General features: G+C 44.2%; 1 protein-coding gene across 1 annotated transcript; it reads right to left on the reverse strand.

Moving 5' to 3' along the window:
- Window positions 1-20,307: 20,307 nt before the first annotated feature.
- On the reverse strand, window positions 20,308-113,080 carry HS3ST2 (heparan sulfate-glucosamine 3-sulfotransferase 2; the record flags this gene model as incomplete). The annotated part of the gene is made up of 2 exons (XM_082858129.1): window positions 20,308-20,929; window positions 112,596-113,080. 2 exons carry the CDS (start codon window positions 113,078-113,080, stop codon window positions 20,311-20,313), a joined length of 1,104 nt encoding a protein of 367 aa, XP_082714255.1. The 3' UTR covers window positions 20,308-20,310.
- Between the last annotated feature and the right edge of the window lie 31,099 nt (window positions 113,081-144,179).

The following is a 144,179-nucleotide window of genomic DNA, read 5'->3' on the forward strand; positions in this document are numbered from 1 at the left end:
CACCTGGGATCTGAGAAGGACAGCAGAGAGTCAGTCCTGCCTCTGTAGGGCAGGTAGGCTCGGGGCAGCCACCAGACAGTGATTTTGACAATCCGCTGCTTAGGTTTTTCTTCCTGTTCTTAGTACCAGGGGGCTAGTCATGTCCCAAAGAGTCAGGGGAATAGACTAAGGGTCAGCGGTTCTCACTATTGATGTTGCTGTATAGATGAGGAAATTGAGGTTCAGAAAGGCTAATACAAGTGGAAGAACCCAAATGTTTCTGACTCTAGTCGAAGCATATCATTCCTTCTAGCCTCTTATCCACCTTCTCAAAAGCAAAGAGACTGAGGAAGGACAAACAAGGTATAGTGGATTCATCACCAAAAATGGTCACAATCCTTCCTTTCTCTGAATCCTTTTCCCTTGCAAGATGACTCTAAAGTTCCTCCTATCAAGAGGCAGAGTTTATGTCCCCACTCTGGAACTGGGCTGGCCTTGTTACTCACTGTAGAAGTGATGGTGTGTCAGGTCTGAGCCCAGGCCTCAGGGGCTCCTGTGGGCTTCCATTCATCGCTTGGAAGCCTCCCATTGCCATGTGAAGTAGCCCAGGCTAGCCTGCTGGAGGATGAGAAGCCCCACGGAGTAGAGTTGAGGACCCCAGCTGACTGCAGACACATCAGATCACACGTGAGATGTTGGCCCAGATCAGCAGAACGGCTCAGCCAACCCAGGGATTCAGGAGCAACAGTAAATGTTTATTGTCGTACACCCCTGAAGTTTTGTGGTTGTTTGTTATGCAGCCCTGTTGTGGCAATAGATGTCTAATACAGGAAGCTACGGAGACTCCACCCTGGAACTACGCACAATAAAAAGCTGGGCAGCAGGATGGCGAAGCAGATTCGGTGGGTCACAAGGACTCTAGGAATCTGAAACCCTCTGAGGATTCTGCACTCAGTGACGGATAGAAAAAAAAAAAAGATATTATCTAACACCACCCTCAGAGCCATTGCCCTTGGAGAAAGAAAAAGGAAACCAACATTCCATGCCAGGTGGTTTAGATGCACTGTTCCATTTCCTCCTCATACCATTTCCCAACAGAGGGAGGGGAAGGGACCTGCTTGCGGTCTCACAGCTAAGAAGTGGCAGAGTAGGGATTCTCATCCAGATCTGATGAACTCAGAGACCACCTTCTTTTTCATTGGCTCCATGTTTTCTATCTAGTCACTGGGTAAGCATTTATTCCGCTGGGCCCTGTGCTAAGCTTGGGATTTCCTAGTCGAATGGTAGACAACCTCTGTCCCCAGAGAATTATGGTGCTTTGGGGGCTATGAGACGAGTCTATTCAGAGGGCAATTCCCTCTCAGTAGAGGATTGCTGGGTCAGAGGGCTCTGAATTCAGGAATGATTCATGGATGGTGGTTTCCAATAATGTGATGTCTTTGACTCCCCACCTTATTCCTCATCCTGACATGGACTTGGGATTTGGGCCCTGGTTATGGATTTTAGGCAGGACTGAATTGGGGGCTACTGCTCCACTGGGTTCTGGTTTGGCCGTGCTCTAAAATGGGTTATGGAGAGGGCTCTAGGGTTAGACTTGGGTTAGACTTTGGCTTGTGTCTGAATTGCCCTGGGAATTGTTGGGTCCTCACCTGGCTTTGATTTGGGCTAGGACTGGGACTAAGTTAGTGCCCCATTAGGCTCTGTACTTGGCTTTAGACACGGGGTTCTTGGCTCAGCTGGGATCTGAAATGGATAAGGCAGGTGGACTCAGGGCCACCGCCAGGTAGTGACACCCTGGCCAGCCCCTCTCTGATTGTTCTTTCTTTCCCTTGCTCAACCATACTTAGAAGAAGGCCATACTTCCTCCTCACCCAGGAGTAGACACATAAAAGCATGCTTTACATGGTTCCTCAATCTATTTGCCACTTCCCCAAACAGCTATACCGCTTCCCTGACACTTGCTATTGGTGAGTCCCGTGTTAATCTGAGTCCTAGAGCCTGTAGCAGGAGAACTCTAAGGACAGATTGTGACTGCAAAGTGCCAAGGCGGTCCGTTCCAAGAGCCTGTGGCCACTGGGTTGAAGGAGCCAGGTACTTCCCATGGTCACCTTCTGAGTGGGCTGGGTCTACCAGGCTGAGTGCTGAGGGGTTCCGTTTGTTCAACGCAAGATGAGCAAACCCGGGGACTTAGGATATTTTCTTGGATGGGTGGGTTTGTTTTGGTGGGTTTCCCAATCAGAAAAGTTGGTAGCTGCCCTATTTCTGCAGGATCCAGGCTTTCTACCCATGCTCAGTAAAAAGTCACAGGTCCAGAAACAGGTTTAACAGAAGGAAGGGTCAAGATTCTGGGCTGGAGAAGACAGCACGGACAAAGATGGGGCCACAGCTGGAAGCCATATTGAGAGAAGATAGAAGAGCAAGGAGATGGGAAATTTTAATAATCCCATTAAAAAATTAAACACCAGGCCCCAGCGGTTGTCGCTTTCCATCCGCTGAGATTCACAACACTTGACATCCAATTATAATTGTGGGTTCCTCTAAAACAGCCCGTTAGCTGCAACTATAAATTATTATTGCTTATGTGGAGTAGGCTGCTGGCTTAGTAGCTGATACTGAGGACTCTGGAAATTATTAACAATCAACAATGTCTCTTGGAGTTCTCTTGCTCTGGGGAAGATGGATGGACCCTGGAGGCATGAAGACAGCTGCCGATTGGAACGACATGTTCTGGCACAAAGTACAGCTGCCTTTGTCTTTGATGGAGGGAGGGCTTTTCTCTCTACTGCCCCTCAAATTTCCATCTGGTCCCCTTCCGTAGAAAGGAGCCTATGTGGCTGCGCCTGCGGACCTGGGATGTACAGGCATGTACACACCTACCCCCCCATCCCCACAGTGCCCCCCCCAATACACAGATACACACATTGTGTAACTCCTGCCAACAGCACCTTCCTCTGATGGAAATACCAACATACACCATGGATCCAAGGAAATACTTAAAAATTCTGAAAGAGCTTATTCCATTCTCTATCAGCCCCTGACTGGGCATCTTCACCCCTCTGCCTCCCTCGCTCTCAGGCAGCACTGCTTCCTGTGAAGGGCAGGCCAGCCACGGAGCCCCGGGGGAGCAGCCTGGCCTTGCCCACAGGGCAGAAGAGGCATGCTCAGCCCTGATGGAGTTTTCTGTCAGTCTGTCTGCATCCATTTCCTATCTTCAAGGGACTCCCTGGAACTTCTTGTCTCTTCTCTCTTTTCCAGGGTTACTACGATTTTTACTTTTTACCACTTCAGTGGTATTTTGGGAGGGAATAGAGAGATAAACATGTAGCTAAATTCACCCTCTGGAAACCAGAAGTTGTCCATTGCATTTTAAACATTTGATGTTTTTTTTTTAAAGCAACAAAAAGAATAAATAATATTAGTGACTGTTTTGCCAGACATTTGACACCTATCATCACATTGATCTTCTCGAGAATTCTATGAGGTGAGGATTACCATTAACAGCCCTTTTTACAGATGAAGAAACTAAGGCACAGAGACGTCGAGCTCACGTAGCTAGTAAACGGAAGAGCCAAATCTGAACCTGGGTCATCTGAATCCAAAGCCTGTCCTTTTAACTTATGCCTTCTTTTGGCTAAAAATAGTATTTCTTAATTACTGTCTTTTTTATAAAATGTAATGCCTTTTAAAATCACAAGAAAATATGAAATAAGAATAATTATAAAAAGCTTTCACTTTTCTTGGCTTGCATCTAAGCATAATCTTTATATAAACCCCTGAATCTTCTCTTAGTTTTTTCTTCTGCCCCCTGTAATTTTCTTCTCCTTGCGCATCTTTATAGAGGGAGATCTTCTTGTCCATTCCTGGCTTTAGAAAAAAATAGGTTCCGTCAGAGAACCCACGGGTCCTTGTTCCATCTATTTGTCTCAGACCAAGGGGAGATTTGGAAGCTTGTGTTTTTGTAGTTTTCTTTTGCTGGATTGCAGTTTCGGTTGCCTGTGATGAGTAGGAAGTGAATTTCCGGGAGAGTCAGCATTGCAGGAGAGAAGTTTCCTGATGGGCAAAGCAGTTTCCTTTCTGAGTTTATTTCCTCAGCAGAAGTTAGCAGGGCACTGCCCTCTCCTCTAAATGCCCTAATGAGGAGCTCACAGCAGAAATGCCTAGAGTGGCTTGGCGTACTGCCGGGGGACTCGCCAGGGCCAACAGCTCCCCAGACCTGTGTCCTGCGCTGTCCCCATTGCTCTGAGCTGGGGTTCTTTGTGGAACTCCCACATTAGGCTTGTTGATTGGCAAGATTCCTGTTTCTCAGGGCTGATCTCCCCCAGCCCACCTGTTTTTACTTATTTGTCTGTGATCATTTCAATTGGGATTTCTGAAGGAGAGGCGTTAAAAGCATGTGCTTAACTAATTATAATAAAAATGCAAATTTTAAATTTCCTTTTGCACATGAAAAGGAACTGAAAGGATAAATACCCAAAGGTATATCTGGGCAGTGGAATTTTGGATGATTTTTATTTTTTTCTTTGCGATTTTTCTGATCTCAATTGGGAATCTATTATTTTTACTTGATTTTTAATCTTTTCATTTCAAAATTCCAAGCATATAAAAAATAACAACAGACATTCTTGCACCCACCATAGAAGTTTAACAAATGTTAACATTTGTCCTACTTGTTGTAGATCTTTTTTTTTTCTTTTTTACATCTATTCCTTTTATAATCAAAGGCTTCGATTTAACAATCAGAGAAAGTTAACTCAGGGACTCTCTAAAGTTTTTCTGGAAATAACTTCTTTCTTGACGTTGGAACAGGCAGCCAGCACTGTCAACGGGAAGCCCAGTACCTGGCTGTCCAGGGACCCAAAGAAGATTCTGGGGCACTGCTGCAATTGCCAGAGCCCCCAGGAGGGCAGTTGGGGGTGCAGACACAGCTTTGATGCCTGGAAGCTTTCTCCAAATTCCAGAGTCTAGTGACATCCATCTCTGCCTTACAAGAGAGCGTGACCGCTCCAGGTGGGGTCTGCAGACTACTATCCCTTGGCAGGTGTCTCTGTGTTTTTATGTTTTGTTTTGGGGAGGAGAAAAAAATCCTTAGTACTCTCTCTCTCTCTCTTTCTTAGCAGTTTTATTGAGATATAATTGTATACCAAAAAACCCTGCACTTGTTTAATTTATATAATTTGATGAGATTGAACATATGCATATATACCCGTGATACCATCTTCACAATCAAGGTAATAAACATATCCATCATCACCTTCAAAAGTTTCCTTGTGTCTCTTTGTGATTTATTATTATATTATTGTGGTATAAACACTTACCATGAGATTTATCCTTTTAACAAAATTTGAAGTGCACAGTACCAGAGTCTTTACTGCATGCACTGTCGTACAGCACATCTCCAGAACTTGTTCATCTTGTGTAACTGAAACTTCATACCTGATGAGCAATAATGCCCTGTTTCTCCCTTCTCCACTGGCAGTTTTTTAGGGATGCAGAAATGCACTGTTCTTCTCACACGTTCAGGTACATAGGAATCACCTGGGGATCATGTTCAATGTGGATTCTGACCCAGCAGGTCTGGAGTGAGGCCTGAGAGGCTGCGTTTCTACGAGCTCACAGGGGATGCTGATGATTCTGGTCTCAGGCTCTGCTGCCAAGAGTGGTCTCACTCTTGGTAGCAGAGCCTCCGAGCACTTGGCGTGGTCCCCAGGCTGAAGGAGGCCACCCTGGTTATACATGGCTGGAATCTGTTCTCGTTGGTCACAGCCAATGTTGTATGGGTTTTTAAATCTTTTGAATATCACCCTGTTCCTGAAGAAAACATTTGACCACAAGAATGCCTTAGATTTTGCTCTCAGTTTTCTGTGCCCCAATTATTACAAATGATTATCATTAACTCTTTGAATAGAATCCATCAAGGTAAATGCAAAGTGTAATCTATTCTAGCTAGAAAACAAAGATAAATTTCTGTGTCTCAGATCACTGTCCGTTTTTAGCATATCCCAAAGTGAGATGAATGCCTCATTGTTGATATGTGAGAGAATTTTACGTATCACATTGATAATTTTTAAAGACTTTAAAAATATTCTTTCCACCTGAATTTTTTTTTTTTTTTTAGTTGAAGTATAGTTGGTTTACAATGTTGTGCTAGTCTCAGGCGTACAGCAAAGTGATTCAGTTTTGTGTATATATATAATATATATATATTATATATATACACACACATATATGTATATATATATAGTCTTTTTCAGATTATTTTCCCTTATAGGTTATTATAAAGTATTGAGTATATTTCCCTGTGCTATACAGTAGATCCTTGTTAGTTATCTATTTTATATATAGTAGTGTGTATATTATCCCTCCCCCCCTTCCCCTTTGGTAAGCATAACTTTGTTTTCTATGTCGGTGGGTCTATTTCTGTTTTGTAAATAAGTTCATTTGTATCATTTTTTTTTTTTAGATTCCACATGTAAGTGATATCATATGATATTTGTCTTTCTCTGTCTGGCTTACTTCACTTAGTATGATCATCTCTAGGTCCATCCATTCACTGAATTCTGAACCAACTGAGAAAAAGGATAAAAGCACAAGGCAGATGGGAGATTACCATGACATTCTTATTATGACAAAGGCAAGGCTGAAACCTGGCTTTATTAGCATCAAGGGACCTTACTAATGCCCTCGCCTCCTTGCTGGCATCCTGGGAATCCCACTTCAGGGAAAGTGAGTTGGAGGAACAGACCCACCTACCCAGATCACTACTTGATGCCAATCTGTGGGGAGAGGGAAGAAGAAAGAGACAAAAACTAGGATTTTGATAAATTAGTTACACCCACCCAATCAAGAAATATGGACCAGTGACTATGCCAAACAACCAGGTAAATTCTCACCCCTCTGGGAAGAGGAGAAAGGATAGACAAGAATCTAAGGGTGTTTTGTGAAAATCCCTTCTCTCTGAAACCAGAGAAATGGGGCGAAAACATCCCCTCATAGCAATAGTTGTGCTTTTGTATTTTAATTAATCAGGGTTAGTGGAGCTGATTCTCCATGTGTGATAGAAACAGAAGCTTTCCTTCTAAAATAAGTTTAAGTGAACAAAAAGGAGATGATTAGAAGAAAAAGGTTAAAGTAATAATAGTACAGATAATATGTGGATATATGAAAAATTGTAAAGATGATGCTCAAATATCTAATGTTTGGGAAACACTGGTCCAATTAATATTCCCTGAAATCTCAATGCAACATTTCATATTCACAGACTGCAGATCAGGGTCGATCTCTCATCCTAATGTTCTCCTAAGGCAGCTTTAGCTCAGTTATTTGACCATTGATCATGGTTTGATTGTTTCATTCAATAGAGAGTGGTTAGAACGAATAAACCAAGACCCTTGATATAGTATCAGCTTTGATTTCATATATATGCATCATTTTTGGGTCAAGTCATACGATCTTAATAGTATTGATCCCAGGCTTTTAATTCCCTCTCCCCTCTCCCTCCCTCTTTCTCTAATTTTTTCTAAATTCACTGTGAGAATAGGAGTAGGTAGAATAGCAAATTCTTTTCCTTTAATGGCATAAAATAAGACTGTGTCCTTCAATAACTTGATGCAGTTTCTAGGTGAACTAGAAGCATGTCCTACTGCCACAGGAAACAAGGAGACCAGTATACTTTTATGCCCTGGATGTCAAGGTTACATTCACTGGTTCCAGGAGACAATAGAAAACAGCCAAACCTGTTGGCTAAATGGTGCCAGGTAGAACGAGCTAAATGTGAATTATGCCAAAAAGAAAACCTGCATTTGGCAAAAAAAATCTTGACATCCAAATGGGAAACATTAAATTATCCTACTCAAAAGGTTAATTCACTTGGTTACCTGGGCACCATTTTGCTGCCAAATTTTCCCAAAAGGTTAATTGCTGTACACTTGTACACTCAAAATTGAAAGCAGTTTCCAAATATGTTTATATGAGGGGTGACAGCTCTCCCCACTAAAAACGTCCCTTAGAGAAAATGGAGTCTTATATCTGAGTCCTTAAGAGGTATCTAATTTAAAGGGCATTCTCTAAATAACTTTATTTTGAACCATGAGGACACCTGAAGTGAGCTGATTCACTTATCCTAAATGCTAACTTAGGATATTCATATAGATCACTGGATGGACTTGGTAACAGAAAAGGCAAAAAAAATTTAACACTAATTCAGTCGTTATTCCTTGAGATGTGAACTCACAGTGCAAGTCTGGACATAAACAAGCCATTGGAAGGTCATCTTAAATGAGATGTTCAGTGATTATGTTGACGGGATCATGACTTCATGTCTGCTGGGAATGGATACATGGAACTGGAAGACTGCCATGGTAGAGAACTGGTAGATTAACTCAGACAAGGTCCTGATGCCAAAGATTAATGAGAAGAATTTAAATAATATCGTTTCATGAAGATGCAAGAAGGGGAACAAAGCAGTATTTCAAAGCCTTATAATTGTCCAGATAATGAGATTTTAAATTCATCTGAGAATCTACAATAAATGAGACACTACAAGTAGATAACTATTCCCTTTAAATTTCTAAAAGTTTATATGAGGTCGGACCATATGAGATTGCGATTTTTTCAGGTTAAAACAGCTGAATGTTGGCAATTTCATATGGTTCAACTTCATAAACTCAAGTTGGCAATACACACAAAAAGATACTATTGGGAAAATGGTGGGTCCCCCTAGCTGTGGGGTCACCTTATATGCAGGTGTGTACACTTCAAGGTGAAAGCGGAACATTGGAATTTTCTAACTGCGGAATCTTCAACGTTAGGGTCACGGTGATATTGAGTAGATAATTGAACTTTTAATTAACGGAGGACCATTTGGGGAGACAGACTGTTGGCTTTGTCAGTACTTACTCCAATAACCCTCCTCTTTTTAGAATAATCAAGATTTTAGTTGTTTTCATTATAAACTATCATTTTTGCTCACTATTTGCCCAATTTCTTTATTAGAAGGTCTACCTTCACATGAAGTCATGGAATACTTATTTCACGTGCTGACTAGTGACATCAGTGGCGAATCATTTGCCTACAACTAATGCCAAAATCAGGTGGCTGATGCTCTAGGAAGGATAAGATCACAATTATTCCTTCTCAGAATTCTCCAGCCTTTATTTATCCCTCTGTCCATTGGGACCAGCCATCATTTGCAATTCTGCACAATATCACCTTGATCTCCCATAGAATCCCCTTAATAGACTCATCATTCTTACTATTTCGTGTTTATCATCACTTTATGTAAGAAAGACAAATATGTGGATATTCCAGGAGCTCCTGTAAAAGGAATTATCAAGGATACATTATGTTGACCTCCAGCTCTCATGTAAAGATCGCCGTCAGGACATTGATTCTTTCTCCTTTGAGCTTACATTAGGTCGTAGGAAGCACATCACCCATCAGTTGTCCTCTTTGCCTTGATTCTTTGGAAGCTCAGAGCCACGCTTGAGTTCATTCAATGTGGAACATTTATCACATATATATTTCTTTTTTTTTAATGAGATAATATGAATATTTATATTGATAAAAGGCATAGTCCACATAAAGTTACAAATATTGTAAATCAAACAACATAGCATTCGAAGTTAAAACTCTTAGATATATAAGAAGATATTATCAAAAATTATTACCACAATGGGGCACATTAATATAGTGCGATGCAAAAATAATAAAGTAATAAACTTCCTGGGGGGAGGGATAAATTAGGAGTTTGGGATTAACATACGCACACTGCTATATATAAAATAGATAACCAGCAAGAATCTACTGTATAGCAAAGGGAACTCTACTCAGTATTCTGTAATAACCTATATGGGAAAAGAATCTGAAAAAGAATGAATATATATCACATACATTTCTTGATCTGATTCTATCTTCCTCTTGATAATTTAACTTTTGATCTGGAATTTTATCTTGATCCCTGCAGCAACTCTTCTCTCCAAAGTTAGTTTAATTTCCAAGGGAAGGCTTGGGTCAAATCCCCACCTGTCTCTGCTTGCCTTTGTTGCCACAGACAAAACACCCAGACTTGTGCCCAATTTCTTATTTTCTTCACTTCTCAAATATTATTTTCCTGCACTTAAAGAATGCTAGCTAAAAGACAACGCATGTCGTTTCTTCATTCCCAGGACTAACAACATTTGTTGATGTCAAGTTCTTCCTAAAAGACAATTTAAATTTTTGTGCTGCAGCCCAAGTCTCTTTCTCATAAAGAAGGAATCTGGAGTGAGAAGTTACAGATTTGAGTCCTGGCTGTGTGACCCTAGACAAGTAGCTTAAAAAAAAAAATCTTTGGGTCTCAGTTTCTTCCCTCTGCAAAGTGGGAATACAGATCTTAGTTATTATAAAGAGAAAATTATGTAAAGTATATGAAAGGACTTTATGCCCTTAAACAAGTTTACGGTCAAGTTAATATTACTCAAAAGCAGGAGAGATTGAAGTCCCGTATAAACATCTTTGTTTCCCTGGATATTAACAAGTTTACGGTCAAGTTAATATTACTCAAAAGCAGGAGAGATTGAAGTCCCGTATAAACATCTTTGTTTCCCTGGATATTTTGCCTCTGCCATTTTATCTTTGTGTCTCCGTATTACCCAGAGTTTCCTGGCTGTACCTCTGCCCAAGGGCTCTGAGTGGCTGCAGCCTCTGGAGAGAGGGTTTAGGACTCTGAAAGTGGCATGAGGTGCCTTGAAGAGCCACTTTGAGGAGCCCAGAACAAACCCCATTAGGACCAGGTTCATCTGGGTAGTGTGAACTGCAGGGCTCATACTGGGCTCTGATAGAGCTAGATGCCCAGCGTGGAAGGACAGCCAGGTCAGGAGCTGAGGAGCTGTGGCAGCCAAGCTACAAATGCATCCTTTGCTCCAGGCTTAGGGGGGCACAGAGCCCCATCCCAGAAGCCTGAGGGCAGGACTGCAGGCAAGATGCCAGCTCTACTGCAGGGCTGAGCATGAGTCAACCTGGTATTCCTCAGACAAGCTCCCGGCTGAGGTGTGCTGGGCAGGCTATGCCCACAAAGCATGTGTCAGCCAGCCGTGATCCAATTAGCCATGTGTCATCAATCATGTTCTGGTTAGACGTGGATCAGCCTGACACGTGTCAGTCACACAGACTCATCTCCAATCCTTCAAGGCGCATGGGAGTAAAATAAACGTCAGTCACACACATGGTCACTGGGTGCATGTCTGCCAAACTCTGAGTGAGGAATGGACACCAACCACGTGGTTCCAGCAGGAGAATGTGGATGTAGAAAACTCTCCCATCCTCCCCTGCTTTTCTCTCGTCCCCTTTCATTCATGGTCTGGTCCCTTCCCCTGCAGACTGTGTGTGTGTTTGTGTGTGTGTGTGTGTGTGTGTGTGTGTGTGTGTGTGTGTGCGCGCGCACAGAGGGGGGATGCCAAGGGGTGGGAGGCAAGCAAAGGGAGTTGCCTCTTACTCAGAGTGGGTTCTAAAGCCAACAGGCCACATGACAGAGACACAGAAGCCAAACCGCCTGGAGAAATTCCCCCAATCTGACACTGCCACTTCCATCTCCCATCACTGCTATGGAGGTGTTTATTTATCCAGTTGGGCATTTGAGAAAGTAACTGGCTTGCATTTAGGGGCTATGGAGGGTGAAGAATAAGTAAAAATCTACATTAACCTCACAATCAGCGAGGCAAAATGCTCACATGGTGATAGGCATGCAAGGATGGAGGGGACAGAAGACCCCAGAGTCTTCTCATGGTCACTGTCATGAAGCAAAATGGCAGATAGAACTGCTCACGCTGCTTGAATCACCTCTCTGACAGAATATAATTGCATTTAGGTGAATTAAATGCTTGTCCGACATGACTCCCTCTCATTATCGGGTGAAATGCAATCTGACTCGTTTAGGCTTGGTTAGGAGGAGTGTCTTTCTGACTTTCTTTTTTTCTTTCTTCTAACTGAAACAGAGATGTGGTGGCCAGAGCACCAGCATCCATCTTGGACCATGAGGATGAAAGCCAATGGACTAAGGATGATGTAGTAGAAAGACAGAAGGTGTCTGAGTCCCTGTTAACATAGTGGAGCTGCTGTACCAGCCCTGGACTGTCCAAGTCCAGACTTCTTTCATTTGAGAGAATAAATTCCTAATTTGTTTAAGCTACTGTTGTCAATAAAAAGCAGTTAGGAATATAGTTCCTAAAAGGCACAGTCATATTTCCATTTCATACTAGAAAAATGGAATAAATTTTGTTCTAAGTTGTTTTGGAGGCTGAGGTATATATGTTTCTTTCTTTCTTCCTCCCTCCTTTCCTCCCTCCCTCCCTCCCTCTTTCTTTCTTTCTTTCCTTCTTTCTTTCTTTCCTTCTTTCTTTCTTTCCTTCTTTCTTTCTTTCCTTCTTTCTTTCTTTCCTTCCTTCTTTCTTCCTTCCTTTCTTTCTTTTTCTTTCTTTCTTCTTCCTTCCTTCCTTCCTTCCTTCCTTCCTTCCTTTCTTTCTTTCTTTCTTTCTTTCTTTCTTTCTTTCTTTCTTTCTTTCTTTCTTTCTTTCTTTCTTTCTTTCTTTCTTTCTTTTTCTTTTCTTTCTTTTTCTCCAAAATGATAAAAGCAACATGTTCTCCTTATTTATTTATCAGGAAGCCAATTTTATCAAGAGCCAAGTTCATTGTTGAAGTGCGAGGGGCCCCTTGGGGCATCTGTTTATCCACCTGAATTCGTTCTTCAGCTCTCCAGTGCTGGGCAATGGGAGGTGGGGGAGATGAAGAGATTACGTATGTCTCCCATAGAAGGCATCCAAGCTGACTAGTGGCCCATCTTATCCTGGAAAAAGAGTGGACATCCATTTCTGCCCTTAGTATTGGGTAGGCAGGTGTGGGGTACACCCTGAATTTGTGGAAAAACTGAGAGTAGCCCTGGAACTGGGATGTGGTGTAGATGGGCCCAGAGTCCAATCCAGTGAACAGAATCTAGCCCAGTGCCCTTAATCCTTGTTCCCAGTTGCCCCAACCTAGAAAAACACACTCCTGGGCATTTTGGGCTGGCATGTAACACTCTTCTCCAAAGGATGAATTCCTCCTCATCCTTTAGGACACGGCCCCACTGTCACTTCTGCCAGGAAAGTTCCCGTTCTCTTCCCTGTAGCCCTCATCACCAAGTTTCAGTTTATTACATTATAGAGTAATTGTTTGTTTATGTGACTCTCATTCTCATTAGTCGGAGAGCTCTGTGAGGGGAACAGGAACAAAGGTTCACACAATTGTGTATCCTCCATGTCCGGTTAGTCAGCCTAAATTGTTCAGGAAATATATGCAGAACGAATGAAATCCCATTGATTCCTATATTTTTTGTATTTCATTTAGTAGTTTCTTCACCAAATTTGAGGACCAGACCTCCTAACTTCCTTCTCATTCCTGGGAGATGTAATGTCACTGCACCTGCAGTGTCTGATAAACAAGCTGAGCTTTATGCAATAGGTGGTGAGATTTGTTATAAGGGGAAAGAGCTCCCCGTCCTTTTTCATGAAGTCCTCACTGACTGTGTTATGTTTCCTCCTTTACACCACCCTCCCCCCTGCATTTGCTCCAATTATCGCCCTGGACTTATTTGCTCACATCTCTCTTGTGTGAGTTACTCCAGGGCAGTGTCCATACTGCAGCAATTAAGGGTGTGGCCTTGACACATATATACAATGGAATATTACTCAGCCAGAAAAAGAAATAAAATTGAGTTATTTGTAGTGAGGTGGATGGACCTAGAGTCTGTCATGCAGAGTGAAGTAAGTTAGAAAGAGAAAAACAAATACTGTATGCTAACACATATACATAGAATCTAAAAAAATGGTACTGATGAACCTAAGGGCAGAGCAGGAATAAAGACGCAGACGTAGAGAATGGACTTGAGGACATAGGGAGGGGGAAGGGAAAGCTGGGACTAATTGAGAGAGTGGCATGGACATATATACACTACCAAAGGTAAATAGGTAGCTAGTGGGAAGCAGCTGCATCGCATGGGGAGATCAACTCGGTGTTTTGTGACCACCTAAAGGGGTGGGATAGGGAGAGTGGGAGGGAGACGCAAGAGAGAGGGGATATGGGGATATATGTATATGTATAGTTGATTCACCTTGTTATACAGCAGAAACTAACACACCATTGTAAAGCAATTATACTCCAATAAAGAGGTTAAAAAAAGGGGGGAGGGGGTGTGACCTTGAGAGGAACGCCTGGTCTGGATCCTGGCTCTACTACTTGTGTGAACTTGATTTCTCCACTTTTTTCAGCCTCCGTTTCTTCACCTCAAAAATAGGGGTAATATCAGTGACCACTTTTGAATGTGATTCTCAACTCTTCACACGGATTAACTTGTCTAATCCTCATAAAGCCACTACGATGTTGGCACTGTTACTAGCACCCCTGTTTTACAGATGAGGAAACTGAGGCCCAGAGAGCATAAAATAACTGGCCCAAGATCCCAGAGTCAGAACTCAGGCAGCCCATGTTTGTAACCACCACACCCATCTGCCCTGTGTTCACTGGACTTTGAAACAGGACTTGCTTTGTAGGGTTGATAAGATATGGAAAGCCCAGCAGCCGACACAGGAAAAGCATTCAACAAAGGTTGTCTGTTGTGACCTCCATACTCTCCTTTTGCAAACACTCAGTAAATGTTGACTAGTTTTGAGTGTTAATAGGTGTGTATGAGGATATAGGAAAGAGACAGACACACACATACGAGAAGACACAAACCCACACGTAAGCATGCATCCTCAGACACGTGTGCACAGACCAGAGGGACTGAATGTGGAGTGTGGGGAGTCACTACGCATCACGACACCAGTAGGGATGGAGGAGCACCTCAAAGACAGGGCAGGAAGCTGGGAGGACAGAAAGCATCCTGGATGTCTCAGTGCTACTTTCAGGTGCGTTCAGGGCCAGGGAATCTCAGTGAATGCGAGGAAGGGCCGTCAGGACTGCCACGCGTGATGGTGCAGTCTGTGCCCTACACAGAGATGTCAGCTGGGAGTGGCAGGGGGCGTGGAGGCTGATGTCCAACCTGCACTCTGTTTGCTATAGTGTGTCCCCCAAAGGCTGTGTGCATACCAAAGGGGCACCCTTTCTGTTTATCCGCCAAGAGGGAGTGCCTTTTCCTAACCCTCACAATGGTGCTGTATAGGCTAATAATGGCAGTAAAGACCCCAAGAGACCTAAGAGATCCCAGGCAGAAGGTAGAGCTATGGACAGCATCCTTTCCTGGGGTTAAGCAGTGGGGTTATGTGTTCAGGGTACAGAGCCCCAGTAGTTCATTCATTTATTCAAATAATAATTAAGTACCTACTGTACCCTGGGCACTGTGCTGAGGAAGATGGACATGGTCTCTTCTTTCCTGGAGCTTACAGACCCAGGGGGGAGAAAGGTATCAACCAGTAAACTCACATATAATGCCAGATAGCAGTAAGTCCATAACGGAAGGAAAACAGAATCACAAGACTGAGAATGACAGGGGGAAGGGAGGACAACTCTAGGTAGATATTTGAGCTGAGAACTGGACGATGAGAAGGAGCCAGCCATGCTATCTCGAGGATCAGCTCTTTAGGAAGAATAAACTGCTTTTGGAGTTCAGGGTAAGATCAGAGTAGTAGGTATGGCAAACGGTCAGAACCAAAGAAAACCTAGAAGAAGACTGGACCCAGGGTCTAGGCCAGCAGGAGCAGAACACTGGGACAATTTTGGCCTGGGGGCAATAAGGACACCAGGGAATTCACCACCCAAACTGGGGCCCTGCTGAGTGTGGAAGGGGCAGTGTCAATAATTTCTCCAGGACATCAGCTATACACTGGATCTGTCCTGAGAAAACCAGGGTGAAGGATCACGCTACCCTGGGCGTAACAGGTATTGAGTTTATTGGGCCGAAGTCTTTGCAGCTCATCAGTTTAGAGTCAGCCACTTGCTCCTGGGTTGTGAGAGTAACTTAATTCCTAGGCACATTGGAAGAGATAGGGTGGAGGAAACTGCTACGAGCTTGGTTCTGTTAGAGCTGCGGTGGATCTAAGCTGACAGGAGTGGTAGATTCCACTGCCAGGAACCAAATAAGTGAAAATAAAGGGAATACAAGTGAGCACCTACTGTGTGTCAGGCACGTACCTTCTCACCTAAGACTCACAACAAACCCATCGTAGGTACAATTTCTGTCCCAGTTTACTAAGGATAAAACTAGCTCTAAGAAGTTGACAGTCTGACCAAGATCATCTAGGTAGGAAAGAGCAGAGGTAGGATTCAAACTCAGACCTACTGGGCTCCCAATGATATATTGTCTTTAGACAGAGGCAGGGAAAGCAAGGCTGACACAGGTGTAGGCGCATTCGGATAGGCTCAGAGAAACACACTTACAGAGCGACACTCAGACGCAAGAGAGCCAGACGCAGCTGGAAGCTTTGATGCGTGGATAGGGTTCTGTGCCCCATACAGCTAGGTGTCCCCCAGTATCTGCTCTCCCCTGCTTCTATAGAAGACCCCAGTTTTAGCCGAGCCCTGTGCCACCAAAATGACAGATTATATTTCCCTACTCCCCTCGCATCTAAGAGTTCTACCCAAGGTGATGAGAGCGAAAATAGTACCACTATCCTCGCACAAGCTTAGGGGGCGCTGTTCACAATACGAGGAATATGTGAGTAAAAAGGATGTTGCAGCCTTGACTGGCAGAGGTTTGTTCTGCCCATTATCCCTTTTGCTCCCAGGAGATTGAATATTTGAAAGGAAAGCGGCCAGACCATATATGACAACAGAGCTCTGACCCATACCCCTGGAGCAACTGGCCTGGAACGGTCAGGACCTGCTCGATGACTGCCAGCTGTCCTACTTTAATGTCCCTGCTTCTAACTGAGGACCCACCAGAGAAAGTCAAGTATGCCCATAAAACAATCACGTAGGATGCCCGCTTCTAGTTAGCCCACCTCCAGCTTCGCGGAGCCAATAACCACCTTCAGGGCACACCTGAAGGGTCAGGAGGCTCTGCGTGTTCTCTTTCGGGCGATCTCCACTGATTTCTACACTCCCTGCTGGTGAGCGTGGAATGAGCCATCGTGAAGTGTGAGCTCCAGGATGGAAGGAACCTGATTCTCCGGTAGTTTGGAATCACCGTGCACCCTGGACTGTGAGTGAGAGAGGAAGACGATTCACACACACACACACACACACACACACACACACACACACACACTCACACGCACACACACTCAGGCCCGGAGGAGGCTTTTTTGTCTCAGATTGAATAGTCAGACCGCATCTATTTAAACCACACTAATTTGGAATTTGTGCAAGTTTGCCCTTGGGCAGCCTGGGAGGAAGGGTACTTTTGCACTGGATTAAAAATCAGAGGTTGCTGAGCAGACTCACGTATACACCTGATTTCACTCGTTTAGGATTTTTAAGGTACTTTAGCGTCTTTCATTTGCATACGATGATTGATATGCTAATTACAATAGACTCTGACCTATTTATTAATACTTGGAGGCTACTTAGTCTGGGAGGTCTGTGAATACTAATAATGGAAAGGAATAAAGCTGCATTTGTGCACACGAAATTCAGAATTTGCATTAATTCTAACCTGCTTCTCCCTCATCAGGATAAACAACCGAATTTCACTGCCTCTTTCTTGGGTTTTTCCTTTGTGTCCCAATGTAATTCTATCACCCTCCGGATACAGCCTTGGCCACCGTGTGGCCCGGGATCACAGGACACCAAATACTTTGGGATGGGGAATTTATAAGGGCAACTCATTAATGTCCACATACAACTCATCCTTCTTCTGATCACCAGAGATTCAGGGCTCAGCTTCTGGGTGGTAGCAGCTCCCATTGGCCTCTGTGTCCCTTCTCCATGCCCATGGGGGATGCACAGAGGGGGCAGGCTCCCAGAACTGGATTCTTGGTACCATGTTCTCAGTCATTGGATCTCCTAAGATGCTTGGGGTGGAAAGATGGGCTAAGACCCAGAGCTAATATCTTATGTTTGTAAGTCTTGTAATTCAGACTCTTATTTTCAGGAAGCTTCCATGATGCCTGACAGAGCAGACAAAGGCAAAGTGGCCCCTGGAGGTTCAGCAATCCTTCCCAGCTACCTGTGTGTCCTGTGGAGCTACCTGGGAAGTGTCCCAGAAGTGCAGTTCCATGGGGCATTCCTGTCCATGCCACCAGACCTCCAACATCCATCCACACACTCACACCTTCATCCATCAAACACTTGCTGTGTGCCTACGACAGGCCAGCAAGATACAATCTTGACTCTTAGGGAGTTCACGGTCTATGGTCACGACAGGCATTTATACAAACGATACTCTAGTGTGATAAAAGCTGGAACTGAGATGCATACAAACTACCAAGTGCAGAAGAGTGAGCGGATAACTCTGCTTGGTTGGGGAAGGTTTCACAAATATCAAACCAGCGACAGCTGAGTGAAGTCTTACAGGAGCAGGGGTTTCCATTAGCTGGAGACACATGGGGGAAAGCATTCCAAGCAAGGCACGGAGACAGAAAAGGATCAAGAAAAGACACGTAGTTCTGTAAGGCTGGGTGAGGGAGGAGAAGTGGATAATCCCCAAACCGACATTGGGGTTGTTTGGGGCACCATGCTGGAGGAGTCGGACTTTATTCTGAGGCCACGGTACACACTCAAAGCAGGGCTGTGAACGCAAATGCCTACAGGGTCAGGTAGATGAGGAGGGGGGCCAGGTGGGAACTGAAAAACCGAGGAGTGCAGGTCCCATCCAAAGGTGACAGCCATTGTCGCCATGCTGGAGCACAGGCTCAGTGTGGCCAAGTCTCTATGTCATACTGACTGAAGTAAGTCAGACAGAGAAAGACAGATATCATATGACATCGCTTATATGTGGAATCTAAAAAACTAGCACAAATGAACGTTTTTACAAAACAGGAATAGAGTCACAGATGTAGAAAACAAACTTATGGTGAGCAGGGGGGAGGGGAGGAGGGATAAATTGGGAGATTGGGATTGACATATACACACTACTATGTATAAAATAAATTAACTAATAAGGACCTACTGTATAGCCCAGGGAACTCTACTCAATACTCTGTACTGACCTATACGGGAAAAGAATGTAGACAGAGTGGCTATATGTATACGTATAACTGATTCACTTTACTGTACAGCAGAAACTCACACAACAATGTAAATCAACTATACTCTAATAAAAATTTAAAAATAGAAGCTGGAAATCCATATTTTTATATGAACACTCCCAAGTTTTAAATGTTGGAAATTATTTCAAAACATCATGCTGGCCAAGCGGAAACATGTCTGATGTCCTATCAGCCTCTGGTTTGGCTTCACTTCAGATGTAAAGCTTCAACAGAGAGCTGACACCGTCAGACTATGTTTCAGAAAGAGGATGTCCCACTGACCTCCCCAGGCTTTGCCAGCAAGAACCTCTTCTTCTCCCTCCTCCACCCCCTTGCTTCTTCCCTCGCTGCCTTCCCAGACCGTCCCCAGCGCAGCCCCATCTTGCTTGGAGGAGCTGGGTGAATGCGCCGTGCTCCAGGCCTGACAGAGAAAGCCCAGCCACGAGGACACGAGAGAGCCGTATTTATTTCACATGGACAAGCGTGGTTCTGTCGCATGCTGAACATGAAAGCTCGCGTGAGGAAAGTACCCGTAACAGCAGAATTATGTGCCTTTGCCCACAGGGAGCAGGGAGAGTCACAGAGCGGTTTTCAAAGACAGTTCAAGCAGAGTTGAGACCACAGGCTTTGAACTCACTGGTTTATTTCATCAGCAAAGGGTCTGTCTCCTAGGAGTGGCCAGGGGGACACTTCCAGCTCTGTAATCTCGCCACGAGCTGCTAAGGTCAGGAGGACGAGGCTGGTCCCCCATCCATCACCCAGGGTGGCTCGGAGACTTAAGCTGAGAGGGGAGGTACATGCCGCTCGAAATAAACAAACCCACTCCGGGGTGGACGGTGACAGGGACAGACTGCTGTGTTCATAGCAACAGACCATCATCCCTTATAATATGTATCATAATTGGAAGACGCACTCCCACTCTTCCTAATCCCAAGGCCTCTTAAGGGCTGGAGGGAAACCATTCAGAATTGACCGGACATGTCAGAAGCAGATCAGCTTTGCATGGACAGACTGGGAGGGCTAGTGTCAGGGACCCCCCTGGTCTCTTGGCCTTAGCTGGGCTCCCGGGCTCCAGGATGATGAAATCCGAGATGGGAACAGGGGTTGGAGCCTGGGTTCCCTGGGGGAAGAGGGTCAAGGGCTCTCAGGGCAAACCTCGCGGAAGAGACAAGTGGAAGAGCCCTGGCATCTCGATGGCTCACTCCCACCTGAAGTCCTGCCCAACAGTTTCATAAAATTTAATATTATAAGGTCTATAAAATTCCCGGAGCTGGTCTATCACTTCCGGATCGATCTGTACATGAGTTCTGCCTTTCGATTTGCCCAGGCATCGAGGCAGGAGGCTCGATTCTGTTTTTTTCAAGCAAGGGAATCCTTTGGTCTTGTTGAAGTAGAAGTGCTTGTCCGTGATGAGCCTCTTAATGCCCAGGAAGTCCTGGACCCGCCCCATCTCGCCGGCTGGGTCAGTGATGAGCCGCTCGCCGCTGACGAAGTGGATCTGGGCCAGCGGGAAGTAGCGCAGCCAGCTCTCCAGGTGCAGCGCGTACATGCCTATGCGGATGGCGTTCCAGGACACATCCACCAGGCCCAGGGTGCGGTTGCGGAAGGAGAGGCCCTCGAAGGTGGGGATGTCCGGCTTCTTGGAGAGCGTCTGCGTGTAATCGGAGATGGCGCGGGTCACGGGGTTCCGCACGACCACTATCAGCTTGGTGTCTCGGGACATGTTGAATATCCGGCGAGGGGCCTCTTGAGTGACGAAGTAGCTGGGGGTCTTCTCCAGCGTGATCTGGCTCTCGAGGGTCCGGGGCATCAGGCTCCTGCGGGGCAGAAACGCACATGATCAGCCGGGGCTCTGTCGGGGGCCTGGAGATCACTTCCTTCCGCCCAGCTCCCTAGTGAAGCACCCGCCCCCTCGCCAACGGGACCTTTGAGGCTCACCTGCTCTCATCTGATGAAGAACCCACTTTAACTCTTGTTGACTTTGTTTTTTAGGTCTTTACCAGTTTGCTTTAAGACAAGAACCAACCTAAATGTCCATCAGTGTGAAATAAATAAATTGATGGAATAACCAATTAATAGAGTTAGGTAGAGCTGCGTGTACTCTTATGGAATGATTTCCAAGATTTAGTGCTTAAATGCAAAAAAGCAAGATACAACTTGTTTATCTCAGGAAAGATACCAAGAAACCAATCAAATAATTGCTTCTGGGGAGGGGACTTGAACGGGAGCAGAGCCAGGAGGTCGGGGATAAATGAGAATTAGTTTTTATTGTGTAATCTTTTACGCTGCTTGACTTTTTTATTGTGTTTATTACATATTAAAAAAATACAAAGGAAGCCACCGAATATTGTTCTGGCAAAAGATACTTCTCTAAATATATTAAGAAAATCTTTTGGGGGGAGGAAAGGCATGCTTTGTAGGAATAACATGTGTTTTAGAAACGAGTTCTGATGTCTTTCCCTCCTTGGTATAAGACGGAAGAAGCACAGAACTGCAGGCTGGTTGGGACCTCAGTCGGAAGCCCTAATGCAACCTCTTGCTCCCTTACTTTTTAATTTCCTGGTTTGCTTAAGGTTTAAGGGAGGATGGTGGGACACGCTGATGTCTCCTTCTCAGGTGTGTCTCTTTCAGGCCCTTGTGAAGGAGAACACCTCTGGCTCCCAGTCGCTACAGTTTTCTTAAATAAAATAAAAATTTTGTGGTTTTTTTGGCTGCGTTGGGTCTTCGTTGCTGGGCGCGGGCTTTGTCTAGTTGCAGTGCGCGGGCTTCTGATTGCGGTGGCTTCTCTTGTTGCAGAGCACGGGCTCTAGGTGCACGGACTTCAGTAGTTGTGGCCCGCAGGCTCTAGAGCACAGGCTTAGAGCACAGGCTCAGTAGCTGTGGTGCGCGGGCTTAGTTGCTCTGCGACATGTGGGATCTTCCCGAACCAGGGATCAAACCCGCGTCCCCTGCATTGGCAGGTGGATTCTTAACCACTGCGCCACCAGGGAAGTCTGCTACTTCTTTCTGAAGGTTGTGTTTTACCCTTAACCAGTTTTTCTTAATCCTGGCTGTTCATTAGATCACCCAAGAAAGTTAAAAAAAAAACCCACAAATGTCTGAGCCCCATCCTAGACCAACTGATTAAAAATATTTGGGGGTGGGTTCCTTTCTGAAGCTCCTCAGATGATTCTAATGTGAAGGTACGGGTGAGGACCACCAACACAGCATCCTTCCCCCACTCTTAACACTACAGCTTCCCAACGCCCACAGAATGCATCTTCACAGTCCTCTGGAATAGAGGCGCCTGGTACCTGGTCTTCTTCATCCCAGCCCCTATCGTCATCTCTCTTCAGTAATCTGGTCTTACAGTTCTTTGACCAAATATCTCCTTTTTCTCTTCCTTTTAGCAACTCTTTCTCATGGCCATACCATAGGTCTTGTCCTCGGAATTGCCCTAATTCTGAAAAGATTCACACTGAAATTCCACTCTAGGACTATGTTGTGGGTTGAATGGTGATTCTCCAAAAGATACCTCCACCCAGAACCTATGAATGTGACCTTATTTGGAAAAAGAGTCTTTGCAGATGGAAGTAAGTTAAGGATCTCAAGATGAGGTCATCCTGGATTAGAGTTCCTTGTAAGGAATATCCTTAGAAAAGAAGAGAAGGAGAGAAGAGATACACAGAGAAGGAGGCAATGTGGTGATGAAGACAGAGGATGTAGTGATATGTCTACAAGCCAAGAAATGACAAGCACAGTTGGCAGCCACCAGAAGCCAGGAGAGGAGCACGGAGCAGATTCTTCCTCAGAGCCTCCAGGAGGAACCAACCCTGCTGACAGTTTGGTTTCAGAATTCTGGCCTCTAAAACTGTGAAAGAATAAATCTCCATTGTTTTAAGACATCCATTTTGTGGTCATTTGTTACGGCGGCCACAGGATACACACACAGACTACAACCTTCTTTCTTTCTACCTTTACCACGGTTTCAGATTCATTGTATTGATACCCGATCTTCAGATTCATCTGTGATATTCTTGATTTCACTTTCTTCTAAACCTTCTCTGGACCCAGTGAACAATCATTTCAACAGCATCATCTTCACATCTAACCCTAACCCTAACCCTAACCACCATCGCCATCATCATCAACATTAATTTCTTTGTAACACTTGCTCTTCCAATCTCTAATAATGCGTCTGGCCAGCTTTTCATCCTTTCTAATTCCGTCTTTGTGTTGTCAAACAGCAGTAGAGAAAATTGCTGATCCTGACAGAGGATTGCTTCTCCTTTATATATTTATTAATTCTAGCTTAAGTTGAGCCCTCAACACTGCTCAATAATCTTTTATGTTTGTCTTTACAGAGCCCCCATCATTCCTCATTGTAAGTGTTCCAAATTCTCACCATAAACTCTCAACCATACTCAACCACCCTAACACACCACTAGTCTCCCACTACTCTAGAAAAGGATAAGCTGCCACCCCTCCACTCCTTCAGTCTTCCTGTCCTTCACCTTGAAAGTGACTATTATCCATCCTGAACCCCTCCCACTAATCTCAGAAGAAAAGGTAGGCAAGGGCTCACCTGCCCACCTGTGCTGTCAGATCCCTTCCCCTACTGCCTTCCCTGCAAATCTACCCATTATCCCCTTGAATCTTCAAATTCTCTTTGCAGCCGATAAGCTGATACGACTGATAATTTGCTTCTAGGCCCAGAGTCTATAATGCACCCTCATGGCTTGAAACTTTGAAAGTATTTATTAATACTGAGAAGGCCATTTTCTAAGTTGGATATCATTCTTGGCAAATAATCACAGGTGTGCTTGAATAGATTTCTTTGGCTGGATTTTCTTAGACATCTGCCTGTAATATTTTACGACCTTGGCATACATTGTAATGAGGTTTTGGCCTTTATGACAAGAGTAGATGAAATTACGTATATGTGCCAGTGCATTTAAACTTAAGGACTTTCCAAACTTCATGGGGGTTATTGATATCAGCACACAAAAAGTTGACCTGATAAGCCATGAAACAGATTTCTTCACAATATCCTTTTTTAAAAAAGAGTTATTTATTATTTAATTATTTATTTTATTTATTTTTGGCCGCGTCAGGTCTTAGTTGCAGCATGCAGGATCTTCACTGAGGCATGCGGGATCTTTTGTTGTGGTGCGCAGGCCTCTCTAGTTGTGGCACGCGGGCTTCTCTCTAGTTGTGGTGCACAGGGCGCATGGGCTCTGTAGTTGTGGCACACAGGCTTAGTTGCCCCATGGCATGTGGGATCTTAGTTCCCTGACCAGGGGTCGAACCCAAGTGCCCTGAATTGTAAGGCAGATGCTTTACCACTGGACCGTTAAGGAAGTCCCTCTTTGCAACATCCTTTAATACACTAAAGAACATCCAAGAGAGGACTTGAAGGTGCAGCATTTCCAAAGCTTATGTGACCAAGGAGCTGTGAACTTTTGCCAGGAGCACCAATTGACACACCTTTTTGTTACCAGTTTGGGAAATTTTGACCAATTCCAGTGATCTTCATTCCCCCAGCTGTGCACTGAAGTGAAGTTCCACCCTTCTAATTCCTAATTGGCATATCAGCTACAAAACCAAATTACAGATACTAAGGAAGATACAAACACCAGACTGTAAACAACATGACACCAAGGTCATCACATCGTGAGTCAAACGTGTACTCCAATCTATCCCACCAAAGGACACCCCTATATATTTATTTCTCATTCGGTCACTGGAATAGAGCACAGGAGGCCTGTGGGATGATAATGTACAAGGAGACCATCTGGACACACACCTCCCTGCTCTGTGGTGGGAAGGGGCCATTAGGCTTTTCCTTAGGCTCATTTTTCCTCCTCATGTCATTGTTCAAATTTTGCTGATTTGTTTCCAGCTGCTAACAAACAGCTGAACTTTTCTCTCACCCTGTAACCCTTTTAAGCTTCGGCGTCCTTTTCTGTGTAGCTCTGCAAAAATTACTGAAAGAATGGTCTAACACTCGTCATTTGGACTTACCTCCCATCTGTTATTTTAACCTGCTAAGCAACAATTTCCACCACATCTGGTAGCAGCTCCCAGATTTTTTTAAGGAACCACCACTCTTGCTTTAGATAAAATCTTAGCAGGCCAAGGGGAGGGTGCAGGACTGAAGTTAGGCTAATTAGTGCCAATTGTGTCATAAAGACAAAAATGTATCATAAAGACTGAAAGTGGACTGAATCTTCCAACCAGACACAGGAGCATGGAAGAGCCTCCCTATCGGTTTCTTTTACCAAATCCCTTCAGCTCTCTGGGTTCTTGCCCTTTCTGAGACCTGCTTTTCCCACTCTCCTCTGTATTCTGTGAGTTACTGCACATCCTTCTCATTTGTTTGTTTGTTTCTGGACTACTTTAAGTTAGAGTCCGTTTCTGTAGTTTGCAACCCAAGAACTCCAACGTGTCATACACAACTTGGCTTCCTCTCTGTGGAAGCTACGCTCACCCCTACTTGATTATAAACTCCATGAGGGAGGGCAGGTGCACCTTATTTGCATCTATATCTGCAAAGTCTACCACAGCCATGGCACAAGTAAAGTCTCCAGCAATATTTCTGAGGTTACACGAAGCCAACAACCTAATCCAGTTATGCAATGAAGCCCTCATCCCTTTTCACATTCTCAACTCTCTCCAAACCACCAGGAACCTTCCCAGGAGTCTATCTCCCACTTCTCTTATTCTACATCATCTTCCTGGATGACCTCATACCTTTCCCAGCCATTAACACTGCCCAGGAGCTGTCGACTCCTCACAAGCCTGTAACTGCAGCTCCCACTTTCCCACACTATGGACTGGAACGTCCAACTGTCTGTGGAGTGGACACCTCATCTCAACAACTGAACTCCCCATTTTCCTTCCAAGCTTACTTCTCCCTTTTGCCTGTTTGTGTAGGTGATATCACTGTGAATCCACTCACAAGGCAGAAAAACGTCAGAGTCATTTTTGACCCCTTCTCACATCTAATGTCTGTCGTTCTTGTAAGTTCTCAAGTTTCCCCCTCCCCCTCCCCCAGCACTCATACACCACAGATTTTTCTCTGACCTCCATGCTTCTACTCTCGTCTCCCTTTCAATTTATTCTGCAGTCTGTGTCCACCAGGGAACTCCTTCTCAAGCAAATCCAATCTTGTCAACCATCAGTTATTCTTTTGAAGAAAGCCCACATTCCTTGACCTGGTACTCAAGGCTGCTGCCTACCTTTCCAGAATTTATCTCTTGCCACCTCCTGGCAATCTGATGCTCATACTATGCTGGACACAAAATCCACTCTCCAAACACATCCTGCTCTTTCATATGTTTTGCACTTGCTGAGTTTTTTTTTTTTTTTAAGACTCTTGATCATCTCTCTTGTCTCTTTCACCCTGGTAAATGTCTACTCATCTTTCCAAGTCCAAAGGAAAGTCATATCCTCTGTGAACCCTTTCTTGTAATTTCTTGGCACTTCCTGCATCCAACTACTAAGACCTCACCCCATTGTGTAGAACGTACTAGGTATCCATCCATTTATTTCCACAGGTCATCAGCATCTTGGGTGTGTTTCTCGTTCGTTTTTGCCTTCCTAGCACAATACCTCGCATGACATAGGTACTTAATAAATTGATCAAAGATCCAGTATCAAAGGTAGGTGCCTATTCAGAGGTTACCTCGAGTCCTCAGAAGTTACCAGTGTTTACCTTATGAAGCTTGGCCTTTTCTTGGCATTCTGGCCTTGGGCAGAGGAAGGTTCCAGCAGATAGTCCTGGGGCGAGGGGATCGCTGTGCCATTTTAAAAACTTCATCATGGCCACATGTGCTCAGGCTCACAGGCTGAGGGGAATCCAAGCTCTGCTTCAATCAAAACCTCCCAATAGGGCTTCCCTGGTGGCGCAGCGGTTGAGAGTCTGCCTGCCGATGCAGGGGACGCGGGTTCGTGCCCCGGTCCGGGAGGATCCCACATGCCGCGGAGCGGCTGGGCCCGTGAGCCGTGGCCGCTGAGCCTGCGCGTCCGGAGCCTGTGCTCCGCAACGGGAGAGGCCACAACAGTGAGAGGCCCGCGTACCGCTAAGAAAAAAAAACAAAAAAAAACCACCTCCCAATATATGAAGGTAAAATGAGATTGAAAGGAACACATCTTGTGCCATTTCTGTTTGGCCATCTGCACTCTGTCCTTTGCCCAAGGCTCCCTCTAATGTTGAAAGAGGACAGGGCTGTGGTCATCTGTAGTGTGGCTGGGAGAGGAGGAGTCGGGGAAGTCAAGCTGGACTCTGGGACCACCTGGAGGGCTTTGGAAATATGTAAATAACCCCACACCAGACTAATTAAATAAGAATCTCTGGGTGGGCACGGAGGCCTTGGTACCTGCAACTTTAAAGCTCCTCAGATGATCCCAGTGGGCCCCCCCAGGGCTAAGAGCCATGGCTGGGGGCTGCATGTTCCTTTAGCCGCATAGCCTTCAATATGGTAGCTCAGGAGTATCCCCTGGGGGTGCGCCTTAAAGAGTCCCAGTACGTTCAGCTTCAGTGGGTTTGGGGTACAGCCCAGGAGCCTACATTTTTAACAAGCCCCCTGCCCCAGGACTCATGATCAGAGCAGCTTGGGAAGCACAGCCTTAACAAAAGGCACCCTCATAAGTAACACGATGGCGCTCATTACTACCTGAGATGTTATATATTTATCTGACGGATGTCTCTGCCCACCCCTGCCCCGAGCCATAGACTGGAAGTTCCAGAAGAAGAGTGTTGGTGAGTGTGTTGCTCATGGCTGTGCTCTCAGCACCTAGGAGATGGCTGGCACTTCTTAGTAGGGGCGCAGTCAATATTTGCTGAAGAGAAAAAATAGAAAGGCAAGGCTTTGGTTCCCAAGTCTGGGAACAACGAGGAAGAAGCATATTTGTGTATGCCGGTGGAGATGTGTGCGCGAAAGTCCGTATTTTGTCCTTCTCCCTAATGGAAAGATCACAGACTTCTGTGGCCCTTACCGAAAAAGACACACACACACACACACACACACACAATCCAAACACTCACTTGTCAGCTTGAGGCTCTCTGGAAATGGCATTTTCTGACCCACCCAGTGGGACAGAGACAGCTTCTGTGGCTCCACTGTCCACAGAGGGACGTGCTGTGCGGGGCCGCTGAGCAGGGCCGGTACACCCCTGATTATCACTGATAGGGTTCTCTGGTAGATTTCATTTCCTGCTCAATCTGTACACCCTGTGTATGTGTTCTGAAAGGCCTGGCTGCCTGGGGGACTTCAGTGATGTATTAGCTCCTAGCTGGGCAAGCAGGCTCCTTGAAAAAAAATAATTGCAGTCTCCAGAGGGATAATTAGGAGGGAAAGAGGAGGGGAAAGGCTTTCTTGCAAGAAACTCGTTCTTAAAACTAAACCTAGAGGGGTGGGATAGGGAGGGTGGGAGGGAGACGCAAGAGGGAGGAGATATGGGGATATACCTATACGTATAGCTGATCCACTTTGTTATACAGCAGAAACTAACACACCATTGTAAAGCAATTACACTCCAATAAAGATGTTAAAACAAAACAAAACTAAACTAAACTAAACCTGCTCACCCGCTACATGCTGGCTGAGCGCAGGCACAGCCTGTGTAGTGTAGCTCACAGCCACTGTGAGCATAGAAATGAGGCCCCTCTAGCATCGTGGCAACTCCTCCTTCCAAGTCCACAGCCCCAAATCCTTACATTGATGTGACACAGGAGGAAACTGCTGAGTCCCAGCCTGAAACCCACCCATAATTCTTCACTGCTCACAGGATAAAGGCTTAAACAGGATTCATGTGGCTCATCTTGATCCGGCCCACAGCCACCCTGGGCTCTGGCCAGACTGGACTATTCAGGGTTCTCCCCCAAAACTGCATTTTTCATGCTAAGGGACCTCTGACATGTTTTGCCCTCTGGGGGAAGGCTCTGTAGCCTATCAGGCAGAATTTCTTCATCTCTCAGCTCTTAGCTCATCATCACCTCCACCAGGGAGCCTTCCCTGATTGTGCCCTTATTATTTCCCCCTTCCCAGGAGTTAGGCAATTTGTTACCCTTGTGATTCCATGGTAGTCACTACAGACACATCCCATTTTTTACACATTATCTGCATCTGTCATCACCCTAGAGTGTTAGGTCACGGAAGGCAGGGACCACCACTGTCACATCTCTATCAACAGGGCCTGTCCTGTGCTTGGTATGCATTCATGTATTCATTGGACAAGGATTTATCGAGCACCTGCTGTATGCCAGGATACAAAGACAGGCATGGTGTAGTCTCTGTCCTCAAGGAGTTAACAGTCTTGTAAATCCCAGGGGTAAGGGGGTTCCCTTTTCTCAGTATAAGGGGCTGCACTGAACTTGGCTTCCCACTAGGGCTGGTGGCTTCCTCCTCTGCCAGGAGGGGCCATGCCCGAACCCAGTCTCTGACAGTCATCAAGGCCCCCAGGGGCAGGAGAGCTGGCTTTCCCAGATAACTTCTGTACACAGCTGGCCCCTCAGCCCAGCCTACCTGGTGTCCTAGTAGTTTGATTGTCCCCCAAGCTGACAAGGCTGTTCTCACCCCTGCCCTATAAGAAGGGAAGTTGATGTAGGTGTCGGGGCAGAGTCCCTTCGCTGGAGCATAAACCCACAGCTGGTCCAGGCTCTGGTATGTCCCTCAGGGTGATGGTGAGAAGACAGAGTAACCCCTTGCCTGCCTCTTCTAGTGCAAGTTTCCCCAGTGACGCTTATTCATTTTTTTTTTTTGAGATTTATTATTTATTTATTTATTTTATTTTTGGCTGTGTCGGGTCTTAGTTGCGGCATGCAGGATCTTTTGTTGTGGCACGCGGGTTCTTCGTTGCATGGCTCGAGTTTCTCTCTAGTTGTGGCATGCAGGCTCTGTAGTTTGTGGCATGCAGTCTCTGTAGTTGAAGGGCGCGAGTTCAGTAGTTGTGGTGCGTGGGCTTAGTTGTCCTACAGCATATGGGATCGTAGTTCCCTGACCAGGGGTCGAACCCACGTCCCCTGTATTGTAAGGTGGATTCTTTATCACTGGACCACCAGGGAAGTCCCCCCAGTGACACCTATTCTTTCACCCATACTTTGTGCATTATAGAATTTGTCTTGAGTCCTGCCATGTGACCTATGGAGACAAGAAAGGGATCCTCCTGGGCTTCCCTGGTGGCGCAGTGGTTGAGAGTCCGCCTGCCGATGCAGGGGACACGGGTTCGTGCCCCGGTCCGGGAGGATCCCACTTGCCGCGGAGCGGTTGGGCCCGTGAGCCATGGCCACTGAGCCTGCGCATCCAGAGCCTGTGCTCCGCAACGGGAGAGGCCACAACAGTGAGAGGCCCACGTACCACCAAAAAAAAGAAAGAAATGGATCCTCCTTGCCTGATATATCCTAGAGATGTTCGGAGGGCAGTGGGCTACTTTAGCAGCTGGTTGTGAGTATAGGATTTGGAATCAAAGAGACCTGAGTTAGAGTTCTGCCACTTGCTAATCAGAAGAAATGGGCACATGGCTTATTTCACTTCGCATAATGTCCTGTGGGTTCATCCACGTTGTCACAAATGGCAGGCGTTCCTTCCTTTTTTATGGCTGAGTGAAATATGCCAAGCACAGAAAGACAGCTATCAATACTACATGATTTCACTTAGAGGTGGAATCTGTATGTCGAACTCATAGAACCAGAGAGTAGAATGGTGGTTGCCAGGGGCTGGGGTGTGGGGTGGGGAAATGGGGAGACGTTAGAAAAAGGGTACAAACGTTCAGTTATAAGATGAATAAGTTCTGGGGATCTAATGCATAGCCTGGTGAATACAGTTAACAATACTGTGTTGTATACTTGAAATCTGTTACAAGGGTGGGTCTAAAGTGTTCTCACCACACACATACAAAAATGGTAACTATGTGAGGTGATAGATACGTTAATTAACCTGACTGTGAACATCATTTCACAATGTAAACGTATATTAAATCATTATGGTGCATACACACAGCATACATCAGCCATCACATAGTCTGCTACAGACTGAATGTTTGTGTTCCCCCCATCCCCAGCTCAAATTCATACGCTGATGCCCTAACTCCCAGTGTGATGGTATTTGGAGGTGGGGCCTGTGGGAGTAATTGGGACCTGAGCGTGGAGGCCTTAGTGCCCTTATAAGAAGAGACATGGGAGAGATGATCTCTCCCTCTCTGCCACGTGAGGACACAGTAAGAAGGCATCCGTCCATAAACCAGGAAGTGAGTCCTCACTGGGAACCAAATCGGCTGGCACCTTGATCTTGGACTTCCAACCTCCAGGCTGTGAGAAATAGCTTTCTGTCATTTAAGCTCCGTGGTCTATGGCGTTTTTGTTATAGCAGCCGGAGCTGATCGAGCCGGGGTCATTGATGCCTTCGATGTGACCGAGGGCCAGATGCGGTTCTCAGCTCTGTGTATGAACCACCGCCCTCAGCCTTCACATTAACTTCCGGCACTCTCACTATTCCTGTTTATGGGCTGAGGAATCTGGGACACAGGGAACTAAAGTCAGTCACCAAAGCGATGCAGCAAGTTGCAAAATCTGGATTCAAGCAAGTGTGACTCTAACACTAGAAGAAAACATGAGAATATAAAATTAATCTTGGCACAAGGACAGCCTTTCTAAGCATGAGACAAAACTCATGGAGGAAAAGACTGAAAAGTTAGATACATAAAAAATGGAAGTCTTTGGGATGGAAAAATACCATAAATAAAATAAAGGGAAAATGACTCACTGGAAAAACATTTGCAGATATAAGATAGGGAAACAAAGGATGATTTCATATATTTTTAATATCTATATACGTGTTTATATGTTTTATATATTTTTTCAAAGTTCTTGCAAATTAATAAGAAAAAGAGCCAGCTGGTAGAATAAAGGAACACAGGCTGTGAAAAGTTAATAGCAAAAGAGCTACCTATGGGAAATAAATACATGAAGAGACACTCCATCTCTCTTAAAATTAAAGAAATGCAAATTAAAACTAAGATGAGATCATATTGTTCACCTATAAGACTGGAAAATATACTTTAAAAAATTATAACCGTTATTGCTGGCAAGAGCGTGTAGCACTAAGTACTTGCCAATATTGGAGGGAGTGTAAATCAATGCATCTCTAGGAGGACAATTAGATATTATCTACCCAAATGCAAAATACACATAACCTTTAACCCAGCAATTCCACTTCTGGAAATTCAGTTGTGCAAGTGTGTAAAGACCTGTGTGCAAGAATGTTTGTTGCAGTATTTGTGGCAGAGATGGGGAGGTATCCACCAAAGATCTCTGCCCCTCACTCCATAGTGTATCTCTGTCTCTAGAGGGCGGTGGCCCAGCCAGGGACTACATTTCCCAGCACCCCCTGCATCCAGGTGGGGCCCTGTGACTGGTTCTGTGTGTTACCTCCAGACCCAGGTGCTTACAAAGTAGGTGTGTCCTTTTCATTTTCTTTCCCATCTACTAGCTAAATGCAGAGAACTCTGAGGCCCTAGAAGGTCCAAAATGTAGAAGGGGCATGAAGACCCCTTATAACTGGGAAAACAACCCCCTTGGACTACCATGAGCAAGACATACACTTTTCTCTTGGCGTTTGTTACAGCAGCTGGCATTGACCTAATGACTGAAACACTGTTTGTAGCGGAAAGAGACCAGAACAACCTACATGTCTATTGGTAAGAAGCTGGTTAAATAAAGACAGACAATAGCTTATTTTGTGGCTGTTAAAAAAATAAGCTGGTTCTATAGATATTGACACAAAAAGGAGTCCAAGATGTATTCTTAAGTGAAAAAAAAAGCAAGATGCAGAACAGCGAGTTCAATATGCACCTATTTACATACAAAATATACGCACAGATGCCAGTAAGGATATGCATATACCATCTCTAGAAAGATACACAGTAAATTGTTAGCAGTGATCACCTTGGGGGACCTGGATGGCCCGTGGTATAGGATGGGCTTTTTTTCCACCTTTATCTTTGTGCACTCATTGGATTTCTTTTCCTTTGCCATGAGCATGCATTGTTTGTAGTTAAAAAAAAAACTAGCTAATAAAAAGCTATGTTAAAAAATCTCCATTGATATTGTTTAGGGAGAAGATAGCCTGCATGGAAACAGTTTTGAGGAGTGAGGGGGAGGAAATGTGTCTGGAGGAGCTGGCGTGTGGGTGAGAAGCAAAGATATGGAAGGCCGGGAATTCACAGCTCTGCTGTCCAGAATCTTGGCTCGGAAAGGAGGAAGGGTGACCGTGGGCGTTGAATGAATGGATTTTGCTGCTGCACGTAGAGTTCTGATAAGTTTCCGGGCAACTGGACCTCAGTTTCTCAGGTGCCATCAGGCTACTGGCCTGACCATGGTCACACTAGCAGGGCACCTTCTGTGGGTAACTCTGGGTCTCTCACCTTCTCTCACTGTCTGGGCTTAGCTCCTTCCCCACACCAAGCCTACCCTCCCTTTTCCCTGGGAGTGGGTCCCTTAAGTCAGCCCTTCTCACACTTGGAGGCACATTTGTGTCACCTGGGGGTCTTGTGGAAAGGCAGATTCTGATTCTATACGTCTAGGGAGGGGGCCGAGATTCTGCATTTCTAACAGGCTCTGCAGTGAGGCTGACAGGCTGGTCCATGGCCCACAGGTTGAGTAGCCAGGTCCTGGCCAGCCTGGCATGAATTGCATAGTCAGTGAATGTTTATGCACTAAATGGAATTGGCTAATGGATATTGGATGACGAACTGCCGATGATGTGAATTCAGAAAACCCAGATTGGAGGCCCAGCTTTTCCATTTCCTGGCCTTGTGACTTTCACAGTAGTTTCCTCAGCGCAACAGGTGGATGATGAGAAGGTGGGCTTCCCCTGGCTGCTGTGAGGTCTAAGCTGTATGAACACATGAGGGACCTATGTAAGCCATAAAGCTCTGTACCCAGCCATGAATGGATTCCTCTTTCTCTACTTAATTTTCCCGCTTTTGTTTAAGTCTTTTCTCTTTTTTTTTTGTTCTTTCATTTATTCAGTTATTTTTAAAAATTGAGATATAAAAGACATATAACATTATATTAGTTTCAGGTGTACAATGTAATGATTCAACATACATATATATTGTGAAATCATCACCATTATAAGTCTAGTGGACCTCCATCACCACACAGACTTACACACAGAGTCACCTTTTTTCCTCGCGATGAGAACGTGTTAGAGCTACTCTCTTAGCAGTTTCCACATATGCTATAGAGTATTATTAACTATAGTTACTGTGCCATAGTGCTTGTCTTTCTCATTTTCAAAAAGCCAATCATCTGTCCCTTCATGCTCTCCTGCTACAGCCCTATCTAAGCTCCATTTCTTCCCAAAGTTCATGAAATAAAGCTCAATGGTTCTGGGCTTCCCTGGTGGCGCAGTGGTTGAGAGTCCGCCTGCCGATGCAGGGGCCACGGGTTTGTGCCCCGGTCCGGGAAGATCCCACGTGCCGCGGAGCGGCTGGGCCCGTGAGCCGTGGCTGCTGAGCCTGCGCGTCCGGAGCCTGTGCTCCGCGGCGGGAGAGGCCACGACAGTGAGAGGCCTGCGTACCGCAAAAAACAAACAAACAAAAAAGCTCAATGGTTCTGCTTTCTCACCTCACATTCATCCTCAGCTTGTCACATCTGCCTCCTTCCTCCTCACCCCCTTAAAGCAGCTCTCTCTGAGCACGTCCATAAATGCCGGTGCCATTCTGTCCTGGCCTTGTTTTAACTTTCTGTGGCATCTGAGGCATCAGCCCACTCCCTGCTTCTAGACGAATATGTTTTTTCTTGGCTTTGAGAACACAAGGTCTTGGTTTCCTTTTTACCCCTCTTACCAGTCCCTCTCCATATGTATTTCAGTTATTTTTCCCGCACTTACCACTTATCTCTTTATGTCTCACTTAATGGCCCCACCATCCACCGGTTGCCCCAGCAACACTCACATCTAATCTATAACCAAATCCAACTGGTAACCTCTCACCCAGTCTCTTCTGACATTGGTCCCTGCCAGCTTAGGACCCATCACAGCATCCTCGTTCATGGTCGGAGCTCAAGGAGCAGCTCAGCATCTTTCTCTAGGTAGACTCTGCTTGCCAGCATCCATTCGGAGCCAGCTGGCTCCACCAAGTGGCCCCAAGGCTACCAGGGGTGGTACCAAGGGGTGGCTTAGGGGACCTTCATCCTCCTTGCAGTCTCCTGAAATCAATCTAAGTGAAAAGAGATGGAGGGGAAGAAGCGCAAGTGCTGCTGGAGAACGTCTGAAACTGGCAGGATGGCTGCATTACAAATACCTTATTCTTGACACAAAGGGGGCCTCAGCACAGCCAGCAAATTCCACCATGTTCCTCTGGCCAACTCACTCTCCCATTCTGCGCAATGACTATCTCAGACCTTTTCCGTTCTCTGCAAATGATCAAAGCCAGCCCTTTTCTGTCCCTCTCAGCAGATGAGCTTGCACCGTGGAGAATAGAGAAACTGTTAGCATGAAACATCTTCATGATCCTGCTGCCAAACACATAATTTTTTCCACAGTGACCAGCCGAGGACGGAGATGGTCAACCCGGTGGCCTTCGGATGCTCGTCCCCCAGGCCTGTGCGTCTCCATCTCCCTTCACCTCCCAGTGTTCCCTGCCTGCAGTGTCCACAGAGGCCCACCTTCCACCTGTGCCTGGTTCCATGCTAAGGACCTGTCAGTCCCCACCAAATCTGAATGCATCCCAGGTATCTGCAAGTACCCCAGCCAAAGACTGGATGAATCAGTGCGTTCATCTTATTTTTTAATACCAAGCTTTACAATGTCACACTCCAGAGTCCCTATGGCTACGAAATTTTGCAGGGTTGAGCTCCACAAGCCTGCCCCCACTTCCTGCAGCATAACAGTGCCCCCTAGTGGGAGGTGATCCAACTGCAGCTGGTGGCGGCAACACCTCCTGCCTGGTCCTCCACAATTCCGTCGCTTCCCTGGGAGACGTTAGCCACCATCAGGAGTTCTTTCCATTTTGTCTCCCGAAGAGGCAGGTGTATCAGAATACACGAAGCCCAGTGGTTGCAAAGGTGAGCAGGGCTTGGCTTTCTGATCATGCAGGGAGTAAGGAGAGCAGTGCTGTTGAGCAAAACACTGGGGAGTCAGCTGCTCAGATATCATCCAGGCCAAAGCTGCATGTATGGTTACTGAGTCAACAGCACTTCTACAGGGTCCAAGTCTCACCCAAACTGTGCAAATCTGGATTCTTGTCCAGGCTGTGGTGTGGAATTGTCCAGCTCTGCATTTCAGTTCTGGAAGGCATTCAGGACACCTTGCAAGATGAGATAGCAGACACTCTCAGATCCTTCAGTCCTACCCTTTCCTGCCTCCAGGGCTTTTCTGCTCTTTCTGCCTAGAACACTCTCCCCTGACTCTTCCATGGCTCAGTCCTTCTCATCCTCAGGTCTCTGTTCAAATGTCACCACTCTCAAATGTCACTCTCTAAACTCCATGGTTTATTTCCCTCCTCGCACTGAGCACAACCTGTAAATCTCTTGCATATCTGTTTGTTTATCTATTGCCTTTCCCCCAGTTCGTCTGCAAACCCCATCAGGAAGGGATGCTGTCTTCCTTGCTGAGTGTGGAGTCTCAGTCCTTGTCACTGGGCCACACCACCACAGGCAGTCAAAAAAGCATATGACTCATGCTGGTCAAATGAATAACAGGGGAAGAATCAAAGCCTAAAGGCAAGAAGACCTGGGCGCCTTGAGAAAATGCAGCAGCCTGAGCTCTTTAGAAAGGGTTTCCCAAAGTGCAGTCACATATAATCTCTGGTGTGCAAGTGATTCATGGATGAAAGTTACATTTTTTTAAAAACAGTTTTGTGTTTACTTTACTGCGTTTTAGAAAATTAGAACTAGAAGATCATCTATATTTAACAGATTTTACTGCTTAGGATGAGGCTTAAATATGCAGTGAGCATAGGAAATGTGACTTGATCTAAAGACAAATACTAAGTAAATAGTACAAATGGTACGTGAATATGGAAAAAAGGTGATCCTTATAACGACTCAAGCTTGGGAACCTCTGGCTCAAAACAATGTTAGTTTGGCCAAAGGAAATCCAAGCCAGAGTAATGTAGACATAGACTCATTCAACAGATAATTATTGAGTACCTACTGTTTACCAGCCATTGCTGGTGCCGAGGCCATGGCTCTAAGTAAAACAGATGCAGCACTTGCCCTCATGGAGCTTCTGGTCTGGTGGAGGACGTAATGAACAAAAAATAAGCAAATATATAATTACAATTTGGGGTGGAAGAAAAGAAGAGCAAATGTAACGAGGGAATTGAGAGGTCGAAGAAACCCCAGAGTGGACATTTGAGCAGAAGTTCAGGAGATGAGTACCGGCTTGGATGAAAAGACCATACGGTGAAATGAGAAAAACAATAGGGTAAGACAAAACAGGTATGGATGAGGTAAGACGGTACTGTAGAGAATCTAAAAATGCACTAGCAAACTACACTGACAGAAATCGAGAGTGGAACTTGCAACGTAGAAAATAAAAATCAGAGCAAACTTGGGCCTGATCTTAGGCTTCTCAAGTAAAGAGCCACAAGATTGAACTGTTGGGAGAAAAGATGACATGGAAGACAGAGTAGTCGTAGGCAACGAATAGTTTGCGATGTTACTGAAGAGGAAACCTGAAACAAATTGGACAGAGCTATTGGCAAAGATTTCATTAAATAGACACTTCCAGAGATAAAAGATGGCAATGTGGGCAGATCAAAAGGCTAGCGTAGTCCAAACAAAATAAAATTTACATCAGTGAACCCATCCATCCATCCATCCATCCATCCATCATCTATCTATACAAACATGCGTCAGGTCAAACATTTAACCTTATACGTAAAATGCAAACATTTTGTAAGTATTATATATACCCAGGATGGATAAAGCAAACAAAACAGTTTTTCTACAAATTCAAGCCAGACAAGGACTTTGTAGCAGCAGTAAATGCTAGAAAACACAAATCATCATTCATAGAGTTTTGCAGAAAAAAGAATTGTTACTTCCAATACTTAGTAGTTAGACAATTTGCCTGTGAAGCCAAAAGAAAAACACTATAAGATAAGCTTGAAAAGCATTCCACCTCATTCTTCAAAAAGTTTTCTGAAGATAAAAGCAGTGACCTGAGTGATGGTGTGAAGGAACTGGGGAAAGGGAAGTTGAATATAAAAAGATAGTGACTGGGATTGAACTCAGCACAGAGTCTAAAGAATTAATACATTTAGCTCTTAATATCAATAGTTTTCTTTAAAAATTAGATGTAAAAAGTAATAATTTATACCCCAATACAGGTGAAAACATTAATAATTTCATCAATCAAATTCAAGATCCCAGGGTAAATTAACACAGACTGAGAAATTGGCAATAGAGGACGAGGGGGAGGGAAGGGGCAGAGGGAAAGCACAGGAGATCCTTTACCAGAAGGTCCCTCCTACTCATTTGCTCTATTAGAGAAAAATACAATGAAGAATTAAAAACAGAACATGCATCCTTCAAAACACTGGAAAATAGAAAAGCAAAGTAAATGCAGCTCCTATAACAAAAGAGACAGGAAAGGAAAGCAAGGAAAAAAGAGCCAAAATTGTAGAGCAAGATGACAGAAGTGCAGAAGTAGGATTGACTGTGTTAATATTCAAAATCGCTGGAAATAGGCTAAACCCCATAATTAAAAAAAATGACAACAATAAAAGTTTCTCATTCTCACATAAAACCTAGTCAGTCATATTTGTGTTCATAAGACCACCCAGAACACAGGGGTGGAAACATTTTATATGAAGATGGAGGGGTTCAGATGCAGCAGGAAAATGCCAGTCTAAAGAAAGCTAGAGTCACGTTCTTAACACCAGAAAAAGTAGAATCCAACGCAAAAGACATTAAATGAGACAAAGGGCATCATTTAATATTGATAAAGGGCCCAATTCATGGTAGTGCGTTCATATAACGTGGGGGAATCACAGTGTTCATCTCTCTTCCTTCTCTGGTCACCACTAAGTTGATAATGAATGGATAAAAGGTATAAAGTCAAAATATCAAGAGAATGGGTAAAGAGTTGGTGGCAGACAAGGAAGAGAGACTTACTTTTGGAAGAAGGGAGGCTGACTTATGAGGGGTATTGGTCTTGGAAAAGAAAGCTGAAACTTAAGTGGCTGCAGAGAGGAGGGGGTGTCACTATTGAGAAGAAAGTGGAATCTTCCAATAGCTCTGGAATCGGAGGCACCAGGGACCCTGGTGGGGTGAGAGGACAGAAGCACAGTCAGTGTTACAGGTCTCTAGCACGAGCAGCTGGACCTACAGAGCTTCCCCCAGCCCTACAGCCGGGCTGGAGCCACTTTTCCTAGTAGGGCAGTGATGGGGAGATTATCTTGTGGCGCTATTAAAACAGGCAGCCCCCAGACACTGGCCAAGGTGAAGAGGGGGGCGAGACACCTGCCAGAATGCTGGCAGGCAGCTTATCTACCTCAAGCTGACAAGTGAAAGATCCCTCTTGAGAGAAACTGACCAGTCAAGATTTCAAGTAATATCTACCAAAGCACAATTTATTAAGAGAAAATCTGCCACATCCCATTGAGATCCATATCATTACATGTAATACAGAATCGTAACTCAGTGCAGAAATAGGTCAAAAGGAAAAATGATCCTCTCAACTGATTCTGAAAAGGCACTTAGTAAATTCAACATCCATCACTAATAAAGAAAAAAATTACCTTAAGACACCAGGAAGGCTGCATCTTTAACATGAAAAAGAATATCCATCTCAAACCCACAGGGACTTGTATATTGAAGGATGAAATAGTGCCAGTAGCTAACTTAAAAAAAAAGTTCTTATTGAAGTATAGTTGATTTACAATGTTGTGTTAATTTCTGCAAAGTGACTCAGTTATACACACATACATATATGTATTCTTTTTCATATTCTTTTCCATTATGGCTTATCACAGGATATTGAATATAGCTCCCTGTGCTATACAATAGGACCTTGCTGCTTATGCATCCTATATATAATAGTTTGCATCTGCTAATCCCAAACTCCCAATCCTTCCCTCCCCCATCCTCTTCCCCCTTGGCAACCACAAGTCTGTTCTCTTCAATAGCTTACTTTTATTGAGAGCCGCGTGGCAGGCATGGTTCTAAGTATTTTCATATCTATTATCTCATTTAAATCTCACCACAATATCACTAGGTAGGTATTTGTATTCACATAAGGAAATTTGGTGCAGAGGAATAATCTGCCAAAGACCCAATGTACTAATTGGTGAAGCCAGGATGTAAACCCAAGGGTTTTGATTCTAGTTGTATGTGCTGTAACCTCCAGGCTATGAGTCTCGTTAAAGTCAGGCAAGACAAAGATGCCTGCTAACACAATTGATATTTAAGATTGTTCCATATTGTATAGACAGTTCAATTAAAACTTTAATAAATGGAGAGATGGGAAATCATAATATTAGAAAGACATCCATACTTCTCAAATTAATCTATAAATCAAATGTAATACCAATCCAAATCCCAAGAGGATTTTAAAAATTGAATTTGACATTACAATTATAAAGTTTCTTTTGGATGAATAAATTAAAAATAAGAGCCAATGCATTGTGTTAGAAGGAAGAATCATGGGAAGGAAGCTACAGTGTCACACAATATTTATTATAAAGCTGTAGTAATTAAAACAGTGTGGTTCTGGCTCAGAAACAGGCAAATGGATTTATAGAACAGAACACAAAATCAGAAATAAGCACAGCTACCTAAAAAACACATGATAAAGGTAGTATTTCAAGTCAGTTGGGAAATTACACATTATTGGGACTTTGTTGGGACAATTAGGTGATTAAGCTGGGAAAAATGTAGTCAGATTTCCTCATTTACATCTATACCAATATTAATTCAAATTGAATGAAACATTTCAATGTTAAAAAGAAAACAATGGGGTAAGAGATTAAAATATCAGTAAATATGTATATATTCTTGAGAATTGGGAAGGCTTTATAACCATGATATCAAAGAAGAAAGAAAGAAAGAAGTTAAAAGCTAAAGTTTTGGGGAATTCCCTGGTGGTCCAGTGGTTAGGACTCAGGGATCTCACTTCTGGGACCCCGGGTTCGATCCCTGGTTGGAGAACTAATATCCCACAAGCTGCGAGGTGAGGCCAAAAAAAAAAGTTAAAGTTTTGGAAGACAAAAAAAGTAACCATAAGGGAAAATAAAATGCAAAAAAGTAAATGGTGTTCCAGATATGATAGACAAATATTTAGTATCTTTACTAGAGTTTTTATAAATCAATAAGAAAAACACCCCAACAGAAAACTGAGGAAAAGACATAAACGATTCCTGAAAGAAGATATAAAACTGGCAAAATATTAAAATTCATTAGATATCAAAGAAATACAAATTCAATCCAAATAAGATAGCATTTTGACCTATCACAAAGTTATTATTTAGTGTTATCCATGGTGCATAGAAATATGCACTCTCATACAATGCTAGGTTTGCAAATAAGTTGAAAGTAGTAGATGCAAACTATTACACATAGAATGGATAACCAACAAGGTCCTACTGTATAGCACAGGGAGCTGTATTCAATATCCTGGGATAAACCATAATGGAAAAGAATATAAAAAAGAATGTATATATGTGTATAACTGAGTCACTTTGCTGTACAGCAGAAATTAACACAACATTGTAAATAAACTACACTTCAAAAAATAATTTAAAGGAAGGTTCTTGTTAGAATTTAGCCTGTTGAAATGTTAAGATATTTGTATAAAGATGTGTTATAAGGGTGCTCAACACAGTATTCTTTATTTAAAGTGGTGAACTAACAGAAACAACCTAAATACGCACAATACTATAATGATTAAATGATGGTATGTATATGCATTTTGAGAAATGCTAAGCTGTGATTATAAATAACTTTTCAGAAAATGTTTAAGATACGGGAAAATGCTGGTATTAAACTGGTAGTTTGAAAAAAAGAAGTTAGAAAATATCATATTACGCATGATAACTGGTCTTCTGTGTGTGTGTGTGTGTGTGTGTGTGTGTGTGTGTGTGTGTTTGGATATCAAAAGCAAGGACACAGTTACCCCTGGATATTCTGGTCTCCTCTACTTCTCCCAACTATGTATAAAAATATACGACCTGCTGTTCTTGATGACTTTTCCTGAAAGATGTGTAGATAGAACAGACTGTTCTTCATTTGATATTTATACAAAATCCTTCCCAGTTTTGCTCCCAAAGCATTTATAAATTCTAAATAGGAAACTTCAGTACAGAGATATGGTCCATTTCAGCCAAACAACTTATAACCACAACTTCAAAGAAAAGAATGAGGTGTACATGCATAGTTATATTGAATGCTACGTAAGAGCATGGTAGAGTGGGCCTCTGGGAAGGGAAACCAGGAGACTAATGGCTGGGAGGAAACTCCATTTTCATTACACATCTTTTGTGTATCCTTTGGCTTTTTTGTCAAGTGCATTTTTTCTTCAAATGAAGAATGCAGAAGGGGAAGAAATACAGGCATTGGAGCCAGACATGTCTAAGTTTGAGTCTCTGTTTTGCCACTTATTTGTGTACAGCCTTGGGCAAGTAACTGTCCTCTCTCTGAGCCTCAGTATCCCCAATAAAGGGTAGAAAATAAACCTTACTCTGCAGGATTGTGGAAAGGATTGGAGGTGATGCATGGAAATTTCCCCATGTGTTAGCTGGTGCATAGTAGGCGCTTGTTAGCTGTGGCTATTATGATTAATCTTGTACCTGCCTGAGACTGTAGGCAGAGCTGAAGCAGAATGTAATTATCCATGTTGGAACAAAGCCAGGATACCTGAACCTTGCAAAACATGCTGTTGAATGTTCAATCAAGATATGTAAGTACACACAGCCACAGAACATACCCAGTGCTTTCCCCCAGGGTTCAAGAAGTAAAATGCATTTCACCATGGTACATCTGCTCGTTTTTTAAAATTCCACAACTAATTAACCAGAATCCTCATCAGCCATCTCCATGTGGATTAACTAAACATGTCAGCAAACCCTGGCCCTTTTCTGTTAAACACAGGCAATTTCTTCTCCCCACCAGTGGTTCCAGCAAGATGCTGACTGCAGGGGGAGTTGAACTGCAAAGTCTAACCTTCATTTAACCCACTGTAAGGCATTTCTCATGCAGTAGGTCAGTTTGATAGCTCCTCAACATTAGGAAGGCACAATATCTTAGTGGTTAAACCTACAGTCCCTGGAGTTGGTCTGACATGGCTTTTAATTCTGCTTGATCACCTCTTAACTGACAAATCATGGGTAAGTTATTTAACCTCTGTAAACCTCAGTTTTTTCCATCTGTTAAATGGGGCCAATTATGGTACCTACCTCATAGGATTCTTGTAATAATTAAGGGTGAAGATGGATGAGCATTAAAGGTATTTTGCACAATGTCTGGTGCTAGGCAAGGCCTCAAAAAATGATAACAAAACAAAGATATATGTGCTTTTGCATTAGAAGATTCCAGGGAAGGATCATGTCCTCATGCAGGCAATGGGGAAGTCACCTACTGCAGAAAGATGTATGTAGCTGAGCTCTCTTTAAGGAGCCCTGTAATGGCCAGAAAAAGCAGTCACAGAGAACATGCACATTGTCCTCTGTGTTAAGTTTATAAATAATTTGCTTATCAAATATCCTAAAAAGGAAAATGTGAGGAAAACAGTTTAAAAGTATGATTGCATCATGGTCAAAAACATTTCATTGGTTTTCAAAGAAAAAAAAAAAAAAAAGCAATGCTCCTTTAAGAAGAAAATCCTTTTAGAAAAACCCAAAGTCTGGTTATTACTGTGATTATCTAATTGTATCTCTCATATGTCAACATTTTTCAAGGGGTGGGATGTCATGTAAATGGAACTAATTATTATTTAATTCCAACCACTTATGTGAAAAGTACTTTTCTGATTAGCAAGGCGGTCAAAGGAGAGATGTCAGAATTTTTTTTTTCTCTTTCTGATTGTACAAGATTGTTGTGGAGGAGACGTGGATTTGTCCTTATTATATCAAGAACCTTGACATGGAAGAAGGTAGTCACCATTTAAATGCTATATCTTGAATCAAACCTAAGAATAGCCATTGTGGCGGTCCCACCCCCTGCGCCCAGAATGGAGCCCGCGTTTCCACAGAGCTGGAACTCCTGGCTCAGGGTCTCTTCCCTCCACTGTCACTGAACTGTCCCGGAGCCCAAGGGGAGGGCGGCCTCACTGAGGCTGCCGGCTCTGGATGGGCCTCAGCAGCTGAAGCTGCAACAGTCCTGGGGATCGTGGGACAGCCGTGTGGATGACAGGCTCTTGGTGCTCCAGCCAGGCATCAGGGTTGTGCCTCTGAGGTGGGAGAGCCAAGTTCAGGACACTGGTCCACAAGAAATCTCCCCGCTCCACGTAATATCAAATGGCGAAAATCTCCCAGAGATCTCCATCTCAACGCCAGCACCCAGCTCCACTCAATGACCAGCAAACTACAGTGCTGGACATCCTATGCCAAACAACTAGGAAGACAGGAACACAACCCCACCCATTAACAGAGAGGCTGCCTAAAATAATAAACAGGCCACAGACACCCCAAAACACACCACCAGACATGGACCTGGCCATCAGAAAGACAAGATCCAGCCTCATCCACCAGAACACAGGCACTAGTGCCCTCCACCAGGAAGCCTACACAACCCACTGAACCAACCTTAGCCACTGGGGACAAACACCAAAAACAATGGGAACTACAAACCTGCAGCCTGCAAAAAGGAGACCCCAAACACAGAAAGTTAAGCAAAATGAGAAGACAGAGAAACATACAGCAGATGAAGGAGCAAGATAAAAACCCACCAGACCTAACAAATGAAGAGGAAATAGACACTCCACCTGAAAAAGAATTCAGAATAATGATAGTAAAGATGATCCAAAATCTTGGAAACAGAATGGAGAAAATACAAGAAACGTTTAACAAGGACCGAGAAGAACTAAAGGGCAAACAAACAGTGATGAACAACACAATAAATGAAATTAAAAATTCTCTAGAAGGGATCAATAGCAGAATAACTGAGGCAGAAGAACGGATAAGTGACCTGGAAGATAAAATAGTGGAAAAAACTACTGCAGAGCAGAATAAAGAAAAAATAATGAAAAGAATTGAGGACCATCTCAGAGACCTCGGGGACAACATTAAATACACCAACATTCGAATTATAGGGGTCCCAGAAAAAGAAGAGAAAAAGAAAGGGACTGAGAAAATATTTGAAGAGATTATAGTTGAAAACTTCCCTAATATGGGAAAGGAAATAGTTAATCAAGTCCAGGAAGCACGGAGAGTCCCATACAGGATAAATCCAAGGAGAAACACGCCAAGACACATATTAATCAAACTGTCAAAAATTAAATACAAAGAAAAAAAAAACAAAAGCAGCAAGGGAAAAACAACAAATAACACACAAGGGAATCCCCATAAGGTTAACAGCTGATCTTTCAGCAGAAACTCTGCAAGCCAGGAGGGAGTGGCAGGACATATTTAAAGTGATGAAGGAGAAAAACCTACAAGCGAGATTACTCTACCCAGCAAGGATCTCATTCAGATTTGATGGAGAAATTAAAACCTTTACAGACAAGCAAAAGCTAAGAGAATTCAGCACCACCAAACCAGCTTACAACAAATGCTAAAGGAACTTCTCTAGTCAGGAAACACAAGAGAGGGAAAAGACCTACAATAACAAACCCAAATCAGTTAAGAAAATGGTAATAGGAGCATGCATATCAATGACTACCTTAAATGTAAATGGATTAAATGCTCCAAACAAAAAATGTAGACTGGCTGAATGGATACAAAAACAAGACCCATATGTATGCTGTCTACAAGAGACCAACTTCAGACCTAGAGACACAACAGACTGAAAGTAAGGGGATGGAAAAAGATATTCCATGCAAATGGAAATGAAAAGTAAGATGGAGTAGCAATTCTCATATCAGACAAAATAGACTTTAAAACAAAGACTATTACAAGAGACAAAGAAGGGCACTACATAATGATCAAGGGATCAATCCAAGAAGAAGATATAACAATTGTAAATATTTATGCACCCAACATAGGAGCACCTCAATACATAAGGCAAATGCTAAGAGCCATAAATGGGGAAATCGACAGTAACACAATCATAGTAGGGGACTTTAACACCCCACTTTCACCAATGGACAGATCATCCAAAATGATAATATGTAAGGAAACACAAGCTTTAAATGATACATTAAACAAGATGGACTTAATTGATATTTCTAGGATATTCCATCCAAAAACAACACAAAACAGTTTCTTCTCAAGTGCTCATGGAACATTCTCCAGGATAGATCATATCTTGGGTCACAAATCAAGCCTTGGTAAATTTAAGAAAATTGAAATCATATCAAATATCTTTTCTGACCACAACGCTATGAGACTAGATATCAATTACAGGGGAAAAAATCTGTAAAAAATAAAAACACATGGAGGCTAAACAATACACTACTTAATAACCAAGATATCACTGAAGGAATTAAAGAGGAAATCAAAAAAAACCTAGAAACAAATGACAATGAAAACACGACGACCCAAAACCTATGGGATGCAGCAGAAGCAGTTCTAAGAGGGAAGTTTATAGCAATACAATCCTACCTCAAGAAACAAGAAACATCTCAAATAAACAACCTAACCTTACACCTAAAGAAATTAGAGAAAGAAGAACAAAAAAACTCCAAAGTTAGCAGAAGGAAAGAAATCATAAAGATCAGATCAGAAATAAATGAAAAAAAAAATGAAGGAAACAATTGCAAAGACTGATAAAACTAAAAGATTGTCCTTTGAGAAAATAAACAAAATTGATAAGCCATTAGCCAGAGTCATCAAGAAACAAAGAGAGAAAACTCAAATCAATAGAATTAGAAATGAAAAAGGAGAAGTAACAACTGACACTGCAGAAATACAAAGGATCATGAGAGATTACTACAAGCAACTATGTGCCAATAAAATGGACAATTTGGAAGAAATGGACAAATTCTTAGAAAAGCACAACCTTCCAAGACTGAACCAGGAAGAAATAGAAAATATAAACAGACCAATCACAAGCACTGAAATTGAGACTGTGATTAAAAATCTTACAACAAACAAAAGCCCAGGACCAGATGGCTTCATAGGCAAATTTTATCAAACATTTAGAGAAGAGCTAACACCAATCCTTCTCAAACTCTTCCAAAATATAGCAGAGGGAGGAACACTCCCAAACTCATTCTATGAGGCCACCAACACCCTGATACCGAAACCAGACAAAGATGTCACAAAGAAAGAAAACTACAGGCCAGTATCACTGATGAACATAGATGCAAAAATCCTCAACAAAATACTAGCAAACAGAATCCAACAGCACATTAAAAGGATCATACACCATGATCAACTGGGGTTTATCCCAGGAACGCAAGGTTCTTCAATATACGCAAATCAATCAATGTGATACACCATATTAACAAATTGAAGGAGAAAAACCATATGATCATCTCAATAGATGCAGAGAAAGCTTTTGACAAAATTCAACACCCATTTATGATAAAAACCCTCCAGAAAGTAGTAGGCATAGAGGGAACTTTCCTCAACATAATAAAGGCCATATAGGACAAACGCATAGCCAACATCGTTCTCAATGGTGAAAAACTGAAACCATTTCCACTAAGATCAGGAACAAGACAAGGTTGCCCACTCTCACCACTATTATTCAGGACAGTTTTGGAAGTTTTAGCCACAGCCATCAGAAAAGAAAAAGAAATAAATGGAATCCAAATCGGAAAAGAAGTAGTAAAGCTGCCACTGTTTGCAGATGACATGATACTATACATAGAGAATCCTAAAGATGCTACCAGAAAACTACTAGAGCTAATCAATGAATTTGGTAAAGTAGCAGGATACAAAATTAATGCACAGAAATCTCTTGCATTCCTATACACTAATGATGAAAACTTTGTAAGTGAAATCAAGAAAACACTCCCATTTACCATTGTAACAAAAAGAATAAAATGTCTAGGAATAAACCTGCCTAAGGAGAAAAAAGACCTGTATGCAGAAACTATAAGACACTGATGAAAGAAATTAAAGATGATACAAACAGATGGAGAGATATACCTTGTTCTTGGATTGGAAGAATCAACATTGTGAAAATGACTCTACTACCCAAAGCAATCTACAGATTCAATGCAATCCCTATCAAACTACCACTGGCATTTTTCACAGAACTAGAACAAAAAATTTCACAATTTGTATGGAAATGCAAAAGACCCTGAATATCCAAAGCAATCTTGAGAAAGAAAAATGGAGCTGGAGGAATCAGGCTCCCTGACTTCAGACTATACTACAAAGCTACAGTAATAAAACCATATGGTATTGGCACAAAAACAGAAATATAGATCACTGGAACAGGATAAAAAACCCAGAGATAAACCCACACACAAATGGTCACCTTATCTTTGATAAAGGAGGCAAGAATATACAGTGTAGAAAAGAGAGCCTCTTCAATAAGTGGTGCTGGGAAAACTGGACAGCTACATGTAAAAGTATGAGATTAGATCACTCCCTAACACCATACACAAAAATAAGCTCAAAATGGATTAAAGACCTAAATGTAAGGCCAGACACCATCAAACTCTTAGAGGCAAACATAGGCAGAACACTCTATGACAGAAATCTCAGCAAGATCCTTTTTAACCCACCTCCTAGAGAAATGGAAAAAAAACCCCAAAATAAACAAATAGGACCTAATGAAACTTAAAAGCTTTTGCACAGCAAAGGAAACCATAAACAAGACTAAAAGAGAACCCTCAGAATGGGAGAAAATATTTGCAAATGAACCAACTGACAGAGGATCAATCTCCAAAATTTACAAGCAGCTCATGCAGCTTAATATCGAAAAAGCAAACAACCCAATCGAAAAATGGGCAGAAGACCTAAATAGACATTTCTCCAAAGAAGATACACAGATTGCCAAGAAACACATGAAAGAATGCTTAACAGCATTAATCATTAGAGAAATGCAAATCAAAGCTACAATGAGATATCATCTCACACCGGTCAGAATGGCCATCATCAAAAAATCTACAAACAATAAATGCTGGAGAGGGTGTGGAGAAAAGGGAACCCTCTTGCACTGTTGGTGGGAATGTAAATTGATACAGCCACTATGGAGAACAGTGTGGAGGTTCCTTAAAAGTCTAAAATTAGAACTACCATACGACCCAGCAATCCCACTACTGGGCATATACCCTGAGAAAACCATAATTCAAAAAGAGTCATGTACCAAGATGTTCATTGCAGCTCTATGTACAATAGCCAGGACATAGAAGCAACCTAAGTGTCCATCAACAGATGAATGGATACAGAAGATGTGGCACATATATACAATGGAATATTACTCAGCCATAAAAAGAAACGAAATTGAGTTATTTGTAGTGAAGTGGATGGACCTAGAGTGTGCCATACAGAGTGAAGTAAGTCAGAAAGAGAAAAACAAATACCGTATGCTAACACATATATATGGAATCTAAAAAAAAAAAAAGAGGTCATGAAGAAACTAGGGGCAGGACAGGAATAAAGACACAGACCTACTAGAGAATGGACTTGAGGATACGGGGATGGGGAAGGGTAAGTTGGGCCAAAGTGAGAGAGTGGCATGGACATACATACACTACCAAATGTAAAATAGATAGCTAGTGGGAAGCAGCCGCATAGTACAGGGAGATCAGCTCAGTGCTTTGTGAACACCTAGAGGGGTGGGATAGGGAGGGTGGGAGGGAGGGAGACGAAAGAGGGAAGAGATATGGGAACATATGTATATGTATAACTGATTCACTTTGTTATAAAGCAGAAACCAACACACCATTGTAAAGCAATTATACTCCAATAAAGATGTTAAAATAAAAATAATAGCCATTGCTCCAAAGGCAGCTCTTTAGTCTGTTTTATTTTTATTTTTAAAGAAATATTTTTGTCAAAAGTCCATTATATCCCAGAACAATGTTATAGGTAATACCCCAAATCTCAGGTCTTATCCCACCTCCTAGTTGTGGTGACAACCTGCTGAATGTGTCAAGCATGACTCCACAAGGAAATGATTTCAGTGCAGTGAAAGCTCTGGCCTGAGTTCTGATCCAGTCTCCACCACTTACACTGAACAAGTCACTTCAACTGTGAGTCACTTTCTACACATATGAAAGGGAGAAAGTGATACATTTCTACAATGGAGAATTTCAACCATAACACTAATGTTAAGTGTCAACTTGACTGGGCTAAGAGATGCCCAGAGAGCTCGTAAAACATGATTTCTTGATGTGTCTGGGAGCTTGTTTCTGGAGGAGATTAGCGTTTGAACCAATAGACTCAGCTGAGAGAGTGGCCCTCTCTTTACTCCCATCGTACGAGGGCATCATCCCATCCACCGAGGGCCCGGCTGGAACGAAAAGGCGAGGAAGGGCGAATTCAGTCTATTCCGGAGCTGGGCGCCCATCTTTTCCTGACTTCTGACTTCGGGGCTTCTGGTTCTCAGACCTTCGGTCTCAGGCTGGGATTTACACCATCGGCCCCCCTGGTTCTTAGGCCTTCAGACTCGGACTGAATTCCACCACCTCCGCTGTCCTCCGGCTTGCAGACAGCAGATGGTGGGACTTCTCAGACTCTGTAACCACGTGAGACAATTCCTATAATAAATCTCCTTTTATATATAATCTATATATGTCTTATTGGTTCTGTTTCTCTGGAGAACCCTGGCTGATACAGTCTCTCACAGAGTTCCTGTGAGGGCTAAAGAAAGCGTATATAACGTGGTAGCACAGTTCCCCGCACGTGATCAGTGGAAGGATTTGCGGGAGCAAGGTCACTGGCTGCAGGGCTGGGAAGAGCGAGCAGAAGATGAACACAGAATGAAAGGTCTGAGGTGGCCACTGAAGGATGGAGAGAGGGGGCCTCAAGGCTCACACACAAATCACCCAGAAGTGCTCGGGGCTCTGATGAAGTGTAGGATCCATAATTCAACAGTAGCATCAAGGCCACAGTAACATCTTTCAAATGTGAGGTGTAATCCAGCGAAGGAGAGTGGAGCAAATGTCTCCTTGGCTTCTCGAATTTGTTTTTTTGATTTTGCTTTTTAAAAAAAATCTATGGGGCTTCCCTGGTGGCGCAGTCGTTGAGAGTCTGCCTGCCGATGCAGGGGACACGGGTTCGCGCCCCGGTCCGGGGGGATCCCACATGCCGCGGAGCGGCTGAGCCCGTGAGCCATGGCCGCTGAGCCTGCGCGTCCGGAGCCTGTGCTCTGCAACGGGAGAGGCCACAACAGTAAGAGGCCCGCGTACCGCAAAAAAAAAAAACACAAAAAACTATGAAGCAGAGGTCACTTTCTGGGCAGCATAAAAGTACCTGCATCAGGCCCACGACCTAAAGTTGTACAAATTGTCTCCTGCTGCAAGGTGTTCCAGCCGAGGGAGAAATGGGGTAGAATCCAGTCGCCATCAGGTTTACTAAGTTTCTCCCATGCATCTGGTTTACTGGTAGTGATGACTTTGTCTACTTTTCAGGAGGCTGGTGGTGACCCTGGGCTTCATACAAGGAGTCCTCTTTACCAAGGTTTGGGGCAAATGTGGCTCCTCAAAGGCAGGCCATCCAGGCCCCGTGTCCAAGGGAGTGATGTGAACCTACCCTTAACTTACAGCTCCCCTCCCCAAGTTGTACTTTCCCGAAAAGGTTTTCCCCATCAGTGTCAGAGACAGAGAGAGAGAGAAGAGCTATATTTCAGTTTGTTTATCGCTCTAAAGCATCTGTTACTTTGCTATGTTTTGCAGAGAAACTTGGCATCTCATATTCATAAACTGGGCTGCTTTGGGTTTAATTGTGTAAATAACTCAAGCTATAAACTGGGATCTGTGGTGGTCTGGAAAGATTTTCGACAGAGAAGCAAGTGAACCTCCAGGGTTACTTTACTGAGAAAATAATCATGTGTTAACTGCACCCCTGTAATTGATGCAAATGTAGCTCTCGGTCTTGGGTGTGTGGGAGGCTGGAGCCCCACATGAGAGAACAGCTGACTTCTGATGACCTGACCCTGGGAGAGAGCCAGGCTGGGCCAGAGGTGGTCTATTGAAATCTCTGAGTCCCCTGCTTTTGGCAACCAGACGGTATTGACCCCAAGACTGTGGACCAGACCTTCCACTTGGTGTTGTACCCAAGACCTCATTTCTTCCAGATACACCATGGTTAGGTCAGTGCTGTTCTTCTAGGGAAGGGTCCCCACTGTATCCCTAGTAGAGGATCATCTCCGGTAAAAATCTAGAACAAAATGGAATCTCCAGGGACATACAATGAGGCCACTCTGGTAGGAAGTGACATTTGAGGGCAAGAGCCCCAAGTTCAAATGTTCTGTTCTTTCTGGGGTTTTCTTGGCTTCTCTCAATTCCCTCTTCAGAGCCTGTGGACTGGGTTGGCCTCTGGATTCTCCTGTATTTGAGGTTTAGGAAAACAAGGGTGGGAAGGCTTTCTTCCTCCAAGCTACCTCTCACAGATCCTTAAGTTAAAGAGGCAAAAATGGGGGAAGGGGGTTGGTACTGTGGTTGTGTGTTTTCATATAAGAGTGAAGAACACCACGGTCTAGGTCTGAAGATGTATCTGGCAAAAAGGAATAACAATCAATGTAGATGTCTAGATGGAATCAGATCCTGCCTAATTTTTCACAGGGGATAAAGCTGACAGTAGATATTTCCCCCCCCTCCATTTTACAGATGGAAAAACTGAGGTTAGGGAAGTTACCCAAGGTCATCCAGCTAGAAAGTGGTGGAGGTTTGAACTCAGCTCTGTCTGACCCAGCGCCTGCCCTGGAGGGTGAAACTGCAGGACGTGGCATCCAGGGAGGAGATACAAGATATGAAGCCCCTTCTATTACAGAGTCCTGGGCCAATGGGCCAGGGAGACTCCTGCCAACACTTGTATCCTCTCCGAGAAGCATCATGAATGAAGCTTCTTCATTTCCTTCTATCTTGGCAGGAGCTCCAATTTGGAGTCAGATTAACCTGGATTTGAAGCTCAGCTCAACCTTTTCCTAGTATGTTCTCAGGCAAGGAAACGTCTCTGTTCCTCAGGTTTGTTATCTATAGAATGGAGACAATAATAGTAATACTTCAGAGGATTGTTGTTGCAAGGATTAAATGAGATAATATGAGATAGATCACGTGAAGCCCTTAGAATGGTCCCTGACATGTAATAAGCACTTTGTAAGTGTTAGATGTCAGAATTAATTAATTACATGGTGATATTTGGGCCAAGCAAGGCTCAGCTTCTTTCCTGACCCTGTGTTTCTCCCTCTTCCTCTGTTTCTGTGACTTGCCTAGAAATGGAGCCCTTATCCCACCTGGGGCAGGTCCTACCTGTTCTGGTTTCAGGAGACAGGTCTGGAAACCACCCTCTGGCTTTTCTCAAAAGAGGGTGAGGCAGACCCAGAACCTCTCTGTGGCTGGCTGGTGGGGTGCCCCAACTTTTTCTGCAGGCTGGCCCAAAGTCAGGTTCAGGGGGTGGTGGGAACTTGTGGAATGCCTACTTTTGGTCTTGTGTTCAAGATGCATTCTCCAATCTAGCTTCATTTCCACCTACAACTATTTTTTAAATTTCGCTTAGAATCAGGAAGTGAAGAGGGGTGTGATTAATTGCTAACCTCAAACCTCAACAGAAGGGAAGTATACAGTTCAACTACCATCTAATATTTTATCCTTAAGCCAAAAAAAAGGAAAAACCCAGTTAAGTGGTTATTCCAGCCATTCTAGTGAGTTCTCAAGATAGCTCACTTCATTTTTTTTTTTTTTTGATTGTGCTAATGATGACACCTTGAACTTCCCCTCCATCATCCACAGCACAGGCAGGCCTCCCATCAACGGCTCTTCTGTGGAGCAGTTTGCAAACACTTCTATCTTAGAACTCTCTGGTCCTGGCAAAAGTGCTCCTTTTCCTTCAACTCTTGCCCATCGGACAAGGTTTTTTTGGTTTCCTCTGGCCTCTCCGATGTATCTGGCTCCCTCTTAAAGGGTATGAAAACCCCTCTGCATTGCTGGGCTGAGATCTGGGCAACACTTGCCTGACACAGGGAGCCTGGAGAGCATTCCCTGGGCTTCTTCTGTCACTTTCTCTCATCCCGTGACTCTCAGAGAAGGAAGCACAAATGGTCAACATATTTGGAAACTGGCGTCTGTTTGCAGTTTATAATGTTCTGCAAGTGCTATAAAGTGACCTGAATTTGCCCCAAATGGAGCATATGGTTGGCGGGATTGTTGCTACGTTCTGGGAATCTTAACGGAGCTGAGTTCACCTCCCTTACTGATCCCCAAGACTCTTCTTGGAAATCCCACATATGCTATTTTTTAAGTGAAATGAGAAATAAAGATTTTCATATGAAAGTTCTCAATTATAAAATTTTGGCGTGTGTTTTTAAACAACATCAACAGCCACTAAAAACATGATTAGGTCCAAATCAAATACGTTCCGTGACACTACAGCCTACTGGCTGCCAGTTTGCAAGCGGTGTGCCTTAGGCCACTGGCATGTTCTTGCTTTTACCGGATGTTTATTAAGGACCAAGTAAATGCCAAGAACTTGAGATGATGTGGGGAGAAGAGAAGCAAGCAAAGGACCCACAGTTCTTGCTATTGCAGGTCTTGCAAATAAGTAAATTAAGGCAAGAACCTGAGGTGTCACTTTCTGAGATGCTATGACGTGTCTTCTCCAGCTTCTCAAGGTCACTGGAACCTTCCTGTCCTCATTTTGGTGAGCAGTGAGGATTCTGCCATGGAAGTCAGCTGCCCCTATGTAAACCTTTGTTTCTACTCCTGTGGGCTTCCTGCAAGCTCTGCTTTCTTTCAGCTTGGTTTGATTTGATACTTTCCATTCTGACATGGCTGGACATGCATTCTGGTACCCTCTTTAGAACATGGAGGGGGCTGGTAACTGAGGGACACAGAGGAAAGGGGTAGAGATAGTGCAAGAGCCGTGCCTGAGAGCAGCCCTTAGAGCCTGCAGTGTTCATGGGGATCCCGCCGTATATCCCCTCCTGACAGCACTGATGTCTGTACTGCCCACCAAGAGGTAGGGCATCAGGGAAGGAAGGGAACCAGAACTGCACTGAGCACCTGTTGATGCCACGAAATAATCAGGAGCGCTCACGTTTGCCCCTCCCAACGGCCCTAAGGGAAACTCACGTTGCCCCTCCCAACATGTCCCCCAGGGACATGCTTTATTATTCCTACCTTGCAGATAAGTAAAGTGAATGTAGATGAGGTAAATTCTTTCCCAAGATCACAGAATTAGTAGATGGCAGAGCTAGGATTTGAACAGAGGTCTATCCCTTGGTTGCAAGTGCCAGAAACTCAGCTCAAACAGTAAGAGAATTTATTGCCGCACACACTTTGGAACCCCAGTGATTCATCTAGTCTCAGGGGCATCCAGATCTAGGGGCTCAAATGTGTCACTGGGGCTCTCTGTCTCCATCACTTGGCTCTGCTGTCCTTGGTATGCTGGCTTCATGTTGCAGACCGTTCCTTCCATGTGACTGGCAAAGATGCCCTTTGGCACAGCTTGAGGTCCCAGAGAAAGAGAGACTTATTTCTACCGGAGTCCATATATCCTATCTTAGGGAAGTTCTGACTGGCTCAGTTTGAGTCACATGCCATCCCTGAACAAATCACAATGGCCAAGGGATAGAGTTCCCTGATTGGCCAGCCTAGGTCACGTGCCCACCTCCGTGAACAGGGTGCAGTCTATATACTCCTCATCCAGGACCACATGGCACAAAGGAGGTTCCCCAAGGTGAAATCAAGGTCTAGTACCAGCCAAAGAGGGGAATGGATGCTGGGGGAGCAAAACCAATAGATGTTGTCTACACTTTCTGATATCAAAACTTTTCCCACACCTTTATTGGAAAGAAGACAAATCGAGATAGGATAGGAGACAGTAAATTTGAGCCTTTCTGCATTCATTTGATTACTCTTTCATATCTAGGTTGGCAGAATGTCCTTAAATAATTTTGGGCTCTATGCCGTCTGGAGCCTTGTGGGGCTAGGGTGTTCTTTGTTCTCTCTCACCCTGACCCACCCAGTCCACGGCTGGCAATCAGGGGCTCTCTCCCGGACCAACGCCCCCTGACTCCTGCCTGGGAACCTTGGCCATGGGAGATCCCCAGGCGTTTGTGGCAGAAGAAGAAAGTGGCTGCCTTACCCACTCTGGGAGCCCAGGGAAAGATTTCAGACTCACACATATTTGCAGAAAGGATTCGGCGGTGGAGTTGCTACCTCCAGATTAATTTACACTCCAGTGGCCCCCAGGGAGGCTGACAGACTGATGGATGGTGATGCCTGCCGGGTGTGCAACCACATTAATGCTGCCACGAGCTCAGATCATTAGCTCCAAGGTCCTCGCCACACCTTGGACACAGCTAATCTCATGTAAAATGGGGCCAGCTCCTAGGGCCATGTGCACTCAATGGCAGATCCCTGGGGTGGATACCCAGCTGGGCTACCAACACTGCAGAGGGTGCTCCAACCGCCCCTACCCCCCCACCTCCATCCATCATCTGCTTTCATCCTTCCAAGGACATGGTGCGGGACGCGTAGGACGCCTGTTAAGAACATCCTCTGCGCGCGGAGCTCAATTACCTGCCCGTGGGGAGCTCAGTAACAGTTCCGAGGATAGAACCCTCCAAGTCACAGTCCCACCCTGCAGGGGATTAAGCAGAGGAAGGCTCCTAAGTCTATGAGACGCTGAACCTCTTGGTGGATTCTGTTGGAATCCAAAGAAATAATCAGTCAAACTGGTTATTTGCTCAGAAAGCAGAATCTGAGTGTGTAGCCAGAGCCCAGGTACCCTGCATAGGTGGTCCTGGCACTGGCTGATGAAGGCTGGTGCTCCGCTCATGAGAACAGAGCACACAATGGCTGACCGAATTTTTCACATACTCCCCCCAAAGACTGTGGCAGGAATATATAGATAGGGCTTTGGGTAAATGCCAGGAGACCTTCTGCAACCTCCTCCTTCCTTCTGTGACTCCATCACCCACCACTTCCCCCCACCTCACTCCAGTCCAGCTTCACTGGCCATTTTGCAGTTGAACACGCCAGCCACACTGCCACCTCAGGGCCTTTGCACGTGCTGTTCTCTGCATGGAAAGCTCTTCCCTCGGACCCTACGCCTCCCTCACCTTTTTCAAGTCTGTACTCAATGCGCCTTCTGGAGGAAGACATCCCTGACCACCCTACTTAAAGTTGCAACACCCCTCCCCCAGCACTCCTTGCCCTCATGTCTTGATTTATTTTTCTCTGCCTCACTTACCACTTCCTAATATACTCTATAATCTACTTATTTCTGTTGTTTGGATCATGTTATGCCCCTGCTTAATATCTTTCAGCGGTTCTCCATGTCTTACGGGTCTCCCATAAGGGTGGGTGATTTGGTTGGTCCTGGGGCTCAGCATTTATTAACATTGAATCATAGACCAAAAAGTTTAACCTTTCCACTCTCTCCTGCTTAGTCAAGGACAAAGTCTCAGTCGGTGTTAGCGTGTCTCTAACATGTTATTCTCCATTTTTAACAAAGAGAGATCAGTTCTCACGCTCTGAGCTTTCAGCAGGCGACAGTGTCTAATCAGAATTGAAGAATATCATTTTGTGTTTGTTGTATTTACTTCTTTGACAAAAGATACCAGTTTTTCATTTACCAGTGATAAAAAGTTTACTTTCTAAATAATTTAAGTAGAAAGCCCAAGTACCTGATATGAAGAAAATCATGAAGGGGCTACACGAATGACACAAGTTTAAGAAATCGTTATGTATACAACAGATTCAAAATATCCTTCAGCGGTGCACTCAGCCTTTCATGACCTGGCACGTGGTGCAGTCTCTTAGATACTCTCCTCATGCACCTTGACTCTGGAAATACAGGAGGATTTACGATTCCCCTGGCATTTTTTGCAGTTTCACACATCTGTGCCCAGAATGGGCATCCCAGCATTACCTTCTGGGTGAAACCCTGCTCATGCATCAGAAGTCAGCGTCACCGTCACCACCTCTGAGAAGCCCCTTGCAATCTCTCTATGCAAGACAGAATTCATCCTTTGCTTCTCTCTGCTGCCTGTCTACCGTGTTTATACCTGTATTGTTGCACGAATTACACGGCACTTGTTTAGACAACGGTTCCTTGAGAGCAGAGACTGCCCTATGCCTCTTGTATCTACTGTGTGGAGTGGCTTGCACACATCAGATGCTCAATAACTGTTGAGTGAAACACAGTATCTCATGGACACTGCAGGACAATCTGATTGCCTGGAACTTTGGGGTCAGGGATGAGTCTAGAATGAAATCCAAACTGAACCTGGCCTGCACCGTCCTCAGGGTAAGTCAGGACCTTGGGGTTCCCTCAGATTCCTCTCCTCTGTCCGAGTGAGACTCTCCCAGCCCAGCACAAAAGGACATGCATCCTCCCCTGTACACCGAGTCACCTGGCCAACTGGGTATGTCAGAAGGACCTCCATTTCCCTGCCCACTTAGCACCATGTGGAAAGTCTTCAGCTAGAATAACACTCCTGGTCTCTCTCGCTACCCTGCAGTCACTCCTCACATTGCCCTGATTAGCTGGTGAGTTTGGAAGAAGTAACAAACCATGCTGTGGTCAGCAACCCTCCCAGAGCCCTGCCAGAAGCAGCTATCCCCCAAAAAGGCAGTGCCCACTCCTCTGGTCCATTGATGCTGAGGGACAGCACTGGGGGATGCCCAAAGTCCCAGCTCTGCTGTGACCAGGTGTGAGTCTAACTCAGCAGGGCCATCGGCAGGCTCTTTGGACCACATTCTCAGCCACCTTCATCAGTGACAGAGCTGACCGTTTTTTTTTTTTTTTTTTTTGCAGTATGCGGGCCTCTCACTGTTGTGGCCTCTCCTGTTGCGGAGCACAGGCTCCAGACGCGCAGGCTCAGCGGCCATGGCTCACGGGCCCAGCCGCTCCACGGCATGTGGGATCCTCCCGGACCGGGTTATGAACCCGCATCCCCTGCATCGGCAGGCAGACTCCCAACCACTGCGCCACCAGGGAAGCCCAGAGCTGACCATTTGATCGCCATTTGTCTGACTCTTGACAACTGGTCCTGAACTTGGCAAGGGAAGAGAGGAATGCAATCTCACGTGTTGCCCTCCTCTCCGCCCCGACTTTCAACAGGGTATAAAGTCTTGGAAGTCTATAGAGGCTAGAAGTCACAGGTTCAGGCAGAGGACCTGGGCTTGAGTTGTCAGGGAATCTATAGTCAAGACCCAACTGGGGGTGCTCTTGGAAGACTGCCCCACAGAGGCTGTATTTTACCCCCAACATACACCTACACTCATGCCAAGGCCCCAGGGTCCAAGTCCCTTCAGAGGGATCTGATTTGCGTGAGAACCCCACCACGGCAAGAGCCCACCCTTCTGGGTTCACTCATCCCCCTTTTCTGCTTTCATCCTCTGAGCCCACAATTCCAACCACTCCTCCCCGTCTTTGGCATCCAGGTGTAGCCAGTTAAGGGCACGGGCCCCAGGGTCAGACAGACAGGCTAGGGCTTGATCATCATCCTTTCCACTTACCCCTGGCTGGGCCAGTACAGTGATGGCATCTCCTGGGGTCTCAGTTTGCCCTTATTTAAATAGTGATAACAATAATACCACCTGCAGGGTACATGCTCAGTATGGTACCTGGCACACAGCAAATGCTCTGTCAATGTTGGCTGCCGTTATGATGGTCCCACTAGGGCATGTTTCTGCAGCCTTGGCCCCCGACACCCTTTCTTGTTCGTGTCTGGTATTGACCTTCCTACTTGAGCCACAGGTAAGAGTCCTGCCCACTGCATCCATCCAGCCCTAGGGGAGCCGCACAGGGGGATGTAGCCCATGTTGCCTCCCCACAGTGTACAAGGATCAGGCAGGTCCCAGATTGTCCAGATATAGGCAAAGTTCTGGGGTGTAAACCCTGCTGAGTATCTTCTGAGTGCCTGAGGGGCTCAGAACACTAGTCCCCTTTAGTTCTAGTGGCCTAAGGATGTAGGACCCAGGGATCTCAGGAGAACCAGGAGAGCTTTCATTAGTCCAGCTGCTTCAGCTTCCTGGGGCCTGTGGGTACAGCAGGTCTCAGTGCTCTTCCCGACTGTGACAGGTTCCAGCCCCAGCAGCTGCCTCTGCCAGTTCTCAGCAGTGACGTTCACAGTGAATAATGCCTTTTCCCAGACAGCATATGGCTTTGGTAGAGTTTGGTATTCAAAAGGCACAAACTCACGGTCGCATGGGCCCGCTGCCCAAGTGGCTCTGGCCAAGTCAGGCCACGCAGGGCAGCAGGGGTTGGGGGACTTGAATGAGTATCACCGTGAACCAGGCTTGAGGGGAGCAGAGTACCGGCCCCGCTGGAAGGCTGGCTGGTGTGTCCGCCAAGGAACAAATTCCCCGCAAGTCCAAGAATGTGGAAACTGGAAGTAAGGGAGGAATACTCCCTTTCTAGATTTTCCACTTGTTAGAAGTCAAGGGAGTAGTTTTCCAAGGAGGCTCACAGTCATGGTTTGCAAAAATGGTAACAACTCCCCTTCCTGTACGAACCCCCTTCGGTAGAGCCCTCCCACAATGACTTTAAACTTGGCCACGTGACTTCCTTTGGCCAATAGGATAGCAGCAAATGTGAAACATGCAGAAACGTGAAAATCGCTGTTGCATCGAGGCTTGCCCTCCTGCTGCTCCTGGAACCCCGTGGCCACCACTGAGAGCTCCCAGGCTCACCTGCTGGGGGATGGGAGACTGTGTGGAGGTGGGGCTCCCATAATCTCAGGCATCCTGGACCAAGACACTGTCTACCAGGCAGCCCGGCCACTAGCTGGCCACAGATGCATGAGGGAGTCCAGTCAAGTTCAGGTGAGCCTGGCCCAGACCAGAAGAACTGTTCAGGTGAGCCCAGGCCAAATTGCCAAACTGCAGAGTTGTTGAGCTTAATAAATGGCTGTTAAGTCACGACGTTTTGGAGTACTTTGTTATGCAACAAAAGCAAACGGAAACACATGGATTTTGTGTTGTCAGGGATCGCCAGAGTAGATACAGCTTAATCCAGCTAGACTCTGACATACCTGTTTAGAACATCCCAGGGTGGCAATTTATAGAGATTTAAAGAAAAAGGGAGTGATTATGAATTCAAAGTGACCTGTAGCAGAAAGAAAAAGCCATCTCCCAGTGCTTCCTCCCTTCCCAGTCTAGTTTATCTGTCCCCCAAAAGTTTTAGGCGGATGTAAGTTGAAATAAGGGAAAATGGTCCAAGAAACTTGCCGTTAAAGTAAGATAAGACTTAATGGACATTTAAATGCCTACCATGTGCCAGGCTTTGAACTTGGTGTTTTAAACATTCTCGGTTTCATTCGCCCCCGCTTAACCTACGAGATAGATTCTGCTTCCGCAGGTTCTGAAGCCCAGGCTCAGAAAAGAGGCGTTGTTTTCCCCGGTAGTGGAGGAGCCGGGGTTTGAAATCTGCTCTGCTAATTCAAACTTCAGGTGTTTTCATGTTACCACAGGATTCCTATTCCAGCGAACTCCTGTTGACCGCTACTTGTGTGCCAGGTCCTTTTCTGAGTGCTTTACATAAAGAATTTAATCCTCAACTCTAAACCAAGGGGGTAGGAACTGTTGTTACCATCACGGAACAGATGAGGAAACTGAGGCACGGACAGCTTAAGAAACGTGTGCATGGTCACACATCTGATGAGTGGTCGATTTGACACCAGACCTTCTGCCTCACGGGCTTATTTTAGCCAGATTTTTCCATATTCGTGGCTGAAAGCCTGGAAGTCATTATACAACCACCTCCTTCTCATTTTGCTGTTTAGAAACCAATATTAGGGCCCCAGGCAGGGAAGCAGATTGCCTGACAAGCCCATGTTTTGGATTCTCTGGGATGAAGTTTGGGAGAATCTTATATTCTGGGGTCCAGAACTGCCCCCTTCTCTGTCCTCAACGGAGCAGCCCACCACCTAGTGGACGGTGCTAGAGTTGCCAGTTTAGGTAACTGGTGAATGCAACGGGCTGGGTGGGGCTGGTGCGGCATCCTTGGCTACACACTTCATCGAAAGAGGAAATTATTTCTTTCCAGATGATTGCTAGCAAGCAGGCAGGAATATGGGTGCACTGTTGCCCAATTTTCCCATTTTTCAAGGCAAGCCAGAAATTTAATTTTTTCATGTGTTTTTATTTTTAAGTTGGCATACAATAAATTTTTTTTTTCTCAAAATACCACGTGAACCAAACAAAACTTCTTTAAGCCAAATATTGCCCAAGAGCAGCATTTGCTCTATTTGGCAGAGGAGATCAAACTCGGGGTAAGTGACAATAAAAGCCAGAATGAATTTAAGGGGGAATTTATCTCCTAGAAAATAAGTCTGGAATAATCATCTTTAGGGTCGATAAGAGAAGTGAAGGGTGGATTATTAAATAGTCTTTCACTTGGGTTTGTCTCCAGGGCTGCCATTTGACATCCTAATACTCAGCTGACAAATCCCAAGACTGTCCCATTTCTGTGTAGAGAGCAGATCTACAAGCCGAATTCTGAAATCTTCATCTCAGAGAGTCTGCTGTGCCACTGGCTCTTTGGGTATCTACAACAGTCTACAGATCTCGTTTCCATCAATGATAAACACACAGTCTGGAGAAGAATAGGCACCATCTGTAATCGTTCTACTGGCACCCAGCAAAATGTTTATATGCCTGGTCAGTTCCCACAGGCCTATTCCAGGATCGTTTGTACCTCCCAGGTGAGCCTACCCTGGCTCTGAAAATGAATCCTTTTCCCTGCCAACATCGGAGTCTGAGCCACACAGGTTTCTAGCCCATGAGGTATGGCTGATAGCGGCTGCTCTCAAGGTAGGAGAATTGCTGGCTTCCTTGGGAGACTTTGCCTCTAAATCCCAGGCCCCTGTGGGTGGAAGGATATTGGACCAGGTGCATTCATTCATCAAATGTTTATTGAGCATCTACTATGTGTGAGGCACTGTTCCAGAGTCCAAAGGTAGACTGAACGAAAGAGACAACAACCCCTGCCTTCATGGAGATTGTGTTGTGGGAGATGGACGATAAACAAGATGAATAAGCAAAATAGATAGCATATTAGAGAACATAAGTGCTAAGGAGAAGAAAACAAAGCAGGGACGGGGATGATGAAAAGTAAGGGGATTAAAGGTTTACAAAGAGTGTCTGGAGAAGGCTTTACTCAGAAGAGGTGTTTGGGCAGAATTTTATAGCAAGTAAGGGAGGGGGCACGAGGCTCTTGGAGGAGAAAGCATTCCAGGTGGTACAAACACAGGTGCACGATCCCTGAGGTGACACTGTGCCTGGTGTATGCTAGGGACAGTGAGGAAGCCGTGCTGCTGGAACAGAATAGCAGGAGAGGAGGTCAGAGGGACAAAGCAGAAAAGGCTGGGGTGTGGGACATGGGAGGTCATAGAAGGACTTCGATGTTTATTCTGAATGAAATGAGAAGCAGAGGAGTAATCTAATCCATCTATGTTTTAGCAGATCCCACAGGCTGCAGTGCTGGAGGCGGACAGAAGAAAGCAAAGGGCAGAAGCAAGAATCAGTTAGGAGGCTATTGACAGTCATTCCCAAAAGAGATGATGCTGGCTTGGCGAGAGAGGGTAAGAAGTGGGCAGACTGGTCAAATCCCCAAATTCTTGATTATTACTGCCACCACAAGCTTATTGGGCATTGCTGGTGGGCTTCGCTGGGGCCCACGGGTCCCCTGAAATTGTCTGCAAAATGCTGTTTTGTGTATTGTATATATATGGGAGGGTCAGTACATGACAGTACATCCCAGGGATTATAAACTGCCCTGTGCAGTCACATGGCCTGAGCTCAAATTCCACGTGAGCACCTTACTCTCTCTGTAACCCTACACAAACTTTTAAACCTTAGTATACTCACCTGTAAACTCAAGGATATTAATAACTGTGCCTACCTCATGTGTTTTAAGAATTGAAGACTATATTTGTAAAACACTTCATAGTAAATATTCAATATACGTTAGCTATTTTTATCCCATTTTTTCAAAGTGTCAGTAACCCAAATAAGGTTGAGACTCTAAGGCTTTGCCTTCACCCTGAGCTGGACCACATCGGGTATAAAAGGGCTTCTTTTGTTCCCCTGACTTAAATTTTAAAAAGGTTGAAGATCTTGAGGTTTTCGCTTAGGCCCTGCTCTGTAATCTTGAATCAGGAAACCGGGTCTTGGTTAGGCTGAGTAGACTGCAGAGCTAGAAAATGGCAGGGCGGAACCCCCAGCTGTCTGATGCTAACCCATGTCTTTACAATACCATGCTGCTTCCCGAATGTGATGGAAGACTTTCTCCTCAAAGATTTGTCCAGCAAGGCTGACGAGGGAGGTCTCTAACAGAAGGCAAAGTCAGAATCAGCCCTGCCTCGGAGGGCTAGTTTTACAGAGAACCCCCTCGCCAGCTTCACTGGGCTTCCCTCTGCTCTTCCAACAACATACATCGCAGCGGCAGGTCTCGCTGTTGAATACCTGTCAGGAAAATGCTAATTTCATTGTAGGTCCCACCGCTGTTCAGATGATCACAAACAGGTCCATCAGAAGTCCTCAGGGGACAGCATTTATAAGCGATTCCCCCTGTAGACTGTACCAGTGGAGCCTCCTAAAACTGCTGCTTCATTAATGGGCCATCTTCATATTTGTTAATGTCTAATTACTGACACTAATGGACTCATGTATTTTAAAAATGAAATGATGGGTTTTATTCAATTAGGAAAAGCACCAGATAAACTGCTGAATAAATCTAGCAAGGGACACAAAGGACTGCTAGCTAAACAGGCACCCCCAGCTCAGGAGACCTCAGGATGCTGCAGCAGCAAAATTAACTCCAAAAAGAAACAAATCAATGCCGGGATTATAAAATGGAGCACAGCTGTGGATGAATTCATCTTTAGATTAACAACAGTCCTGGGGACGGCCCACCCTCAGAAATGGATCTGAAACTTAACCGCTGCTGACTTTCAAATATTTCCTGACTTTGCATTCTCTGGCTGATTTACATGGAAATAACATATCGGATAAGTAAAAAGGAAAAAAAAAGATCCTGCGTAATCCCACCATATACAAATAAACATTATTAACAGTGTGTTGTATATTCTTCAGACTTTTTATGTTTCTATTTATATGATTTTGTGCGTGTATTTTCAAAAGCTAAACAGAATCACACTAAATGAACGTGATGTTCTGTAACTTTCTAAAACTTGTTAATATACAATGGATAATATTCCATGTTAATAGTTTACACTATGGACTTCATCGCTTTAAACAGTTGTATAGTATTCCATACCAATCTCTTATATTGGATATTTGTTTGTTTGCATTTTAAAATATTCAAACGAAACTATATTAAACATCCTTGAAGCTAAATATACATCTACTCTTTATTTTCTTGAACTTGTTTTCTGAAAAGCAGAGTGTCTGAATGTGACTGAGTCTAAGGCTTTCCAACAAACAGTCAAATTTCCTTCCAGAACAGTTATACCAATTGACATTCATAATAGCACTACAAGAGGGTATTTTCACATTTTCCAATTTCATAAGTGAAAAAATGCTGCCATTATTTTACTTCATTTTTTTCATGACTACGGAGTTGAGCGCTTTTCTTTCATTTGTAGATTGTCCATTTGAATTTCTGCTTCACACATTTGCTTTTTCACACTCATTGCCCCATTTGTTATTAGGGTGTCTGTCTCTTTCTTATTTATATGTTATAAATCTTTACAAGTTAAGGATAGTTAATGCTTGACTGTCTGTGTTGCATATACCATTATCCATTTTTAACTTCTGCTTCACCTTTATAATTTTTTTGGTGTAAAAATGCTTTCACAATTTTATGTAGTCCGATTTCTTAGTCTTTTCCTATATGTTTTCTGTCTTGGTGTCATGCTTAGAAAATTTTGACCACTCCATAGCTATAAAGTGGTTTTATTTTTAACAAGCATGTTGAGACATTTTGATATATGTGAGGGAAGAATTATTTTCCAAATGGCTACCCAGTTGTCCCAATACCATTTCTTAAATAAGTCTTTCCCACTGATTCAAGTGCCACATTATCATATAACAAACTCAAATATTTTATGAATTTTCTATTCTACTCCACTGAACTTTCTTATAGAAGTACTATACTTTTAATTATTATAGACTTACATTATGTTTTAATATAATCATATTCTCCAAATTCAAAATCGTCTCCAGTGTTCTCGCTGATCTCCAGATGAACCTTAAAAGTCAAGATTTTTCTTTTCATTGGTGTTTCCATTTAAGTGAATGAAAGGAATAGATTAATTTGAGGAGAGTTGACATCCAGGTACATGCCATGCCCTCCACTCATTCAGGTCTTTGTTTACATTATCTAGTAAATTTTTATAGTTCATACACATTCTTTCTAGGCATTTATTTAAGTATTTAGCATTTTATTTCTGTCATAAACAGCCCTCCTCCCTGTATATTGTGTGTAACAATACACAATATTCTTAACTGATTAGTGTGTGTGTGTGTGTGTGTGTGTGTGTGTGTAGGTATTATTCCCTCTGCCAAGCTCTGCTAAACTCTTTTATTAGTTCCTAAACTGTCAGTTGATTCTCTGGTTTTGTGGGCAGACAATATCATCATCTGCTAATCAAGAAAAAGGGTGACTTCTTTTCGGAATCTGTGTCTAGTTTCACCTTTTTCTTGTCTTGTTGCATTGGCTATACCTTCCAGAACAATACTAAATAACTGCAGCCATAATGGTGTTGTTCTGGGCTTTAAATGCCACTTAAACATAACGTAGGAAGCTAGTCAGATAAATAAAAAGACTATCCACTAGTCCTAATTTAGTATTTTGTTTTCAGAAATGACCGCTGACTTTTGGCAATGCCTAATTTAAAAGCCATCCAACTGATTGTGAATTTTTCCTTCCTTTTACCCACTATATGCTTTACTCATATTATTAAGCACCCTAATAACAAGCCATTCCTAGCATTCTTGGAAGAAATTCTACTTGGCTACAGTAAATACCCCCTCACCAATTCTCTAGATATATATTTCTTTGTGTTAATTTAACTGAATATTATTTGCTCCTTTATCATTAGGTTTTCTGCATTAGTGTTCAGAATTTGGTATCAGGGAAATACAGTTGCTTGCTGGTAAAATAAACAGGGAAGTATGTTTTTTTAATGTCTGGAATAGCATAAATTATCAAGCTCCTTGAAGATTTGATTGAATTCATACATGGACTAGCATACATGGTCTAGCAGCTTTTGGGGGGACATTATTTTCAAATACGTTCATGGTTGTTACTATGTTTTCAGTTTTTCTACATCTTCTTGAGTCAATTTCTTTCCCATAGAAAACCATCTGCTTAAATGAGATTTTCCCTTTTAATAAGTGAAATACATATATTTTTAAATCTGCTGTTTTTTCTTTCTAATATTGTGCATTCAAGTTTTCTTCCCGCCCCCCCTCCTTGATTTACCTATCCAGAGATCTAGTTTGCATTTTTAAAAAAGCAGCACTTGGGTTTATTTATCAATTAAAGTGTCTTGAGGGCCATGCTCCTAGCAGAAGTTGTAAATGTGTGATTTGTAGGTATTCAGTCATATGTATCCAGGGCTGTCTGCTCAGTCTACATCTCCCTTTCTGCAAGCGACCCCTTCACTCGCAGGAGTGGCCCCTGCATTCTGTTTGTACTGAGTAACCTGACCTCCTAATCTGGACCAGAGCAGCTGTAGACACTTGGCTCAAGCTACAGCAGTCAAGCAATCTTGTGAACTTGGAACTGAGAATCAGATACACTAGTTAATATTTGCCATTTGCTCAAATAGGTAATTACTGCCTTGGCTCCTGGCTACAGTTCTTCATGAGGTCCTGCCATATTTCCTAGACTTGGTTCCATGAAATATCCCTGTAACTTTATAATAAACCCCCCTTTTCTGCTTTACCTAATTTGAATAAATTTCTGCTATTTTCAACCAGATGATACTTGATTCAGACGGTCGCTGAGGGTCAGACATCCATCACAACACCTCCTCCAGAAACAGAGAAACTGCATGTTGGTGTGGCCTTGACTGAAGGGACAGTGTGGATCAGATGACTTTCAGTCTCTCTATATTCTTACTTTTTAAGTTTATATGTTACCTTGAGACTTCAATTTCTACCCAACTTACCAAAGGAACGTTTGTCCAATACATTTGCAGTTACTGTGGTGCTGAGAGTTTATCTAAGCTACTCCATGGCACTGCTGCCTTGGCATCCTTTCTGTTTGGTCAAGTGGGCTGTGGAGGCATTAAGCTGACACTAGTCCCCGCATGTCAGCACATGCCCTAGGAACAGCCCCCAGAGTCACAAGCAAATGTAACTTCCTGATATGACTTTTCCAGCAGCCCCACACTCCTCCCAAGGTCTTCCCCTTGTGTGCCCCTTAGATAAGACCCCCACGGAGCTTTCCAAAACCCTGCTCTTTCTGGTTCAAATTGACCAATCTGGCCTTAGCCCGGGAACCCCAAAGCACTCCACACACAGACCCTAATAAAGGCATATTTCCCAGGTTCTATCTCTCTTTCGGCCTGCCCCCTGCCTTGACTTCCCTGTGTGGCCCTGTGAGATATGCCATGTACTTGCGAGATATGCCATGTACTTGCGAGATATGCCATGTACTTGCGAGATATGCCATGTACTTCCTCCAGGACGGGTGAGTAATTAACTCTCTACTTCAGTTTCTCTTGTGGTCTTTTGTTAAACCTCCTCACCATCCAACACCCTGTTGTTCCACTTAGCAAATGTTAATTTAACAAAGTCTTAAAACCTGGTCACATGAGCGCCATGATTAGGGACTTTCAGATGGAGTGAGGAACCCTGCCAAACTCAACAGAGGAAGGAACGGTGGAGTGCTGTCATGGGTGCTGGGAGCTACAGAGGATGAGAGGAAAGGGTGGTGGGTATTTGCCACTGAGCATCTTGGATGGCCTGGAGAACTATGGATTGTACTAAAATAGCCAGAATCTTTGCCTCACTGATGGGACTTTCGGCACTCCCCTGTGTGTAAGCCTTGTGAGTAAAGGACACTTGCTGGATCAGAGGTGTTGTAGCAGGAGTTGATGGTCTTAAGGACGTGGGTCCTTCAGAAGGGCCCTGGCCTGGAAGGTCGGAAAATTTTGAGTGCTTCTCAGAGGAGGAGGGCCATTGAGTCAGGGGACCTGTGTGTGGAATGACACCAGTGAGTGAGATGGCTGTTTTCATAAGCACCATGAGAATAAGAACAACTTTATGGCCCTAAGGTGGAGACAAACTAGCAATCGCATCTACTGATGTAACATCCCAGAAGGCAGGATTCAGGAGGCACATCATTCTCAAACACATACCGTGAATCTGCTCATTGGGGGGCACTAGTGGGGTTACCAGGAATCCCAGAAGAACTTATATAAGGTCCTGGGCAATTTGTAGTGCTTCACTTGCAGCACAGCACAACTGGGAAGACTTTGTGTAGTTGGTGGAATAATGGCCCCAGAGATACAAGGGCCTAACCCCTGGCACCTGTAAATGTGACCTCATTTAGAAAAGCAGTCTTTGCAAATGCGATCAAGTTAAGGACCTTAAGTTGGGGAGATTTTCGTGAATTATCGGGGTGGGCCCTAAATTAAATCGCAGGTATTCTTTGTAAGAGGGAAGCAGAGGAAGATCTGACATGCACAGAGGAGCAAGTGGTGTGAAGACAGATCAGAGAGAGACTTAAAGATTGGAGTGATGTGGCCACTAGCCAAGGAATGCTGGCAGCCACCAGAAGCTGGAAGAGGCCAGGACCAGATCCTCCCCCAGAGCTTCTAGAAGGAGCACGGTCCTGCCAGCACCTTGATTTTGGCCCTGATTTTTGGACCCTGGCCTCCACTATGTGAGAGACTAAACTCTCATTGTTTTAAGTCAAGGACTTTGTGGTAATTTGTTACGGCAGCCTTAAGAAACTAATATACTGTACTTGTGGCTTCCCTGAGAGCACCCATGGCCAGTGTGTCTATTCACAGAATGTCCACGAGAGAGGACATTCACAAGAATGTTCTAGGTCAGGAGGCAGAGAGCCACTCGTGAGTGCCAAGCAGAGCTCCGGTGTCAAGCTGGCAAGATCCCAGGGCAGAAAAAACCATTTGCAGGAGCTGGTGGACCCATGACTGTTAAGAGGTTGGAAGGAGTCTTTGAGTTGCAAACAGAAACCAAAACAAAAAGGGTTTGAATGGAGAGAGAATTTTTGCCACAAAATGGAAGCATGCAGACCCCACTGGATCCGGGGGTTCAGAGGATGTCCCCAGAGCTCGGCCTCTCTCTGCCTCTCCCAGTCCCAACGCCCTCACTGCTTTATCCACATGCCAGGGGGCAGGCATCCTATCAGCCCGGTAACTTCAGTAGAAAAATGAAGTTGCCCTGATGACTCTGGCAGGAAAGTCCTGCCGCAGACCCTATGGTTCAGCTCGTACCGTGAACCAATCCCCACAGCCAAGGGGGCTGGGCATTCAAGGAGGTGTGAGACTTGGAAGTGGACGTAGGGGCAGAGATGCAAACAGTGCACCTGTGGTTGACAAAGCTGAATGGCAGTGCAGAGGTCTTGGGATTCCAGTGGTGGGCATGGGTGGTTAATACATTGCAGAAGGCTCGACAACACACCTTCATCTTGAGGAACAAAGGGCCTTCTGCTCCAAGTGAGTTGTTACCCGTCAAGTTCAAGTTGATGGCAGTGGGAAGCTTGTGCCAGGGAATTCTCAGGATATGCTGGCCTTGGCGGGTATGTTGCATTTTTTATTGGGCTACCCACACACGCTATTACTTTTGCCCCACTGCATCTTTAAAGGCATCCCAGGACACCAAAATCACCACTATCTGCTTTCTCTGCTCTTCCTACCAGGCTGATGGGGAAAGTAATAAAACCTATAAATGGGGATGCTGTAAGTTCAAAAGCAAGCACTGTCATTTTCGCCAGGGCCATTTAAAAAATTGTACTCAAGTATTTCCTCAGCATCCACTATTTTCCAAGCTGTGCCGGTGCTGAGGACATTAGCATTGAACAAAACAAACCTGTTTCCTGCTCTCATGGGCTGCCTCCTTCATCCCCGTAGGGGATGTTCCAAACCTTTACTCTTTTCCTCTCGGCTGTCAACCTTGCTCAGCTCCTTTGGAAAGATGAAAGCCAGCAGGCATAGCTTGCTACCCACCCTGAGCCTGGGAACATCAGAGACACGTGAGATGACTGGTTCCCCAGCCAGCTTCCTGAGAACGGACTCTGATCCACGCCGGGGGCCAGTAGAAGCCACAGAAGGTGTCTCAGCAATCTGAGTCCGAAAGATCCAACGGTCTAGGGTAGGTAAGCTCACATGCTGCCAGAGCCAGGCAGGGAACAGAGACGTGTGAGATGGGAAGGGTGTAAGACAAGCGATGCTAAACAGCTGGGATTGCAAGAATAACAGGTGCCTGGTTAGTTTGCCTTTAAAACACTGTGGGAGGCCAATGAAACCACTTCAGCCAATCCACAGGCTGCATCTCGCTCCACATTCCACCAGTTTGCAACTGGTACGGCTGACTCTCTTCAAAGAAACTGAGGAGAATCCTGCCTCACAAATGAGACACGCAGCCACACCAGTTGCCTTTAGATCCTAAAACAAGAATGCCTAGTAGGCCTTTTGGTGCATTCACTCACGTATTCATTCGACAAGTGTTTATTGAGCATTTATTAAGTGCAGGATGCTGTGCTAGGCATTGGTAAATGAACCCCCCCAATCCCCACCATCCCACAGAGCTCACATTCCCAAGGTGGGCTGGAGAGACAAGCAGTGGACATTAAACAAGTGAAATACGTCATGAAGAAAATACACAGGATGGGAGAGAGTACTTTAGACAAGAAAGGTCTCTGCAGTGGATATACTGGGCTCACGTTTGAAGGATGGGAGGCAGCCAGGGCTGGGGAGCAGAGTGCTCTCTCTAGGAATCAAGTGCAAAGGCCCTGAGGCAGGAAAGTAGCTCAGTGGGTTCAGGAAACGGAGAGGACCCCTGTGACTCTAGTGAGGGCGGTGAGCCAGGGGCCACAGAGGTCGGCAATAGCCGAGATCTTGGAGGCCGTGGTAGGAGGTTTGTATTTTATTTTAAGTTCCATTGACCCATGACTCCCAGAAGGAGGCCCCCCCTCCACACCTCCGGACTAAAAATTAATTCATATTCAGATAATGGTACAGGTGCCTGCCTAAGAAAGAGGACAAGGCTGGTCTGAGGATCTCATCTCCTCCAGCTCCCCTGTGACATTCCAGGGCACAACCCCATGTCCAGGCCCCTCTGAAATAAGAACCACCTTCCCAGCAGGTACAGGGTGTCGACACGCTCTGTACCAGAAGCCAACTGGGTTCGGCTCAGTGCAGATCAGCTGAGGCAGCCGCTCCCAGGCCACAAGCAGAGACAAGGGTGAGGAGAAGGGTGCCTGCAAGCCTCATGTCCCTGATGGACCCCCAGAGTGGGCGGGAGTTCTGGGGGACAGAAAAGCAACGTACACATCCAAAGGCCATGACAAAATTACGGCTGTTTCATCCGTTCCTTCCACAAATATTTATTGGGGGCCTACAATGTGCCAGGAATAGTTCTCGGTGATGGGGATTGCAGCAGTGAACAAAATGATGATAGTTCCTGCCTAGAGGGGCAGAGAGACTCCCCAAAAGTAAATTATATAAAGCGATACTTGCTATGAAGAAAAGGCACAGAAGTAGGATGGGGAGTTCTGGAGTGTATGGGGGATGCTGTAATTTTAAATAACGTTTAGGGTGAGTCTCACTCACACTGAAGCAGAGACTTGAGCGAAACGGGAGCGAGTCACGTAGCTACCGGGGAAGAGAAGTCCAGTGCAAAGAGCAAGTGTGAAGGCCTTGAGGCAGGTGTGCTCGATGTTTAAGGACGAGCCCTGTGGCTGGCCGTCAGGATGCAGAGGAGGCTGGATGGAGCTGGGGCACACACATCAGTCAGAACTCTCCCAGTCTGCAGCCACCTGCAGGCTCACTCTCCACCTGCCCAATCCTACCTCTCCATGGAGTCTTTTTTTTTTTTTTTTTTTTTTTTGCGGTACGCAGGCCTCTCACTGTTGTGGCCTCTCCCGTTGCGGAGCACAGGCTCCGGAAGCGCAGGCTCAGCGGCCATGGCTCACGGGCTTAGTTGCTCCAAGGCATGTGGGATCCTCCCGGACCGGGGCACGAACCCGTGTCCCCTGCATCAGCAGGCGGACTCTCAACCACTGCGCCACCAGGGAAGCCCTCCATGGATTCTTAATTCAACCAACCCCCTCCCCCAAGAAACCTTCTGACCAGTTGAAAGGGAGTCTCCCTCCTCAGAAATAAGGCATTTGTTTCCTGCCACCTCATTGGGGACTGCTCAGTTACTGCCAGAGATTAATGTTTATAGGTTTAATTCAGCTATAAATCACAGGTTACAGATTGCTGGAATTTTCTATCAAGACTGCCAGTGGGAATTTTGAAGGGAGGTACAGACTTCCTCTAAGTTGGGCTAAGAAGCCAACTCTGACAGGAGAGGACCACTCTGGCCCAACAAGGAAGTCTTTGAGACAGGAGGGTAGGCACAGCTCAGAAGGGCTCTCAGGAGACCTGACAGTTGGAATACCGACCATGAGACTGAGTAGCAAATTACTGACTCAATTACATTTTCAGCAAAGAATCACAGAATAGGTACTGAATTCAGTTATCCAGCCTTCTTCAAATTGTGAGTTCCCACTATCTTTCCCCAAATATCCCCTTTGTGCCAAGAATTATTAGAGGCCGTTTGCATTGTTTGCAAACACGAACAAGAATGTGTACCGTGAGCGCGGCAGAATACTTCGTGCTGTTCTCGAGTGTGGAGGCGTGGGTCTTTCCTGAGTGTGGGTAACATTTGACTGGGATCATTGGGTGGGGAGGCAAGATCAAAAAACAAGGACAGAGTGGTTTTATCATATTTCTGGTCAGCAAGATTTGGTGTTTCCTTTATTATATATATAATATGTATATATTATATTATATAGCACTTTGCAATATATCCAATGAATTCATGTACATCATCACAGAGACACCCAGCAAGGGAGGCATTTCCCTCATTTTGCAATGCAGAAACAGGTTCAAAGAGGGGAAGGGACTTGTCTAAGGTCATACGGTACAAAGCAGGGACTTGAACCCAGGCTGTCTGACTGTATCTTTAAAGCTCTTACCACTCTAGCCTCCTTACTCAATTGACTACCTCCCCAGAATAGCTCACTCCCCCTCAATCAGAAGAAATTGATTCTAAAATAGGTCTTCCTAGAATTATATTTGTAATAATATAGTAATCTACTTATGCTATACTTCATAATTTGAGAACATAGAGGATTCTGTTGTCTCAGCGGGTGAGTTTTCTGGTTTAAAAACAAGTACCATCCACACCACAAATGCATGTGCTTACACATCCTCCTTGACAGCCCATGTGCTGCTCAAGAGGGCCTCAGCACATGTTCTTCTTTTACCTTTTGTGTCTATCACTGCACCCGGCACGCTGTAGATGTCAGGAAAGGTTTGTAAAATGAATGAATGAACAACAACGGAAAAAGCTATCCTACTTAAGAATCCCTCACATCTCTCCTTCAGCTCCCCTCCGATGCACTGAGTGGCTTATTAATTATGGATGGAAATGGAAGCTCTGAAACAGAAGCTGATGTGGGTATAAGCACACCCTGTGTTTGCATAATCATAAGTAGATTATTAAAAATGGATAAGGCAGCCATAATTGAGCTCCAGCCCACCAGAAATCTTAGAGGAAGCAGATGGAGCATTTGGGCATTTTCTGTGCTTTAATCTAAACCAGCAGAAAAAAAAAAATTGATTAGAAGATTGTCTTTCACATTCCATTATTGATTTCCAGGCTCTCATTAGCAAATGGGTCACTGTAAGAGCTTTCCCCAGCGCAGAGTCAGAGACATGGGGATTTTATTTAGAGGGAGTTAAACTTTTCTCTGTTTGTCAGGCTGTTTTGAGAGTTTGGGCTTCTGGCCAAAGTTGTAAGTGAATTTTTCCCCAAACACACTTTCCTTTCGTTTTGAAGTGGGGCTGGAAAGGAAATGATATTAATGCATTTTCCACTGTTTATGCTTTAAAATCATCTCAAATACTCATCAAGAGGCTCCAGTGGAAATAACAAGAAGGCTTTCTTAAAGGGAAATCACGCAAAGGCTTGAAGAAAGAAAATGATGGTTGGATAACACACGTGAGGAAAGACGCAAGAAATGTCTTGTGAAAGAGTACATGTTGGCTCACGTGAAAAATTACAACTGTGGAAACCCAAGTTAACAAGTAAATAAATGTAAATAATCAAGGAGGAGCATTTCCTGAGTGCTTATATCATTGCCAAGTGGTCATATCGACTCATTTCATCCTCCTGACCACGAGGCAAATGTTATCATCTCCACTTTACAGAAGAGAAGATACGTGATCGAGGTCAAAGAGGTATTAAAGAACAAAGGTCAAATCTGAACGCAGCCCTGTCTGACCCATGTCACAGGCCATCCACCTTTGTTGTACAGATCTGAGTCATTAAAATTAATGTTATTTTTGTCACTATATTCAGGAAATCTCACATAAAGTCATGCGTATGAGAGCTAACTGAATTTTTATTATACAAACAGGTGTCATTCAGCCTCCCTGAGCCTCACTTTCTTTCCTCACTTACAAAATGGGGGTGACAGTAATATATACCTGTGGAGTTGTTGAAAGGGTTAAATGATGCAGTGTGTATAAAATGCCTAGGTCAGGGCCTCATACATATTAGCGTTGAATAAAGTGTTGTTATTGAGACTACATAGCATCAGTTGAAATGTTTCTATTCTTACATTTGAATGACACCCCCAGGCATCAGCTGAGAGCTGGAAAAACCTTCAGAAATGACCCAGCACTGCTCCCTCATGTAAAGGCCCAGAGGAGAGACATGACATGCCCAAGGCAGAGAAAAATCAGGATTGCTGCTTCCTGGGACACTTTAAGGTCACTACCAACTGATGACACATCAGTTACCAAATGGAAGCAGACATGGGGCTCTCCTTCTCTTGCAGAGCCTAATCCACCTGCCCCAGAGTGGACTTCCTACCACTCTTTACCACCAGAAGCGCTCAAAACCTAAGAGGCGAGAGATGGGGAAGGCTTTGGTTTCTTAGTGAAGGTATATGTTTTGGGGCTATAGGCATGGAGGCAGGAAAGAAGAAGAATCCTACATTAGCAATAGGATTTCTATTTCTGGGGAATGACACAGGATTGAGGATTTACATACTTAAACATGCAAAAATAAGTTGAAGAAACTGCATCAGGACTAGCAGTTTAGGGAAAGCAATTACAGATTGCAGAAGGAAACACTGAGTAAAATACACCTCGAGAAGCCTGCCATTTGATATCAGCCTATAAGCCACCTTTATGCAATTAGTAAAAGATGCCCCATCTGATACTTCCATCTGTTGGGAAACTGTAAAGTTTACCCAAATCTATAATGTCTATGATGTGACTTGGGCCCCTTTAAATGTGGCATGGCTGTGTAGTGCACGACCTGCCCAACTGTACGTTGCATCCCTGCTGGGCCAATTCACTACTTACCACTCTGAGGAAGGAGAGTGGTTTCACAGAATTAAGTGGAGAAGGTTTCTACAGTGGACATCTATTGTTTGTGTCACTACCATCCATTCATCCTTTTTATAGTAATAGTACCCTAACATTTCTGTTTTAGGATTTGGATGGGGTAGATTCCAAACCCTGCTTGAGAAGTAGGACTATGACCCATGCCAAAACTGGGCAGAATATCCCATCTCCTAGATGTGATGAGTGGTTCAAAGATGGGCATGTGATCCAACTGGAGCCAACGAGTCTACGACCAGACTTTTCCTGGGAATGCTGGGAAAGAAGAAAATATTCTTTCTGGTGTATTTGGAGCTGTGAGGATATGAGGGCTGAAGCTGTGGTGGGCATCATGCCACTGTAGGGAGCCTGAGAATGAAGTCAACACACAGAACAGAGAAAAGAGAGAGACTTGATGCGTTGTTTCTGATACCCCTGTACCCAGCCGGACCCAATGACCCCTGAACTTTTCAGTTATATCAGATAAAAAGTTCTCTTTTGCTCAAGGCAGCCTACGTTTGTTTTAATGTCACCTGCACACAAAAGAGTCCTGAGCCTCATAACCCCTACTGATTTTGAGAAGTCTGGACATCTGGAATGTTCAAAACCTGTGATGTTGGCCTGGTCAATTGTGGAGAAGGCATAGCCCAGGGCTGGGACTGTCTGTGGCCTCACCTTCCTTCTCTGCCTCCCAGGATGCTCAATCCAGGAACTTGCAAAACCTTCCAGCTCAGGATCCATGTGAGGGAAAATTATTAGGAGAATCCACTGCCCTCTACTTGGGAGGAAATGCCAGAGCTGGATGCAACTCTCATCAATTAAAAATGATAAAAAGGAAAAGTATGGAGCCTCAAAACTGCATCATAAAATGGACAGAGCACAATTATACTTTTGAAAATGGTTTACTGAAGGAAATAGAAGTAAATTCCAATAGCATTTGCTTCGGGCTTTCAATAAAATTAAAGAAAATGCAGACATCATGAAACAAAAACATAGATGAGATGAAAAGAAAAAGAGATGAAAATGATTCTGGTTTAGAGGCAGAAAGAAATTAAACCATTTAAAAATGCATTTGATAAATGTCTATCGACAGATGAATGGATAAAGAAGATGTGGTACATATATACAATGGAAGATTACTCAGCCATAAAAAAGAATGAGATAATGCCATTTGCAGCAACATGGATGGACCTACAGGTTATCATACTAAGTGAAGGCAGACAGAGAAAGACAAATATCATATGATATCACTTATATGTGGAAACTAAAAAAATGATGAAGGTGAACTTGTTTACAGAACAGAAACAAACTCACAGACTTAGAGGGTGGGTATGTGGTTGCCAAAGGGGGAAGGTGGGGCTGGGGAGGGATGAACTGGGAGGTTGAGATTGGCATGTGCACACTACTATATGTAAAATAGATGATCAACAAGGATCTACTGTATAGACAGGGAACTATACTCAATACTCTTTAATAACCTATATGGGAAAAGAATCTGAAAAAGAATAGGTATACCTAAATCACTTTGCTATACACCTGAAACTAACACCACATTGTGAATCCACTATACTCCAATATAAAATTTAAAAAGTTTTTAAATGCATTTGATACAGTAACAGCTAAATGAACAATGCAGAAAAGCAACTTAGTGACAACATGGCAAGTGTGAAAAAGTTCCCCAGGATTCAGAGGAAGAGAACAGAGGTGAAAATTGTGGAAGATGGGAGATATTAAAGACAGGCAGTGTGGGGCAGCACCAAGAAAACTTGTATCTGTGAACAAGACGCCAAAACAAATGTAACAGAAGCAATGTGCGATATGAGAAAAAAAGTTTCTTGAATGAAAGAAAAACCAAATCTGTGTTTCAAAAGGATGCAAAAATCACATCAGGAAAAAAAATTCATAAAAGACACCAAAACCTAGATGTGTATTCTGGTAAAGTTCTAACTTCAAGGAAAAGAGCTACAAATATTCAGGGGAAAAGCTAACCTGTAAAGGATGAGTCAGCCTTGCCACAGACTTCACCTCTGCAGCGTCAAACAGAAGACAATGTCGAGTCTGGGGGGTTCTGGAAGCCTGCAACCCCAGGTCTCTAAACACACAGCCAAGCTGCTGTCCTCATGTGCCACAAAAAGGAAGCTATTCTCAGCTGTTGAAGGCTCAGAGGTTCAATGGCCATATTCTATTGCAATAATATTCCAGCCAACCACTGGCTGATTCAAAATACAATTGTGAGACCATGCGTGTCTGCGTTTATAAACTGAAAAGTTGGATGAAATGGATGTTTTTCTAGGAAAAGATAAATTACCAAAATTGACTCAAGAAGAGTCAAGCTGCTTAGACCAATAAAGGTGCTAGGCTTCTTGTTCGACCAGACAGGTAGCCTTGGAGAATGCTAGCCCCAGGGAGATGCTAGCCCCAGAGAGATGTCTTCCATAGAGCTTTGCGGCACACGGCAGCCTTCCAGTATGGAGGGAACCCAGCCAGCACATGGGCTTCTGCTTTAGGGATCTCCACCCGCCCGAGGCCCTCTTCCTTCCTCTCAGGATGGGAAAAGTGAGGCTGCCTTCCAAGGCACCTTCAGACCAGACTTATCTGTAACCGATCTAGTAGAAAATCCTTGAAGTTTCTACCAAACAGGTGAAGCTATTCTTAATATCTAAAACTAATGCATTGGGATTAACAGATACAGACTAGTATATATAAAACAGATAAACAAAAAGGACCTACTGTAGAGCACAGGGAACTATATTCAATATCTTGTAATAAACTATAATGGAAAAGAATTTGAAAAAGAATAGATATGTATATGTATAACTGAATCATGTTGCTGTACACCTGAAACACTGTAAATCAACTATACTTCAATAAAAAATAAAAATTATAAAAAGATAAAACAAATGCAGATTTTCCTCCTATTGTGTTGATCCTTGTCATGGGCATGAGGGGGAAGGGGAGGAAGACTTAGATGCCCATCCTCTTCAGAAGTCTCTAATCCTGAAATACAAATCAAAACTACAATAAGATATCATCTCTCACCGGTCAGAATGGCCATCATCAAAAAATCTACAAACAATAAATGCTGGAGAGGATGTGGAGAAAAGAGAACACTCTTGCACTGTTGGTGGGAATGTAAATTGATACAGCCACTATTGAGAACAGTATGGAGGTTCCTTAAAAAACTAAAAATAGAATTACCATATGACCCAGCAGTCCCACTACTGGGCACATACCCTGAGAAAACCATAATTCAAAAAGAGTCATGTACCAAAATGTTTATTGCTGCTCTATTTACAATAGCCAGGACATGGAAACAACCTGTGTCCATCAACAGATGAATGGATAAAGAAGATGTGGCACATACATACAATGGAATGTTACTCAGCAATAAAAAGAAACGAAATTGAGTTATTTGTAGTGAGGTGGATGGACCTAGAGTCTGTCATACAGAGTGAAGTAAGTCAGAAAGAGAAAAACAAATACCGTACGCTAACACATATATATGGAATCTAAGAAAAAAAAAAGAGGTCATGAAGAACCTAGGGGCAAGATGGGAATAAAGACACAGACCTGCTAGAGAATGGACTTGAGGATATGGGGAGCGGGAAGGGTAAGCTGGGACAAAGTGAGAGAGTGGCGTGGACATATATACACTACCAAACGTAAAATAGATAGCTAGTGGGAAGCAGCTGCATAGCACAGGGAGATCAGCTCGGTGCTTTGTGACCACCTAGAGGGGTAGGATAGGCAGGGTGGGAGGGAGGGAGACGCAAGAGGGAAGAGATATGGGAACATATGTATATGTATAACTGATTCATTTTGTTATAAAGCAGAAACTAACACACCATTGTAAAGCAATTATACTCCAATAAAGATGTTAAAAAAAAAAAGTCTCTGATCCTCTCTTTTACCCATTCATGGACTCCTGGAATAGCAGTGGTAGAAATGTTACCAAATCTTTCCTCTTCCCTGTGGAAGAAGCCATTTAGCATCCTCTAAATAATACACTCAACCACATGGATGAGTTTCAAAACATTACGTGGATGGAAAGAAGCCAGACACACATGAATAAATACTGCATGACACACTGTATAATTTCGCCTCTATGAAGTTCAAGAACAGGCAAAATTAACGTTTGATGATAGAAGACAGAATAGCGGATGACCTCTGTGGGGGTAGTGATTGCCTGGAAAGGGGCACAAGGGGACTTTCTGAGGCGATGGAATGTTCTAGATCTTGATCTGGGTAGTGGTTACACGGGTGTATACAGATGTAAAATTTGATCAAGCTGTACCCTTCAGATTTGTGCATTTCACTGTATGTAAATTTTACAGGAATCAAAAACAAAAATCCTTCCAAGTGGATAAGGAAAGGTGAGCTGGTATGAAACGGGACTGCATATTCAGTAGGTAAAAATGTTTCTATAATTTTTTTAACTTTTAATTTTACACTGGAGTATAATTGGTTAACAATGCTGTGTTAGTTTCAGGCGTACAGCAAAGTGATTCAGTTATAATACACATTTCTTTTGTGCAGATTAGTCAGAACCTGATTCTTTTCTCACTTTGAGAACCAAGACTACATTAAAACATCCTCAGGGAGGTGGAGATTTTATAAAGGACCAAAAGGAACACTTTTCATCTTTTCTGAAAAAGTGCAGAATGAATTAAGATCCTTGGGGATACGAGTCACCATTGAATGCACGTAGCCGTCGGGACTGGAGAGTCTAGCCTGGAATGATGAGAGGAAAGGCGAGCTTTTCTGCAGGAGAAAACAAGCATTAATAACCAGCTGGAGAAAATTCTTCAGACAAATTGAATGTGACAGACAGGGGAAGGGGCAGACCTTGTGAGGCAGAGAGACATTAAGGGCTTCAGGAGGCAAGAAAGAGGACGATATGAAGCTTGAGGGAGGAATCTTTGGGGCTTAAGGTGGTGTCCCCCTTCCCCAGGAAGTAAGAATCCAAGCTGATCTGCTGGGCTGCCCTTTGCCAGAGGAAATGCCTGGAGGACAGAGATAGCAAGGAGATTACAAAGCTTAGCTGGGAGGAACCAATCATGAGCTTGCCCCATAAAACATGCTTCTCATTTGCCATCCTATCTGCCATTTATTACCTCTAATTCTGCATTAAAAACCTCCCTCCAAACTCAGAGGTTTCAAAGAACAATTACTTATTTCTGTTCGTGTGTCTACAGGTAGGCTGGAGTCCAAGGTTTCTCAACCTCAGCACCGCTAACATTTTGGGTCAGATAATTCTTTGTCATGGGGGCTGTCCTGTACATTTGTAGGATGTGTAGCAGTATCCCTGGCTTCTACCCACTAGATGCCCATCGCGCCTTCCCCTTAGTCATGACAACCAAAAATGTCTCCAGGCATTGCCACATGTTACCTGGTGGGCAAAATCACTTTCCGCTGAGAACCACTGGTCCAGGCTGAGCTTGGGCTGGGCTCACCTGGGCTTGGGCCTAAGCTTCTGGTTGAGGCCAGGCCTGTTCCACGTGTCTTCCATCCTTCTAGGACCAGGTGGTGGTTACAGAAGCACAAGGGGGCAAGCCCAATGACACAAGCACATTCAAACCTTTGGTCATGTTACATCAGCTAACATCCCTTTGAGCAAAGCATGTCACATGGCCAAGCCCAACACTGCTGGAGGGGAGACAAGAGTGATTATTTATGGAATAATAACCCAAACTATCCCAGCCATCAACACCACCATTGGCTGAAAATTATATTAGTCTAATAAGTTCTTTACCTTTTATCTTAAGTTATCCTAGGGGAGACCCAGGAATGAAATACAACAAGTGGGGAGTGGAAAATTCCCATGAATCAGGGGAATATGCATTATACCCTCCTTCAGGAGGATGGGTTTTCATCTTTATTCTAAAATACGTGTATAATAATGGTCCCACTCCAAAGAACAGACAGCTGGGCTGCAATGGAGAAAAAAAATAACTTTGACTTGGAATTGGAAGACCTGAGTTCTAGTCCTTGTTTTGCCACTTAGTAGCTGTTTGATTTGGGGCAAGTCTTTTGACTCCACGGAGACTTCGGTTTCCTCGTCTATAAGATGGGGCTACAACAGTTTCTACCCAGTAGGGTCGATGTAAGGCTTAAATTACATAACAGACATAAAATGCATGTGGTTGACAGTCTCCAAGATGACTCCATCAATCCTTTCCCTCCCTTTACACACATGGTGTCTCCTCTCCTAAGTGATGGGGTCTAATTCCTTTCTGCCCTTGAATCTAGACCAGCTTCAGTGACTTGCTTGACTAACAGAAGCCAGCAAAAGTGAAATTCTGGAACTCCTGAAGCTAAGTCATAAGAAGTCCCGCAGCTTCTGCCTGGACCTCTTGGAACACTTGTCCTTGAGATGCTTCTTCTCAGAACCCAGCTGCCATGCTGCTAGAAGCCCAAGTGGAGAGGCCACACATCATCACTCTGGTTGACAACACCAGCTGAGCTCACAGCCAACAGCCAGCATCAACTACCAGCCGTGTAAGTGAGCCACCTGGGACATTCATTCCAGTAGAACCTTCAGATGATAACAGGCCCAGCTGACGTTTGACCGCAACCACATGAGAGGTGCTGTGTAAGAGCTGCTCTGACGAGCCCAGTCATTGCATGGAACCATGAGAGACAGTAATAAATTATTGGTTTAAGTGACTAAGTTGTGGGGCTGTTTGTTACACATGCCATTGTAAGGTATTATTTCAGAGCTATATCACACATATTCTATCATATATATCACACATATATCACACATATACATCTAAGAGAAGCACCACAACCATTCAGCCCTAGCACAGTTATTATGGTGAAAAACTTGTGGTTGATGACACTAAGTCGTCTCTTATTCTGATAATACAGCATCCACTCTTTGCTTTGAAGGAGCCACTGGCTTGGGAAGGGGGTTCCCATATGGTGTTGCCAGTTTTAGCAAATAACATAACAGGATATCCAGTTAAATTTGAATTTCAGATAAACAATGAATAATTTTTTAGTGTAAGTATGTCTCCTGAAATAGTTGGGATTTACTTATACTAAAAAAAAAATTCTGTGTTTACCTGAAATCTAAATTTAACTGGGTATCCTGTATTTTATTTTATGGGAACAACATTACTCCCATACCCAGCCCTAAAAGTGGAGATGACTACACTAAGCTGATAACGCATTGTATTGCCCTAGCCTTGGTTATCACTTCAGGATGGCAATATTACTCAATCCAGGACGAAGAGAGAGGGACTTTGGGGTTTGTGTGGGAACTATTTGAGGGAACCCTGTCTTTTTTGCTGAAATGGGTGCTGTGATGATGGGAAGCCTAGAACTGCCAGAACCTGAGGATAGAAATAACCCAGAAGAAGCAGGTCCAAAGGACAGAGCATAACAGCCTTGTTGGTGTCCTGGATCAAGCCTTTCCTGAAGCTACTTCCAGGCAGAAATGTTAAGAGCCAGTGCATATTATTTGCCACATTCCCTTCCCACTACTGTGGTGAACTTGGAAGCCCATGTTGAGATGAGGTCTCCATGAGCTGGGTCCCTCAGTGACCACAAGGAGAAGAGGTCCCCTGCTGACACTTGAAGGACATGTAGCATAAGCAAGAAACAAACCTTTGCTCTGCTCATCTTAATGATGTGTTGGGGTTGTTTGTTATGCAGCATGACCTAGCCTATTCAGTCTGTCTAAATCGAGTTAGAATGAGAGCTAGACAATAAAATGGATGCTATTCCCACATACTGAAGTTGAGCTGCAACATGTCCATACAGCAAACATTTCAGTAAAAGGTTTTTTCCGCCTCTTAATTTATGGTCTTAGTATCTGAGTGGGCTGGCTTATTTTAAAGAGACAGAGGACCCGATTATTTCAAAGAGGTAAATGCATATGTCTGTGAGCTCCTGCTGGCTGGCAGTGGTGAAATAACATGAGTGGGGGAGTGATAACTACCAGCAAGTGAGAGTATCTCTGTTAAACCTGCTATTTAGGGCATGTTGCTTGCTTCACGACACTCTGGGTGTTTAAATACACCCTGCTGAAGATCATTCCCGTTTCCTAGATGAGAAAAACAAGGCCTAGAGGGGTAAGAAAAACCCACACAAATCACAGTGAGTCAGCTGCAATGTCCCAAACCTGCTGGATTTAAAATGTGAACGCTTTTAAAGACTTTCAGGTTGAATACAAGATTTTAGAAAGCAGCTGGCTAATTTTATAGCGTGTATAACCTGCTGCTAAGATGAATGCAATCAATCTAAAGCCCTCGGAAAATCATCACAGTCCGCGGTAGAGTGTCAGGGTTTCTCGACTCTGTGGCAGGCGTGGGGATAATCATCTAGCCTCGCGTTAAGTTATGGTCTCTCTAACAGACAGCGGAGAACAAAAGGGAGAGAGAAATCAGCTTGAACACACAAGAGTCCTTCTCCCCAGGACCAGTGGGGAGGAAGGTGAGTGAGAAGTCACAGAGTCCTCGAGCCTGAAACCGGGCTGGGAAGTGGGATGGCAGAGGCATGTGTGAAAGCAGACTTCCTTTCTAAAGGTGCTCCAAGGAGAATATTTCACAACCACACTCAGAAGCAATCTGGATGCTTTAAAACAACGCTGTGCAGAAGCTCTGTTTTAGCTACACCTAAAGCCACCATCTTCTGCTCCAGTCTATGTAAACATCAGTCCATTTCTGTTCAAAAAATCTTGCTGGAACACCTAGGATATGTTGGAGACTATAGAAAATATAATCAAGGAGAGGATGCTAGGATTTACTGAATATCTACTACAGGTACTGTACTGGGGACAATGGTTCATATTTCCTCATTTCGTCTTGGTAAAATTCCTCAAAGTTCTTTGCGCCCCTGTGTTCCAAATGAGGAAACTGAGGCCCAGAAAGATAACATGACCTTGCCCAAGGTCACACAGTCAGTGGAAGAGGCTCATCTGGCCCGCAAATCCATCCTCTTTCAACTACATCTTGCTGCAGCCACGTAACAACAAATAAGACATAACTCTTGCAATCAAAGAGCTTATCAGTGAGTTGGAAGGAAAGGACACATATTAAAATAATAATTACAGGGTTCTAGAAAACACACAAGGCTGGCCTGATCAGGCAAGAATTCAAGGAGAAAATGAGACTCCCAGCTGAACAAATGTTTCTTTCTTATTTATTCTTCTGAACACCATGTGTTGAGAGTTAATCATACTCCTTGCTCTCTGGCTTGTCATCATCATTGGTCTGTGACAACCCCTTTCTTATGTATTTATTAATTAATGTACACACTTTTCTCTTCATTCCCCTCTCCCACAGGCAATCCATTCTCATATATTTATTAGATATCTTTTTGCTTGAGTATGTTCTTGTAAAATGTATATTGTTTGGCATGTAGGTTTAAAAAAATTTACGTAAATGGTATTACGCTGAATATCTCATTCCTTTTCCTGCATTGTTCACTCCACGCTCTACTTTTTTTTTTTTTTTTTTTTGCGGTATGTGGGCCTCTCACTGTTGTGACCTCTCCCGTTGCGGAGCACAGGCTCCGGACACGCAGGCTCAGCGGCCGTGGCTCACGGGCCTAGCTGCTCCGCGGCACGTGGGATCTTCCCAGACCGGGGCACGAACCCATGTCCCCTGCATCAGCAGGAGGACTCTCAACCACTGCGCCACCAGGGAAGCCCGGCACTCTACTTTTAAGGTCTATCTGTGTTGCTTCGTGTTCATCTATCTGCTGACGCTGAGGGCTGCAGGAGACTCCACCTGTGCATCCCCACCCCTGTCCACCGACTTTCCTGGGGATGGAGATTGGGTCCAGCTCCCCACCTCTATAACTACACTGCAGTATCTTTCCCTGTACATGTCTTTTTATGGAAATTTGTGAGGCTGTCTTTGGGTTATCTGCCCAGGAGTGGAACTCTGGAGTTTTTGATATGTTTAATTTGACAGTCATGTCAGATCGCTGTACAGAATTACACCAGTCTGCCTTCCCACCAGCAGTGCCCGAGAGCTCTCATACCCTCTTATCTACTCTGACGCATAGCATTTTTCTAATTTTTGCTAGTTTAATAGGTGTGAAATGATATCTCAAATTGTCTTAATTTTAATATCTCCCATTACAAATGAGTTCATATAAAGCATACAGGTTTTTTTTTAAACTGCCTACTATGTGCTTGGCACTGTGGGTGATATGGGACAAGTAGGTGACTTGGTCCAAGATCTTACTAAGATTACCTGAGGGTACAAAGTAAGACCAAGCATATAACAAGGGAGGCGTTAAAGGTGGGAAGACAAAAGGGTTTGCAATGAGATTGGGAACATCACTGTCCAACGCCAGTAATACGTTAACAAGGGCTGACTGGACCTCTTGGCTCGACGCAGCAACCAAGCTGAGGGACCAGTTTACACCTGACCGCCCTGAATGAAATCAGACCATAAAAATCTTTTGTTAAAGAAAAGAAAACTCAATTTGAGAAGACTGGAGGGGGCTTCCCTGGCGGTCCAGTGGTTAAGACTTTGCCTTCTAGTTCAGGGGGTGCAGGTTTGATCCCTAGTCAGAGAGCTAAGATCCCACATGCCTCGGGGCCAAAAACCCAAAACATAAAACAGAAGCAATATTGTAACAAATTCAATACAGACTTTAAACATGGTCCACATCAAAAAAAAAAAAAAAAAGACTGGAACTTTACCAAAAGTTGAATTTGCTTTATCAAAAAGCCTTAGGGGGCTTCCCTGGTGGTGCAGTGGTTGAGAGTCCGCCTGCCAATGCAGGGGATGCGGGTTCGTGCCCCGGTCCGGGAAGATCCCACATGCCGCGCAGCGGCTGGGCCCGTGAGCCATGGCCGCTGGGCCTGCGCGTCCAGAGCCTGTGCTCCACAACGGGAGAGGCCACAACAGTGAGAGGCCCGCGTACCACAAAAACAAACAAACAAACAAACAAACAAAAAACAACAGAAAAAAGCCTTATCTTCAACATCCTACTAAGTTGCTGATTGTATTGCTAAGCAAATACAGCCATAATTAAAGAGACATCATATGGCCCTGTAGCAAAGTAGCCTGAGTTAACATGGACTCTCCTATCAATAGAAATTCTAGATAAAATATTACAGTAAAAATACATAGTTGAGTTCACAAAAAAGAAAGGGAAATCCCTGAATGGCAGACATGAAGAGAACTTTGATAGTTAGAATGATGGCACAGTGGCCATAGAGATAACAGACCATATATAGGCCTGAGTCGATGGAGTTGTTATGCCCTCAGAAGGACTGAAGGTGTGACCCTAAGCTCATGGGAGGTGGTTACCTGGAATCAAGACCCCTGTATAGAGCTGTGAAACTTGCAAGGGTTGTCATCTTTGGGAAGGAAGACTAGAGAAATTTGTCCCACTGGCCCAGGGGAACTGTAAGGAACTTTGTCTTTATTCAGGGTTCTGGGAGGAAAAACTAAGTCTTGTAAAACTGAAACCTTGAGCTTGTGTTGAGCATGGTGCAGGAGTCCCAAAGCAAGAAATTAACACAGAAGTCTGTCCCAGTGCCGCAGAAGCAAATGCAAAGCCACTCAGTGGAAACACTTCCAACCCAGGACACATAGAACTCACATGGCAGAAACAATCCCCACTAGGATGAGCTTGAAACTTAAAAATTAAAAACACTCCAGGAAATAATCCATCATAATGGAGAATAAGATGATATGACAAAAAGGGAATGGGTGTTCCCAAGAACTTGAGATAATAAAGCCATTTAAAAGAAACTATGAATTAAATATGTTTAACATAATTAAAGAGGTTTAAAAAAAACCCAGAAACATGAATAAAAGAATAGCCCATTATGGGGGAAAAACCAGGCAAATCCTAGTTTTGGTAAAAGTTCTAACCTTTCCAAAGTGAGCCTTTCTCTTGTTAAAAACAAATACTCTCCAACAAATGAAAAAATACAGAGGAAATTTTCTATAGTTTGGCACTGAGAGATTAAAGAAGGCAAACAGGGGAGAATATTAAGAGATGAGAGAAATGCACTGGAAGGTACAACATGTGTCTAACAGGAGGACCTAGGAGGAAGAAGAGAGAATAGACAATGGGAAAGAAAATACTCAGAGATGATGGCTGAGAATTTCCCAGAATTGATAGAAAGCATTAATCTTCAGATTTAGGAAACAAAGTATGTTCGGATCAAAATAAAACAAATCCATACTTTAGATACATTGTAGTGAAATTACAGAACATCAAAGAGATAGTGAAAAGCAACCAGAGATAAAAGACATATTTGCCTATAAAGGAATCACAATTTGATTCAGAGCAGATTCATCAACAATGATACAAAAGTTCAGAAGATGCTGGAATTATATCTTGCAGGATCTGAGGGAGAATAACTGCCAACCTAGAATTCTGTACTGAGTTAACTATTAATCAAGAGTGAAGGCAAATAGAGACATTTTCAGAAAAAAAAGATATTGACAGAATTTAGTAAAAACTAGTGAAGGGCATACTTGAGTAGATAGCAAGTGAACGTAGAAGGAGGAAGTAGATGAAAGATGCAATGGTGACCAAAGGAATTAGGAAACCTCTGGATAGATCTACAGAGAAGTTTCCTGTTTTTAGAAAAGGAGGTAATAATGATAATAGGATGTGGGCTGGTAAAAATAAGGTGTAACTAAAATCCTAGACAAAAACACAGTAGATGGGGGCTGGTGATAGGGATTTGTATGCTGAGGTTCTTGTATTTTGGGGGAAGAAGGTAAAATATTGACAGGTTGTAGACTATGAAGTTAAAATTATAAGGATAGCCCCTGAAAGCATCTGAGTATTACAGATAACATCCAAAATAGTTGAAGGAGAGGAGTCAGTGTGGCTTATGGTGTGGGGCAGTGGAAGAAATGTAAGACGTGCCTCGGTAGGACATTGTCACCCACTCCAGAACCACCGATGTCTCTCCTAATAGCATGAGGCAGGTCATGAGGGGAATGATAACTGCGCCATTCTCTCTGGACTTGCAGGTGGACAAAATCGCTGCTCCCTCCCAGGGCAGCCAGAAGCTCGTTTTCACCTCTTACATGCACTCTGACACCATCAGAGAATTCCTATTTTGTGAGCTCCTTTGGGTAATTGCAAAAGCAGGCGACATCTCTGAAAGAATAAAGTTTCTTTGCCAAGCAAAGAATATGCAGACTGAGAGAGAGGTGACCTCCCCGACATGAGTACAAAGGAAATGATGTGGTATGAATGCAACTTAAGGAGTCTTGGGGAAATGTGCTCCTTGACACCAGGCCATTCTCACTGGGCAAAGCAACCCACTGAATCTCTGATTTCACTTGCTTCTACTTACCTTTGTAAGTCAGGTGCCCATCGCCATGAAAACCAAAAGTCATAATTGATTTGATGTCAAAGATGACATGCACACTGCACCACAATCTCAGCTTCTTGTACCAGCTAAACGCTGGTGGCAGCATCATTGAAACTTCCTTTTGAGTAAAGTTAAAGGCTACTTTTTGTCTTATTCTGCACAACTTTGAGCATTTTTTTTCTAGAAAATGACCATTTATTTTACATTAAAAAGCTGAGGTAAAAAGATGCTTTTTGCAAGCATCACATTCATAGTGCATGGACTTGAAGGCAGCCAATTTCCATTGCAATAAGATGAATTCTGCAAAATGTTGCAGGTACATATTTATAAATTTGAGGGGAATGGGAATATAGTTTTCATCATGTTCTTGGAGACATTTATGAGCAAAATGAAGTTAGAAGCACCTAAGACATTAATTCTAACTAGCAGGAGGGATAGGTATGGGGCATATTGGAATCTTTGGGTGAAAGGGGACAAAACTGTGTGCCATCTAAAAAAAAAAAGCATATAATATGCTACCTTGAGTTGGAAAAAAAAGAGTGGAGTGGCTTCTACCCTGGAAAGAAGATTTCACATAACTTATAGAAGTTACCGATGCAAAAGCTTTTGTGTCAAGAAGTAAACAACATTGAGAAACACTGCTCTAAAGTATGATTTAACTTATCAAATGTGATTTACAGGCCATTCACAATTACAATTATTCTCAAGCTATAGGCAGAAAGGAACATTGTACCTCTCCTCCTTCGCTACTTACAATTTTGTTGTTTTCAAGAGCTCCTTCCAGATTTCCTGAGAAGCTTTTCATTCTCTTGGGAGTCAGCAGTGCAATGTGGTTTCAGTAGGTGCCTGTGAGTGAGGCTGAGTCCTGCCCTGCTCAGGTGTTACAAACCCTTGTTGATTCATTCAACAAACAGGTAGCAATGTTATTAGGTGCCAGGCACAGAGGAGATGGCCAGGGACAAGGTTGGGCTTCATTTTGCAGTAATGCACAGATGTTTGAGGACACTCAGTGTAGTGAGGGAGTGTGTTACACAGGGTTGCTAAGGGCCATGTAGGGATGCACTGTGATCATCACAGTTTAGTGCAGTTCACAGATGGGGTGACAGTGCCAGCTGGCATTGCACGGGGAAGTGTGGGCTGGGCGTTCATAGTTGGGCAGTAAAGGGCAGCATCGGGTGGGGCTGGGCAGCGCTGGGACCCTGTGGTAAAAACAGTAGATCAGCATTACTATACCTGAGTCCCAGGGTAATGAGACCAAGGCAGGATCTTATAGGAAGAAAAAGCACCCCCCAGACTCTTTCCGAGGCTGCAAATGGCAGTAGGGCACACACCCTAGCACAGGGGTCCCCAAACCCCCGGGCTGCGGACCAGTCCTGGTCTGCAGCCTGTTAGGAACCGTGCCACACAGCAGGAGGTGAGTGTCAGGCAGGCGAGCGAAGCTTCATCTGCCACTCCCCATCGCTCGCATTACCACCTGAACCATCCCCAGCCCCCCAGTCTGTGGAAAAATTGTCTTCCATGAAACTGGTCCCTGGTGCCAAAAAGGTAGGGGACCGCTGCCCTAGCAGACCCTGTACCACCCACCCTGCCACCTGGAACGAGGAAGAACTGGATTTGCAGTGGTCGCCTGCCTGCATATGCTGTGGTCCTTTCAACACATTGTCTCTTCTCTCAATCCCATTCTTGCACTTCTCAATGACCCCTGCCCTTTCATAAATGCAGCTCCAGGAGCCTCCACTGCTGGGTTTCAGCAGCTGTGGACACCTAATCGATAGCTTTTCATAACAATTTTCTCCCCAGTAAGGACTCTGGCCCAAACCATTCAGCTACGACACACCTGGATTGACCTAAACAAAGATGTCAAAGCAACCAAAGAGGCAATTTGTTATTTATGCTTTTTAAGGACTCATTCTGCAGCTGCTGTAAGAGTTAGGAGCCTCCACCAACTGTCAAAAAAGCCTCTTTGATCCAACGTTGCAGAGGATATTGAATCTGAAGGGTGGTGCTTGGTGGGTCTGCTGGGAACACCTTCCAAAGGAATCCAACATGGACCATTCAAAATCCCAGGCCATGGAATGTTTCATCCTGAGTCCCAACTGCATGATGGATTTTTGCTCAAAGAGATTCTAGAGTGAGACAAGGGAGCTTTAAGTCCATTTTCTCCAAATTCAGTCATTCAGATACAGCCCACACAATCCTGGCCATATTCTTGCGCTATTGTTTACTTTCTATTTCTCCTTAAAATCCACTCACTTTTTTTTGCTTACATAAACATTTTTTTTTTAGTTTTAAAAAAACTTTGTTAGAACCATAAACCGAAAACCATATCTCTTGCCACAAATGGTAGGTAACCGTAAAAATAAGTACAGAGAGGAAAGAAAGATTAAACTCTAACTAGGTAGCATTGCAGTGTTAGCTATGAACACCAAGCAGATCTTCTCCTTGACTCAACTGGAATGAGGAATGGGTATTGAAAAGGGCATGTTTTCACCATGAACTCTGATGTATGTAACATGAGTATACATCATCCCAAATCACCTCAAGGATCACCCCAAACCACCTAGTTATGACACATTCTCCACTCAGGCTACACAAACCTAGTCTAACTCCCTGATTCTACAAATGAAAACACTGACACTAAGGGTTCACAAGTCATCCACCCAAGAGCAAAGGCAAGTTGATGAACTTGTGGGAACTGGAACATGGGTTTCCTAACCCAAGACCAGAGCTCTTCTGACACCACTGTTGGACTAAGCTTTCCTTCCTTCAAGACTCAGGACCTCTGAGCATCACATACTTCCCCTGGGAGACCCATGCTGGAGACATTAGTCTAGGAAGGCTCAGCTATCTCCCAGCCACCCGAGGTCAGCACTGACTGGACACAGTGGAGCACAGAGCCCTGGGAATGGCTGGCTGCCCTGGCGCTGCACCTCAGGGACCCTCCTGGAGGAGATGGCCTGGTCTGAAGGATTCCGAGCAAACAAAGGCCTGATAGGCACCTTTTAGCAAGAGACTAGGATGGGACTGAGAGACTAAGATGGGACCCTCTGTCTAGACCAAGCTCAATCTAAAAAACTGGAGGACTTGAAAGTCACGGCTGAGCTATCACTACGGAGCAGCAAAATAGATCCCTGGTCCTTGGGAGATCTGTGTCTGCTTCCAGAGAAAGTAGTTTGGAAGAGTAAGCAGCTGGTTGGTAACCCTAACCTAACCTTGACTTCTTTTTGAGCTCATGGGCAAGAAAGAGTGCGCGATATGTTATGTGACAGATACGTTCTGTGCCCTGTTTCACTCCCCTTAGCCCACCTTGGACTTCAGCGGCAGCTATGATGGACAGTTCCTGTGAACGCTGACAGCACCCCTGCTCACTTTCCCCTCACCCAGGGCAGTCCAGAAAGAAGCACAGGGAGGGAAACACCCCTTGGAGAAACTCCTATGTCTCTATTGGCTCTCCTATGAGAGCCAATGGCTCTCATCTGGAGAGACAATTCTGAGGCACTTTCTAGATGATTCCTTAGAATTCCTTGGATTCCCCAGCACAATTGAGTCCAAGTCACCACGTGCCAACCAGCTATTCGTAATTGACTTTCCCCCCTTCCCCTTGTCCCTCTATCCACTATCCTTCCTACTTCTGGGAATCATCTACAAAAGAGGTCAACTGTCTACTCCTGTAGAGAAAAGAGAAAAGATCACCAGATGTATGGAAGAATAAAGTACTGTAGCTCATAAATCAGTGCAAGAAATAAGAGTAAACGTTCAAGCACGATCGTCGCTACAAGGAACAAAAGTAATATTAGAAACAGCTGCATTCTCAACAAGACTCAGAAAACACTACATCCATTCAACTGTAGAGAGGGAATAATCTGAAGTCAATAAGGGTTGCATGGAAAAGAAGAACTGATTGATAACGTAAAAGCCACAAATGGAGATGGGACTCCACATTTCAAACTACATATCAGTGAATAAAACAACTCAGGAGACACTTATAGAATTCCGAGGCAAAGAAAAAAGTGATAGAAGAGAAAAGAATTTTAGAGGACAAATCTGTAAAGTTTATTAAGAATTCAGTGGAAAATCCAGATGAATGCTATTGATCAGAGTAGAAGTGCTAGTAAGTAGCGAGGTAGATTCATGAACCGCATCTAAACATCCTGATTCAATGTTTTAACTTAAACAGTAGAGAAAAATCACAAAGCATCCAGGCAGGGAAAAGAACAACCACACAAAATGAAACAGTTTGTCTGCAGAGGAAAAAGATGAATCCAGCTGACATCAAACTTCTCTTCTGTCACACACACATACACACGCGCGTGCGCGCACGCGCACACACACGCCACAGGACAGTAGAACGCTGTTTTCAGAAGGGTTTTTGTTTTCTTTTTTCAAGGTTTTGCCCTAAAAATTTTAATTCAGCCAAATTATTGTTCATGTGTGAGAAAAACAGAAAGATATGCTGAAACCTACCAAAGGGCTCAAATTAAAACAGTAACTTAAAAAAGAAGTTATTGATAAAAGTTCTCCAACTGGTTGAGAGATAAATAGAAACAAACAACTAAAGAAAGGTATATTAATGGAGGAAGGAAGGTGAATACCGGCACCAGCAAACACAGACTTACGCTGTGAATACAGTAATGAAGCTTACGGACAATAGCAAATGTAATACTTGAACTGAGATACATTATATGAGATGATTTAATAATAATTACTTAGAAACAAAGCCCTCAGCAACAGCAGCTGTCACTTACCATTCCATTCTCACCCTCCTTGGCCCCTGGCAATGTCTCTTTCTACAGTTCGCAGGTAAGCTTTTTGTTTTTAGCTGTTACACTTGAACTCTTTTATCAATTACCTACGCTTTACCTAACACTTCTGTGATTCATCAGCAGATAGAGTTTGGGGGAAATGATACCCAGGTGAGTTCAGGATGTCATGTTAAAAATTATTTTTAAAATCATGAGGAAAAGTATCTTTAAGATGCACTAGGTGTTTTATGAGGATTAGATACGAATTCGATTTTATCTGGTTCCTTATCAGCATTGTAAAGATGCCTGGGCCCTCCGCAGATTTTTTTAGCCTTCCGGCTCTACTCTTTTTCTCATTCCCCCTAATTTTGTCTGTCTGTGCTCTTTTTTGTTCTTGATTAAATACCACAGCTGTTTGTCTATTTTATTGATTTTTTCAGAGAATCAGTTCTGGGGTTTTTTGTTTAAACCAATATTACTGTTTTCCTAGATTCATTTCCTGTTTTTATCTTTCCCAGTGATTTCTTCCTTGTTTCCTTACATTTGTTTTATCATTCTTCCAACTTTGGGGGTGGAGTCCTTAGTCAATTCATCTTCTTCATTTACTAAAGAAGCTTGTCTGCTGTGGAGTAGAGCTTTGACTACATCTGACTAGTTTCTAAGTATTGTACACATTATCATTATTTTCCACAGATTGCACAATTACGATCTTGAAATTCTTCACTTACCTGAGTAATTAAGAGGTGCAGGTTTTTTTGCTTGTTTGTTTTGCGGTACGCGGGCCTCTCACCGTTGTGGCCTCTCCCGTTGCGGAGCACAAGCTCCGGACGCGCAGGCCCAGCGGCCATGGCTCACGGGCCCAGCCGCTCCGCGGCAGGCGGGATCTTCCCGGACTGGGGCGCGAACCCGTGTTCCCTGCATCGGCAGGCGGACTCCCAACCACTGCACCACCAGGGAAGCCCGACCGTCATCATATTTTAAATAGGTTAGTAGGAACAACGAGAGCTGACCATGGAAAAGTCCAAATAGACCAATAATCATGGGAAAAAGGTAATGCTAGGAAATACAAACCATCTTTTCCTCTGGGGCCAGCACAGAGTAAGAGATGTCAGAGGGATGGACACCTCAGACACATCTGGTGCACCTACCCCTTGCTTCACTGTGGTTTATGTGCGGACCGCCCGTCTCTATCCCTCCCCATCACCGTGTCCATTTACCTCCTGGTCACGCCACACCTTGTGACCTCCCTCTCCAGCGGTACAGGAGCCTGAGTTATTGCAGCTCCTTCCATGAATTCAATTAAAACCCACAGGCTGGCAACACTCACATTTTTGCCTCCAGCCCAGGTGACTTCAGCATAACCACCCAAGTTGTGTCTTCATCACCTAATGAAAAGAAATCCGTTCAAACTAACCCAAGGGAAAACTGGGGTTTGTGAAAGGATGCTGGGGTGGGTGCCTTGCGGACATAAAGTGCAGGCAGTACAGTCAGACTTTAATGGCCTCTCTCTACTGTACACACAGTCTCTGTGTCTAATTTAAGATGGCACGGAAAGAAAGAACACGATTGCTGGCCCTTCTATAGTGGTGGCTGAGGAGTGAAGTCTTGTGGGGCTCTGGGAAGCATGGGTTCTTCACCAAGTACTGAGAGGAGGGAGCTGTGGGCATCTCCAGTCCAGCTCTGGGGTGCTCTGGCAGGAGAAGGTGCCTAGGGAAGCTTTTTTGTCCCTGCTGAGTTGGCTCGGGACGGAGGGAGTGGGGAGTGGGGGAGGCTTCTGTCTCCGTCCTTAGGCTGTCTGGTGCTCAGGTGGTCAGACCTGCTGTTGGTAGAGTGTGAATTGGTTTGCTCTGAGGGGGAAATCCTTGGATACCTCTTCCTCTGTGGTTTTTGATACATTTTCCCCCATTGCACATGCCCTGCCAGCTCTCCCCAGGACCTCAGGCAAATCTTCTTATCCAGCAACAGGCACTCTGATTATGAGATGCATTTTGCACTGCTGCCTCCTCCATGTCCTGACCTCAGACCTTTAGGTGGAGGCCTGGCTGGACATCTGCACTGGCCACCAAGGCCCCAGACCACAATGGAAACCCAACCTTTGCATCAGACCCCAGCATCGTTCGGAAATGTGGGTGTGGGGTAGGGAAGATTTAAAGGCTACCCACATTCTTGATTCTGACTCATAACAAAGATGGAAGGTAAGCTTGTGAACTCCAAAAACATGGGAGCTGGTTCGCTTTGATAATTAAGAATTAGGGGGCTTCTCTGGTGGCGCAGTGGTTGAGAGTCCGCCTGCCGATGCAGGGGACGTGGGTTCGTGCCCCGATCCGGGAGGATCCCACATGCCGCAGAGCAGCTGGGCCCGTGAGCCATGGTCGCTGAGCCTGCACGTCCAGAGCCTGTGCTCCGCAACTGGAGAGGCCACAACAGTGAGAGGCCCGCGTACCGCAAAAAAAAAAAAAAAAAAGAATTAGGGATATAAGATGGCCCTTCAGTAGCCGAGTTCTACAATCATGGATATTTTTAAAATAAAGCTTTACTTTTTAATTTTATCTTTAAAAGTATTACACAGGAAAATAGACTTTTATTAGTGTTAAGCATTATGAATTTTAACACATGTACAGACTCATGTGATCACCACGACAATCACGACACAGAAGGGTTTCACTCCCCACTGCGCACCTGCCGCACATTCCCTCGTCTGCCTCTTTATATTCACACCCTCCCCCTGCCTTAAACCCTGGCAAGCACTGATTTCTTCTCCACCATTTTAGTTTTGCCGGTTTGAGAGTGTCATGTAAACGGAACCATACAGTACGTAACCTTTCTCTCACTCGGCATAATGCCTTAGAGCTTCATCCAAGTCACAGTTTTTGTTGTTTGTTTTTTGCTTTAAGGAACAGTAAATAAAGATTTTACATAGGCCATTTAGGTTGGAATTGTCAAGAAACTTTGGGTAGCCCTCAGGTAATTGGTCTTATCAAACCCAGAGTCCAGAAAAAAATTATACAAAATCGGTCCAGAGAAAAAGATCTAAAAATACTACATAGCTGGATCTTTTCCTTCAGTTCTTCACGTCTGTATTTGCTTTTCCCATGATGCCCCATCAATTTGCAATTTAAATTGAAATCACAGTTTTTTTAACCACCCAGACTTTGTAATGTCAGCCAGTCCCTCCCAAGCTGCTGATGGACCATGACAACCAAGTATGATAAAATAATACAGTGACATCAAAGCGAGAGGGATCCAGGTGAGTAGGTCAGCATTTCCCAAAGTGTGAGATATGTACCACTACTGGTTAAAAAAATATTTGGGGGGCACGTAGACATGCCTTTAAATGCTACCTAATCACATCATTACAAAATAATCATCTTTCCTTTTTCATTCTATTCAAATCTTCTGATTACGTCATGGAGAAAGTCTTAGGTGCTATGATGTTAACACCTCCCTAACAGATTTTTTTTTTTTGCGGTATGCAGGCCTCTCACTGTTGTGGCCTCTCCCATTGCGGAGCACAGGCTCCGGACGCGCAGGCTCAGCGGCTATGGCTCACGGGCCTAGCTGCTCCGCGGCACGTGGGATCTTCCAGGACTGGGGCACGAACCTGCATCCCCTGCAGGGGCAGGCGGACTCTCAACCACTGCGCCACCAGGGAAGCCCCTCCCTAACACAGTTTGATCTCCCTCTTTAACAGAAAAAAGAGGCTGCTTCAGGCAGAATGTGGCACAGGCAACAGTATCCGGCTGGAGTCTAATTGCATTGTTTGGTTTTTACTGCCTTGGTTTCTATGACCTGTTTCTGGCAAGTGATGATTCTCATTTAAGATAGTGATATAAAGTTTCATGCTTAAGTAAATAGGTTAAAGCAAAAATTATGAGTGGACTTTAACACCATGTAAAGGTTATAAAAGTATTTGTAGATGGCATCTGAACGACTGAAGATTGGGAAACAATGTGTCAGATTTTAGACAGAACTTTGCTGACTGTGTGATCGGAGAAGCTTGTTGACAGATTACCCCAGAGGCAAGACAAACCTGGATGATTGCCTAGCTCTTCCACCAATGGTTCACACACACAGACTCTCAATAATCATCATTCAACCAACCCAGTGGAGCTCTCTCCACATCAAAGCTCTGCTTGGCTTTAAAGGGAATTGTGTCAGAAATGACACAGTTCATCCTCCTGAGGGGTGGCTGCCTTCTCTTCTCCATCATACCCTTCTCCCTCCAGTCTCCTCTGCACCACCGTCCCAATGTTCTCCTGTCGTTCTGCAGGTGCCAACTAGGCTGGAGAGAAGTCTTTCCAGAATGATCTTTATGGTCCACCCCTGCCCATCCCTTAGCCTCTCCTTGCAACCAAGACCTCACTCTCCAGGTTGGACTTCTATCTGCACCAAACCACCCAATCAGAGAGGCTCTCACATCCTGTGCAAGCTAGGTCATCTCTAAAACATGAATCTCTGAGCATCTCTGCACAAGCCAAAGGAAATGTGTAGAAGAATGGAGAGCTCTGAGCTGCTCTGAATGTGGTACCATGGGCTGGGGACAGTGACCAAGCTGCAGAGGATTTCTATCCCCTGGAGAAGCAGTTTGGAGCAGTGGTGGCATCACAAACTCAAAATCCTCAGGGACTCTGTGAGCACGTACAAGAATGACAATAAGAAGCAGTGGGGATTGCTGGTTCCCTCCCTGGGGGTTGGTTCTACAACCAAATGGGTTTCTCCAACCTCGGGTCATCCTGGCTCCAGATTCTTCTCCTCCCCATCGGCCCAACAGATAAGGTCCCAGCTTTCCTCACCTTGACAAAGATCCACATTATGCCTTTTGTCTTCCAGGCATTCCCATCAGCTTAGTGATGGTCATATCTCGTCCAAGCACAATCCAGGAAGGGGGACCCTCAACAGTAATAAGATCTAACACGTACTTATGACATTGAATCACTACAACAACCTAGCAGGTAGGGATGCTTGATATCCTCATCTTATAGAGGAGAAACCAAAGCTTAAGAAGGTAGCAGCTAACCCCACAACTATCACGTGGCAGAGGCAGGATTAGAAAGCCGTACAGCCTGCTTCTAAGGCCCACCCTCTCAGGGTGATGAGAGGACAGCTTATGGGTAGCATCCAGCCCACAAACATGTTCTGTTCGGTCCACAAGGGTTCTATAAAAGGTGTGAATCAGTAAAACACACTTATAAATCGAGAGTTCACATTTTAAAAAAATGCCATATTTCAAGCTTTTTTCTAAAAAAAAAAAAAAAATACCTAGAAGGTCTGGCAATATAGGATGGCAAGAAAAGTCTGTTAGGGACTGACTACTGGGACAAGTGTCCCCCCACCCCTTAATGCCCCACAGCCAATTTCATTTCTTCACATACATGCCCACAGAGTCCCTATAGGATGTTGAGTCTGCGATGCCATCACTGCTCCAAACTGCTTCTCCAGGGGATGGGAGCTCTCTGCAGCTGGGTCACCACCCCCAGCTCCCAGTGCCATAATCAGAGCAGCTCAGAGCTCTCCATCCTTCTACACACTTCCCTGGGCACCAGCCACCTGGACTGGGTAGAGGTGCTCAGAGGTTCATGTTTTCGAGATGACCTTGCTTGCACAGTTGACATTTGAACCATGTCCAAGTTTGAGTACCTATAAAAAATAGCTTTGAAATAAGTACCTCTCAGAGTCTTTGTGCCTATTTCCTCCTTGTCATCCTTGGTAGGAAAGAGCAATCGAATTAAATCAAATTCTTTCCCTCCTGACAAAATGACGGTCAGACAGAGATTTGGCCAAGCTGCCCAAGAATTTCTGGTTAGCGGAGATGTTCGTGCTAGAGAAAACAGGAGAAAGAGGCCCCAAAGTAGTAGGGATTTTGCCACCACAGAGCTTTGCAGTGACTTAACTCATTTCTCATAGAATTAATAATTCAGATCCACACTGTTTCAGCCAGAAGTGGCCACAAACTGTAGAGAGTTTAACCAGCCACTTCTAAAAATGGGGCTCGATCCTGGGAAATGCTGCCTCCACTTTAAGCCATCTCACTTGAGCAAAATGAAAGCTGTCGGATGATTTCATACCTTCATTAAAACCATCAAAGCAGAAATGCACTGCAAAGAGGCTGTCGAGGCAGAGGACATTTCCTCATGCTCCAGCAGCTCTGGCGAAGGTGGGGAGATTCAGATCCCGATTACCTTGGGGGAAGGCATCACGGTGTTCTATTCTGTTTGAAAGAAACCACACGTCAGCCCCCTAAATCTAGCATGCCATCAAGGCAGCTCCCTTGCCAGGCATGTTTATGAGGCTGGGACAAGAATGAGAAGCTGGGTGATACACACACTGAGTGACACGTGCCTTTTCTGGGTTGGAGCAAAGCTAATTCAATCTTCAAAAATCTCAAGAGGTTACCTAAGAACACTGCATTTATAAAAAGGGCCTCAAAGACCTCCAGAAAGAGGGACTCTGCCATCTCTCACCAATTTGGGGGGGGACCCTGCTGCCTCCAAGCTACAGTAGAACGTGACGTTCCTTTCTTTGGCTAGTTCAAGGATACCTACAGGTAGATGCTTGGCCCGTCAAGCCAGGGGCTGTGTTGGGAAGTATGTTAGGTTCAGACCCCAGCCTGCTGTCACTTGGAAGCGTCTGAAAGACAGCAAGCCCTTAAGAGATGTCATCTTCACACCAGCATCTTCCCTGACTCCCCTCTCGTACCTGGTCCCTATGAATCCATCCGCAAAGCCTGCAACTGTACCTTCAGAAGGTACCCAGCACCTGCCCACCTCTCACACCTCCACCGTTACCACTGCAAAAGCCTCCTAATCAGTTTCCCTGCTTCTGTCAAGCAGCCCAAGAGATCCTTTCAAAATATAAGTCAGATCACATGACTGCTTAGCTCCAAACCATCCAATATATCTCCCCACTCGCTCAGAGAAGCCAAAATGCTTGCAGTGTTTTGGAGACCATTTTGGCAGTATGTATCTCGAGCCTTTAAAAAAGTTCTTCACTGTGACCTAGTAATTTCACTTCTAGGACTCTACGCTAAAGAAAGAATTAGAGATCTAGGCAATGGAGAGTTACTTAAATAGAAAAAAAAAATTGCGGATCAGCAACTAAATGTCCAAGAAGAGGGGAATGGGTAAGTGCTCCACGGGACCACCTGATAGAATGAGACCCAGACACTGAAATCAAGGTTTGGAAATATTTAATGGTGTGGGAACATCTTAACGATGGAATATTAGGCAGAGAATGCAGGATTGAAAATCGTGCTTTATGTATCTATACTACGGGTCTTAATTCTGTTTGAAACAAACAAAAGTCCCAGTTCTGCTGCTTCCCAGCCAGGTGGCTTTGGTCAAATCTTTGAGACTCTGAGAAGACCAGTTTCTTCAACTCTAAAAGTGAGAGGGGAACATTTTGGATCTCTCAGTTTTCACTGGTACATGACACAGCATAGACTTTTTAAAAAAGTAATAAATCATAAAAAAAAATTCTTGCAATGCCCTTCATGGATCTGAATGGGGGCCTGGCCACCTCTCTGAATTGACTTCCCATAACTCACCTCCTTGCTGTGGCCACTCCAGCCATTTTGCCCCTAGATTTCCTTCAGTCACACCAGAGACCCTGCTGTCCTCAGAGCCTCTGCATTTCTTTTCCCTCTGCCTACAGTGCTCTTCGCTCAGATCACACATGCTTTGCTCCTTCACCTCCTTCAGGTCTTTACTCCAACATCACCTTCTCTGTAAGGCCTTCCCGAAAACACCCCGTCTAGAATCGCAGTGCCCCCCTCCCTGCCCACCGAGCTCTCTCCATCCTCCTTCCCTATGCTTTCCCACAGCACCTGTCACCATCGGACATAGATATAATTTACTTACTCCTTTATTGACCATCTCCTTCCCACCCCATAGAAAGTAAGCACCACAGGAGCAGGGATTTTTGTCTGCTTTTTTTAAAAACTGCTCTCTCCCCGGGGACTATAACAGTACCTGGCATGGAGCAGATGCTCACTAAATATCTGTTGAAGTGGTGGCTGAGTCACCAGCACCGCACCCTGCACTCTCTCGCCCAGCGTCCGGAGACCCACGTGTGAAAAGCCTAATGAAAGGCTGGGGCCAGCCTGTAGCCTTGGGACAGACTCACCAATTCCTAGTCATCCTGTTCACCTAAGCATAGTCACTCAACGACTATTTATTGAGCACCTACTGTGTGCCAGGCACCACTCTGAGCTCAGGGGACACAACCATGCACAAGACAGACAAGATCCCTCCCGTCCCGGAGTTTTCGGTCTGGTGGGGGAGACGGTGAGTAAAAAGAAAAATGAACAAGATCATTTCAAATTGCAATAAGAAGTAAAAAGTAAATAAACCAAGGGGGAGACAAGAGATAGAGGGTAATGAGGAAGGTGAGTCAGCTTAGACTGGGTAGCTAAGGAAGGAGTCTTCAAGATGAGTTGGAACCTGCACGATGAGAAGCAGCCAGATCTAGGGATGCTCTGGGGGAAGAGTGATTCAGGCGGAGGAAACAGCCACTGCAAATGTCCTAAAGCTTAGGCATCAGCTCCCTGGAAAGTCTCTCTGACCCACCCTGAGTGGGGGCCCCTCCTGTGACCCCATATGCCAGGAGTATTTTCTCTCTCAGCGTATCTTGTTATTGGATTTGTCTGCCCCTTCAATTCTTTAAAGGAGAGTCCTTTTGTATCTGAATTTTTCTAGGACTTAACACAGTGCCTGGCATACAGTAGGTAGTCAATAAATGCATGCAGAACTAAAGCGATTTGAAAAAACTTTATTTTTTGATTTGACTGTAATCAGAAGTGAAATTGTGCAATGACTGTATTTAGAAACAGCATCCCTATAGGGCCACCCCTTTCACCCGCCTCCTGCAAAAATCCCATCTGCCCATTGAGACCCAAATAACATACTATCTCCTCCAGAAAGCCTTCCCAAACTCCCCCAATCGGATTTTGTCTCCCCGCCATGCTACAATAGCGCTGCTTGCATCTCTGTTATGGTTCCTATCATCAGCTCTGACTTGCGTAAAAACTTCCCATGAACATTTCATAACCCATCAAACTGGGAGGAACCCAGGAGCAGGACCTGTGTCTTATTCACCTTCAGGTTCTTAGCACTTAGCTCAATAAAGGAATGACGAGAAAATCAACGACCGATAATGACAGCCAACACTTGTTGGACACCTTCCACGTGCTAGAAATTTTCTGAGCACTTTTACATGATATCACTCGTTCAGTCCTACATGTAGGCAAGAGGGTTGGTCCCCATGTGCAGATAGAACTGGGGTACTTGTTGGTGGACTGACACTCTGTGGTAGAACCAGGATTCCAACTCGTTCATTCTGATTCAAGAGCCCGAGCTTTTAATCACTGTGCTGAAACTGTCTTCTGATCTCTATGTTGAGTTCATCTCATCCATGAACTCAGGGCTGCCCTCCTTCCCTCTTTCTGGTGTTCCCTGAGGCACTGCTTGAATGCCAGCTCTTTTTTCCACCAGGCCTAGGGTGGGTCTGGGATTCCATTACCTGCAGTGAGCACCAAGACCCAGGGGCCCTGAGTGAGCAGGAAGCCACCACCTCATCAGGGTTGATGACTACTTACCCATCTGAAGGCAAGCTTGGGGAGCCCTGCTATCACAGACACCCTCTAAATGGGTTCTGTTGACAACATTTGGTAAGTCCCAAGGACAATTTTTCCCATCGGAGCTCCTTTTATGCAGCTAAAAACTATTTACAAAGATATGACATTGTCTTCCCCTCTTTATACAGTGAGATCAAACTGTCGGAGAAAGCAAGAGTGACACCCTGCCCTGCCGTTATGTTTAAGCCTCACATCATGCATCGCAGTGGGGAAAAAAAAAGGACTTTGCATCCTGAGATTTCAAAAAGACATCCTCTCTCAGAGGAGCCTCAAAATTTAAAAAACAAAAAACAGAAAAAAGCTCTGAGTCCCTTTCACATAAGTTGCCAAGTCCCTAGTGGAAACAACTTTACTTTTGACTTCTGTAACACTGATGCCTGCAGGTATGTAACGACCTATGGAGATACGATATCCATGGGGGAGACCGCTGATTCTCCACCAGCAAAAGCGGTGATGAAACCAACAGTAAACTTGTGGGATTTTTTTTTTTTCTTTTAAATACCTGCTATACCCTTTATTCAGGGAATCCTGTTCTTCTGAAGGCTAGACTACTTTGTAAATATTGCAAGCACCAATACTTTCTGAATGCTCATACTTGTGCTGAGTTTTCCTTTGGCTTGTCTCTTCCAATCAGTAACACATCAAAGGAATCTGAACGCTAGACACATCACTGGATTTACTTACACTGGATTTTCTGCAGACTAGTAGTGTTTCCTATGATGTTGTCGCATAGCTCATCTCAGTAATTTTAGATACTACCTTAGACCTACTGGTGAGAAAATTTATTATCTTTTCCACTTCACTTTCATTCCTTCTGATTACATTAAGGAGAAATGTTTCACATTGATATTAGTATTTCTTTAACTGCTCTTCTTAGTATCCCCTGACGTCCTCTTTTAAACAAAGATAGAGCAGGCTACAGGCTTGGAACATTCTAGCCACTTTCAATAGCAAAAATTCAATAGCACTGTTTGTTTTCAATCTACTTATTTTTACAATTACTTTCTAATTATGGCAAGTGATGCTGGTTTTCCATTTAAGGTGGTTTTCAAATAAAGTTGTTTTCTAAAAATATGTTTTTGTTTTTGTTTTGTTTTTGAGGTACGCAGGCCTCTCACTGCTGCGGTCTCTCCCGTTGCAGAGCACAGGCTCCGGATGCACAGGCTCAGCGGCCATGGCTCACGGGCCTAGCCGCTCCATGGCATGTGGGATCTTCCCGGACCGGGGCACGAACCCATGTCCCCTGCATCGACAGGCGGACTCTCAACCACTGCGCCACCAGGGAAGCCCTAAAAATATGTATTTTGACTACATTTGCATAATGGGTGTTAGGTTTACAAATGCACAGCACATCTCTAGAAGGATACACAAAAACGGATCCCGTGACTGCTGGGAAGAGGAACTGCGTGGTGGAGAGACAGAGTGGGAAGGAGCAGAATGGTTTTCATTGAATATCCTTTGTCACTTTTGAAGTCTGCACTATGGGAACATATTATCTATTCTAAAATGTACACACTGCAGAAAAATCAACCCAGTTCTTTATAAAAAATATAATTTTAAAATGTTAACATAAACATACAAATTATTAAGAAAATAATAGTAGAGGTCATGCCAGGTTTTGGCAAATATGAGGCGGTACAAAAATGACTGAAGCCTGGAAAATGCTACCCTCCGAAGATGTGGGCGTGATGCTGCCTCTCTGAGAACAGCAGGGAGAGGTCCTTGGGCCTCCACCCAGAGCAGACACCCTGGGTTTCTCACTTATGGGAGCCGGCGGCCACAAGCACTGAGATGGAACCACAATGAACGCCGCTGATTTCTGAGCGTGGGAAGCCACTCCCAGTGGACTTGTGTCCGGGAAATCATGTGATGCTCAAGCCCCAGGTAACCCAACCAGTCCATCTGGCCCAAGTTCCTTGGAAGCACACGCTCAGTAGTAACCCCTTGCCCCCCTCTCTCTCTATGCCGTTATCCTCTGAGGAAGCCCCGTGAAAGAAGCATCGGACCAAGAGCCCAGCTGTGGAGCTCGACAGGCAGCAATTACCTCTGAAATGCTAAGTTATTTCCATCACTGTGGCTTTCACCCACCTCATCCAGCTGCCCATGGACTACAAAACCCTCCAGCCCATCCGTGCAGCCCACTAGGAGAACACAGTGGCAGCAGAGCCGGTCTACGGCAGCTCGGCACTGATTCCGGCAAATGGTAGGCGTTTGACAAATAAATGGACTAACCCGCCCTGGGGTTAGTTCTGGAGGGGAGAGAGAGTCCCACAGGTTTAGGTAGACTGCGTGACCTTGCAAACGCCCTCCAGCCTGACTCACAGCCAGCGAGCTGAGCTTACCTACTCGCCCCAGACCCGCGGCCGAGCCCTCGCACAGAGAGAGGGCGTGCCCTCCAAGGGCACTCATTTCAGGCGATCTGAATTCGAAGCTGTGTGCTTCCGCCCTCGCCCCGCCCACTCGGTCTCTCAATCATTCAGGAATGACGCGTGGAGGTCTAACCAACGAGAAGAAAACTATTCTACAGTCCTGCACGCCAGATGCATGGAACAGAAGCAAGCCCTGCAGGTAACAGCACCTGTTGGGCATCAAGCATGCCCTGAACCTGTTAGGGACTCTTGGGATATGACTCCAAATATCTGGGCAGAACAGCAGCCCGTGAAGAACATGACCTCCAGAGCATCTTGTTGTCTCGTGGTGGCTGTCAACCCACACTTCCCCTCATTTCAGGATAGGAAATGGCATGGGTAACAATCTAAAGTCTAAAATGGGTACAGCTCCTTCACCAATCAGAAGAGACCCCTGCTGGCTGCAGAGACAAGCAGGGTCTTAGGGGCTCCCGGGCATCTCCCACCTAGTTGCTGGCCCTTTGTAAGGTCCAGTGAGTTTCCAGAGCAGAGGGCATCTCTGGGGGAGAGAGTTTCCATCCAATATGGAAACATCGTATCTCAAGGACTTAAGACCCCATCAATCATTAGACACATCCTAATTTCAGAGATATTAAAAGGTGAAAGAGAAAATGTGCTTCTTAGAATCTATGTAATAGTTTAACATCCAAAACAGATGTAACAATGTGTGCCGGTTGAATAGCACTGGGGCTGGTCCGGGTCTTTCCCCCCTAGATAGCCACATACCAGAGGCCATGGGGAAAGCCCAGTCTTCATTCCAAGCTCTTCCACTGTCCCACCCAGCTCTAGGGGGAAGCAAAGCCAGGCTTCAAAAAGCCTCCTTGAGCGATGACAGTCCTTCTTGCCCATCCTGAATGTTCCTCGGTGCCTGACAAGAACTGTACATGTGCTGGAGCTAACTACTATATCTCCAGCTGCTGCGAGGCTGACAGAGACCTACAAGGCGGACAGAGGATTTATGGACTCAGCGGATCCATTTAATCAGCCTGTGTGACATCCTCCTGGACAGAAGCAGGAAAACTCCTTATGAAGACGTGTCTGCACAGACACTGGAATTGTGTGTGCGGGTGCCCACGTGTGAGCTGTGCGTGCACACACATCTGTGCACACGGCAAGCACGGGTCCATCTGTGCCGTGTGTCCATCAGTTTGTTAAAGGTGGTAAAGCCTTCCACATTCATTACTTCCCCTGCCTCCTGCCTTTGGTTTTATTTCTTCTTAAAGTTTGCCTTTCTAGAGTTTGGCTTTGTTCTTGAAATTTGATTTCTTGATTGAAATGAGCTGGATAGGGTGATAGACCTTATTCTGTGCTTTTAATTCTCTTTCTCACTTAGACTATTGCCTCTAGGGCAAATGCTATGTCTTCTTTGCCTTACGCCATCCGCAGAACACCACTGCCACTGAACAAATAAATAACCAGACTTGTGGAGTCTAAAATTTACAGAACAGGCTCATCTATCACAATTTTGACACCAGAGCACAGAGTCAATTATCACATATTAACTTGCTCTTGTTGGCATTTCAATGCATTTAGAGAAGATTCACTTCGTCTTCACACTGGCACCCCCCCAACCCCAGTCGCTGAAAACTAGCAAACCGGAGGACATTTTACACAAAATTCAGGTTCCCCTAAGACTTTAATAACTACTGGACAATGCACAACTTATGTCTCTTTATGAAAGATGAAGGCCCTGAATACTCTGTCTCATACTCAACCTCTGATGCATCCCGAATATAACCTTAGATTGGGAGAAGCATTCTCACATACATTGTCAGATATCATTCTCATTTTAAAGGTGAGCAAACTGACACCCAGAAATGAGAAGTGACTTTTTACCAATGCAGGAGGAAGGAGAGAAGAAAGGGAGGGAGGGGAAAAAGGACAATTAAAGCAGAGCTGAAAGCAGAACTTAAGGCCAGGACCCCTCCCAGGCGTTCATGAAACTACTTTTCCAGCAATTAATTAATTCCTCAGCCCCATGTAGTAACAGCAGTGGGGAAAGAAACTGATAGTTTTAATACTAATAGTACTGATGGGGGTAAAAGGAGTGTTAGTGAAGTAGTGGTAGTAATAGTGGTAACAGTGATAACATTACTGTCTTATCTTTATACACCAGGGGATTTTCCAGGGCACTTTCATATACAGGGTTTCATTCATTCTTCAAAACAACCTTCTGTGATAGTTACCACAGGCGCCATCCTATGACGAGGAAGCCAGGACTCTGTTTCCAATCACCCAGCATAGGGGACTATCTCCTGCCTTCTGACAGCAGGTCCTATCCTGGGTCCCTTGGTAGCATGGTAGCATGGTCTCACCCTGCCTCCCTGTCCAAGCAGCTAGCCGACCCCACCCTGCACACCCAGCTGCTGAAAGTAGAACTCAAGGCCAGGACCCTTCTGTATGTGGAGCAAGTTGGGAGAGGGGAAGCTAGCCAGGTACAGAGGTGAGGTAAGCTTCAGTGATGGGCCTTCCTAGGGTGGCCTGAACTGGGCTAGTTCCAAGAGAGGATTCAGGCTGGGGGTAAGGAAGGTGCAGATTCTGTCTCCTGGTCTCTGGCCAATGGTGCCTCTCTGCATGTTTCATTTTGCCTTCAGGCACCGTTTGTCCCCTCCTGGTTTATCTCCACTTACTCACAGAAAGGAGTCTCTCCTTTTGATTTTTCCATTGTCTACCTGACTGGGGCCTCCAGACCTGGGAGGTTATCCCCAGGGGCTTCAAGGTGGGCAGATCATAATGAGATCCACTGCCTGCAACTCTGCAACTCTACCTTTGGAAAACACAGTCCCCTACAATAGGTGCAAGGGCTCTTTGGCCATGTCTACCCAGTGGACACTGGCTTTATGGTGGCAAGCTGTGTAGAACACTGGTTAGAGTACTTGGCTGGAAATGCACACACGCATGAGCTCACACACACACACACACACACACACACACAGCGTGTATGTGTAAATCTTGGTGGGACAGTGCATGCCAATGACTTTTGGGCCTAAATTTCATCAGCTTGCTTTGGGTCTCATTCCAGATGCTCTCTTTTTGGGTTGCAGTTTTCACATCTGTGAAATGATAAGGGCAACAGGCAGAGAGAGAAGCATCTTACCACCTGCCGTCCTAAGTCATGGAATTCAGGAATAAAGTGAGAGCATGGGTTTTAAAGAAAACCATCCATCCCCATCACTTCTGCAACTAATGCATATTACTTGAGTGCTAATAAAGAGTAAAACACATACAGAGAAATGTTCTGGAAAGTATGGAAACAGCATCCAAATGGGGCAGTATTACCTTATGCAGAAATGACCATCCACACCCGAAACCCTGGGCTCCGAGGGTGTGGATTTGCAACCCAAATAAGCACAGATCACACAGCCCCTCCTGATGCTAGAGGCTCCTAGCCTTCCTGGGGAAGTGACGGGGATGGGGCTGTTACTACCAGACCTGCAGGCCAAATGTTCTTTCGGAAATATAAAGGGAGAAAGGGACGGTGAGACAGACCCTGGGAAGTGGGGGGTAGTAGAGAGAGAAGTGGAGCTGTCAGCATGCTTGATGTTAAATAAAACCTACCAAGACTCAGTTGAGAATTTTAGCAGAATCCAAATGTGCTATATAAAAAAAAAAAAAAAGGCACGGCTCCCATCTCTAAGGTTCACAGCTAAGCTGGCTTAGAATCACACATGCCAAGGTTAAAAATAAAAAGCAGCCATCCCTGAATGACACAGGCTCCGAGAAGGAAGCCTGAGGTATGGTGTTTGGTGGCAGAGCACAGACGAGGGAGTGCAGGGGCTGGGTGCAGGGAATAGGTGTTTAGTGGCGGGCGCAAAAAAAGCCAATGCTCACAATTTTGCTATTTTGCACTTAAAAGGCAGTTCACTTTGGCGAAGGGGTTCATAATGATCTTTAGATTTTCCATCGAGGAAACCCTGCCGTGCATTAGAGTATGGCCAGGGCTGACCCACATCGTGCTCTGCTGTTAGATGTGTTTGCCTCTCTCACCCCACGGTCTGGCTCAGACGCTGTCCTCAAATACTTCGTATACCCAGATGGGATGCCTGGGGGGTCACAGCTTGGAAAGCACCAGACCTGCCATTCTGTGCCACCCTCCCTATTCCATAGTGCCAGCATAAAGGTGCTGGGGCCACCCCCAGACCAGCTGTGCCCTTGCTGCACTCCACTGGAGATGGACTGTGTGTCTGCTTCCTGAGGAAGGGGCATGTCCCACCCCTGGTCCCAAAAGCCATGACCACTGCAGGCCAGGGCTCCCTGGCAAAGGGGATACGTTGGCCCTGTTGCCCCGATCCTTACAAATCCAGGGTCCTTATTACGAGCCCAGCGGGGTCCTCCTTCTAATGAAGTTGTCCTTTATCCAATATGCTTATGACTTTCTACTCCCTAGAGGGTTTACTTTAATAAAATTTTTAAAGAATAGCCTCAGCTACTGTGTCAGCTACCACGTTACCCCTCCCCAGTTCCATTACTAGGCAGACATTTCTAGCAAGTCTTCAAGGGGTCAGGCAAATAGTGAGAAATTTGTGACCCAGGTTTTATGGGGACCACATACATTACACCACCCCCAGGGATGCCCTGCTCAGCCCACACGTGGGCCAGTCCTACACTTCAGCACCATACAGGGCTTGGGAGGGAAATGGGCATTGAACAGTGGAGGCTACTACCTTCCAGAAGTTTCAGGCTATTCCCAGACACCACCAGCTTGGGTGACTGTCATCCCTGGCAGTGCAGTGGGAGTCTGCCTATGACTGGTTGCCCCTATGACCCTAGCCAGCCTTCATCTGAGGCGCCTACAAGTATTCCAAATTCCACACCCTGGCTGCTGGTTTAGAAGCGTCGCCCAGTGCGAAGTATCTCTTTGACACTTTTAGAGCGCTTAGAAAGGCCTTGAGAGGCACACAGGGCAGGGACTTTTCCTGATCCTTGTGATGGACCAGAAAATCAAGGCTCAATGAATTTTAGGAATTTGCTCAAGCTAAGTGCAGAGCCAAGACTCACATCCAGGGTCTTTTCCACTATTCAAAAACACTAATTCAGGGTCAGAGTGACTGGGAGTCTCAGGCCAGATACAGCAGCAAATACCTGGAGCTCAGATTGAGACTCCGGAAGGGACCTTTGTCATGCCCACACCTCAGGGGATGCCCTGTCCTTCGGCCTGAACTCCGGGGACCTCGCCCAAGCGCAGAGCCCTGCCGCGGGGGGGCCCTCTTCGGACTTTCCCTTCTCTGGGTCCGTCAAATGCCAGGAAAGATCTGGCGAGACTCAGGACAGGGCTGTGTTCAGGCGGCACCTGTCCCGGCTGACCCTTCCCTGGGCACTCGGCTTTACCCCAGACGCTGGACACGGAGCCAGCCCTCCAACTCGCCCCGAGGTCAGGCCAGAGATCTCCCTTCCCTTCCGGCGATTCCAGAGCCAACTGTCCATCGCCGTTCAAGAAACCGGGGCCCGTCTGCACAATCACTGGGAAGTTCTGGATAAATCCTTCTGCTAGAGTTCCCCCACCCCCTCACGTGTCAGCCGGAGCCCACTCAGCGAGCCGGGTTAAGGGGAAGCGAAAGCGCAGGAGATGGCTCAGAGGACGGAGCCGATTGGAGCCGGGGCGCGCTGAGTGGGGCTCCCCTCCTTACCTGTACCAGTCCAGCCCGCGGCCGTAGTTCCTGTCGAAGAAGTGGGGCTCGGTGCCCAAGGCCCGCACATCCGGGTGCACGCGGATAAACTCCAGCACGGCGCGGGTGCCCCCCTTCTTCACGCCCACAATGAGGGCTTGGGGCAGCCGCTTGGTACCCAGCTTTGGCGAGCCGGAGTGGTTGGAACCGGAGAGGCGAAGGGCGGGCGCGGCAGCGGCGGGCGCGCTGGGAGCGCTGGGCTCGCTGGGCGTCGGGCCCGGCAGATCGCAGGGCCGGGACTTCTGGAGAAGTTTCTGGCCGCCCGCGCTGGGGCCGCGGAGGCAGCGAGGCGCACCGAGGAGGCGGCTCTGGCCGAGGTCGTCGCAGCAGCACAGGAGGCTGTAACACAGGTAAGTGCAGGAGAGCGAGAGCGTGAAGGCGAAGAGCAGCCTGCGCGCCCTCCGCGGCTGAGGTGGCCCCGCACGGCCCAGGACCCTATAGGCCATGGCTCCATGGGCCCGCTCCGGGGGTCATGGTTTCCGAGGGGGCGCCGGCGGCGGAGCGGCTGGGGCCCTGCGGCCGCCTAGAGGGCTCGAGCCGCGCGGCCCGGGCCACGGGGGTCGGGCATAGGGGGCGCCGTCTTCTCTGGGAGCTGCCGGCCCGGGCGCGCACCATGCCCGGGGATCCCGGAGGCGGTGTCTCCTCGGGGAACGGGCGGCGACGCCTCCGGCATCCCCGCGTCCTGGGCTCTGGGGCTCCGGGCAGCGGGGCGGCGCCCGGCGCTCCTCGGCTCTCACGTGCGTCGGGTTAGAAGCGCGCCCAGCGCCCGAAGCCCCATCCCGGATCCTCGCGCCGCGGCGCCCCGAACGCTCGGCGGCGGCGCGGCGGTGCGGGCGGGCGGGCCGGACGGTGGCGCTGGCCGCCGGCCGCGTTCCGGCTCCTCGAGAAATGCGGGGCCGAGCGCGCTGCCGGCTCTATTTAAGGAGTCGCCTGACGTCAGCCGCGCGGGTCCCCCGAGCCCGCGCCCCGCCCGGGGACCCGGCCAGACCCTTGGCCCCCCCCTCTATCCCTCCCAGGGACACACCACCCCGGGCCCTCCCCACGTAGGCAGCTCCCTAAGGAGCCCGGGCCAGCTTGGGGTGGTGAGGGGAAGATGTCGAGGCATTTGCTCCTCTGGGAGGCTGGATACCCCGGCCACCAGGGCCTCCCGACACCCAGGGGTTCGAGATTGCGCCAACATCCAGACACAGACAGAGACCCGGGCACCGACGCAAGCACCCTGCACTGATAACAGGTCCCACCACACTGACGCACGCACGCACGCACAAACACAGGTACACGCGTACCTGAGCGGGATACACCCCCAGACCCCACACGGGGAGGGGAGAGAAAAATCTAACCTGGGCGCAGAAACACCCACAGGGACACTCCCTCTTCCGCCCACCCCCGTTTCACCCAAAGGACACCCAGAGCCCGGAATCGGACATCGTGCGGTGTGCGCACGCAGGCGCAGGACCGGGACACACGCTCTAGACGGGATGGGCGGAGGAGCCGAGCGTGAGTGAGATTCCGTGACTATCCGTGGAGCTCCTTGGACCCCCGCGCGCTGACTCACACCCAGGCGGCTCGCTCTCGCACCCATGAAGCGTGCATCTCCACCCACTGTCACCCCACCTCTCCTTGGGCCTGGCGGAAGAGCGAGCCCCAAAGGAGCGGGCTCCCCGAGGGCGGGTCCCTCTCAGCCGCCGCCCTCTAGCGGTGGGCTGCTCCCCGGGGAGCTGACCAGGGTCCCACAGCGTCCGTAAGGTCCAGGACTTCTGCACGCAGTGGCACTGGGAGGAGGAAACAGAAGGCGCGGAGGACTTATCCAGGAGCAGTTCCTCCTCGAATGGCTCCTAAGAGACTGCCCACAGGACAATTATCAGTGACCGTGCCCAGAACAGGCTTGAGTGACCAACCCCAGTACTGCCCTGCGTGACCACACTAGCGGATCAGAACTGTTCAACAGTGCCTAAGTGACCATGGCCAAGAATGCAGCTGGGCTGTCACTCCACAGTGCCATGTCATCCTGTCCAGGTGTTCACCAAGTGAGTACCCCCATGAAATGTCTGAGTGACCACCACCCTCACTGCACCCCTCTCTCTCCCCAAACTGAACATCCTTTTTCAGGGTCCTTCTTCGGAGAATAATCTGGTCAGGCTCTGTGGACTTTAGCCCAAGCTAAGGGAATATTCTGTCCCCAAACCAGACCCATCCCCAGAAACCTTAGGCCAATCCTTCTCCTATAGATGATAACAACTGGGAAGTTTGTTTCAAGCACGGGGCATGTGTTAGCTCATTTAATATTCACCACAACCTATGGGATCGTTACCATTATCCTCACATCACGTTGCTTCCTTAATCCTAACACTTATTGAGTGCTTGTTTTGTGCCAGTAACATGCAGATCACTTGGCATTCACTACCTCATTTATCTTCAGCGACAGGTACTATTATAATTCCTAATTTACAGACAATGAGATTAAGGCTTAATGAACACGTACTCAGTAATTGGATGAGCTGGGATGAAACCCAGGCAGTCGGACTCCAAGATTCAAGCTCTTAGTTAGAGTGCTTTGCAGTTTCCTAAGTTCCTTTGACCATTCCTCACATAATTCCATCCTAGATCTGAACTAATTTGTCTATGTCACTTCTGAAGTCTGACACCTGGGACTGAATGAGGAATTCCCCACTGTAGACTGAAAAGCTCAACAGACTGAAAATTTCAACAGGACTCTCCCCTCCCTTCCGTAAACTCTGTTTCTAGTAATGCCTCCCATGACTCCATCATCTTTTTCTTGTAGCTACATCACACTGCTGACAGCTCAAGCTTCAGCCAAGTAATGTCTCTAAGTGTTTCTTACAAGTGCTGCTGATTAAGGCACATCTACCCCATACTGTGCTTGTACAGTGGGCTTTTTTGGACCCAACATGTAGGTCCTTACACATTTGACCTGATGAAATTGTATCTTATCTCATCATCTCACTCCATTAAAAAAAAAATGTCTACTTGAATCTTGAATCATGACATAGCTTTCATTTATTCAAAAAGAAAAAGTAGAAAGAAGGAATGCCAACAGCTTTACCCTAGATCCCAGGTATACCTTGGGCAATGGATTGACAGCTCTGAGCCTCAGTTTTCTGATCTGTACAATGGGGAGTTATGACAAACTTAAACCTCTTGGGGTTCTGACATTGCATAATTCTGATTCCATTATTCAAGGCATGAACCGTTCTATTGGCATCATCCCATCTCTGTGTTTGATTACAATTTAATTAATTCCTCACTCAAATTCTTAATAAAAATGTCAAAACAAATTTATTGAAAGAAGTTCTAATATGTATTCTCAACAGTTTTCCACATTGTGAGCCTGCTATTTCTACATTTCACTGTTAAAGTTACAAGGTTAAATGTGGATTAATCCACTCTGACAAGTGCTTTTTTCTTTAGGGAAAATAAAACATGGATATGGTTATTTCTCATAATTCTGTGCTTGGCTCAACTTTAAAATTAGTTTTGTCTTTGAATTCATAAGCTCTGAAATTTCTGGATATTCAGATATATCAGAGCCAGGCAGATTTACCTCTTCAAGTTTCCAAGCAGAGTAATGACCGTGACTGAGATAAAATTTTTCAGGGAGTGAGACAGTGGACATGCCTGCACATCATCCCTGCCCCTATTTTTTCCAGGAATGCCAGGATTTTCCTTTGGGGGGTTCTGGTAGGATTACATTGGGTTGTGTGGTTTGTCAAATAACACTCAGTTAAACAAGACATATGTTTACTTTTCTATCACATAAAAGAAGATAAAGATGATTCAGTGCTGATGTGGCTCCACAGTGTTAAGGACCCAGGCTCTACCATGTGTTTCCTCCATCCCCAAATCACCATGTAAGTCCAAGATGACTTATTCAGCTGCAGCCATCCTGTCCACATTCTGGACACAGGTAAGGAAGAAAGGACAGAAAATCATGACATATTCCTTTGAGGATGTTTCCAGGAAGTGACCTGCATCACTTCCACTTGTATTCAGTTGGTCTGAACATTGTCACCTGGCTTTCTAGCTTCAAGAGATCCTTTGAAATGTAGTCTTGATTCTGGGTGGCTATATTCCTGGCTAATATGTGGGTGTTCTGTTACCCAGAAAGAATTTGACAAAAACTTATGGAGGGCAATTCATAATCTCTACCGTTCTTAGAGCATTTCCCCTCATTCTTTTCCTATGTGGTATGTGTTCACCTAGTTCAAGGGTAGGCATATGACCAAGCCCAGTCAATCACAATTTTCCAATCACATTTCAGTGACTGAAAGCTACTCAGCACTTTCCAGGGAGCAGCAACCACAGAACTTTTGTTGAAACTACTGGAAAGAGAAACTTTTCCTTCTGAGATGATAAACTAGTACAAAATAAGCCTGAAGCTTCCAATGGCCATCTCTGCCATCAAGAGGGGAAACCCTGGAGAATGAAACAGACACAAAGGAGAGCGGACTGAACGATGGAGAATCAGATTCCTGATGGTATGTGAATCTAGCTGTGCCAGAAGCATGGTCCCTGGACTTTTTGCTCCAACAGATTAGTTACCTTTCTGTTGCTTGCAGTAGAAAGAGTCTTGATTAATACAAAAAACAGGTGCCACCTCAATTACAGGAACAGGGACCATTTTAATTTTAAAAAATGGTGAAGGTGGGGTGGGGGCTTATTTTTAAGGAAATACACAGACTACGACTGGAATCCTTCAAAATCTGGGCAGTCATAGGATCCAACTACTGTCTCCATCTTCTCTAGTCCTCTTTGTGTCTTGTTTTCTTCTGACTCTTAATTGCCTTTTTTTTTTAACATCTTTATTGGAGTATAATTGCTTTACAATGGTGTGTTCGTTTCTGCTTTATAACAAAGTGAATCAGATCTACATATACATATATCCCCATATCTCCTCGTTCTTGCATCTCCCTCCCACCCTCCCTATCCCACCCCGCTATGTGGTCACAGAGCACCGAGTAGATCTCCCTGTGCTATGCGGCTGCTTCGCTAGCTACCTATTTTACATTTGGTAGTGTATATAAGACCATGCCCCTCTCTCACTTCGTCCCAGCTTACCCTTCCCCCTCGCTGTGTCCTCAAGTCCATTCTCTACGTCTGCATCTTTATTCTTGTTCAGCCCCTAGGTTCCATTGGTAGTTTGATAGGGATTGCATTGAATCTGTAGATTGCTTTGGGTAGTAGAGTCATTTTCACAATGTTGATTCTTCCAATCCAAGAACATGTTATATCTCTCTATCTGTTTGTATCATCTTTAATTTCTTTCATCAGTGTCTTATAGTTTTCTGCATATAGGTCTTTTGTCTCCTTAGGTAGGTTTATTCCTAGATATTTTATTCTTTTTGTTGCAATGGTAAATGGGAGTGTTTTCTTAATTTCACTTTCAGATTTTTCATCATTAGTGTATAGGAATTCAAGAGATTTCTGTGCATTAATTTTGTATCCTGCTACTTTACCAAATTCATTGATTAGCTCTAGTAGTTTTCTGGTAGCATCTTTAGGATTCTCTATGTATAGTACCAAACAGTGACAGCTTTACTTCTTCTTTTCCGATTTGGATTCCTTCTATTTCTTTTTATTGACTGGTGGCTGTAGCTAAAATTTCCAAAATTATGTTGAATAATAGTGGTGAGAGTGGACAACCTTGTCTTGTTCCTGATCTTAGAGGAAATGGTTTCAATTTTTCACCATTGAGAACAATGTTGGCTGTGGGTTTGTCATAAATGGCCTTTATTATGTTGAGGCAAGATCCCTCTATGCCTACTTTCTGGAGGGTTTTTATCATAAATGGGTGTTGAATTTTGTCAAAGGCTTTTTCTGCATCTATTGAGATGATCATATGTTTTTTCTTCTTCAGTTTGTTAATATGGTGTGTCACACTGATTGATTTGCGTATATTGAAGAATCCTTGCATCCCTGGGATAAACCACACTTGATCATGGTATATGATCCTTTTAATGTGTTGTTGGATTCTGTTTGCTAGTATTTTGTTGAGGATTTTTGCATCTGTGTTCATCAGTGATATTGATCTGTAGTTTTCTTTTTTGGTGACATCTTTGTCTGGTTTTGGTATCAAGGTGATGGTGGCCTTGTAGAATGAGTTTGGGAGTGTTCCTCCCTCTGCTATATTTTGGAAGAGTTTGAGAAGGATTGGTGTTAGCTCTTCTCTAAATGTTTGATAGAATTCGCCTGTGAAGCCATCTGGTCCTGGGCTTTTGTTTGTTGTAAGATTTTTAATCACAGTCTCAATTTCAGTGCTTGTGATTGGTCTGTTTATATTTTCTATTTCTTCCTGGTTCAGTCTTGGAAGGTTGTGCTTTTCTAAGAATTTGTCCATTTCTTCCAAATTGTCCATTTTATTGGCATATAGTTGCTTGTAGTAATCTCTCATGATCCTTTATATTTCTGCAGTGTCAGTTGTTACTTCTCCTTTTTCATTTCTAATTCTATTGATTTGAGTCTTCTCTCTTTTTTCTTGATGAGTCTGGCTAATGGTTTATCAATTTTGTTTATCTTCTCAAAGAACCAGCTTTTAGTTTTAAAGATCTTTGCTATTGTTTCCTTCATTTTTTTTTCATTTATTTCTGATCCGATCTTTATGATTTCTTTCCTTCTGCTAACTTTGGAGTTTTTTGTTCTTCTTTCTCTAATTTCTTTAGGTGTAAGGTTAGGTTGTTTATTTGAGATGTTTCTTGTTTCTTGAGGTAGGATTATATTGCTATAAACGTCCCTCTTAGAACTGCTTCTGCTGCATCCCATAGGTTTTGGGTCGTCGTGTTTTTATTGTCATTTGTTTCTAGGTATTTTTTGATTTCCTCTTTGATTCCTTCAGTGATCTCTTGGTTATTAAGTAGTGTATTGTTTAGCCTCCGTGTGTTTTTATTTTTTACAGATTTTTTTCCTGTAATTGATATCTAGTCTCATAGCGTTGTGGTCGGAAAAGATACTTGATATGATTTCAATTTTCTTAAATTTACCAAGGCTTGATTTGTGACCCAAGATATGATCTATCCTGGAGAATGTTCCATGAGCACTTGAGAAGAAACTGTTTTGTGTTGTTTTTGGATGGAATGTCCTATAAATATCAATTAAGTCCATCTTGTTTAATGTATCATTTAGAGCTTGTGTTTCCTTATTTATTTTCATTTTGGATGATCTGTCCATTGGTGAAAGTGGGGTGTTAAAGTCCCCTACTATGATTGTGTTACTGTCGATTTCCCCATTTATGGCTCTTAGCATTTGCCTATGTATTGAGGTGCTCCTATGTTGGGTGCATAAATATTTACAATTGTTATATCTTCTTCTTGGATTGATCCCTTGATCATTATGTAGTGTCCTTCTTTGTCTCTTGTAATAGTCTTTGTTTTAAAGTCTATTTTGTCTGATATGAGAATTGGCTACTCCAGCTTTCTTTTGATTTCCATTTGCATGGAATCTTTTTCCATCCCCTTACTTTCAGTCTGTTGTGTCTCTAGGTCTTAAGTGGGTCTCTTGTAGACAGCATATATATGGGTCTTTTTTTGTATCCATTCAGCCAGTCTATGTCTTTTGTTTGGAGCATTTAATCCATTTACATTTAAGGTAGTCATTGATATGCATGCTCCTATTACCATTTTCTTAACTGATTTGGGTTTGTTATTGTAGGTCTTTTCCCTCTCTTGTGTTTCCTGACTAGAGAAGTTCCTTTAGCATTTGTTGTAAGCTGGTTTGGTGGTGCTTTATTTTCTTAGCTTTTGCTTGTCTTTAAAGATTCAATTTCTCCGTCAACTCTGAATGAGGTCCTTGCTGGGTAGAGTAATCTTGCTTGCAGGTTTTTCTCCTTCATCACTTTAAATATGTCCTGCCACTCCCTCCTGGCTTGCAGAGTTTCTGCTGAAAGATCAGCTGTTAACCTTATGGGGATTCCCTTGTGTGTTATTTGTTGTTCTTCCCTTGCTGCTTTTGTTTTTTTTTTTCTTTGTATTTAATTTTTGATAGTTTGATTAATATGTGTCTTGGCGTGTTTCTCCTTGGATTTATCCTGTATGGGACTCTGTGCGCTTCCTGGACTTGATTGACTATTTCCTTTCCCATATTAGGGAAGTTTTCAACTACAATCTCTTCAAATATTTTCTAAGTCCCTTTTTTTTTTTTTCTCTTCTTCTTCTGGGACCCCTATAATTTGAATGTTGGTGCATTTAATGTTGTCCCAGAGATCTCTGAGACTGTCCTCTATTCTTTTCATTCTTTTTCCTTTATTCTTCTCTGTGGTAGTTATTTCCACTATTTTATCTTCCAGGTCACTTATCTGTTCTTCTGCCTCAGTTATTCTGCTATTGATTCCTTCTAGAGAATTTTTAGTTTCATTTATTGTGTTGTTCATCACTGTTTCTTTGCTCTTTAGCTCCTCTAAGTCCTTGTTAAACATTTCTTGCATTTTGTCCATTCTGTTTCCAAGATTTTGGATCATCTTTACTATCATTACTCTGTATTCTTTTTCAGGTAGACTGCCTGTTTCCTCTTCATTTGGTTGGTCTGGTGGGTTTTTACCTTGCTCCTTTATCTGCTGCGTATTTCTGTGTCTTCTCATTTTGCTTATCTTACTGTGTTTGGGGTCTCCTTTTTGCAGGCTGCAGGTTCGTAGTTCCCCTTGTTTTTGGTGTCTGCCCCCAGTGGTTAAGGTTGGTTCAGTGGGTTATGTAGGCTTCCTGGTGGAGGAGACTGGTGCCTGTGTTCTGGTGGATGAGGCTGGATCTTGTCTTTCTGGTGGGCAGGACCACGTCCGGTGGTGTGTTTTGGGGTGTCTGTGACTTTATTATGATTTTAGGCAGCCTCTCTGCTAATGGGTGGGGTTGTGTTCCTGTCTTGCTAGTTGTTTGGTATAGGGTGTCCAGCACTGTAGCTTGTTGGTCGTTGAGTGGAGCTGGGTCTTAGCGTTGAGATGGAGATCTCTGGGAGAGCTTTTGCCGTTTGATATTACATGGAGCTGGGAGGTCTCTGGTGGACCAATGTCCTGAACTTGACTCTCCCACCTCAGAGGCACAGGCCTGACACCCGGCCGGAGCACCAAGACCCTGTCAGCCACATGGCTCAGCCAACAGCTGCAGCAACTCCCCTTTTTTTCTTTATTTGTAAATCAGTAAGGGTTACTGAGTTGCGGGCAACAGAAACTGACTCTGGCTAACATAAGCAAAAAGCAGAATTTGGACTAATTCACACAGAAGAAGAACTCCCAGGTAATACCTGAATTTAATGAGAAGAATGGAGAACTGGGCTTGTAAACAGAATAGCAGCCACAGAACGGATTTCTTTCTCATCCTTTTCCTTCTGAGTCTTTGTTTTCTCTTTTGCATCCGCAGTATCTTGAATCTTCCTTCCCACTCTAATACTTTGCGTGTAAGACCTCCTTGAATTTGAAATTATAAAATGACATTTTCTTTCCCTTAATTCTTTGGACCCAATCAAGTCTTATTATTCAGTTTTATTTCAGTGTCATTTTCAAAAATTTCCCTAGTGCCGAGTTTTATAAAATGTGAGAAAAATGTTCCAAAGAGGGTGGTTCTTATGAGGCAAAAGGCTGGGAAATGAAGTCTCATGGTCTGCAGGTTGTGTGAGATGCAACATTCACATCTGAGCCGAGAGGATGTGAATGAATATTCCACATTTAAGAAAGAAGTTAGGAGTGAGGGTGAGAGAAGACTTTACACATGCTCCCTTCTCTGGATAAAATCAGAGGGCAAAAGTTCAAGGGACCAGGTACTTCCTATAGAAGGGAACCAAATCTAGAAGACCAGGAACCATGGTTGATTTTAAGTACTTTGTTAGATTCCAAGCCTTTTGTCACTCTCCATGCCGGTTTACTTTTGCCATTGGCAACAACAATCATAACAATAATAGGCACTCCTTACTGCGCCATTTACTCAGTAGCAGGCACTGGGCAAAGCATTTAGATGCATTAACTAATCTAATCCTCTCAATAAACATGACACAGATTGTTACTATCCCTATTTTAAACATGAGGAAACAGTGTCAAGTAGGTCGATTTGTCCATGTTCTCATCAGATACTTCAGGGTGAAGAAGGGGGAAACTAGTGCAAAAAAGCATGAATGGGGTGATTGACGATCAGTTTTACCCGTAATGTTCCTTTGGGTCAGAGCTGTTACACGGCCCCACCTCCCATCCTGCATTATTTAACCCACATTGTCTTATATCCACCCTATCTTACCATCTTGCCTTCGTAATAAGACTGTAAACTCCCTGGTGGTGGGGATTAAACAGCTAGTTCCAGCTCAGCCTGGAACTTGGAATTTGGGCTGCATATTCACTTTGGGACTCCCTTGGTTTCTTTATCTCCTTTCTTCTTCTTCTTCTTTTTTTTTCACTATCGCAAGTTAACTTTTTTTTTTAACATCTTTATTGGAGTATAATTGCTTTACAATGTTGTGTTAGTTTCTGCTGTATAACAAAGTGAATCAGCTATACGTATACATATATCTCCATCTGCTTTCTTCTTCTTGATGGACCACTAAATAATATCACCCCATCAGGGCTTCCAAAAAAGAACTAATATTTCATTTCAGAATTTTTCCAAAGTGAATTATTTGTAATGTCAGGGAAGATACTAAGCCTGTTCACCTGTACAATAATATGGTAGAGCTGACCTCCTGATACTCCCTCTTTAACCACAAGGAAGCGGATAAGAATATCACTGCTGGTGTCGTCACCCTGAATTTATCAATTTCCTGTGATATAGATTTTAGTAGTATAGGAGTGGAAGATCTACCTAGGTACAGAGAACAATTTAGGGAGATACATTTGTCAGCTTATATTGAGTTTTTTGTTTCTTTTCAACATTTTTATTCTACAGATAATACATTCTCCAATGGAGAAACAAATGAAAATACTGAGAAGCAAAAAGTCTCCCAAATCATAACATTCAGAAACAACTGTCATTAATTTTTTAAAAACCCTTCCAATTATAAATGCATTTGTTTGTTTATTTATGGGCCAGCCCATAGCTACTGTTTTGTAAGCTGGTTTTTTTTTTTAACTTAACGATATTGTGAATCTATTGTCATATCACTAAGTATAGACCCGTGTAGGTCTAGTGCTTTCAGAAAGAGAAAATAACTTTCTTCTGGAAATGCTGGATGTAAGGATGGTGTAAGCCTGCAGCTACCATGAGTGGAGAGAACCTAGCAGGCATGTGAATTAATTCACCACAGAAGTGAGCAGAGTGGGAGGAAAAGACTGAGTCCTGGTGATAATGTTTGAATCCCTGGATCCAGCTTTGCCTGAAGCTATCTCTTCAAGAGACAGTAAAGTACAGTGGTTAGGAGTGCAGTGTCTGGAAGCGTACTGCCTGAGTTCAAATCCTGGCTCTGCTAATAAGATTAAATGCAGTGCACTTAGAACAGATCCTCATTAACGATAAGCCCTCAGTAAACATTAGCCATTATTATGCTGCAAACTTTTCAATTACATCCATGAATAAATTCTTTTTGACTTAAGCTATTTTGATTGATACAGGTATGTACTTTTCAATTAAGTATGTATCTTTCAATCTATTTAAAAGTTTTATTGACAATAAAGTAAATCTCTGTTCTCATTAATCACCTAAGACACCTCCTGCTTTGGATCTAACTTATATCCTTGATATTTTAAATGTTTCTAGGGAAGTAACCAGATATCCTCTCTGGACAGTTCATGGCAGGTGTTCAATAAATGCTTATTATACAAATAGATAGGTAATACCTTCAAAGACCCCTTTGCTTGGAGGACAATAATTTTAGCCCTGAGGATATGGGACAACTTAACTTAAAGGACTGAATTCTCTGTTTATTGATCACCTCCTTCATACCCACTCTTCCCTCTTTATTCAGTGTAAATTCTGTGGATAAACACAATAATCACTTTTTTGCTTATGTCATCAACTCCCTTGACCTTCTCTCACAGTGCTGTATTTTCTAGTTAGAATCAATTCTCTGCCCACTCAGTGCCCAATGCCTGCACCCAGACAGTTGAACACAGAAAATGCACAAGCACGATGACTAATCTCACTTAAAATTTACCATTTCTAATCTCAAGTGGATCCTTAACACTTCCTAGCAATCATACTACCTTTCCCTAATCCATTTTCCCATTCCCCTATGTAACCATTTAGTTCCAAAACTGGCCTCATTCAAAAATGAGAAGTTAACAGAAGAATCTGTCAGGGGACCAATGAATAAATGCCACATAGGAGGATGACTTTAACCTAATTCCCCTTGGTTTATACCCACACTCCTCCCCTTCTCACCACTCTGCCTGAGGTCTCCCTGCTTGAGGTCATCTTAGTCAATTTTTCTGTAGAATAAGTGACTAAAGAACGGGCAGCATAATTTCCCAGTTGTGTGCATGGCCTGTAGCTCAGGGTGCAGCTGCTCAGACTTGTACCTCTTTCCTGCTTTCTGCAACACCCAGTGACTCCAAAGCTCAGCCTTTTGAAGATTCTCTCCAGCAGTATTTCCTACTCTAGGCTTTCAGTGCAATTTTCTCAGCTCTGCTGTGCTGGGTGCTGTGTCCAATTTTTTATTGTAATTTCTCATTTGCTGTTGTGTCCTCTCACTTTCTTTGTCCCTGTAGATTAATACTTTTATTTCATGCCTTTAGACTTAGTGGTCTTGTAAGAAATACAGTCTGTGTGACAGAGGGGTTCTGAAAGAACCTTGAACTGATTCAACAGAAAGCGCTCAGGTGGTGGCTTTCAAGCTAATCTCTGTGTGCCAAAGAGGCTGCTCCTCCAGGTCTGAGCCTTAAGCTCTGACAGTTCTCAAATGTGGACCCTGCAGGTGGCAAGCAGCGGGCAAGTAAACAGTTTAAGAAGGTCCGCTGGTGGGTATGTGGGAAACCTAATTAATTTGTACCATACAAGTAGTACATGAATCATTCCTTTTGTAAAAATGTCGAATACTGCAGCCAAAGATATGGTGCCCTTTGACCATGCCCCAGCAATTTTTGTCCTCTCCCCAAAAGTTACTAACATGATCACAGTTTAGGTAGTATACTTTCAGTCTTTCTTCTACGCTTTCGTGTATAGAAAAATCGGGCGAAAAAAACAGCATTCTTTATTGGGGGTTTAGGGAGTAGTACTCATATACAATTATGATATTCTGCAACATGCTTTTTTCACTCAACATGTTAATGCCCGTAGACTTAACTCAGTCTCTGCAAAGTGCTTCATCATATATATGCTGCCTCAAGTTGTTTCCAATTTACATTTTTTATAGATCAGGGTTGATTTAGCCATGTCCCTGTAGATAGGCTTTTAGCTTTGTATCCATTGTGATTTAATTTGGCTGCATTTAACTGAGAAACCCAAAGCAACAACAGTTTGAATAGGATATCAATTCATCTCATTTAAAGGAAGTCCAGAAGTAGGCAGTCTGTGTCTACACGGCGGTTCCGAGAAGTTACTAGGCACCCAAGCTTCCAGCTCTCTATAACCTTGGGTGTGTCTCACCTCCTTGTAGTTGAAGATGGGTGCTGCAGTCCCCACCATCACATCCTCAATAGAGGTGACTGCATGGAGGAAGGAAAGAAGGGTGCCCATCCTAACTTTTAAGATTTCCCAGACGTCCCACACAACTGTCAGCTCACAGTTCACTGGCTGGAATTTAATCACATGGCCACCTGGCTGCAAGGAAACCTGGGACATGTATTCTTTTGACAGGCAGTAATGTTATTAGGTTCAGTTGTTTTGAAAGAGACAAGGGTATTTGGCAGGCTGTTAGCAGTTTCTGCCTCAAGTTATTTCCATCTGTAGTTCTTACAACAATGCTTCAATGAACATCTTTTAACACAAGAATCACAGTTAAATATCCCCAGCCAGCTACAGCCGTCCCTGGGCCAGGGCTGGAGGGCAGTCCAAGCTCCCTCTGTGCCAGTCAGTTAACTCACTATAACTATTTAGTTGCTGGATCACGGGACAGTAGGGACAGTTTGAGGCTGAGGGGAAAAGGTTCAAGTGCCCTGGGCAGTGGGGATTTAGAGCACTTGTAGGACGTGAGGTGGGGCTGTCTACCAACCCAAAGAGAAGTATATCAGTATTTTAGCAACTGGTAGAGGCCGGCTTTTCCTTGCCCTTACTGCGTACACATGCTAGTATCTCTCTAGATGGATTCACTGGGTTATAAGGTGTGAATGTTTTAAATTTTAATAGATCCTCCCCAATTTCCCTCCAATGTGACTTTGCCAATCCATACTCCCGCAGCAATTCCTCCCAACCTCAGCAACTCTACTATTAAGAAAGTATATTTTAAAAATAATGTTGCCTGTCATATGGAAGAAAAAAATGGTAACTAATTGTTTTTATTTGCATTTCCCCGATTATCACTGAGGGTAAAAATCTTTTTATATATTTCTTGGCCATTTGGGATTCCGTGTATGTAAACTGACTGTTTGTGGACTTCGCCTATTTTCCTGGAATCTTTTTGTATATAGTCTAAGGTAGCATTCTAATGTTTTCCAATTGAATAAGCATTTGTCCCAAATCAATCACTGAATAGTCCTCTCTTTTCTCACAGATATAAAATACTACATTTCTCATTCTTGGACTCTCTCTTTGGATCCATAGACCTAGCTGTCAAAATTTTCAGACAATATTGCCTTAACATGCATTAATTTTGTAACAAGTTTATAAGACTTTTCCAAAAACATATTCAAATGAGGATCATGAAGAATAGACAGAAGATTTTGAAAATAAAAATAATGTACTTGGTGAGATCTTAAATGATAAAATTGTAGTAATTCAAACAGTGTGTTAATAGATCAAGACAGAACAGACATTGATGAATGAGACAAAAAAGAAAACTCCCAAATAGACTTTTGTGTTCGGTATGTGAGGGAGCTGGCATTTGGGTATTGGAGTTAAGGCCATTTGTTAGCCAAAACAAATTCCAGATGAAGCAAAGCATTCAATATTAGAAATTAGGTCATAAAATATTTATAAGAACATTTTGAGATAAAAAGAGAACTTTTTAAACCTAAAAGCAGTGGAAGATAACCATAAAGGATAAGACTGGTACATTTGGCTACACAAGCAACTTACAGTTATATATCTAAAACGTCTCAAATAAAATTGAGAGCAAATGACACCAAGAAAAATATTCGTAATGTAAATGACACAAATTTTAATACCCTTAATACAGAGGTATATAGAGAGAAGTATATTAAGAGTTTTATACCTCTTATATAAAGAGTATATAAAAAAAAAAAAAGGGCTTACCTGGTGGCGCAGTGGTTGAGAGTCCGCCTGCCGATGCAGGGGACATGGGTTCGTGCCCCGGTCCGGGAAGATCCCACATGCTGTGGAGCGGCTAGGCCCATGGCTGAGCCTGCGCGTCCGGAGCCTGTGCTCCGCAACGGGAGAGGCCACAACAGTGAGAGGCCCGCGTACTGCAAAAAAAAAAAGAGTATATGCCTTTTATAAAAGTATAATAAGGAGCATTTAAAAATCAGTAAGAAAAGATGAACACCACAATGGAAAAATGGTCAACTTATATGAATGGCTATTTCAGAAAAAAAGAAATACAAATGACTAATATACAAATGGAGAAATCGAACATTAAAGAAGTACAAAGTAAAATCATGTTAAGTAGAATTTATTACCAATCAAGTTGGCCAGTAATTTTAAATGATAAACTCCAGGCCATCAAATATATTGAGAAAGGGCTCCCTCATGCATCCTTGAGTATATCAATTGGAACAATTGTTCTGGAAGACAATCTGACAATCTACATTACAAACTTTAGAAAGTATTCATACCTTTTTACTCAGGGTAGAAATTTATCCCAAGAAAATAAATGATGGATACATACACAGGTTTGTGCATGAGATTATTGGTTAGTTACAGCATTATTCATATAAAACTGGAAGCAATCTTAAAACTGCATCAATTGGTTTTTGCTTAAATAAATTACTGTCTCCTGCTCTCTCAATGCCAATCCCCTATATCCACCCCAATGCGGAGTGTACTAGGGAGAGGTAGGAGGTCACAGAGTAGAGAAGGAACAAGATTGCCGTTGTATATCTGTGTCTGAACTTGGCCCCTAATGATCTAGCCTAGTGGTTCTCAGCCCTGACTGCACATGAGAATCAACTGGAGTGCTTTTAAAAAATGCTGATATCTGAGGCCTCACCAATTGGTCCTGGGTGAGGTCTAGGACTGGTATTATTTTTAAAGCTCCCTAGGTGATTCCAGTGCACAGCCAGGGTCAAGAACCATTGCTAACAGCACTCCCTTTAAGTTGATTAACTACATAGGTTATTGACCAAAGCTGGAACTAACAGCCTCCAGAAGCCCCAGGGAAGCCAAACCATTGCTTGAGCTGGGCTCATCGCAAGTGGGCAGCGGCCAACCTCATGCCCCAAGAGACTGGCCTCCCTAGCCTTGCTACAGCCTGGCCAACCAAGTGTCTGTTAGATTTAATACCAAAGAGGTCATGGGTGACCTTGACAAGCACACTTACTGGCGAGGGAATCTTGACTGTTCGTGACAAACTGCCACAACAAAGCTACACACCAGTTCGTGTTTCCATTTTTAGCCTCTTTATTACCTCCATCTGTTGATGGAGATGCAGCAACAAACACATGGCGTGTGAGCTGCAGCGTTATCTGGTATTGTATAAATAAGGACAGCCAAACTCCTACGGTCTCCCACTTGCAGTGGGGGCTGATGCTTCCTAAGTGGGTCCCTCCTTCTTTCCGCACATTCCATCCCTACCCCCTCAATCTCTGCTCCCTTCTCCTCCACCTCAATAACATGTTTGCAGTTTACGCTCCATTTCACACAAACAACTTTCTAGCACTTCCTTGCTCACAGAGTGATGGCTTGAGGCTTAGCTGCAGACCTTGAAAATGCTTCTTTATTTTCATCAGCGACTGCGCCTTCCCCAATTCTTCCCTCCACCCTGTCTCTGCCTCCCAGCCATCCCAGCCCCTGTGTAATGATACTGTGAGTTGCAAGGACACATTTCTGATAATTTATTAACATACTAAAAGAGGTGATGTATTCATGTCTAGAATCCCCCTTCTAAGTATAAAATGAGAGAATAAAATGGAAGGGGGAAAGATGTGGATACTGTTTATTGGGGTTCTGTAATTTTCGGTGCCCTTTCCACCATGCTCAGATTCTCAAGAGAGAGAACGCAGGGAATTGGAGATATTCCAGGGCAGCGTTTCTCAAACTTCAGTCATTTACATGCCACCTTCGTGATTTCTGCCCTACCAACATTATGATTATTTCTGTAAAATTTCTTTATATCATCTCACTTTTTACAGTTAAAATGAACGTGATCATGATTAAAGTGAGCCTGATCATTACTAAAAGTAAAAAACCAGCATCGTTTCCCCAAATTGGAGGGAACTTTAAGAACTTATACAATAAAGACAAAATGGAGTTATTTCATCCTTTAGATATTGTTGTCTCTTAGACACTGAGTTTGAGACTTGTCTCCTTGTTCAAAAGGTGAATAAACAAGAGAGGTGTTAAGGACATTTTAGCACCAGACTGAGAAGTCTCCTCGATGTATTCAGAAGGATTGGAAGATGTTTGTAAAAGAATAACTTTCTTTGTGAGTTGATGGCTGTGTGACACCTGAAATTATCTTGGTGCCGTCACTAACAAACACCCCACAGTGAGAGAAGCACTGCTGTAGCCCAGTGCTGACTTTTTATTTCTGGTGGGATCCTCTCTCTGTCCAGACACCATTTTGGATCATTTTTCCGTCAAACCAGGCCAATTATCTATGCACCAGGGTGACACATGCTTACCTCCCAATCACTTGCCCTTTCTTCTCCATTGCTACTGGGACTCTTTAGCCCTATCTCTACAACTTTGACCTCTGGGAATCCTTGGTCCTAAAGAAGACTGGTGAGAGGGAAGGGTATCAGGGCAACAGTGGTAAAAGTATCATTCACCTCAGCTTGATAGCCTGCTCAGGGGACACACCTACAGTGAACTCATCCCACTGGGTGTCCCTATTCAGGCTCAGACATTTGTAGGGGGTATTATTCAGGTTTTCTACAGTCAAGGCAAATAGCTATTAGCACACATTTTGATTTTTAGGTTCAAAATCATCTCTACCAGTCTACTCTATAGAGGATACCCAGTGTAGTGGTAAAGCTTGTAGACCCTGGAGCCAAGCGTTCTTGAGTTCAAAGCCTGTCTTTGCTACTAGCTGCCCGAGTGACCTTGACCAGGTTATCTAACCTCTTAACATCACAGCTTTCTTGTCTCTGATGGAGGTGGCAATAACAAAAGGGGCTACAGCTTAGAGGATGAAATAAGATAAAGTATGTAAGGAGGTTTGCACGGTGCCTGACAGAAATGAGTACTCAATAGATATTAGCCTCCATCATCATCATCATCATCACCAAGTATGAATCTCTGAGATGGCAATGGATAACATCTAAGTGTTAAAGCATCATAGTAAACATTTATTCTTCTTTTAGGCTGCCCAGCTCTGAGCATCTTGCCTATGTTTCTGGAATTCCCCATGCTATGAGTCTTGGTAGCTGGCAGAACCTATCCTCTACTAAGAAGCTGAAAGTGTCAGATCTCACTTTCCTGGACTCCCTTGCAGCTAGGGAGAGCCAGATTCTGGCTGTGTCCCTTCCCATGGAGTGAGGAGTCCACAGGACTAAGGAGGTGTGCTCACCCCTCCTTATAGACCACATTCCAGGTATCCTGGATCCTGGAATACCTGGTCAAACAGCCTCAACTCATTTCTAAGTCCACACAGATGTCTTCCCCACGTTTGTCCTGCCGAGGGTGGACTGCATCAGCACCCTGAAGACCAAAGGGTGGCCAAGAAATGACTCTTTACAAGAGAGGGTGTGAATGGAGCTCTGATGTTTACATGCTTGTGTGAAGGAAGAGCCTGGAGTGGAAAGAGAAGTGGGGTGGCCCACAGGCCGGGCGGGGTGGGGGTTTCCCCATACCATCACCTTCAAGTGTAGATCTCCGAGGAGTCAGAATTCTAAATCTGAACTTGGCCTTCCAGGATGCTCTGAAGGTATATCTGTCAGGATTGGATTATAGAACATACTTTATTTAACAGTTTGTAGGTTTTATTCATAACTTTTAAATGTTTAAGCATATAGTATGTGGACCTCCGTTTCTGTTCTTGCTCCAGATCCTGAAAATGATGAGATTTGCTTGAGTACCTGCTCCAGGCTTTGAGTCAGGAGCAAAGGATACCAGGAAGCAGGAACCAGAGAGATCTTTCTTTCTGTCTCCATCTCTCCCTGTGTGTGTGTGTGTGTGTGTGTGTGTGTGTGTGTGTGCGTGCGCGCGCAGCAGTAGTGGTTGCAGCAAGATTGAAGTTCTGGAGGTAAGTGGTAGCAGGGAAATTGGGGGCACCCAGTCCATTGCCTGTGATGCTGATGGGCAAGTTATGTCATCAGAGCAGCTCAGGGCAGCAACAGTGCTGCCCCAGCCAGATCCTTTGAGGGAACCTGGCTGCCCAGCCCCTCCTGGTTCTTCCCCACTTTTCTTTCTCCAGACATCTCAGCGATTCTGTGAACTACTTACCCAACAGCCTTTTATTTTCTTTTTTTAAATGTTTACTTATTTTCACCCCACTAATCCATATGTCCAGTAGAAAAAATAAAACATACACAGAAATAAAAGATAAAGTTACCCATAGTCCCTCCACCCAGAAGAATTCATTATTATCACTTCAGCATATATTCCATATTTTATACCTAACTATTAATATAAATACACAAAATTATCAAAATAAATTGTTTCTTCCTTGTATTCTTTATTCCATTTTGTAACCTAATTTTCTCACAAAACCCTATATTGTGGACATCTTTACATGCCAATGCATTTTTTTAAATTAAACTTTTAATTTTGAGATAATTATGGATTCATATGCACTTGTAAGAAATAATACAGAGAACTGCATACTCGTTACCCAGTTTCTCCCAATGGTAACCTCTAGCAAAACTACGGTACAACATCACAACGAGGATATTGACATTGGTACAATACACTGATCTCATTCAGATTTCCCCAGTTTTAATTGTACTCGTGTGTGTGTATTTATCTCTATACAACATTATCACATGTTCATGTATCCACCAGCACAGTCAACATACAGAACAGTTCCATCATCACATGGGCCCTTCATGTTGTCCTATAATAAGTATACCCACCTCTCCCCCAGCCCATTCTCCACCCCTAACCCCCAAATCTATTCTTCACTTCTGATAGTTTGTCTTTTCACAGATGTTACATTAAAAGAACCATACAGTATGTAACCTTTTGAGGCTGGCTTTTTTCACTCAGCATAATTCCCTGGAGAGCCATCCAATTTGTTTTGTGTATCGATAGTTCATTCCTTTTTATTTCTGAGTAGTATTTCATGGTACGGATATATCACAGTTTCTTTCATCATTCACCCATTAAAGGACCTTTCCCATTTTTGCCTATTACAAATGTAGCCTCTAGGAAGATTCATGTACAGGTTTTTGTGTGGACATAAGTTTTCATTTCTCTGGGATAGATGCCCAAGAGCTCAACTGCTGGATCAAATGATAATTACGTGTTTAGTTTGTAAGAAACTGCCAAGTTATCTTCCAAAATAGTTGCATTGTTTTACAGTATGTAAGTGATCCAGTTTCTGAACATCCTCACCAGCACTTGGTATTGTCACTGGTTTTTACTTCAGCCATGCTGGTAGGTATGTAGCAATACCTTACTGTGGTTTTACTTATGTTTCCCTGACGGCTAATAATTGAACATCTTTTCATGTACTTATTTCCTATCTACATATCCTTTTTGGTGAAATGTCTCTTCATGTCTTTTGCCCATTTTCTAATTTTATTTTATTTTATTTTACTGTTGAGTCTTGAGAGTACTTTATATATTCTAGATACTAGTCCTTTGTCAGATGTGTGGTTTGTAAATATTTGCTCCCAGTCTGCAGTTTGTCTTTTCATTCTTTCAACAGTTCTTTGCCAGAGCAGAAGCTTTTAATCTTGATGAGGTCAAATGTTATCAATCTCTCCTTTTACAGATTGTGTTTTTTGTGTCAAGTCTAAGAATTCTTTACCTGGCCCTAGACCTTAAAGGTTTTCTCTTGTGTTGTTTTTTTTTTCCTGAAAGTTTCATAGGTTTACATTTTATATTTAAGTCCATGATCCATTTTGAGTTTTGTTTTTTTTTTTTTGCAGTACGCAGTCCTCTCACTCTTGTGGCCTCTCCCGTTGCGGAGCACAGGCTCCGGACGCGCAGGCTCAGCGGCCATGGCTCACGGGCCCAGCCACTCCGCAGCATGTGGGATCCTCCCAGACCAGGGCACGAACTCGTGTCCCCTGCATCGGCAGACAGATTCTCAACCACTGCGCCACCAGGGAAGCCCTTGAGTTAATTTTTGTATAAGATGTGAGGGTTAGGCCAAGGTTCAGATTTTGTATATAACTATTAATATAAATATATGCTCTTCATATTTTTCCAGATTTTGTATATAACTATTAATATAAATATATGCTATTATAAAAATGAATTATGTCATATCTTATGACTTATTCTATAACCTAATTTTCTCACAAAGTGCTATATTGTGGACACCTTTATACTCCAATACATTTTAATCTGTATGATAATTTCTAATGGCTGTATAATAAGTCATCAAATGGATGTATCACACTTTATTAAGGCAAGCATATTTTAAAGCCTTCTTACGCTGTCCCAATAACCATTCAATGGATCTCTTTTTCGCAGGCAGCGTCAGTATCTGTCGCTTGAAGCTAAGAACTCTGACACAAGCACATAAGCTGCTTTTTGAGAGGTTATGTAAGCAAACATCACATGTCAAGTATGTCAGAAAAAGAGCTGGAACCTAGAAAACAGTTCCTTCCTTGAATCCTTTAGGTCTCAGTGTTAGACTGAATCAGAGAATTTTGCAGCTTCAAATTTAACCTCATCTTCCTGTGTTAAAATACTCCCCAACCCATGGTGGTCATCTTATTTATGTTTCTATTTCAGTGTGTGTTTGAAGATTTACGCAGATTTTTTTAAAGAACCTCAGTCATTGCAAGGTTGAGGTTGGGGCTTGTAGAGGTCATCCACCTCGCTCAGTGGTTCTTCCCTAGGAGCGCTTAGCAGTAGCATCTGGAGAGCTTTTTCAGTCCATACCTGCTCAGCCCTTACCTGACTTTACTAGATTATAATCTTCCAGAGTGAGCCCTGGACCTCTGTACTCGGGGAAACTCCTCAGGTGAATCTTACCCACACACAGGGTAAACACCTCTGCTCTGGTCCAGTCTCCCTCCCCTTTAAGTATTCCAAAGTAGGGATTTCTTCTTGAAAATTCTCTTGCTTGATTACCTCCAGAAATGTGGAGCTCACTTCTGAAGCTTGTTTAAATTCTTTGACGACTAGAAAGTTCTGTCGACTGGGTATGATTTTATTTGCCTTAGAGCCTCTTCCCACGGGTTATCATTGCATTATAAAACCGTGGTTCTTGTCCTTGACTACACCTTGGAAACTTGGAACCATTTTGGGGGCTGTAAGAAACACTGCTGCCTGGGGCCCACCCCCAGAGGGTCTGATTAATTGGTCTGAGGTGCAGCCTCAGCACTGGGATTTCTTAAAGCTTCCCAGGTGATTTGATACGAAGACAAAGTTGAAAACCACTGGATCAAAGGCCCAGGGGGTCACAAATTCAAATGCCTGCGGTGATCTAACAGGTAATGAGGTGACGACTGTGATGAACTAGAGAGCTCTGGATTCATCCAAAAGAGCCGTCAGCTACTCAGCAGCTCCAGGCAGTTGTTGCCATGCTGGAAGGCAGACCCCATGTAAGGATTTTTTTAAAGGAAGATTGGAATTCAGATCTTTATGTGAAATTGACAAGTGATAGAAAAAGAAAAAAATCTGCAGGCCAGATCCAGCCCGGGGGCTTGGGCCTCTGTTCTTAACCTTCTTAGTGTAGGGATTCCTTCTAAAGCAGGTTTCTCAAGCTCAGCACTATTTGCATTGTGGACTGGATAATTCTTTGTTCTGTGCATTGTAGGGTGTTTAGAAGCATATTAGTGTAGATCAACAATATCTCTATCTCCTGGGGGAGGAATTCCTCCTGAGAACCACTATTCTCAAACAACTCTCATTACTTGCCTCCGACCATGAGAAACTCACTCCTGCACACTCCCATTCTATTGTCTGGTACATCAACGATAAGGACGTTGTTTATTTTTCTAAGGAGAACTTAACCTTCCCATAACTTCCATCCATGAGTTCCAGTTCCATTTTCTAAGGCCACATGAAGGCAAGCCTTCCAAATTTTAAAGTCACCTCCTGTGTTCCCCCGTAGTCTTTTCCTCTACCCGCTATGTTCCCCGATTTGTTTCCTGCCCCTCACAAGGCACGTTTTCCAGACCGTTTGTCCTCCACCAAATGCCCTCCTGGTCTTGGCTGTCCCTCAGAAACTGCAGAACCCCGTCCAACACAACATTCCAGGTGTGGCCTAACCAGCAAAGCCAGCAGAGGAGCTATTTCCTGCCTCAGTTCGAACATTGTGCTTCTATTAATGCACCTTTGGATCACACTAGTTGTTTTTTTGGCAACCACATTCCACTGTTGACTCAGACTGAGCTTGTGGTCAATTAAAACCCACAACCTTGGTCATGCTGCTCTTAGGCCAGTTTACGCCATCCTGTACTGCTGTGTGTGTGTGTGTGTGTGTGTGTGTGTGTGTGTGTCCGCACATATGCCCTTTAACCTAATTTTAGTATCTTACATTTACTGTTGTTAAATTTCATCTCCTTGGTTTCAGTTTATCATTATAATATACTAAAGATTTTGAATCTATATTCGTCATTCAACAGAAGAGCTGTTATGCCCAATTTTGTGTCATTCACATGTTATTAGCTTGGCAGCCCTACTTTGTCCTCATTTAAGACATTGTTAGAAGTGCTGTCCCAGGCAGTCTGGACAAGAGGACTGTGGAACTTCCCCCACATGACACGGACTCCAAAATGTCCCAGTATCCCATCCCTCAGCCCCCATTCCTGCCGATTATCCACAGGATGTTGGGAGAAAATTTGTCTTAAGTTAAAATTCAGATACACTATTACTCAGTCTTTAAAAAGGGAGGATGGGCTTCCCTGGTGGCGCAGTGGTTGAGAGTCTGCCTGCCGATGCAGGGGACACGGGTTCGTGCCCCGGTCCGGGAGGATCCCACATGCCGCGGAGCGGCTGGGCCCGTGAGCCATGGCCGCTGAGCCTGCGCGTCCGGAGCCTGTGCTCTGCAACGGGAGAGGCCACGACAGTGAGAGGCCCGCATACCACAAAAAAAAAAAAAAAAAAGGGAGGAAATTCTGACACACTTGACAACATGGATGAACCTTGAGGACATTACACTAAGTGAAATAAGCAAGTCACAAAAGGACAAATGTTGCACGATTCCACTTACATGAGGTTCCTAGAGCTGTCAAATTCATAGAGACCGAAAGTAGAATGATGGTTGCCAGGGGCTAGAGGAGGAGGGGACCTGGGAGTTATTGTTTAATGGGTACAGTTTCAGTTTGGGAAGATGAAAATTTTCTAGAGGTGGTTGCACAACCATGTGAATTGTACTTAATGCCACTGAGATGTACACATAAAAATAGTTAAAACTGTAAATTCTGTGTTATATATATTTTACCACAATACAAAAAAAAAAAAGAAAAGAAAAGAAACATTATATAGTAAAAAAATATCGAGATACACAACTTCTATGTCATATATATCCTGAGTCCGATCCCCTCAGAATCAGGAAATTAAATCAATCTCATACCCCTTTCTTGGTGACCAGGTCATTCTTTTCCAAGTGCTCACAAAGCAAAGATGTAAGGATGCACTTAGGGTTTTGCTGCTTAACTCTCTTGTGCATCTTGAAATTTGCCTTTTTTTAGAAACAGAGATTAGCGTTTTTTCTAGTCTCTGGTTTTTCTTCCCATGAAGTCTGCGGCTGCTTGCTGTCCCAGGTTACAGAGATTAATGAGACTCAGTTTCTGCCCCTCAAGAAGTCAATTGGTTACTGGCAGTTGTCTGGGTATCCCATTTTCATGTATTTTAGAACTACTGTATTTCAACGTGAGTCAAGAAGGAAAGAATTCACAGCAAAATATAGTAGGTCGGCTAGAGAGACTATGATCTGGAATAGATTTTCCTAGAAAGAAAAAGGCATGGAAAGTAGGTGGGGAAGCTGGCCTCCCAGGTTGAATCAGTAGGTCTGGCTTCCAAGGAGTATGACGATCTGCGGTCATGGTTTAAGTGCGTGGTTGGTTGACACAATGGCTATGAAGAGTGACGACATATGGTGGGGGAGGCCCCAGAGGAGCAGTGCTCAGAAGCCCAGGCAGACAGAAAGGCAGTATCTGAGAAGGCTCCTCGTGGGTGACAGGTCCCAGCCCCCAGCTGGAATGAAGACAGTGTCCTTCTGGGAGATAAAAGGCATAAACTATTTGTAAGAATCAGAACAAAGAGTGGAAGTCAAAATGGAAGCCATGCCTCTGAACTGGGAATGGGGTGTATACTGGGGGACAGAGTTGGATCCCAGTGGTTAGATGACCACATGGAAACCCAGTGGTCAGTCCAGACTACAATAGTCAAGATCAGTCTATCAGGGAGACAATGGGTAAAGTATGAGTTTGCCCTATGAAAAGGAGAGGTCAAGAAGAGCATGATAGGGACAGGTCAGTGGGGAGAGGGGCAGCAGATTCTAGAGGAAAGAATTTGTACGTGGATTAAAGCATATTAATCAAAGCAATAATCAAATGTTGAAAAATACTTTCCGTTAGTGGCAATAGAAAGAATGGGAGAAGAGGGAGATCTGGACGCAGGATTAGGATGTGAAGCAAATGGTTCCATTTGCTGTATTGTATTAGGCCAGAATTATGATCTGGGATGGTGAATATTGCTATCCATCCAGAATGATGCAGAGGGTATCACTTTGAAAGATATGGTCAGCCATTGTTATTTGGGACATCTCTCCAACAAACTTCCCAGGGTTTCCTGCATCTCAGGAACATTTTGTGGGGCTCCCAGAGAGAAGGTAAGGTCTTAGAAGCCGTTCTTGGAGTATATAATGGGAAGTAGGAAAATCCAAAAGTATGTCTCTGTTTGACTTATTAGCAGCAGGGGAGCAATAGCCCTTATACACCCCAAACTCTCCTACCTCTGGTGGAGGAGATGCTTGGCTACAGTAAAGCCTAGTTCACTGTCATCAGAAAACACCCCCTTGACTTCCTTAGTAAAGAAATGCACTTGTACATATATGCAATACAACCAAGCACGTGGGTGCCTACCTGCTCATGCCCCTTCTAGTCTGGTCATGGATGAGGAGAGACTCCTCTACCCACCTGATATGGCTCCCTAGTTGTCTCTTTCATCAGACTGAGCTGTAGAATGAGGTGGAAATATGCCCAGAGCTAGATGGGTAACCTGATTGCTAAGCTTGGGGGGAAGTAGAAAAAGACCCATGAAATGAAGTGGGGGATTGGGTTGGCAATTACATTGGAGGCTTAACCTCATTTAATGAAGCAGAGTTCTGTCTCTTTCTGTATCTCTGTTGCTCTTTAAGTCTCATTTTTAAGGATTTCTTATTTCAAATCTAAAGACCATTTTCTTTGTTGGAAGCAAACTAAGACCCGAGTTCTGCTTTTAATCTGTCATGTGTTGGCACAATCCTGTCATTCATCTTCTTGCTTCAAATGTGCCCCCAGATCAATTTTTCTCATCCTTAACGTTTTTGCAAACCTTAGCTTCTTTTTGGCCACAGCCTCCCTGAAACCATTCTTGTCCATGCTTAACATTCTTCTGTATTCACCTTTGGTTTTGTGCTCATCTTTCCATCTTTATGTACTGATCATTTTAAGATCACAACTTGCCAAAGAATTCCCTGTGAGAACGTGCTAGTTTCTTAGGCTAGGGCCCTAACTCTTTTTTTCCCTGTGGGAATTATATAGGAAATCATCCAACATTCCTTTATTGAGTTCTACATATTCTGTTTTGCATTTGGGGCCATGGGACTATGGCCTATGAAAATGTCTAATCTTTCTGTCTAACGGTTAAGACATTGGATACAGGATAAGGAGATACAGGATACAGGATAAGGATACAGGATACAGGAGGGAGGGAGACGCAAGAGGGAGGAGATATGGGAACATATGTATATGTATAACTGATTCACTTTGTTATACAGCAGAAACTAACACAACATTGTAAAGCAATTATAGTCCAATAAAGATGTTTAAAAAAAAGTTTAGTGTGGACGTGCCATTGACTGGAATGAGGCAGACTGAGAGAGGAGCAGGGGGGCTTGGCGTGGAGGAGACTGAGGATGTGGGGCATTTAGTGATCACAGTTTAGGAGTTCCAGAGAGTCAGTGGAAAGGTTTGGGAGAATGGTATAGGGGATGCAGAGAAATATGGGGCTGAGAACGTCTTCATGATTCCAGACTTGCCTATCCAATTGCTTCCTTGGCCACACCACTTGGAAGTCTTGGTCACGCAAACTTAACAGGTTCGAAATCAGTCCATTGGTATTTCAGCCCTAAACGTGTGCCTCCACCATCATTTCTCACTTCAGTAAATGGCGACCCCCTTCCCAGTGCTCACACCTGAAACCTGGAAGCCTTCCTTAAGTCCTCCCCTTCTCCACTCCACTCCTACGGCTACCTATCCCCAATCCCTGTGACATCACCCTCCTATAAAAGATACCTCCAATTCAAGTACCTCTTTCTCCCCAGCTATCACGTGCCAGTCCAGGCCTGCATCACTTCTTGCCCAGCATATGCATAAACCTCCCCATCCATATACCCACCCCGCTCTTAGCCCCCTGGTCTGTTCTTTACACAGCACACTGGATTAATATATTTTAAACATCCATCAAATCACATCACTCCTTTGCTCAAAACCCTTAGAAAAAGTCCAAACCCTTCCTGCTTCAAAGCTCTACATGCCAAGATCCTTTCACTTGCAGATATATATTTTTTTAATTAAGGGTACTTTAATTAATTAATTTATTTATTTTTATTTTTGCTGTGTTGGGTCTTCGTTTCTGTGCGAGGGCTTTCTCTAGTTGCGGCAAGCAGGGGTCACTCTTCATCGCGATGCGCGGGCCTCTCACTGTCGTGGCCTCTCTTGTTGCGGAGCACAGGCTCCAGACGCGCAGGCTCAGTAGTTGTGGCTCACGGGCCTAGTTGCTCCCTGGCATGTGGGATCTTCCTAGACCAGGGCTCGAACCCATGTCCCCTGCATTAGCAGGCAGATTCTCAACCACTGCGCCACCAGGGAAGCCCTCACTTGCAGATCTTTGCAGTACGGTTCCCTCTGCCAGGATCTGTGACGTGTTTTCTATTGTCTTCATACGTGAATACCAGCATGGATGCATGTGGAGTCAGTCTTCTTTGCTTATAGTGGTACAGGCACCACTCGAGTCAATCATGGCTCATGGCCATTTCTGAAGCGGAAAGGTCTGAAGCACCCAGCATCCTTTCTTTAATATATATTTTGTTTTCTTTGCCTTTTGTGTTTGTGTTTTTTTTGAAGATCATTTTTTTCCTGCTTGGATGCTTGCTGCATAATTTCTTTATCTTCAAAAGGTAAAAGACATTTCTAGATCGTGTCTAGTGACAGGTCTCCTTTCATTAACTTTTTTCCTCTGAAAACATAATGAAGTTTTTCATTTAAAAACAGGAAAGATTTTGCTTGTTCTGTCTTTTATAGTTCTATACTCACTGTGCCGCTATTTCCCTGCCCTCATTTATAGTTTACTTCCACTAGTTACGGTTTTGCCACAGTGAGGAAGAACGCAAATCTCGTGAATCGAGAGCCTTGGCCAGATCAGTGGCGGCCTCCCTCCACAATCACGGGGACCACTTTAGAGTGCCTGGCGTGACTTCTCTTATGGGGTTGCTGTAACAGAAGCATGAGCTGTGCATTTGGAGATACACACAGCCCCATCCTCAAGGACCAGAGGAGCCAAAGGAACACAGTCTGGAAATAACAAATAAGATTAGAGGCAATATTCTGCTCTTGATGTCTTCGTCAGGTTCTGAGTAGAATAGATCAAAGTTTGTCTTCATTTCCACAGCCCCCAGAAAAAGGCCTCAGGCCAAAAAATGTCACTGCTAATTCAATTTTCTTTTTCTAATGTGTATGTCACTCAGCACCTTTTGATTTTGTAGCCCTCCACCTGCTGCTGTATTTTTTAATCCTGTTAGAACTGAACTTCATGACCAGTTGCTTCAGTCTTAGAGAGGCACAAATGAGACCCTTTGGGCTACCCTCTGCCTAGCAGGGATTTCGGTTATGAAGTTTGAAATTACTGGTCTCCTATAAGCCTAGGAGAAAAAAACAGTCATTCGGTATAGTCTTTTACCTAAGGCCAGCCTTTTCCCTTTCCCACTTTTCTTCTGAATAAAACAAGGAATTGGGGGGGTGAAAGAAATGACATTTCAAGTGTTTCTTAATAGCAGAAGTTAATTCCAGAGGGCAAAATCAGAGTTAATTCCACAATGCTCAGAATTTAGTCACAGTCATGGTTGAAATAGTGCAGAGCCCTTTAAGATCAGCAAAAAATCATTAGACATATTAAGTTTCCAGAATTTGTAATCCAAATCTGTAAACAGATTTCCATACACTGATGTAGAGAAAATGCAATTATCATTCATCATGGGTCTGTGGTTGTCAGAGCATCTGAGCTGAGGCCAGTCCAGCAGCCGAATTCAGGCTTCTCCATCGTGCCCCAACTGAAGCCCGAGCAACGGAGCCGTGAGACAGATGCTGAATAATTCAGGCCCCAGGTCACCCCCGGACCCCCCTCTACGTGGATAGCTCTCTGTAGATGGGGGTGGTTTTGTGCACATCTATGGGTGTGAATCAGGAAATTACCTCTATTGATTTTGTCGGACTGTGTGATGCAAATTTACATTCTGTCTCCCTGCCCACAAGTTAAATACCAGCAAGTATCCCCTTCCAAACAGCCAAGTACCCCAGACTTTCAGCTGGCCCTGTGGTTTGGGAGTCTCTGCTGGGTTAAGTGATGCTCTGAAGGTATTTTTATTGTGATGACTTTAATTTTAAAATTTTCATTTATGAACTGTGTCAGACATACAGTAAATTACAAACATCAATGTACCTGGCACCCAAATTATACGGGTATTCACATTTTCCTACATTTGCTAAAGATTTGTTCCCATGTAGAACGTCACAGGTAAAACAAAGACATCCCTTCCCCCATGTGCACTATCTGAGTCCCCTCCCAACCTTCTTCCTCAGATGTAAACACATCCTGAAGCTGATATGTATTCTTTCCATGAATATTTCAGGATTTTGGCTACATATGGAGGCATATTTAGTAATTTGGAGAAATGAGGCCATGCTCTCCATATCTTCAACATTATGATTTTGAGATTTCTCAATGCTGGAAAATGTAGACCTAGGTTCTTTTAACTGCAGGACCGTATCCCACTAAGTAGGTAAATATGACTGTTTTCATTGCACTTTAGGCTGTTTTCAGTTTTCACTATTACAAACAGCACTGCAGTGAACACTCTTATCTCCACTTCCTTGTATACAAAAGTGAATTTCTTTAGGGCATCATCTGTTAACTTCTTTTTTTTTTTTTACCATGACCAACCCCTAGAAAGCATATGTTTACGTTGCCACCAACACACACACCACTTTTTTTTACAAAACCAAGACCTAATCTTACTGTGTGTAATGCACCTTAGTATTTTCTTTTTCTTCTTTTACTTTGAAGGCTGTTTGGGAGCTTTTTGACTTCACAGCCCACTAATGGGTGGTGCGTATGCCTAGAGAATACCGAGTTGGAGGGTACGCAGGTGCTAGTTTATCTTGATGCTTCAGAACTGCTCTAGCGTTTACACCACTAGCAGCAGTGTTGCAGCTTTCCATCATCTCACATTCTTGCCAATACTCGTCATTGTCAGACTTTTTTGCAAACGTTTTGCCACACTGATGGATGTAAAAGAATCTCATTGCTATTTCTCTTTGTATTTCCCCCATCGCTATTGAACTTGACCTTTTACTCTTCCATATGCATTTTTAGACTCAGTATCCACAATGTTTTAATAGGAAGTGTTATTAATGTCTAAATATTTTCTAATTTTCACCAAATTTTTTTTATAAAGCATTTTATTTTATTTTTTATTTTATTTATTTATTTATTTATTTTTGGCTGTGTTGGGTCTTCGTTTCTGTGCGAGGGCTTTCTCTAGTTGCATTGAGCGGGGGCCACTCTTCATCACGGTGCGCGGGCCTCTCACTATCGTGGCCTCTCTTGTTGCAGAGCACAGGCTCCAGATGCGCAGGCTCAGTAGTTGTGGCTCACAGACCTAGTTGCTCCGCGGCATGTGGGATCTTCCCAGAGCAGGGCTGGAACCCGTGTCCCCTGAATTAGCAGGCAGACTCTCAACCACTGTGCCACCAGGGAAGCCCCAAGTTTCTTCTTTGGCACATGAATTGTTTAAAAGTGTAATAGTTTCCCA

The sequence above is a fragment of the Leucopleurus acutus genome (genome assembly GCF_964270905.1).
Source record: "Leucopleurus acutus genome assembly, chromosome: 16".
Classification (NCBI taxonomy): domain Eukaryota; kingdom Metazoa; phylum Chordata; class Mammalia; order Artiodactyla; family Delphinidae; genus Leucopleurus; species Leucopleurus acutus.